We start from the raw sequence: 144,179 nt of genomic DNA on the forward strand, positions 1-144,179 counted from the left end.
TCCTTAATGAAGGCTGGCTTCTAGTGTAGTATGACTTAAAAGAAGCATCAAGAGCAAATGATGTTGTCATTGGGCTCCATGGTGTAATGCAGTCATGCTTTGGTTGGAGGCAGCTTAATAATCACACATAACTTCAGAACTCAGAACAGTTCATAAAGGCAACTGAATTTCAGAGGTGATGACAAAGCATTCTGTGTTCTTACGATCCTGTGAGATTACTTCTTTAGGATACAGTAAGATGGGGAATACTGCATGATTAGTAGAACCACAAGTGGACTAGAAATTAAAGTTGAAGTGTGGGAACTTGTGGGGCATTAATACTGGCTTAGTGAGTCTAGGAGGGGTGACTTTAAGTGACCAAACAGCTCATGTTTGAGTCTGAATTTTTTTTAAGCTGCAGGTGATACCTGCTTTTGCTGCTTTGTGCAAACTTAATCCCAAACAAAATAAAGCAAAGGCAATAAAGAGATATTACAGTATATGCGAATAGTTATTACACACTTGGCCAGTATGTGATTGTGAGCAGGAAAGTCTGACTTCATCTTGGACTTCTAAAATAGCCCCTGAGTAACTGTTGAAGTACTGATATTGGCAACTGATTCTTCCCTAGATCACAAGTGTAATCAACCCGGCACTGGATAAATACTTTCCTTCAGATACTGGAATCAGTATTATTGCAGAGCCTGGAAGATACTATGTTGCATCAGCATTCACGCTGGCAGTTAACATCATTGCAAAAAAAATTGTATTAAAGGAGCTGACAGGTTCTGATGGTAAGTAAATCTAGACCCAATTTTACTTTCAGCCAATTGTGCGTTTCTTTCCAAGCATTCTCTTACCGGTATCTCAACTTCTTCCAGATGAAGATGATGCAAACGACAAAACTCTTATGTACTATGTGAATGATGGAGTCTATGGATCGTTCAACTGCATCTTGTATGATCACGCACATGTTAAACCAGTTCTGCAAAAGGTATATGCATTCAGAGGTACCATGTACTAGCTGTGTATCATGGATGTAGGAGACTCCTCATCACAGCAGTCGCTTCTCAGTTAACTGCTCCTTTCATGTCGCCAGAGTTTGGCATTTGACTTGGGAGTCATGCAGTGGAATGAATTTAAAGCCAAGGGTGGGGAAGGACCTGTAAGCAGCTCTTCCTCCTCTTCTCTGCGAGGTGGAATGTTAAACTAATTATGGTATTACTTCTGGAAGCTCTGTTATGATGGTCAAACTAACTACACTCGACTCTTCTTTTAGCGACCTAAACCAGATGACAGCTGCTATTCCTGCAGCATATGGGGACCAACGTGTGATGGCCTAGATCGTATTGTTGAGCGTTTTCATATGCCGGAGTTGCAAGTTGGTGACTGGATCCTGTTTGAAAACATGGGTGCCTATACTGTTGCAGCAGCTTCTACTTTCAATGGATTCCAGAGGCCCACAATACACTATGTGATGTCAAGACCAGCATGGTTAGTAGTGAAGTATCTCGATCCATTAGTGCTGTTGATACAGATGACTAGCGAATAGCTCGTGTCAGTTGGCTGCCCCTTAACAAATAGGACCGTAGTTTTGGTGCTGTAGCTCTTGCATAGCCTTCTTCCACACAACAAGGTTTTACATCTGAAGGTTTTTGCTGTGTGCTTAGAACAGTGCTAGCACTGCTGGTTACTCTTTTGTGTTATGTATTTACTTCCAGGAGAGGTGCTTTTAAATGGGTAATGTTAGGAGTCTTCATTAACCTAGGCTTCTAGCCAGTGTTTCTTACTCTTGCACGACATACAGAATCATTATGGATTTTTTTACAGTTAGCTTGTGACCAGTAACTAAGAGACCAGTCAGTTGCAGTTCTAATAGTCAGCTGTCTTCTAAACTGATAGCTTGCTAAATCCTGACCACAAGAGACAAGAATACTCAACAGTGCTGCTTCACAATATGATTTTTCTGTTTATTTGAGAGCTCTTCCTTGGTTTAGGTTGAGCTCTGGCTCATTGCTCAGTGCAGAGTGCTAGATCTCCATGGGAAGTTACTAAACAGGTAAGCAAAGAAAGCAGGACTACCTTTTGAGTGCAAGGATACTGTGAAACTTCACCTTAAACAGTATTTTAAAGTAATATAGATGCTCTTCTGTACAAGACAGGTTAATGGATTGCATCTTCTATAAAAGTGGGCTTTGCTGTAAGAGGAAGCCCTTTCCTCTGAACTGGTCTGCCTCCTAAACTGGCAGAGAGCATCTAGGCAGCAATATTACCCTAAAGCATGATTAACTTTGCTATTGGATTGCTTTCAAATTTAATGAAAATACTGAAGTTCATGGAAATTAATTTTATTGCCATAAAATTAAGAGGAAGCTTCCTCTATTTTACTAGCCTTGCCTCTAAAAGCAAGGCTTGTATTTTTTCTTTCCTCTAGTGAAACCTTCTGTAAATTGAAGCATTCCTCAAACCAAACAAACTTCCCGTAAGACTCCAGACTTGTGTCTAACTGAACTAAAAATGACTCTGCAAGAGAACAGTTAGGTTTTTCACTATATCACTGGGTTTTTGTTAAAATGCAGCACTTAGTCTGAGGCATGCTGAGCTTAATAATGCAGACATAACCATCATCCAAGGCTACAGTCCTCTTTCAGCCCCATGTGATTGCCTGTTTTCTGTTTTGGCAAGGAAATTCTGAGAGACAAGCTGGCTGTTAACTGAAGACATGTATCAATGAAGTTATGGTACAGATATTCTAGCACAGGCAAAAGCTTTTTGGAATGCAACTTACATGCATAAAGGTGTACAACTAAATTAGTGGCTGTATAACAGTGAAAGATAAGGGAAAAGGATGCTGCGTGTCTTAAGTAAAATCTAGCAGTATGTGGGGAGCCATGTAGTAGCACAACTTCTTGCCTTGCAAAAACTCAAGTCAACTGAAGTTCTTCTGAGCTTGTCTTTCAGTACAACTCCTGTCTGAGTATGGAAGGAGTTACATGGTTCTCACTGGTTCTCTCTTACATTCCTAGTCTGTCATTTGTACCTTTAACTTGATTAAAGTTCCCCAGGAATGTGATGGTGTGGGATAAGGAATAGTCAGTGCCATAGGTCTAAAATTCTGAACTATTAAGCACAAAGTCATTAAATCTCTATAGTGTGTGGTATACAGATATACAGGTGTATCTTTGCAGATCGAGATCCTACGCAGGAATGGTGAAACCACCTTGGTATTGGTGCTTGCCCTAAAGCCTAGCCAGCCATGAGTGACCTGCTACCCCTGCCCCCATCCCAGTAATACTGTCTGGATTGTAGATGAGTAAAGAGTTCATTTCATGCTCCCTGGCAGTAAAAAAAATACTTTGCTTACCTTCCTTTTGGCACATTGTAATGAAATGCTTTTTGACTGTTGTTTTTTTTTTTTCACTAGGCAAGTAATGCAGCAGATCAAGGAGCAAGGGTTCCTAGATGAAGTGGAGGAGCAGGATGTTTCTAGTCTGCCACTGTCTTGTGCCTGGGAAAGCGGAATTGAATATCCAGCAACTTGTGCTTCGGCTAGTATTAATGTATAGGTAATATTTAGTAATTAACTGCAAGGTTAGTCATTGAATATAGGGCATTTGGGGGACTATTAACTTAATTCTTGCTAGAATTTTTAAGTGGTTTTTTTAAAGTTTAGGTTTGGCATAAATACAACAAAAATTACTAGGAGATGGGTCACAATTATCTGTGTTCCTATGGAAACTATTTGAATATTGTTTTATATGGATTTTTATTCACTTTTCATGTATGCTACTAAACACTGACCCTCAACTGTCAAACAAGTATTTGTAGCTTGTGTATGGCAGAATGGGCTAAGCTTAGTGTTTTGTGACCTACCTGTTTTAAAATAAAGTATATTGAAATAACTGGTCCTGTGTTTGGTTAATCTGGGGAAAACTAATCTGTCATGGATGGCTTTTACAGCATAATAGGAAGACAGACCAGATGCTGCAAGCCCAAAGCTTATTAATAAATGAGTAACACAATTGCTGTCTCTTCCCTTACCCTTTACCTCCCACCTTACTGAAGCAAAGGAACCCCTTAATGGATGGGGGAACTAAATTGTGTCTTTTTAATACTTGACTAGAAATAGCTTGAGTGTCAACAAGTTGAATACCGCATGAATTCTTGTGGAATCACGTCTGTCTTCTGATGGGCTTAACACAACTGCATATTGCAAAGTAAAAAGGGCACTGTTTCGTTTATGTTAGTCTGTAACTGCTGTGGCTAGGACTGATGGCTATTTAAACACATCTAGTCATCAGTGAGAATACAGCACAGGCTTCATGGCTGCCACTGACAAGCTGCTTGTTATAGGTGTGAGGATTAAAATATGTCATGGGAAAACTTAAGCTGAAACTGTGGCTGACTAGTAGGTAATGACTGCTCTGACCCTTGTTGCCTAGGGCTTTAGTATAAAATGGATATGAGATGGGACTTTAATGTCATGAAAATGTGCTACCCTGTTAAACTTCTGACTTTGGATTAAATGTGATAGATGACACTAGTAAATACTAGGAGCTAATACAAGGTCTGTTGATGTTAAAATTAGTGAGTCTGCTTACTGGAGTAGAGCTTTCTGACTTCTATTTAACCTGATGCTAGTTCGCTGCCACTTGCACTAAAATTGTAAAATGTTTCTGACAAACTAATCAGTCCCAGATCTGGATCTCTTTTTGTCTGCCAGAAGGTCCTGGACTGCAGGCATTCCTTAGCAATGCCTGATGTGTAAAGAGGAAAACCTTAATGTATTGAGTGAGTATGTAAAGCTCAACACTTAAGGTAACTTAAGAGTAAAACTGAAAGGGTTATCCAAAGGGTAGCATTGCTCATAGAAACAGTGACTCTAGCAAGATGAGAAAGCAAGCTCTTTTCCAAGCAGCTGTGAAAGATTGGTGCTCAACCTCCATTCTGTGTTTTCAGCTGAGACAGCAGACACTCTTTGCTAGCTGAACTAGTTGGGTAAGCAAAAGTGATGGTATCTCATTTCCGATTCTCTTGAAGCATCCCAAATGATTTTCCGTGTTTGCTTTACTCCTAGCTTCAAGTTTGCAATTGAAATGGCACTTGACTTTACTCTTGTGCATACAGTAACCAGCTGTTCAGCTACTAAACTACACTGGTGCAAACATCAATGCACACTCATAATGGAGCAATATCCTTAATTTCAAAGAAACTTGGAGGTTTTTTTATCTTCTCTAAATTCATGGAAACTTGATGATTCTTGGCATAAAAGCAAAGGTAATGAATGGTAACAAATCTCAATACTGTAACAACTTCATATCTCAATCTTGCCCTGGAAGAGCTTAAGTGCATTTTTACTCTGGGAGAAACATAACAGGCATCCAGAAAAAGTACCCCTGGACAGCCTGCAGCTGTCTGAAGGAGATGTAGTGACTTTTTAAACCTGCTTTTTGGAAGGCTGAGGATGGTGGAGCCAGAAGGGAGCATGGCTGTAGTGAGACCTTGTGTGATACCTGCATTAGTGACTAGTGCCCTGCTGGGCCAGCGACAGTCTGGCGGACTCTGCTTGCAGCTAGGAGACGCCAGCTCCAGCTGGTAGCTTGAAGGCAATCACTTAAAAGCTGCCCTCAGAGGACTTCAAGCTGCCAATTTTTTATCTGCATTTAACTCAATGGGTTATTTCAGCTATTTCATTGGGTTTTGTCTCAAAAAATTACATCTCTTTCTCTCCTGGAGGTCAGGACAGTGGCAACATGCTCATAAGCATTCTTATTGATTTATAATGCTCCCCAAAAGAGATACAGCTGACCTCAGTTATTTACCTTCCTCTTCCTGGCAGGTATATCAAACCCAAAACAAAAATAACCTGAGCAGATGTTCTGGACTTTGAGATAAGGAGTATATATCCTTCCTATCACAGCTCTCCTGGCTTCCATAGAATTGTAGTGGTCCATTTCCACTTTCTAAAATTGATTTTTAAATACCCCAAGTGACAGAAAGTGCTGACTATGGGGATTTCCTACCATCCAAAGTAGGGACAGCAGAGATGTAACAAAGCAAGCAGTGAACTCCTGTGGTTTAGTTTGACCTTCCTTTCAGAAGTCTTGGGCCATTAAAGACTTTCCTCAGTTCTGCTGTGTTCATTGATCAAATCCAGTTATTCTAACTACACATATGAATTATTCCTCCCTGGAGCAAGCTTGTCTGATACTGGAGAGAGGGAGGAGCTGCATGCCAGAAAAATTGAGATCGGCTGCATCTGTCTTATGTAATTAGCTCAAAAAATACTAAAGTTGGAGTTAAGAATAGCCTGTACCTTTCAGCTCACTTCTTGCTAACCACTCTCTACTGTGCTGTGTCTGTCGTCTCACTGTGGTCACCTGGACCTTCGTGGACCGTTTGCAGAGACAGTGCCATTCCTTCTCCTACTGTCCTTGGCGGTCACTCCTCTCACTGGCACCGATGAAGGTGCTGTGGGTTTTCTTGGGATCACTCTTGGAAAAAGAAAGCAGTGTCTGAGGCAGATACCAAGACATTTTCCCCAAGCAGAGGGCATGGCTTCTCATCACCCCATTCCTCTTTCTTGAGTGGTGAGGCCATGTGAGGTCTGAAACAAGTCTAGCTGAAACCTTCCATAAGTCCACGTGTGGCTGTACATGGCCTGTACTGGAGTTCAGCTGCCATCCTTTGGTAAAAACGTAGTTTCATATACCAAAGAAAAGTTGAGAAGCACTGAAATTATATCATGGAGAATCAAAGGTAGGAACATGCTAAGGAAAGAGTGGAGAATACTGAAGTTAAGGAGCAGACTGAGGAAGTAAGGGACAAGGTGGAGAGTTACTGCTGGCAGAGTGTACCATGGGGCAGGCTGCCCCTGTGTTGCTGCATGAGCATTTACCTTGCAATTTAATTTTTAAGCTGCTTGTTTGTAGGCTATAGCACAGGCCTTGCAGACAGTGTCAGTGCATGAATTCCCTTGGAAGAGGCAAGCCTGCCACCTCATTTACACCAGCAGACTAACCCAGAGCTGGGAGCAGCACTAAGCAATGACCCCACAGCTCCCTGGAGGAGCCAGGCTTTGTCCAGAAACAAATCCAGAGTTGGAGGGAGAGCTCTCCTCCACTTGCAGACCTCACCCCCAGCAAGTACTATCATTTAAACAGATCTTTCATAGCTTAACACAGCACCAGTTTGCAATAAGACTGGAGTGGAAAGGTAGTAATGGAAAGCTAGATCAAAACCAACCCTCTTCCACAAAAAAAAAAAAAAAAAAATCCACAACTATTGTAAGAAGAGCTTAGATTAGTAAGTTATTTGTTAGAAGGTGAAAGGTCATCAATCATTGCAGTAATAATTACTATTTTTAATTTTATCTTTAAATAAGCACTGATCAGTACCAGAAGTGGTGAGAGTAATTGCGCTAGAGAAGTGTGGTTTTGGCATGCATCACCTGGTTTTCTTTACAGTTTGAAGGCAGTATCTCAGTGACTATGGTCTGGTTTCAGTAGCTGTGTCACAAATACCTCCAATTCAAATTAATCTTCTTTAGCTAGTTAAAACACTGTCTATCCTGAAAGTACATGGAGAACAGGGAGCATATTTGTGCCTGGGACATATTTTGGCAAGCTTTGCTATTGCTCTTCAGCTGGTTTTGTAGTTCTCTGCATACAGAAGGTGTTTAGAGCAGCTAAACCACAGTGGTGCCATTTTTGGAAAGCTGATGATGAGCACTCAGAGGGGTGCAGGCACCAAGACGTTGCCTATTGATGGTTAATGCAAAGGTGAACACTTTGATCCAGGACAGCCGTGGCCCCTTGAATCCCTGCCATTTCGGCAAGGAGAGGCCACCCAAGCGCTGGCAAATGAAGAGAGCTCCCTCAGGGGAGTGCACTGCAGTCTTGTGTATGTCCATGTTATCTTGCAAATATCGCTACAGTTCAACTAATATCAGACCCTTATTTGCATGTGGTTTTTGATTCTTATACTACAGCAACAATTTTCTTCAGTCTGTTTTGTCTTTGCCTAAAGACAAAAGCATTAGCACACTGAAACCAACCCTCCCTCTTCCTCTCCTTCATTTTAGGGAGCTGATCCCAGTCTTGCCCACAGTATTCCCACAAAAAAGAAGTGCCTTCCAGTTGTACTCTCGTCAATTCATGCTCTCAGAGTGCTTTGCAAAGGACTAATTGTCTCACCCTGCCTTTGTGGTACAAAGCCAACTGCCCTGTTCCAGTCCAGAAAGTGCTCAAGAGACAGAAAGGCTGTGCAGCAATTCAGGGAAGGAAGCAAAGGCAGAGACACTTTCAGACAAGCGATGTAAAGTGCTCCCAGCTGGGTTGCCTTACCACTGCTGAGGAGGTGCAGGGTCAGTCTACATACCTTGGGAACACAGTAACCACCCCACACCAGCTGAGATAGGGCAACTGTAGCAGCTCAGTATCAGAGAGTCCCAAAGTACTTTGTAATCACAAGTATTATTTCATCCATTCTTAAAAATGCAGTTCCCTACCTTGGGAGAACAGGATTTGGGCATTCAGTGGGCTTAAGCATCACCCTTTTATATTTGGCTACTGAGCTAGCTGGTAAGAACAAGGTATTAGCTCTAGGTTGGCACTAATGCAAGGAATAGGATTGCAATGCTTGAACAGGATAACGTGGATGCAGTTTTCAGTAAGATAATGGAGGTGCTGCTGCCCTTACTGTGAGAACAAGAAGAAAACCATCTATTGTGTTGCTAGATTAAAAAAAACAACAAAACCTCCTGCTTAAAAACTTGTTACTTGCTGTTAACTATAGTTCATCGGTAGCAACAGCATTTTATTGTAGCAGTTCAATATTTCTCACTGACGATTGTCCTGCTTTCCTGCAGTCAAAACTCTTACTAAACCATTAAAGCGTCTGACCAAAGTGCAAAGCAGAAGAAAATCCAACTCGCCACGGAGGCTGCAGATTAGGGGGAGGGAAATTCCTCCTGCACCCTGCCAGGATGGCTCGCCAGACTCCCCCGGAGGTATGTGCTATAGGACTCGTCTGCTTGTGCCATGTGGGTTTCATCCCCCAGTGGGTGATTATACCTGACTAGTAGCAAAGCAGGGGTGTTCCTCTGACCAGGGCCAAGGGAGATCCTCTCAGAGATAAGGATGTGATGACTAATTAGCCAAGCAAAAGCCCGCAAGATGGAGCTCAGCTCAAAAAAAGCATCAAAAACCCCTGCCTGTCAGAGCCAGGGAAGACAGGAGAAAGGAGAGAAATGGAAAGCTTTCAAATGAATCCCACACTCCTGATGTTAGACCGCAGCATGAGCAAGATGTTATTAGCAAGAACAAACACAAATAAGTACAAGGAAAAAGTATGTCCAAAGTAATAATTAAACTATTGCACAGCTCAAAAAAAACCCCCAGCCAAACAAAGGTCCCTTCCCATCCATTCACAGAAATGGGAAACTTGGATTTGAGGTTTTTTAATACACAGAAAACTTCAAAATGACTGGCTTTATTATTATTTACTAAAGCTGTTACCTGAAATGTCCTGTAGCTTTCAGCTTCCTGCTTGGGGAGCCCAGTCCAAGGCTTGGCTCTTCCAGTAGATATTTCTGTGACATATTTTATTCTCCTCTATTACTTCTGAGGTTAATTTAGGTTCGCTGGTGTCAGGGGGTTGGGGGGGGGTGGGGGCAGTAAGTCCTTGGAACTGATTGATGTCATCATCTGTAGAGCAGCTTTGCAAGATTGCTCCTGTTAAGTGACAGTGGACACAAGCTGGAACCAGGAGGGTCAGGCTGGGTGCAAGGAGGAACTTGCCCCATGAGGACAGCCAGTAAGGTACCAGGCTGCTGGTGGGGCTGGCCAGGCTCAACCTGTGGAGGCTTTTGAGACCTGAGGGGTCAAAGTCCTGAGCAACCATGGGCTGATTTTGCAGATGATCCTGCTTGGAGCAGGAGCTTGGGCTCGAGACCTCCTGAAGCCCCTTGCAATCCTAGTGCGCTTGTCCTCACCCCACTCCCCAGCAAGTCTGGCAGTGCCATGGGACTGAGCCCCACCATGCAGTCCCCTTGATTCAGCAGCAAGTTTTGCCAACACCACCAGTTCCTCGGCTGCCTTCTCACTGGTGGGGCTCTGGTCAGTGCGGTGCCTGTGCTCCAGTGCCAAAATATATCTAAACTGGGCAGCTGTCTCCGAGGAGAGAGGACCCATTTCTGCCCCAAAAGGAAGGCATGAGAAGTGGTAATGGATGCTGAACCAAAGCCACAGCATGGCTGTTGGAGCAAAGGAAAGAGCTGCATCCTGCCCCATGGGGTGAAGAAGGTTCCTCCCCCAGGAGCCTTGACCCTCATAAGGTGGCATCTCACCTTCCTGAAGCAGTTTCCCTGCGTCCCCAGCTGATTGTGCTGCCCATCAGAGCGGGGACTGCCATTCACTCCTCCTGGGTCAGCCAACAGGTGTTGCAGGGAGGCAATGGCTTCCAAAGCAGAGACCCATTCCCAGCCTCAGGTTTAGGACACCGGGCAGGGTGGTGGGAGATCTGCAGGGTCTGATGACCATGCCAGCATCAGGGAAGGGAGGGTGTCTTCCCCCAGGGGAGGTGAACCTCAGTGAGTGGAAGGACACAACCCAGCAAATATGGCCCCACAACACTCCCTGGACGTGAGCCCACGGCCAGGGGAGCAGGGATAGCAGCCGGCACGGCCCACCCTGGTTTGACCACTGAGCTGCTGTGTGTCCTGGCTCTAAGCAGCCGTGGCAGCAGTCTCAGAAAGGGTGGGCTAAATGAAGAGACCTTAAAAGATATCTTCCCCTTGGTGGCTCAGAAGAGGAAAGATGCAGAAAAACTTGCACAGAAAACAGACTGAAAAGGGTGTGTGGGCGAGGGCTGTGCTGTGCCTGAGCAGCGGGCATGGCTAGATGGCAGCAACAGCTCGTGTTAGGGCCTCACTTCACCGCTCCCTCCTTAATCCCAAAACTGAGGGTCAGTGTTTGCTGCCACCTGCTTCTCAGCAATCCAGACCTTCAGCTCTGGGACCTTCCCAAGGCTATGGTTACTGCCTGCACACTTCCATTTTTTGGCAGAGAGAGAAAATGTCTTTATTACTAGCAAATAAATTGACCCGCACCGAGGTGAGCCAAGAGGAAATGGTGCTTTCAGGAAAAAGTAACTCCTTCAGTCTTTGGCCTCTGAGTTGGGGGATGGTAAGAAGATGGTAGGAAGGGAGGAGGCCAGAGCAGACAACACAGTGTACCCTGACCAGAACACATCCCTCCAGATGGGTTGCCAGCAGCCTCAGGCATCCTTCTGCTTGATGCCACCAAGTCCGAGTTTGCAGGACACAGCAGTGACTCCCTGAGAGTCCCTGAGCAGCTGCTCAGAGCTGAGGGCAGGCTGGTGAAGAGATGGCTCCCTAAAAATCTCTGCATGAGAAAAGCCCCGCTGTGCCCAACTCCTGGACTCCTGCCCATGTCTCCTTCCCAGGGACAGACCAGCGCCTCATGGCCCAAAGAGGGCTGGAGCCAGATGCCTTACAGTGCTTACTGCACGTGAAAAGTGGAGATCACCCCACACCCAGGGCTGGGCAGCTTAGTCTGGGTGTAAGATGAGGCTTGGATGTACCCCAAGACATGCCCTGGGAGAGGCCCCGAGTTTCTCTTGCTGTTGTCCCCTCCTGGAGAAGAAAACCACCCTGCTTGGGCAGATGATGCCAGTGGAGCTGCAGCGTGGCAGAGTACATCTCCACTGTCCTGATTTCCCTGTGCTGTCCCCAGTAATTCCCAGGTCCAACCATGCAACCGTGCAACCATCCTCTGCCATCCCATCAGCCCCTCCGGCTCTCAGGAGACACAGAATGCGTGTGTGCAGGCAGAAAGAGGAAAAAGAAAGACAAAGTGGAAAGGGACAAAAAAACTACACTCGTCAAGCAATTTATTACTCTAAGTGCTGAATTGCTGGTGCCTAATGAGATTTTTTTCCTATCTTGAGCAATACCATGCAATAAAGTGTAATTTATCTTTGGGAGAGATGGATGCAGCTGAGTTGGTACCAGTCTTAAGACAAAAGAGTATTGACGTCACACTCAGGAGTCCAGCAGTAGATGTTTAGCATCACCTCCAGCCTCAGGCCAAAGGTACAAGCCTGGGACACAAATTACCAAGGCAGATTCACGGACCTGTGTTAGACATAGGGTCAGGATGGCTGATCAAAATGTTCCCTGCCAGCATTAAGCAGCTGTAGAGCTATTTGCCATTGGTCTGTGCGAGTACCTCTGATACCGTACATGATTTAGCCAGGTACCAGCTGCCACATAAATAGCCTGAAAGTTTAAATTGTCAAGCAAGGAGCTAAGGGCACAGAAACACTGGCGTACGGGCTTCACAGGGAGGACTGGCCATGCCTGAGCTGAAGATGGAGGTTTTGGAGGCCACCGTAATCCCACATGATGTGTGTGGTGCCTGGGGAACCCTTTTACCCAGCTCAATAACATCCTGAACCTGAAGGCTCTCCAAAAGTTTTTTCATGGTATAAGTTGAGCATTCAGCTGATATTTTCAAACCTCTGCTCAAAGTGATCTGAATATCATGTTAGTTTGGACCTGGAAGTGTTTTGACCCAGCTCTCTGCACCCTCCTTTCAGGGAGCTGTAGAGGGCGATGAGGTCTCCCCTCAGCCTCCTCTTCTCCAGACTAAACACCCCCAGTTCCCTCAGCCGCTCCTCGTGCGACCTGTGCTCCAGACCCTGCACCAGCTCCGTTGCCCTTCTCTGGACACGCTCGAGTCATTCAATGTCCTTTTTGTAGTGAGGGGCCCAAAACTGAACACAGGAATCGAGGTGCGGCCTCACCAGTGCCGAGTACAGGGGTGAGATCCCTTCCCTGTCCCTGCTGGCCACGCTAGTGCTGACACAAGCCAGGATGCCATTGGCCTTCTTGGCCCCCTGGGCACACTGCTGGCTCCTGTTCAGCCGGCTGTCAATCAACGCCCCCAGGTCCCTCTCTGACTGGCAGCTCTCCAGCCACTCCTCCCCAAGCCTGTAGCGCTGCTGGGGGTTGTTGTGGCCCAAGGGCAGCCCCCGGCATTTGGCCTCATGGAAACTCCTCCAGTTGGCCTCAGCCCATGGCTCCAGCCTGTCCAGGTCTCTCTGCAGAGCCTCCCTGCCCTCGAGCAGATCAACACTCCCACCCAACTGGGTGTCATCTGCAAACTGACTGAGGGTGCACTCGATCCTCTCGTCTAGATCATCAATAAAGATGTTAAACAGGAGTTGCCCCAACACCGAGCCCTGCGGGACACCACTCGTGACCAGCCGCCAACCAGATTTAACTCCACTCACCACAACTCTCTGGGCCCAGCCATCCAGACAGCTTTTTACCCAGCGAAGCGTGTGCCCATCCAAGCCCCGAGCAGCCAGTTTTGCCAGGAGAATGCTGTGGGAAACGGTGTCAAAGGCCTTACTAAAGTCAAGGTAAACAACATCCACAGCCTTTCCCTCATCCAATAAGCAGGTCACCCTGTTGTAGAAGGAGATCAGGTTTGTCAAGCAGTTCCTCAGATTGTGCCTTGGAGTCATTAAATAAAATTCTAATAATAATCTGGTATCATGTTTGCCAGAGGCTGATATAAATGAGCAGTTATGCTCTCATCCTTCTGCTCTTTGGGTGCACTCAGGTGGGTACCACCTGATCTGAGCAATTTGTTGCTGTTCATTTCAGCAGGCTGTCATAAAACCTTTCCTGTGGCATTTCAGATGACAACAGTTCCTCAGTCTGGGTTGCTGTGACCCTTGGCTGTGTGGGGCTGCAGTTGCAGCTTTTGATTAAGGAAATGAACTGTTGAAGCTTCTCTTCTCACTGCCCTGCTGCTGGCATAAATAGGAAAATATTACTTTTCTGAGAAGAAAAAAATGCTCTCTACTCGGAGAATCAGAAATAAAGCTAAAAACTTGCCTGAGTCAAACACATTCACTTCAGTTGTTCTTATCTCTATGAATCCTAAAGTCGCAGCAAGTGTCTTTGGGCACTGGTTTCATGCAGCCCTAGCTTACCCAGGTCCTTGCTGTGTGACTCCATCCTCTCTTCCAGGACATGACAGGGGATGCCTTGGGCTCCAATTCATTGTCAATCACTAATTAGCCATCCAAGACATCTGTCCAGCCTGGTAAAGCTGTGCTTGGTTCTCTGAAGTACTAAAATCATCTCAATCCCCTTGGGTAGAGCTAGTGATGTGCCTTTGAGCTTTGCTTCCAGAGACAATTCCACCATGCCACCCCCTGCAGCTGGGTGTTAACACCTCCCAACATCACTATTTTTTACATTAAAAATTAATTTCCCTTATTTTTAAGGAAAAGGCATGACCTGGAAGCAAGCTGGAAGGTAAATCTCACCACTGTTGAGTGACACAGGTGGCTACATGCCAGCAGTGGGACACAGGCTCCTATACCCTCCTGGGCTCATTCCCAACTACCTTTTGATTTAGCACTGAAACCTTTGAGTTTTAGAGGGCGCTGGGCAATCCAGAAAAATGTACCCTCTGTGGCCGTCAACTTCTAGTGCAGATGAAGGCAGGGACCACCACAATCCCCTGGTAGCCCCCCAGATGCCCCTATGGCACTCAGAAAGCATTTTTCTGTGTGGGTGCTGTGCACAACACAGGGATGTGCCGTTTTTTCCTATTTGTGCCTTTTTCCTTCATATACCTACAGCAGAGGAACGAACTGATGCAAGGTTAACAGTCCCTTCTCAAAAACGCTTTAGAAATTAAACCCATTTCCTAGAAGCACCTTCCTCTCATTTAAGGTGCTAATTTGTCCTTATTGCAATAAGGTGTGGAAATGACTGGTGATTGAAAGGTGATTTAAATCACATTACTGAGGAGGGAATCAATTAGCAGTCTTGCCTTGGAAAAAGCCCCTAAGAGAGGCCTGTGCAGTTGATGGAGGTGAAGACTTTGAAGTGACTGGTGCTCCAGGACAGAGGTGGGAATTGCTCATCCCAGGGGAGAGCAAGGCAAACCCACAGGCAGGACATTTATCTTCATCCTTAGGAAAATGTTTGTAAGTAGTATAAAGTAATGCAGCAAGGAACCATGCTGCCCCTGCCATCAGCTCCATGTTGGTGGCATTAGCCACCAGGCGGACAGTTCAAGAAAGTCCCCTTGTTTGGTGGGTCTAAATCCTACGTGCCTGATCTACCATCGCATCCACAGGTTACGTTTCAGGCTCAGCCTCCCATTGCCAGTCCCCTCCTCTTCCTCCTGCCCACTCGCCCTTCCCTAGTTTCTAAATGCTGTTGCTGCTTATGGGAAGACCCTGAGCAAAGAGACACCATTTGGCATTACTAGTCACTGCACTGCACCCTGTATTTACATGCCTTGGCAGCTTTGTCCAGGATGGGATATTTTCCTGCCCCGTCCCCACACACCTCCCCAGCACAGATGCCCATGCTGCAAGCATGTTCCTGCTGCTTCCTCCCTGCCAGCGCCTGCCTGCCTGCGTGCACCATGCTGGGCGTGCGTGGTGGCATTTCGAAAATAAATGCCCTGTATAGCTGTGCACACACACACAGAGACTAGGTGTGTATACTCAGCAGCACATTGAGATACACGGAGCTGCTGCCCCCAGCTTCCCATTGACAAGCACCTGGCCACAACTGATAAGGTGTGGCGTGAACCCAAACTGTACTGTGAACCAGCAGCCCCCAGAAGGCTGGCTTGTCTTCTCCTTCTGCCAAAGGCCCTTCTCCTCTCCCTGGATAGCATGAGAAATGCTCCCCTCCCACATTAAACCTGCCCAAGCCTCTGACATGGAGAAGCCTGATCTGATGTTGACCTTGGTTGGCCTCTAAGAAGGGATGCCGATTCCCAAACTGTGCCAAGGAAATATGTGGAAGACTGCTAGCTGGTATGTGCCAAAATCACATCAGCTAAGGACCTAACAAGTTAGATCTTAGGAGCTGATGAGCCTGCCAGTGCAGCTTCCAGTGCCTGAGGGCACTTGGGACAGGGGTTCTTTCATGTGGCTGGATGCAGACAGTAGCTCTGGGAAAATATATTTTATAACATCATGGCCAAGCTGTCTTGGCTGTTGTCAGAACATGTTGGGGTTTTTTTGCTGCTGAATCCTAAAGTTGTTTGGGAAAGGCCAACTGGGGCTGCTAAGCCTCCTCTTCCTCCAGACTTGGGACAGATCTCTCTGCTCCATTTCCCTGGCTACCCAGTCCAGGTGAGATCTGATGACCATGTATTCAAGGAGCATCTGTGTCTGGCATGCCAGGTCCAGCAAGGAATCTGCATTGAGCTCATTACCTGTGGAGGTCTATGGCCATTTCTTGTTTCCCTGGGCCACTGGCACACCTAATTGCAGGGGGCTTCATGGCCAGGCAATGAGGAAACAGCCCCTCATATGACCTGCACGGTGGCTGAGGGGCAGGGAAGAACCACATTTCATCCCATGCAGAACAACTGCTTTCCTTGTCTTGCTTGAGACAGCAGCCAGTGCACCATCTCCCTCTAAGGCTCATCCTTGCCTGAAGCCAGCAGGAAGCAGAGGAAAGGCATCCATCCCAAAGGTGAGCTCTGGCCCAGCAGCATGGCTTACCCCTCCCACTCCACTCAGTCACTCTCTGTAGTATCCCAGGTCCTTCTCAATTCCTTTATCCCCCAGCCTGTATTGATACTGGGGGTTGCCCTGACACACGTGCAGGACCCTGCACATTGTGGTGCAGAACCTCATGAGGTTCACATGGGCCCACTTCTCAAGCTTGTCCAGGTCCCTCTGGATGGCATCCTGTCCCTCAGGTGTGCCAACTGCACCACTCAGCTTGGTGTCAACTGCGAACTTGCTGAGGTTGCACTTGATCCCACTGTCTGTGTCAGTCCCTGTGCCCATGCTCACATACTCACCCCTGGTGACAGCAGCTCTCCAGCCATGCTGCGGCAAAGCACAGAAGCAAGTGCACATAGATTAGAAGAGGTGATCCTGTTCAGAAAAGGTTTCCAGGAGATGTGGCAGTTCAAGCCGCTCAAAATGATGATTGCTGATGACTGGATAATTCTGAAATTGCCACATGGTCTACAGGCAAGACATGTGGCTGTCACTGGTGCCTCCTGCTTGCAGGCAGGTCCAGCTACAAGGAGGCTTGCTGAGATTTGTGGCACACCCAAACCAAGCAAGCATGGGCTGGTGGGGGAATAACCATCAATTGGTGCTGGCTCAAGCGTGAAAAGGAAGTTTAAGAACACAAGCCAAACAAGAGCACTGAAACTTGTAGCTGGGTGGAAGCAGCATACAAAGGCAGCTGGCACAGCAGAAACTGAAACCAGAAAAATGATGTTGGAAATGCAAGAAACAGCACAAGCCTTGCTGGCTAGTGGAGGAATGGTCTAACATCAGCTTTGAGAATCAGCTACCAGAATATGGAAATTCATTATAATTGTCCTTCACAGTTCCCTTCATCCCTTTCCCTGTATTCTGGGTGGTGTCAAATCCTCCCAAAAATGCAGGGGAGTGCAAAGCACAATTGCCCTGAGAGTAACTGCTAGATGACTGCTGTAATGGAACAGATAAATAGAAGGCTTTGGTCCCCTCTGTTACCACCACCCCAGATCATCCTGTGCACAGTCACACACATGTTGCTTGGCAGGGACTTTTGGTCCATTCAAGCATCCTGCCCAGCATGGGTGCTGTGAACTGCACAGAGAAGGTTAATGGGGGCTACGAAGTCATCCAAAATGAAAAGTGAGGTCTTCAAGCAAGTTGCCTTGCTTTGAGAGGAAAAAATATTTAAACTCCTGGCTCCTTTTTGAGTGTTGCCATAGCAACTGAGGTGGCCCCAGCCTCTGCTGCCTGGAGACCATCACTTGGGTACCATGCTGCGGGCACAGAAGAGGCCATATGGAGCTGCAGTCAGGGTGGCCAGCATCCCCTCTTCACAGGCATTATGGGAAAGCATTACACTCAAGGGGGAAGGAAAAAAAAAACACCACCAAACCCATTTTTTCGTTTTTTACCTAGTTTCCAGCACTGCTGGCTAAGCAGACCTGGAGTTGGCGAATTAAATCGATTGAGCAGTCCTGCAGATTTCAGCAACGTGGCCTGTGATGGCTTGGTCCAGAAGACTTCGGGATCCTCATGGGAGAGCTGGGGCCCCACGGGGGCTGGCTCCGGAAGACCTGCTATACCGCGCAGCTGTCACTGGGTCCCACGGGGGACAGCAGGCTGGTGGCGGCGTGCCTGAAGGGCAGCTGGTAGCACCGTTAGCTCCGTGAGAAGCAGCTACGAAATCTCTTGACAAGAATCTCAGAAGGGTTCAACAGCTGTTTTTAAGCTGGTTTAAGCCAGTCCTGTTTAAAAACTAAGTTCTTAAGTACAGTTATCTTTCGCCCATAGGACTCCCCAGGTGGGGCATGGTGGTGGCTACCAAAGCCAGTTTCCCCAAAAACTACTTTTCCCCAGCACGGCCAGGGTGCCCGGCAGCAGCAGCTCGCTGGGGCATCGCCAGGCGCAATGTTGGCGAGATGGGACAACACTGTGGGGCAAACCCTGGCACCTGCAACCCATTTCTGGAGCATCAGCACTGTCCCCAGCATGCGTGCAGCCTTGCTTCTTGGTGTCACCATATGCATGCAGCGCTGCTACCTGTGTCCTTCAGCAGGCATCAAACCTGCTTGTTACAAGCCCCTCAAGTATTAATAATTCAGAAGGAATTATTAAGCACAGGAATAGCCACAGCTGTGCAACACTAACATCTAAATTAGTTGACTTTATTTTCTTTTCTCTGAGGAAAGTGTGTGCAGTGTTTGTGCTTTGTTCCTGGCTATTAATGGCATATTCAGGCACAGTCATTGCACTCACCTTTCCCAAAGGAACCAGCTGCCAGTATTACACCTGCTGCCCACAGCATCCGCTCAGCAGCAGAATCAATGATTGGCTGTGAAAAGGGTCCAGGAAAGTATTGGAAAAAGCATAAAGAGGAAAACCACATGGCTTCAGCCGTGACCTGGCTCTTGGCTGAGAGGTCCAGCCATCACCGCAGCACCAGGAGCAGGACGTTTGCCCCCACCAGCTGGGCCTGGCAGAAGGAGGAAGGGTCTCTTCTCCCACCACCGTCTTGCCATTGCACCTTTGCAGTAACGGTGGCGGGGAAGCGGTGGTCCTGCATGGATCCCTGGGGCAGCTGGAGGCAGGCAGCCTGCTGTTCCTGCCCGCTGCAGCAAGCGGGGACTGCCGGCATACCCGAGGACAGTGCTCCCCAGCTCCGTGCTGTGAGGCTCAGCACATGGCCTTTCCCTTGGCTGCTCCCAAAACATTTTTAAAAACACAAAGACGTTTTGCCCCTGGAGAAACATGCCAAATGGAAGATGAATCCCAGCTTCAGGCACAGGATTATCTATACCAGTTCTGTGTTTCTCTGTAAGAAGGGATGGGCCAATAGCCTAATTATGAGTTAGCTGTCACTCTTCTTCAGAGTCTGGACACCTCAGCATTTCTCCACACAACCCTGTGATTTCTCTTACTGGATTCTTCCCCAGCTTTATTCACACATTTGTTTTAAGACCTTGTTGAGGAGCACCCCAGCCCTTCTCTGCAGACCCCCCCCACGAGCTCCTATGGCCACAGTGCAGTGAGCATGGGCTGTCTGTAGTCACCACCACAGTGAAGATGCAGTAGAAAAGTTCTCAGAAGCAACATAGGGTCCCGCAGCAGTGGAAAGGACCAAACCCTGGGGAGGCTGCCTGACAGATACCTCCTTTGGACTTCTTGACCACTGAGGTGTGCTCAGCAATGGAATGGCTGCAACCCAAACCCCACGTGGTAGGAAGAGGGTGCTGCTTCTTGCATGTACCCGCGCTTGGAAACACCAGCTAGACATGGCAGTTTGCATTTTCCTCCTGTGCAAACAAGTCAAGGAATGCATTAGAGGTACTTTAGTATGCAGAAGAAATACATGGCTGTTCTTGCCAGTGAGGATAGGCTGAACTGTGCATGGCCACACGGCCAGGACTTTAGACTCACAGAATCACACAATCATTGAGGTTGGAAAAGACCTTTAAGATCATCAAGTCCAACTGTTAAACAGTGCAAAGTCTATCACTAAACCACGTCGCTAAGCACCATGTCTACACGTCTTTTAAATACCTCCAGGGATGGTGACCCAACCACTTCCCTGGGCAGCCTGTTCCAATACCTGATAATGCTTTTGGTGTTTTTTCTAATATCCAATCTAAACCTCCTCTGGCTTGGGGCCATTTCCTCTCATCACTTGCTACTTGGGAAAAGGACTAACACCCACCTCCCTACATACTTTCAGGTAGTTGTAGAGAGCAATAAGTTTCTCCTTAGCCTCCTTTTCTCCAGACTTTTCTGGAGAAAGTCTGGATTCAACCCTGGCTGAATCTGTACCCACACTGGGCTTTCGGGATATTACTTTTTTCACTTTAGGTTATTTCACCTTGCTGAAGAGCAAAATGCAAACAGCAACTGGAAAGATGCCTGTGTCCCAACCTGGGAAAGACAATTCAAGTTTTCACTGTGAGTGCCTTTGACAGGATGGGACTCTTAGGCAAGACCTGTCCCCAGTCCTGCTCTCTTCTGCAGTGCAACCCCATCCCCATCGCCAGGGAAGAGCAGGCATCACCAGGGAGAAACAGGCTCCCTTCCTTACACCTCATTACCTGCAGAATGGCCTGGGTGACAGGAGCAGGAATGCAGAGGCAAACTTCATCCAGGATGTAATTTATCATATTTGCTATAATATTTCTGTGACCAGCTCAGACTTGTGTGTCCTGTCTTCTGCACTGAGTTCCATACTGCTGCATGTCAGATGCAGTTAAGGAAAAGGAAGCTACCAAGATCCTAGGCAAAACAGTGCAAGTAAAAAAATGCTGCGGTGGGAACCCAGGAGCACAGCTGTGAGCTGGCAGCACCCAGAGTTTTAGTGATGCAGATCCTGGTGCCAGGTACTGGGTAGAGAAGACACCAAAGATGTACTGAGAGGTGTAAGCCCTACAAGCAGGGAGGGTTTGGGGGAGCTAAGGATGACCCAACATACACCAAACACCAAGGTGTGGGAATGAGTGTAGAGAGGAGCAAGGAGGTAATCTTGCTTCTCAATTTCAGGTGAGAGACGATTCCTTATAGTGACAGCCCAACCAGTAAAGGTTTTGTTCAGGATAAATTGCTCCTCCAGCAGGAAGAGCCAGCCTGCTACAAGCCTGTTAAAATAACCAGCACAACTAGTGGTTATGGGCTTAGCCCTGTGTCTCTGAATACACCAGGCAACGACTGCAACAGCTCCTTGCCTCCTTCTTTTGTATGATTTGGCCATCAGCCTGGAATTAACTCGACCCTCTGGTGATGCACTAGTTGCCCTTTAACCACAGTGACCATGAGGGAGTATTCAGAAGCATGTCTGGGTCCAAACCAGACCACCTGTACCAGTGTCATCAGTTGGTACAGGTAGGCAACAGGTAAGGTCTGCTCGCAGGCACACTGCTCCCAGTGATGCAGGCACATCTCCAAAGCTTCTACAGAGAGATACTCCCCTCTCCTCCCCCCTTTTCCTTCGTTTCAATGAAGCATCTCTCTTCCCAAAAGAGGTAACAGCAATTATCAGGTTCATCAGCAATGTATCTGCTATCACACAGCTCAAGGATCTCAAAATGCCAGTCTGCCCACTGGACCATTAAAGTTGATGGCTGTTCCTAACCTTTAAATATGAATAGATGGTGCCCTGCATAATGGATCAGGGACTATCCATGGAGACCATCTGCCTGGTGGCTGCAGAAATGCTCATGCTGTTCTTCGCGCAAGTTTATTACTGAGAGGCTAATGGTAAAAATACGTTGCAAAGGGCCTTATTTAAAAACAAAGGGCCAATGCAAACCTGGTGACAGAGAAACACAAAATCAAATCCAAACACCTCCATCACCCAGGCTGGAGTTAGGCTGAAACCAGACAGGCGTTAACTTAATTTGAAAGGCAATGACATAATTCTGAATTAGCTTAACAGGACCTGCAATTCATACAGAAAAGCCTGAATTTATGTAGTAATTAGCCAGAGCTTTCAGAGTGCTAAATATCTCCGTGGCAAGAAAATAATTACATAGCTTATTAAAGTGAGGTAAAAAGGGACCCACTGATGGGGATTTTTTGTGCTAAACTCCACTTTCTCTATGTTAGACTCAGTATTTTATTGAACGTATAATTTGCCAAAACACCAGTCACTTAACAAGTTGAAGTTTTCTATTAATCACTTGGACATCATTTCACAAGTGATTAACCTCCCTACACACCAGTCCCTCTCCAAAAGACACCTCCAGAGCCCAGTGAGCAGTAAAGCTCTGTGAGCATCGGTTTTGAACTCCACCTGCATCAACTCTCAAATAACACATCCTGGAGGACAGGCCTGGAAATCGCTCTCCTCCTAATCCTCGTTACCAGCCAGGGAAGCAGACACTTCCTCAGAGGAACTCTTCAAAGCACAGCCAAGATGTTCAAAGTTACCCAGTGACTGCAGATGCACAACTTCAGCCTCTGAAGCAGGTCTCATTTTCTTAAGAGAGCTGTTTGGCAGCAGCAGATAAAGCCCTTTTCAGTACTTAGCTGGCCTGTAATCAAAAGGTTCCCTGTATCAGAAGGCACCTTTGAAAAGCTCAGCCTGGTTGGGCTTCAGAGCATCTCCCCAGTCCCCCCAGGATGCTGTGCATGACCACCTTTCCTGGGCATCTTCCTCATTTGCTTTTCAAAAGGCAAACCGGAGAGTGTCTCGCTTGCATACTATGCCAACCCCGGTCTGAAACGCAGCCAATCCACCCTGCCCTTAAAAGCTGGGAAAGCAATGGGGACAACCTTAAAAAAACAAACAAACAAACAAACAAAAACCAAAAAACCCGAGACTGGAAAGTTTAAAGAGGCAAAGAGAAAGGCAGAAGAAATTGGACCAAATCAAGCAGGACACAATCCCAGTGTCTGCACAGGGCTGTTCAGGGGCTTGTCAGCTCACAGCAGGCAGCAAACTCCATCGTGGATACCGTGGCACATTTCAGAGAAAAAATTATAAAGTCAGAGAAACAGGAATTTTTTGACCACTAAAATTCAGACTTCCATTTTGTTTCTGCAAATACAAGGTCAAAAAGCACTTTTGTAAGGAGTTTTTTTTTTTTTCTTTTTAAATGAGAAGAGTTTAGCCTTTGTTAAACAGCTACTTAAACCTGCTATTCACTACAGACAGAAGTGGAAACCAGAAGAGGAGAAATGTCAGGAAAAGGTGAAAGAGGTGACAAAGTTCCACTTGCAAGAGCAGATGAACAACGACAGAACTGCTGCATTTATGAATGTTACAGCAAAAGAGTTTTTACATCCTTGCTTCCTAAGAAAAGGGTATTTTGCAATGCTTGACAAAAAATATGCCTGACTCATTTTAAGACTGCATGGACAAGACTCAAATGCTGCGGTCCCTCTCAGAGGCACCATCCCGCAGACAAGATGATAAAGCCCACGGTGGCTGATCTGCATCTAAACAACCGCCACCCAGCCTGTGCAAGAAGAGCCATTAGTGTAAGAACATCTGCACTATCTTTAACACCACAGCATCTTCTGGCAGCCAGACAGCCAGCATGAACACAAATAGACTGGAGACAGACTATAAGCATCCATAGAATCACTTTTTTTTTTTCCTCAGTAGTTTGCTTTTTTTGCTGGGCTTGTCCAGGGAAAGCAGTCAGGCTTCTGATTAACCTCCCTTTCAAGGTTGACTCATCAGCAGGGTGTTGCGGTTGAAAGCACTGTTGGTTCAATAGCTCCAATTTGAATTTCTAGGGGAAAAAATGAACACACTTTTCTGCTTGGCAGCATTGACATGAGTCTGTACTGTAGACCAAGTCTGACCTAACAACACATTTCCATTTGGATATTATAACTATCTCTCTTTTTTTTAATATTAAAGTATTAACACCTAACTACTACTAGGACATTCTACACAGCAAAAATCCTTTAATTACATGTTTAACATTAACCTTGGGCCAAATAATTTGTTGATATTTTATTCTAGAGAGAGCACACGCTTAAGCGGCTACCTGTGGACCTGACGAACATGGGAAAAACTGCTTTCCATACTGTCAGTGTCAAACATTATTCCAACAGCATGCACCTGGGACCTGACAGGACCAAGACACTTTTATTTTATGAATCATGGTCACAACAGCCCAGTCAGCAGAGCTGGCAGCTTTCCCTTCACTGACTTGAGCTGCTCCACATCCAGGAAAAACTGAGCTGTCATCTTCCTGAGGTCTTCACCAAGGAACTGCCTTCACCCAGCACCCAGCGGGGACAGAGCAGGAACCCACAAGCACCCACAGGCACTAACACCGCTGCATTCACCCAGCCACCACAGTAGGCTCCCCAAAAAAAGGTACGTACTTACAAGGCAATGAGTCTTGGACAAGATGGGGACACGTCAGGCAGGGAGCCAGCCTCGTCCTTCCCCAAACATGCGATGCTAGGAACTTGTTGCATGGGTTAGACCAAGTCAGGCAGTGACAAGAAAAGTAGGCTTTTATTTCAATTAATATTTCTTGGCATTAGGCAGATATTAAATAACACTGGAATGCACAAGACTATTAACATATTGACAGCAAAAGGGAGGAGGTGTAGCCAAGTTGAGAACAGCAGTGCGAGTCACGTCACCTCGGGGCATTCAAAAGCCATTTAACGCAGCAACCACCAGAAAGTAGGACTCCACTGAGAAATACAAAATGAGGATGAATTCCTTTCAGATCCTTTGTTAATACAGTAATGTTGGAATGACTGACAGTAAAAATGAACAAATACTTGCATTCAGGAATTAAACAGAGTGAAATATCCACAAACTGCTAGTCATGCATTTCTTCTGGAACAGCAATTTGCTAATGCATAAATATCACAAAAAAACAATCTCCAAGATTTGAATAAATCACAGACAACTAGAAGAAACAAAGCTCGAATTCTATTTTATGCCTTAAATAGATGACCTAAATATTTAAAATTTTACTTCACCATATATATATAATTTATATATATATTAAAAGAAAGTAAAGACCATTAGATAAGTGCAAGCAATTTTCCTCAAAAAGAAAATTGGAACCATGCCCAGGAAAGCTGCGTGCCTTTTTTTTTTTTTTTTTTTTTTAAAGTTTCTACTCCATTCAGTTCACTTTTTTTTTTTTTTTTACATAGTAATTTCTGAAGCAAAATAAATTATCTACCATCTGCTATGTCGGGTAGAAGTCCTACCTAGCATCTTCTCAGGAACTATTAGGACATCACCTTTCTTACAGACTAAGTGAAGTGGTATCACACCAGCGATTTGAACTCTTTTGTAGCTGCATGTAAACATACCTTTCGATTAACGTTTAAAATGTGTAGAGTGAATTATAACATTACTGGGAAGCAGAAACGGAGCTGCCAAAGGAGAGCTGCACTGGTGTTAGTGAGGGGAGCGAGGGCTGGTTCGCTCGGACACACACACACGCACAATCTGGCAATGGGATCTTATCCGCAAAGTGTGGAGGGATGGTTGAGAAGGCATCCGTTTGCGAGCAAAGCTTGAAGGACACAAGCTGAGATTCTCTGTGCACAGTCCACTTTAATCAGAATTGACTCGCGCTACTGGGGTCACACTGTAACAACCGCACAATGGAGGGATCGCTCTTGGCACCTTTGATGAACTCTTCCAGCGACAGTTTACCTGAAAGGGAGGAAAACCGAAATGGAAATAGTTTTTGTCAGTTGTTGCCACCACCATAGCTGTAGCTTAAAAAAAACCCTCCTCACAAAAGCAACATATGTATATTTAATCTATCACAAAGGCATCAAAGGGAATTTAGTACAATGCACAGCAGCCAAATCCTACTCAAGCCCTTAAGCCCGGATACATTTTTCTTCTGCAAAACAATCTAGCATAATAATTGTTATTTTTTTCTTTAAAAAGACAGCACCAAATATAAAAACATACCCAGACTATACAAATTACATGACACATGAACACACGGTACAGTACCTAAACATGTGTACACTTTGAAAATGAAGCTTATATTACTACATTTTAAACCTAAATGTCTTAAATCTTGCCACTTTGCCCTCTTGTTTGTTGTGACATGTAGGGCTGAGCAGCGATGACTTCTCCTGTGCCTACAAGGTCCGTTTGGACAGGGCTCTGAGCAATCTGATCTAGTTGAAGATGTCCCCCATGGCAGGGGGCTTGGACTGGATGACCTTTAAAGATCCCTTCCAACCCAAACTATTCTACTATTCTGTAATTCTACAAGCCACTTGCTGTGCTCTGCTGGGTGTACAGGAACAGGACTGGTTTCATGGGGCAGCAAGTCAGCCTTTGGGGAGTGATCTATTGTTACGTGTCACTCCTGAGCATTTCTGGTTTATACATCTTTGGTTTAGGCCAGAGGCACTGACTTGGACAGACCCTGCGGGTCTGAAATGATCTCTGGAGGAGCAACCACGAGGAGCAACTGCCCCAGCATCCCTTGGCTCCAGCAGTCCCATGGCACAGCACGGTTCAGTACAGCAAGGAGAAAAGATCCCATCTGGTCTCCCAGACCTCATCCTGGGGAGACTCAACCTCCTGGCAGGTTTTTCCTGAGCACAGGACCAATCTCCTGCACAAATGCCATTAGGAGCCTGTGAGCAGCCTCTGCCTTGCCTGCTATCACAAGTACTCTCCTGCTCCAGCACTCTGAACCATAGCAGAAATAAGCCATAGCAATATTAATGAAGCAGTTTTCCCTATGAACCAGGGACAACAAAGCATTTGCTGCATCCCTGGCCTCGTGTCGGGTGATCTCCCATCTACCTTGTGCACCCAGCATGACCTAGTCCTATTCTCACACAACACCTCAGAACCATCTTTACCTAACCCAAACTGCTTCACTTGAGACAGGTAGGACCCACACATGAACACCTGGCAGCTGCCTGCTGCGACTTTGGCCACGTGCCCCCAAAGGGAGGGAGGCACAAGCTCATCGAGCTGGTTTTCACCAGTCCCAGGTTGCTCCCAGTCTGCCCTGGGGACAGGGAGAGGACTGAGCTTGATGGTCAGCAAATCAGGTCAAACAGGGAGAAACAAGTAAACTTTCCTCTTGAAGAAACTATAGAAGCTCAAAAACCTGTGGCATCTTTCTGTCATAATTTCTGGCTTTTAAGATAATGTTCCCAAACCAAGTGTTTTCTTACGTGTTTTCTTCAGTCTGAGGATACTCATAACCACCAGAACATTTATTAGTTTTCCCCCTCTCCTTGTAATACTTAAAAGCAAAGCACAAATCAAAATCTATCTGCAATGTCCAAGAGTCAGATGGGGAAGAAACATTTCCAGCCACCAAGTGCACACATGCTTCCCCGTTATGTAGACTTTCTCGCTTGGCACTGCATGGCTTGCAGGGCTGGTATTTTACTGGAAATAAGATGACTTTATTTCATCAATAAAGCACAACAGATGGAGGATGTATACAGCAGGTTCTGTGACCACTACTCTGTTGCACATCTGCATGCACTGCTATTTTCCACAGAACAAAAATACTTTAATCGTGTTATTTTAGGGCCCCCCACATGTGAAGTCAGGAATGAAGTGCTAGTTTTGAATTAGTCAAAGGTAAAATACTCAAGGACTTCATCCAGGCCAGGAATTTGCCCCAGGGGCTTGCAGCAGCAGATGCCAAAACACAGCCATAAAATTCTCTTAAATAAAAACCTTTCTATACATAAGATCGTATTTTTCCAGGTCTTCATATTTTAGCACTAGAAGCAAATCTTTGCTCCTGCTGAGCACATCAGTAGGATACAGCTCCTGACTTTGACGTGGGCAGGTGCCATCTTGGCTGCTGCTGGGGTAATTTCCAAGGAAAGCTCCACCTCAACTGGAATGTGAGGAAACACATCGGCAGGCTGATGGGCAGAGGAAATTGCTTATTTTCACCTGTGTTTTTTGAGCCTAAGGAAATGAGCTCGCTCAGGTGGAGGGGTCATGAGGGGTATGCTGTCAGATAATTTATCAAGTGGCTCCATAACTGGCTTGGGGAGCTGTTACATACCCCTGATGTGCACAATGCAACAGAGCGAACACTGCAGGACCCTGTGTGACCACATGTGTACATACACATGCATAAACATGCACGGAAAATACTATAGACCCAGGGGAATTTTTGCTTTCAGGTATCCAAGCACATCCTCAGCCTGCATTATCGATGATGAGCCCAGAAGCGCAACCTCTATCAAGGGCAACACGAGCAAAACTTTGTGCCTATGTCGTGCTACTCCCAGAGAAAACAGCCCAAAGACACTGGACTCAGGAGAGTTTCAGAAAAGCCTTTTCAGAAGGGATTTACCCACAAAACATCAAGGAAGAACCACTCCCTTCCCACCCCTTCATCTTCTCAGCAGGGAAAGTATCCCCCCCGCTGCCCACTTATTCACCTTATTTGTTATGGCCCAGAGATGCCCACCAAGGCCAGGCAGAGACTAGAGGCACTGGTGGAGACATTCCTGCTCTCTACCCCACCCTACAAATACCATCATCTGCTTCAACCAATGCTGGACTAGAAAACCTGTATTTCTAGAGCCTGTGAAGGGGTGCTGGTGGAGATCCTACCATCGTTGTTTGTGTCCATCTGTCTGAAAATCTTGTCTGTTCGCTTCTCGGGAGTGGATTCATCTTCCGGCATTTTCATTACTGATGAAACCATTTTGTAGATTGCCTGAGTAATAATATAAAAAATAAAAATAGATATAGGAAAAACACAACCCAAACAATAAAGCAACAGGACTGAGGAAAAAAAAATTAAGCCTGTAGCAATAAAAAAAGGCAGCTGACCCTGGCAGGCAGCTGTGGGACTTTATAAACCAAAACAAATAGGAATTTCTGACTGCAGCTTTTTTTATTTTTCTTTCCTGTATTCATTCACACTTCAAAAGGAGCTTCTGCATTGCTGGGTCAGTTTAAGTGAAAGTCAGGATCTACATTAATGTGTGAACAGGACTGAGCTAAGATACAGGAGGCACTGGTGCCTAATTCTCTTTTCTGCAGCTGGGCTAAGGCGTTGCCTCTTCAGCTGGCTCCCAACATACACTCAGTTACATGTATGCGTGTGGGGTGTTGTATGGACTACAGGTGAATATGGATGTATAGGAATAGGTGTTGTTTTTCTTTGTGGATGGGTAAGGAAATGCATTTTCAGACTTACAAGAATGTGAATAAAGATGAGACCTCTTTAGGACATCTGCAGTCCTAAATTATCCCTGCTCATCCACAAGGACCAACTGCTGGGACACTGGCTGGATGCATTATGTGCTTCCCAGTGCACTGGAGACACATCCCAGCTGCAGAGCAGATGGCAAGCAGCCCGCTGCCGAGGCTGAGCCCTGGCCAGCATGTGGGGCAGCGGCACAAGGGGCTCTGGCCCACACAACCCCCCAATGCAGCCCATGGGCGACTCTCCCCAGTCTTCAGGAGACAAAATCATACTACAGCCTTTCATTCGGAGCTCACACTGACTCAGATTTGAAGTTTCAAAGTATTAATTTTGAGATTAATGAGCATAATAAAATTGGCATTTGGGGGTTTTTGATCCCACCAATACCCCACTAAGAAATCCCCAGGGACAGCTGCAAGATTTTGGCTGCAGACCAGTCACACACCGCCCTGTTCATCTCTTCGTCTCTTTCCTCATTTACACCTCACAGGCCCCACCATGGTCCCCAGTGTTGTTTTGGGGACCACAGGCTCAGGACCTTCCCCAGGCAGAAGGGACCCAGCTCAGCACATCCCTCATCTCCAGCTCCAGCTGTCTCAGGGTGAAGAGGTTACAACAACATGAATAAAACAGAGACAACACCTCACCTGCACTATTTCTAGCATTTCCCCACGGCTGATGTACCCATTGCCGTCCAGGTCATACATACTAAACGCCCACTTCAGCTTCTGTTCCAGCTTGCCCCGAGAGGTGACGCTCAGGGCGATGATGAATTCCCTAAAGTCAATCGTCCCATCACCATTGGTGTCAAAGGTGCGGAAGACATGCTCCGCAAACTTCGACGCATCGCCATAGGGGAAAAAATTTGCGTATATTTTTTTGAACTCCTCCACAGTCAAATGGCCCGTTGGGCAATCTTTTAGGAAGCCCTTGTACCACTCCTGCAGCTCATGGTCTGTGAACTCAGTGTTCTCGCGCAGGTCCTGGAGCACCTCAGGGCGCAGCTTGCTGTTCTGCTTCCCCATCCTCTTCTGGATCCGGGTTCAGCAGCTGCAAAGCAAGAGAGCACCTGTCTGAGATCCAGCCCCACTTGGTGGAGAGGGCCAGGTGCAGGCAGAGCCCTGCAGGAAATGTAGACCCTGCCCAGGACAAGGGGAAAAGAGGAGAAAAAGGATGCTATAAATCTCTAGGAAAATATTTCATTTCATCTGGCCTCTTTTCCTCTCCTCTAGGCTTTCTCCGTTACTAGTATGCCATGGAAGGACAAGAGAATGCAGTTTGGGAGGGACTATTTGGGCAATATTAACCCTTATTATCATCAATACTTATTATTTGGGAAATAATAATCCTCATTATTTTACTTCTCTGCTACAATCCCACTCCTCTATCATATGACTTGTAATGCCCAGGTCTGGACCCCAACTCTTGATCCACTCCAACAGGCTGATCTGCGCTGACTGAGTGGGAAGGGAGAGCAGCAGTGATAAAAAATCCATCTGTTCAAAAGTGAAAGTAAGCAGGGATGAAGTGAGGGGCAGGAAGGGCAAATGGCTCTGTGCCAACCACATTCACATTGCCCAGATGGTCTTTGAAATCCTCTGGCTTATGCAGCATCTTCTCCCTTCTCCCATGACAGTAGCACTGGCACAAGGGACTTCATCCTTCCAGCAGATCTCAACCCTCTGCCTCCCTGGACAAGCAGAGAAAAGGGCTTTTTAAAACAAAGTGTTTGGCAACGAAACTCCTTCCTTTTACTGGAGTTTATACTTTTATATAAGCTTATTTGGTAAATTCAGTATTCCCCAATGTGGGCAAAAGGGCATTTCAACATCAGTATTTTGTCAGCAATTCAGGAAGGGGCTGGGTTTGTCCCCTCCCTTGACAGTGCCTGTGATGTGCGGGTGACTGCTAAGGTGAGACTGCCCAGCCACAGGAAAGCTCCTTCAGCAAAATGAAAGATGGTCAATCTGCACTTAGGAAACAAGAGGAAAAAAAGATACCATGATCTATTTTTGGCTTTTATCCCTCTCAGCCTTACATAGCTTCCCAGCAATACCAAACCAAGCTGCCAAGGAAGAGGTTGAATTGCACTTTCTTCCCCAGACTCAAGAAGTTTATTCACAAGCTTTGCACAAAGTCACATCCAAACCCCTGTGACTGGTCCGGCATAAATGACATCTCTCTGCACAGCCTGTTGTGGTTCCGTTAAGCTCACTCACAGCTGAAGCAGAAGACAGGTTAGAAACAGGCCAGCACTGCGTGGCTACTCAGAAACTGCAAGAGCTAGGCAACAAAGCATGCAGAGATGGGGAAAAATATAACGAGGGCTAATTCCCAGAGAGTAAAAATCCCAGGCATGCATAAGAACCTTAAAAAAAAAATGTTAAAGGTCAGCAAAAAATAAGTTGCTCTACAGCAGAGAGATTTGCAACAGCTGAATTTAAGCTCATTTTATTTGTATTCCACTTAGTCTCTGTGTCACCTCAGCAATGTAAAAAATCCACATCCTGCTCTGTGGCTTAATACTCAGACAAAAACCAGCCAGCTGCTCATTAGTTCAATGCACTGGGCTTAACAGAAAACTGTGTTACCATTAGCACTTCTGTTTTCTAGAAAAGCTGCCAATATTTCAGCTCCAAAGCTTTATTTTTGCCCATTATATTGCAGAGTTTTCTCTGGGGCCCTGACATACCTCTGCTTGCTTCCAACACGCAGGGATGCTACAGCTCTTGGTCCTTGCCAGCATCATCCCTACGAGAGCACTGGGCTGCCCTCCAGTTAAACCTCTAACTCCCAGCTGCTCCCGCTGCCTTTCCATCTTTCAATCTTCCCTGCTCCAGATATTCATCCTTGCAGTACTGAGGGCAGAAAACACAATATTCTACTCTGCTGCAGTCAATTTGCAGAAAACAGTGGCTTGGAACAAATAATGGATCAAGTACGGTCCTTTTTATAAGAGCAGAAATTGTAACACTATGTTTCTGTCCTTGGGTGAGGAGGTGCCTTCAGGTTCCACCCTTCAGTGAACCCCTTCACTTCATGACGCCTGGGTGCTTTGTAAGAGCTACTGTCCCAGGCCAAAAGCAGTCCCTGCCTTGCCAGCTGCTGTCCTGGACTTCCCGGGGAGAGGGGCAGGAGGAGCAGCAGAGCCTGCTTAATGTGGGAGCTGAACTTTAAGCAGCTATAGCCTCAGCTTTAATCATGCACAGGGTTAAGGGACTGTAAAACTTTCAACTGGTAGTTAAGAGAGGTTTAAAAAGGTTTAATGCCGTTTCTCTACCTTTACTATTCCTGTTCACTTGACAACAGAGGCCCCTAGACAACAGAGAGGTAAGATGTTACTTTCATTTATTAGATTTCACTACTTCTACTAGTGGCAAGATATACCCTGTTGATGCATGCTCATTTAGTATCACCTTCGAAAGCTTTATACTCAGGCAATCCTTGCATTCAACAAATTACAGGCCACTTCAATCCTTCCACCTCTTTTACATTGTTTCATATCAGAAAAGTAATGTGCAATGCTGTGAACACAACCCTTTTTTGTTTATGAGCTTTCTGAAAGGCTTCATAATGTGTTCAACCCAAACGTAACACTGCAGTTGTTGTAACCAATTTGTTATGAATAATTAAATAACAAATATTAACATTAATTTATTAAAGCCCATCTAAAAAAAACCCAGCTTCAATGTGAATTGTGTTGCAGGTATCTCCTCCAAAATGAAAGGCCTAAATATCTCATTAATCATGACAGCAACCCCTGCTGCTGGCATCCAACCAACATTTCATTCAATTGATATAAAATGCTTTCATCAAATCACTTTCCAGAGGCTCAGCGGCTGATTTAGCCACAAGACCACTTGGAGGATGGCTGCTAATGGAAATCACAGGGAGTGGGTCTGGGATGCTCAGGTCAGTCTTGTGATCAGGGCTGTGGGGTGTTTTTTTAACAAGCCTGTACCAGCCAAATCACTCGCTGCAGTGGGTGTAGAAGGGAAGGAAGGAGAGACATCCTTGCACCCAGTGTTGCCCCGGGCAGCTAGCAGAGAACCTAACTCCAGCACAGCCTGCCTGTCTCACATTTCCCATCACACCAGAGTGAAATCCAGGGAGGCAATGCCACATACATTGCAGAGAGGTCTGTCCCTGCTTGGCTTGACAAGCTAAAAGCCCTCAGAGCATCCAGCACTATCATGGCAGTAACAAAAATAATCACAGGAATGCCCTTGAGGCGATCAAACAAGGAAAAGCTTGGAAGTATAACTGCAGACCAGTAGACTTCACAAGTACAACACTGATCATGGAAGCAACGTTCAGTCATGTAAGGCACAAACCAGGGGAAATGAAGATGCACTTCTGTTCCAGTTTCACAGAAAAATTTTTGTTAAAATTATGCAGTGTTGCTGCCTGCCTGCAATAAGCTACATTCAGCCAGGCTAGAAACTGAGATGCCAGACAATTCCTACCTGAATACATCCTCTGTCCTAGACTCACCAAAAATAAGATGTAATCTCACAGCAAAAGCCTAGCAATGAGAAAAAAGGGCTTTTACTGAGGCCAAGACACACACCAACTATGCAGCACTACGGGGAGTAACTGTAGCTAACTCTGAAACGGCCAGAGGAGCAATGCTGTGTTTTTACCAATAGATGGACTGGTTGTCAACATCCACACACTGAAGTATTTGAAATACTTGTAACAAAGCTCATGTACCCTTTTACATCAACCAGCAGTTAGTGCGGGTAGCAGTGTTCTCTGATCACGTAACCCAGAAAGGCGGAGACCAATCAGGCTTTTTCACTGCAAACCTTCTGAAGGCAGAACCCCTTTGAACTGAACTCCTGATGGGATTCTCTCAGTGCATCAGTTATGGCTGCAAAAAGAAAAATGACTCCTTAGAGATGCACTTCGTTGTGCAAACCCCCTTGGATACTGACCTAGTGTTAATAAAAAGAGGAAGATTGATGAAAATGCCCATCTGTAGAACAGAGAAAGACAGTGCACAGAGAAATAGAATAAATACTCTTTATATTATCTGAGCTATCTGCTTTGCACGGGGAAATCTACACCATTTCTCTTGCAGTGCTCACTTATGAAACAGAACAAGTGTGTCTGAGATCTGTTATGGTCCTCAAGCTGTATGTACCACAGTGCCCCTGTGCAGAAACCCAAAGCAAATGAACAGCATAAGCAGCAAATACTGCTCTAAATTAGTCTGAATTGCAAGAACCATTCCCATATGGGCGGAATATTTTTTTATTAATACACCTAAAGCATCAGATCCATCAGTGATGCCTTCTGCCTTGGTGTGCATGAGACAAAAGGATTTCCATGGAGACCTTGTGAGCTTTGGTTGGAAACACTACTTTACACTGATGGTGGACAAACACTTACTTGCGTAGGCTGCCCAGAGAAACTGTGAAGTCTCCATCCTTGGAGACACTGAAAATCCAACTGGATATGATCATGGGTAATCTGCTCTAGCTGACCCTGCTAAAGAAGGTGGGTGGACTGGACTATTTCAAGAGGTCCCTGCCAACCTCAACCATTCTGTGAAATAGCCTCAATATCCTTTTCCCTATGACCAGGTGACAATGAAAGTCATGAGGAGGTCCAGCTCCCCTGAGATAATTCAGCAATCATGGTGCCTTGTTCTGTGGCTGTATTTTTTTTAAGGTTGATCATTGTATTAAAAATCCAAACACACACATACAAAAACCCACAGGTAGTCCAAATAAAAGCATCAGTCACAGAAGATCTGTGCTGCCACACTTCAGGATCACATCCTTGGGGAAAAGTGTTTTGGGCTCTGGTGAGGACCAGCACACACCAACTTAGTCAATGCACAGATGTACTTAAGAAGCTTCCAGCTCCTGTGGGCCAAGCTGCAAGAGGGAGGTGGGCTCTCAGGCACCTCAGCCAGCAACAAATGCCTAGCAGTAAGGAATTACATCCTCTGGACTATGTTTTGCCCAGGGCCAGTCAATGGGTCTGATCTGAACTGGGAGAGGGAATGTGCAATTACATGGGACTGGGGTAGATAATGAACTCTGGAGTAAAGAGCAGATTTTGTTACATGTTTTAATCCGGTATCCTAAGCAACAAACATTGCAATAGACATGGTACAGGATATACCAGTGGGTTGCTATAGATATCTGGTCCTGTCTGGTAAACTCATGTGAACTTCTTTCCTGCCCTGTGGCAAAAGCAGCGCTGACACAGGCCAGCTACCACAGCACTCGCTTTGTCTTCCTAAGCTGTAAATTTAGGGTCAAAAGTAACACACTTTGATAAAGTTTGAAGTGCAACAAGGAATATCTTCACCTCTTGAAAAGTTACTAATAGAAGCAGCAAGACAAAAGAGAAACCTCAATCAATAATGCCATGAAAAATTCAAAGCCTGCAGAAACGCTGTGGGGTTTGAGATGCGAAAGGCTGGCGTCAAGAGCAGCTGAAGCTCCTTCCTCTGCTGCCTTCGGGGAAACAGAAAGAGAAACGAAACCTGACAAGCGAAGAACAGACCATACTAAATAAACAAATGGGCTTTTAAAATTTTTCACTTTCAATAACTAATCACACTTTTACTTAAGTAAGTAACATTGCTTACATGCAATTTATTTTCATGTTAAATCCTTTTCAGAAGCTTATTTTAAAAAGTAGGTGAAGGGGAAGGACCACCCTCTGTATCACCCATATTTTCAGCTCCAGAAAACTCAGTAACAGTTCAAGTATGTACATTGAACATCCTTCCAAAAGGCACAGTGAATTGGTAACAAACCTTGAGCTACCTTATTTTGTGACTTTATTGATAAACACATACCCAGGAACTGTGTGGTCTTGAAAACCCAATTCCAAGGCTGGGATGAAGACCCGCTACAGAAAACCACCTACCCCCAGCTCACCAAAGAAAGACATAATTACAAAGGCTCCAATCCTACAAATAAAGATGTGAGAGAAGTTATTTCCAGGCTGGCACATTAATTTCATGGAGTCAGCTGCAAGGGCTGAAACCTAAGAAATTTACTTATAGGTCTCTCGATTGTTCCTGTCTATTGAAGTCATTTTACTTGGGATTATAGTCCTGATTTACATGGAAAAATCAATTAGTCTCTGACATCGAGCATCAATGCATTAACCTGAAAACCATTTTACCTTCGAATCACTGGTATGCGGTGCAGAGGCATTTGCAGGTGACAGCAGCAGTATCTTCCCAGCCACTGCAGTCACTGCAATGAGCCAGGGCATGCTGGTACCCGCCACACCTGCCAACACTGACCCCCATCACCAAGAGATGAGAGTTTGCCATCGAAGGCACAGTTACAATTTCATTGCTGAGAAACAAAAGAACCAGAGAACACCCCCAAACATTCATGAAATGCTCCTAATGAGGAAAAAAACAAGACCTGCATTGGGACCAGAAAAATGGAAGTTCCTCGGGAAGCTCTCCATATGATATTCTCCAGCTCAGGGAGGAGAGCTTGTTACTGTAAAGGGCAAATATTCCCAATGCAATAAGAAAAGCACAGAAATATTTCAAGTAAATTATGGAATTGGCTTAATTTGGGTGGGAGCAGATTGGGCAGCAATGCAGCTTGTAACTGCAGACAGGAAACAAAAATCACGAGTGGATTTTCCCTGTCTCCTCCCTCTGCCCTTTTTTTTTCCCTACATGAAACCAAGGGAGAAGCAGCTAGCCCTATTTTGCCTTCAGACACTGTGCAAAGCTGGCAAGGCTTTAAAAAAAAAAATTACAGTTTGTTTACACAATATTACAGAGCAAGGAAAACATGTCAGCACAATGTCTTAGCACACAAGGTCTTTTTCTGGGAAGGCTGTGTTGCATGAGGAAAAACCCACGTCATGTTCACTGATTATACTATTGTGATAGATGATTTTAAATAAAGCTTTGTAAGTGCAGCCCTGCAGGACAGAGGAAGGCGCCTGATGTGAACTGGGAAATCAGAACACTGAAAATTTTAGAACATTTTAGAAAAAGGGAAGAAAAGTGACAAAAATTAGCACAGGGCGTTATATTTTTAATATAATTAAGACCAACGAATTAGCATAGTTGGGCTGTTTTGTCATTGGATTTTAAGTTTCATATGATACATTTAATTGATGAATGAAATCACAGAATAATTCTTACAAGAATAATCACAGCCCTGAGAGAAAGGAAGCTGGATTAAATTTCAGAAGAATCAGCCAAAATATGGCATTGTTAAGAGCCAGCCAATGGCACATGAACAAACCTTGTAGCAGAGCCACGTGGAGAAGCTGGAGAGTTTGGGAATAGTGACACTTGCTAAAGAGACAGTGATAGACGATAATCAGCCCTCAGAAGCTGGTCTTCAAGACCATCCTCACTGATAATGATGCCGACCCAGCTGCAGGTACTGTGCTGAAATATGGGGGTTGGAGGAACCAAGGGGATTTCAGTCAGGGTAGCCAATTTGACACAGGGAACAGAAGAGAGTTAGGTTTGTTTCCAAAGAGTGGAAAGAAACTTTTTTTTTTTTTTAAAAAAGAAAGCATTATTTAGTAAAAGAATTCTCAAAAATGTGGTTTGAGATACACCAACTAGCTACATTTAATAATAATTCAACCAGCATTTATTTAGATGCTTAATTAAAAATACTGAAACACCAGGGGAAAAGAAATCAACCAAAAGAGAAAGATGGTTTGTAACTAACATTTTCATCCACCAAATACACAGCTGTTGCTAACAGTTCATGCTACTACCTAATTTTTTGTTCCAAAAATCTCAAATCTAATATAAAAGCATCCATTTATTTTATTAAAAGCTTTCTAAATGAGCTTTCTTTTAACACACATAATCACTTTAAAATAGCACAAAAACCGCTAGTTAACCGCTAGTTCCTTGTAAAAATAGACTCAGCTAAACCAAAATTCTTCTCAAAACAGTTCTCTTCCCCCTTCAGTGGCCACCATTAATGACAGTAATGTAATTGTTTCACACATTTATTTTCCTGTTTGTTGAATGAAAAAAACACTGAAGTTAAAAATTTAAAAGCAAACCTAGAGTCTGTTTTTTTGCAGAGGTGTAAAAACCCTGTGAAATAAAAACTCTGTAAAAAAGCTATACGAGAACAGCATCCCACCCGTAAGGAAGGAACCTGATTCTGCTGGATGCAGCAAATCAGGCAGCAGATGATCAAATCTTCTGCTGGTAGGAATCAGCACAAGCTCTACGCTAGCTGAGGAAATTTCTCAAGTCTCAATGCAGGTAACTGTACCTGCCTCACAGAGATTTTTTAAGATTCATTTTTAAAATCAAGGAGCCAGAAGTGCAGAGACTACTATCATGTGCAGGAAAGCCATGTCCCCAGCATGCACCTTGGACAAGAGTGTGACATAAGGAATGTGACGTGAGGTTTGTGCTCAGGTTAGTATCAGGGCAACCACAAGCCTCCGTGCCTTGAGAACACCAACGCCGAACACCTTCTACTGAATTATAGCAAAATCTATGCTGGGATGCAGACACCCAGCTGGGGCCAATGTCCTGCTGTCGTCCTGGGATGGCAAGGTTTGCCCATGACAAGGCATGCCCAGGCCAGTGGCTCCCCATGGGCAACAGATGTGAGGGCATGTGCGGGTGTTTGTCCAAGGCAGCGCCTTGGTGATGTGAACTCCAGACCCAGTGGTCACAGGGATGAGCAGGGTGTTGGCATTCCTGTTAGCTGGATCATGAACACAAAGTGTCATTTTCTACACCTATTGCTAAGACGAGAAGGACATCTTTGCTTGATCAGTGGTGATATGACAGACCATCTCTCTAGCCATGCATGATGTTCAGTGATAGGAGTAACACCCCCTCTCACCTCTTTAGTTCCCATCATTAAAAATGGGAGAAGATCTCCAGAAAACATGAGACAACATATTATTTTGTGACTAATTCCTAAAAAATCAGTACAAAACCGGGCAACACCCCTTCACTGAGCTGTCAGGGACCACACTTACTGGTCTCTCCCAGACACTGAGTCCAAGGTAAGCAGAGGCTGGTGCGGCAGCGCAGCAGGACACCTCCAGTCCTAGTCCACGCACTAAGTAGCTGCAACTTTCATTAATCCTGAATGCTCAACAGTATGATATGCTTTTAAACGTGGTCACTATAAATTATGCAGAAGAGCTGTATGACCATCTGTCTCAGAGAAAGGGAGTGCTCTGTATCAGGAGACAGCTGAAGACCCCCTGACCCAGACACACGATGACATTTTTAGGGGCACCAAGAACAGCCCTATGAAAATCCTTTCTCTCCTCTGGCATTTCTGCGTGGCATTCAACACTTGAATGAAAATCATCTCGGAAGCAAACCATGCAATCCACACTGAAGGCATCACTTTTTTCATTAACCTCCACCACAGGGCTCCAGCACCAGTCATATCCACACCAAATGTGCTTTTCTGAGCGCTACGGGTGAGGGCTGCCTGGAGCTGAGTCTGTCAGCAGTCTGGTAAGACAGCAAATGGAAAATCAAATCACACTGAATTTTGTATTTATATCTAAGTGATGCCAGTAGTGGCCAAATGGGTGTATTTTCCTCCCTAACTGGGTACAGTAGCAGGAAGGAGATGTGATGGTTTCGAAGCAGGAAGCACCCCAACAGGCATGGGATAAGAGCTGACCTCCACCTGAGACCACACAGGGGGCACATCCTGTCCCACTGCCTCGGTGCCCCGTCAGTGAAGGTCTCAACTGGAAAAACAGGAAATTAATGTCTTCTCTCGACAGTGATGTTGAAGACAGACATTCATGGGGGAGAAGGAGATGAGGGAGAAAACCTACTCCTGATACCACCACCTTAAGGTCTCTCTTACGGATGTCATTATCTTCATCACTTTGTTTAGCAAAGGCAAAAAAAGAAAAGCACGTAATAAATAAGGTTTTAACATGGGTCACGGACAGTTCAGCTCTTCTGGGTCCAACCATGCCAGAATACTGACCTCAGCCACTTTCTGATCTTTTCATTCATTACTCTGGTCTCTGAAGAGACCCTAAGCTATACCTGGTATCAACTACCAGTCAGCTTCACTTCTAACAGGGCTACAGCAAATCCTACTAAACCCAACACTTTCACTAACTTCTGCACCTTTTACAAACCAAAAGCCATGCTAGCGGCAGGTTTTTCTGATTTTTTTTTTTTCCTTTAATCTCCCTTCCCCAAGGATGACATATCTATTTTCCTGGAAATTTTCAACAACATTTCTGCATGAGGAGAAGGTATCCTGTGTGAGAAACCATGTCAACAAGACCTTTCCGTAAGTGCAACATTTGCGTAATGTCAACAAAATAATTTATTTTTTCCTCCTGAGAGGAACAGGAAAAAAGTGTTTAAAGGACACGGCAGTGGTTAAAAAGAGGGCTACACTGGTTGAGGATGGTGCACTAAGTGGAAGTTTCTGAAGTGATGCCTTCTCCTGGGGTGTGCAGACACCATCTTTCAGCACATAACAGTGAGGCTGCTTCCCTTCACCTTGAGGCCTGCTAACAGCTTTTTGTTGGCAGTACTTATGTTGAAAAGGGAAGGCCAGCAAATGCACCATCTTCAGGGTCAGGGGAGTCACCTTCAAAACTGATGCTGATGTTTGGAGTCACACTGGCATCAAGGAAGACATTCCTGACAGAGGGAGGTGAAGCTTTATCTGCTCAGCTGAAGGCAGTTCAGACCATGGAGGTACCAGGCAGATCCTCCAGCTGGTGCTCTGGAGGCTGAGCCTCCCATTCAGTCTCTTCTCTCTCCCCTCTGCAAACACAGGCACAATCCTACTGCTGGGCTTTCCTGAGATATACCCAGCACAACAGAAATAGTTCCACACTTCCCCCACATGCTCTGAAGAGAGTGGGCAGTATCTTAACAGTATTTCAGGTCCTCAGATTCTTGCGGTTATTTTTTTAGCTTCTTGACCCTCTATTGCAGAGGTCATGACTTGTCAGACTTTGAGACCTCCCTTACATTTCACAACTAAAATGCAGCAGCAAGCATCAATCAGGCTCCCAAAGGAAGGTCGATCCCCTATATTTCCTCTCTGCAACACCAACATTTCCAGTGGCAGGATGGGTGGTGGGACAGGGCAGACAGACAGGCATTTATATATCCCATAGCCCAGCTCAGGACTGTGCTCTTTGGCATCCTGATGCCAAAACCTTCTGTTTTGGAAAAGGAGAGGAACTGCAGCAGAGGATGACCCCATTGAACAACAGCACATCGCCCCAGCATGCTGGGTTTTGGAGTGACTCCAAACAGGGTGGGGCTGTGAGGAAGCAGACAAAAGCTTTGGATAGAGATCTACGGGGAGGAAGCGCTTCCTACTTCCTATATTCCACAGAAATGACGAGAGCTTTAAATAACCCTCCTCCTGAGCCCTCCTGAGACCAAAAAGGTTGTCTCTGGAAGAAAGTCCTATCTTTCTGGGACCCAGCTGAAGGCTGCCAGGGGTCTCCCACGGGATGCGGCCGTCCCGCTGTGGTTCCCACAACGTTGGTGGGAAGAGGAAGGCTGGGCTGCCTGCAGTCCCACTGTGATCAGAACCATCCAGATAAAAAAGTCTGTGGAAAACCCAGAACAGGGCTCTCTGCTCCCCCACCAACAGTGCAGAGCCAGACCTGATCCCCAAGAACATTCTTTGCTGAAAAAGGAAAATCAAGAAGCTACCTTTACACTTTGCAGTGCCATCTCAACATCAGACTTTCTCATATGGCCTGTAGGGCTGCAGCTGACCCCTGATTCTGACAGAGACACTCAACCTGCTCCATCCATCCCTCCCCACCTCTGCCGCCACACTAGACCTTCCCTTCTTCCCTCTCTCCTGCCACTCATGTGTTCCCATGTGTAGACCATGGACACTGGAGTCAGGACAACCTATAGGCTGGGCAGCAGTACTGATAAGCAAATAACTGGCATTGACCAAAAAACCCCACCCACTCCTAATGATTACTGATGGAATATTTACTTTGCTTGGATGCAACAGAATCAGACCCTAAATACAGCAGTACATATTTGCAGGCCTCTCAGATCTTTCCTCTGTACAGTACTTCCTCAGTTATCTGTCCATTTTAATGTGTATGTTCAGTTGTCACACCTCTCACCTGCCCTGTTCTCTGCTCTGAGCATCACCCCATGGGAGGAAGCCTGTTTGTCGCTTTTCAACCCATCCTTAGGGTGCTGGAGAACCCGTTACCTATTAACTCAAAAGAAGATAACTTGTGCTGTGTCGAAGTTGCTTAAATCTACATCTCAGATATTTTCAATGGGCTGGAAGATTTAATAACAGCAAATAAGGGAGAAAAGGAAGGAAACGATGGGTTTGGAAAACGTCAGTCTAGACAAATTAAACAGCAATGCAGAAGAAATATACTCCAAATTATATTCTCAGAACAAAAATTAAGATATAGGCAGGTGAGAAAGATCTGAGTTTTGCACACATTTCTGCTATGCTCTCTGGTAAGAAATGGCATTGCTTTGAAACCGGACTGAATAAACAAGCTTCACCTTCCTGGAGGAAAAAATTAGTTCATGAATGGCTTTGCACAAAGCAACTACCCACTGGTTTGGAACAGTCGTCTGCGGTTCTGACCTGCTGAGACAGGCATCGAAACCATGCTTGGCCCAAAACTGGCAGAGATAAAGTTATCAGCTCCTCCCTGGTCTTAGAAGGGAGTGAAAGTGTCAAAACTATTTCTCATAGCAATTATCTGCCAGGCTCTGGGCTCAGTGGACAACAAAATGTGCTCTGTAAATGTACTGTTGTTACAAAACTCCTGGGTTATCTCTACTAATTCATATTATGGCAATACAGTAAGCACTCAGCTGAGAAGGAGGCTTTGTTGGTCTAAAATTAGACAAAGTGCAGTAAGAAACAGCCCATGGCAACACCGAATTCACAGACAAGGATGAGAAGGGCAAACCTGCCTGAGTGCTAGCCCTGGAGAGGAGACACATCCACCACAGGCATGCACTGAAGCAAAGACACTGAGTGCCACCATTCCTGCAAATACGAATTGGCTATTATAGGTTATTTCTCTTTTTCTTGTTGCTTCTGAGCCATCTCGGTGTCCTATAAGCTTCCGTTACTCATCTCTGTCCTAATGGCTTCTGTACAGAGCTATGTCAGGGTGGATGTATCTCAATATACTTGCACTTTAATGTAGTCAATACTCACTATTTTCAATGTTCCTAAAGATGAGCTGCTCCTCTTGGAAATACCATGTTCAGGCCCTAATACAGCAGATGTAGCATCCCCCATTGACTTTCTTCCTGAGCTCCATCCCAAAAGCCAGCCAGGTTTTGCTCCCACCATCCCAGTCACAGGCCTCATTCCTCTATCAGCTCAAAATCATCTTCTAACTTCCAGCCCGAACACACTCAGTGCTGGTGACCACATTTGCTCTGGTCCCAACAGCGACTTCCCTAGAACTTCTCCTCTGCTACACACATGGATAGAGAGCCACTGCTCCCACACCAGCTTTAACTGACCAGGCTCTTCTTGCACCCTCTCAGACACACATTTTCCTTTCCCTGTGACACAGAAATCCTCCCCTGCACTTAGTGCAGTGACAGCCTTCCAACCCCTGGCCACCGGGACTGTACACACCATCTTGGACAAGGTCTCACCTCAACACTGAGTCTCCTTATCTGCACTGGGAACTCATCCAAGAAGCGGATTTGTCTTTTCACCTTAGTGCCTTGGGTCAATCTGTGTTCAGCTCTGCCCAGGCTCTTCTCCTCACTTCCAGATGAGCAGCTTCTTCCCCATTCAGAGACAGACTCCCCCTGTGCTTCATGCCTTTTCTGTGACTGTCATTCTCAGGGTTACCCAGCTCTCTCAGAACCACGTCCTGATCGTCTTTCACATTAATAACAAATGGCAGTGTCGTGGCATCAGATGCACTCCCAAATGTGGAGCTTCAAAACCCATCTGCTGAGAAGGTCTAATGGAAGAGATGTGAAGCTCAGTGGAAAAAATGATGTTAAGAAATAAGTGATCCAACAGGTTTCTGGAACATCTCCAAATGTAAAATCTAGGGTGCAAGTCACACAAGGATTTTCCAGTTTCTTCTCCAGCTATAAGTGCTGCTCAGGCAACTGAGGAGGACCACTTCCACTGCTCATCCAGGGTAAGAACAGGGAATAACAGCACATTTGTTTTATAAACAAAACAACAGGCTTATACAAAACCAAACAAGCAAATCTAACCACAACTTTAACTAGGGGAGACCACAATCACTCTCTTACATGCTATTCAATAGGATCTGTGTACGAGAAAACATTTTCAGCAAACGCAGCTCTCACACACATATATTTCTATTTTATCCAAAAAAGTTTTTTCTCCTCCTAAAGGGGAAGATTCAGATCTGGCACATTAGAGGAACAGCTATAACAAACAGAAAGGCCATTGGACAGTCTGCTCTGAAAATAAAATTTAAAAATCCCCCTTTACTAGAGCAGTGAAAAGGGTAACTGAAAACACCCCTGACTGCTACGAGCAGGTTGCAGCCCCCTTGGATGAAGAGCCTCAGGATCCACCATAAGGTCAGGGGAAACAGTTCAACAAACATGTGTTCATGCACACTTACAGACACACGGCGCTTCTAGTCCATGAGAAATCTGACACTGAGAAAAGCACGTCGTTTTGGTTTTTGTTTTTTTTTTTTTTACATCAGGAGAAGCATGCCCCTTGCTGCCTTACCCCATGGGTGGGACCATGGTGATCTGGCACAACTCCTCCCCTAGCTCCAAGCAGCACTCGCACCAGAGCAACACGACAGGACCCTCTGCAAACCAGAAAGGTGCCCTGGATTGGGTCATCATGCAAGCAAACGAATGGGGAGAAACCATAAGAAAATACCACAAGTCTGCCAAAACTCTGGGCTATGCTGTAATGGCGTTTGGATGTATGCTGGGGCAGGAAGGTAGCTTTGGCCAGACACAAGCCTGCTCAGCCAGGTACCCTCTCGGTTCATCGCTGCTGACATGGGAGTCGTGAAAAAGCTTCAAAACCCTACACATCTCAGCATGACAGTGAATAAAACTTATGTATGCATAAATACTCTACATTGACTTTTCCTATCAAAAGTAACTGTCTCTTGACTGAAGCTGCTCTTTCTGGCAGCCCGTTTCTCCAGGGTGCACCACGAAGCCATGAGGGCTGCCAGCAGCACCGCAGGCAGAGCCTACATTGCCCCTCAGCAAGAGAGCACCACGCCTTACCCACAAATAATCACACTAAAACACAGCCAGTATCTTGATGCTGCTCTTGCAGCCTGCATTTCCAAGCCTGCAGCTTTCCTGGAGGAAACCACAGCACACATGCTCCAGCCCACACTACGTTTAACACGAGCAGCCTGGTTTCATGCATCCATACAAGCAGTGGGAGCTACTGTTTCCTTACTAAGAGCACATCTTAAGCTGGTACATGTTAAAGTTAACCAGCAGCAGAGCCCGCTGCTCTGGCTCTGTGAGGGGGATCACATCTGCCCCAGTCCAAAAGCAAGTTGCTGGGGGGCTCCCACTGTGATGCAGAGAAGTGGCAGCTGAGATCTGGCCTCTGCCGTGCCAGGCACCATGCACGGGGCTAAAAAAAGCCTGTCGCTGTGCCAAAAAGCAGATAATTTAACTAGAAAGGCAGCTGACAGGACTTCCCTGCTTTGCCAAGCAGACAGCTGGAGAGAGGTATCTTGCAGCAAACACCACCCTACATCGACAAGGCAGAGGGTCCTTTCAAATCAGTCCTGGGCAAGTTCAAGGACAGGGGCTGGGGATTAAGAGGCCTGATAAATGGCAACACTTGGCAAGCCTAAAAAAAAATAAAAAAAAATCCACCATGTACCTGCTTCCTCTCCTTCAAAAGGTTACAGAACTTTTTCCCACTGTTGCCTCCCAGCCCATAAAATATCATTACATTTACCGTGACTGAAAATATTAGATGCCTCATGTCTTAAACTTGAAGAACATTTTTTCCACTCATACACAGGAATTTTGCTTACCTTCATCAAGCAGCAGTGCCAACAGTTGTTCAAGTACAGTATAAATATCAGTCTTTGCCAGTAAACAAATGCAGATGTTGGCACCAGATCTCACAGGAATAATCACAGAAAGGTTTGGGTTGGAAGGGACCTTTAAAGATCATCCAGTTCAACCCCCCTGCCATAGGTAGGGACATCTTCCATGAGATCAGGTTGCCAGTGCCTCACCAAATAAAGAATTTCTTCCTTATCTCCAGTCTAAAACTACTCTCTTTCGATCTAAAACTGTTGCCCCTTGTCCTGTTACTACAAGCCCTGATAAAGTTTTTCTCTATCTTTTTTATAAGCCCTCTTTATATGTTGAAAGGACTCAGTAAGGTCTCCCTGGAGCCTTTTCTTCTCCAGACTGAACAACCCCAACTCTCTCAGCTTTTCCTCCCAGGATGGGTGTGCCAGCCCTCTGATCATTTTCGTGGCCTTCCTCTGGGCTCGCTCGAGCATGTCCACGTCCTTATGTTGGGGGCCCCTGAGCCAGATGCTGTACTGCAGGTGGGGTCTCACCAGAGTAGAGGGGGAGAACCACCTCCCTTGACCTGCTGCTCACACTTCTCTTGATGCAGCCCAGGATACGGTTGGCTTTCTGGGCTGCGAGTGCACACTGCTGGTTCATGTCCAATATTCTGTCCATCTGTAACCCCAAGTCCTTCTCAATTCTTTCATCCCCCATTCTGTACTCATATTGGGGGCTGCCTGACACATGTGCAGGACCCTGAACATGGTGTTGCTGAACTTCATGAAGTTTCCACAGGCCCACTCCCCCAGCCTGTCAAGGTCCCTCTGGATGACATCACTTCCCTCAAATATATCAACTGCACCACTGAACTTGGTGTCATCTGCAAACTGGCTGAGGAAACACTCAATCCCACTGTCCGTGGCATTAGTAAGTTAAAATACACGACAACACCTCGCAAGGAGAAGCCCAGCTGGGGAATACCAGCCTGGACCAAGCAATCCCGCATGTGGGACTGAAGAATGTATGCACAGCTAAACTGGACCACAATTTCTAGAAACTCCATTTCCACGCTTTATTTATTTGTATTTAACAAACTAAAACCTTAAGTGCCAAACTGAAGGCTCACTGACAACTCATACTAAACAAATTAGCTACTCAGATCATTTAAGCACTTGCGAGCTGCTTTACTTCCTTCTGTTTATGCTCTACTAATCTCTACACTTCTCTTAGTCTGATAAAGTAATTAAAAAAAACCCCATCCATTCTACTTTCAGTTTCTGACCAGCGAAAGCATCCCAAGTTCACAAGCTACCAGGATTTTTCCAAATGAGAAATATTATTCTCCGTATACTTCCAGTAAATAATCCCAGTGAGTTTAGGTATGAAACAGATATGCAAAATTAAATAGGCAAAAATGTAAACTTAGTGTCTCTGCTTTGAAACACTCCTAGCCTCACTTAAGGGGCAACTTGGCTGGAAAATTATTTATCAAAATAGAGAGGCCAAGTGATGCATGAGTGCTGAAGACAGGCAAGGAGAGTAGGGAGGGTAATGCCTAAGTCAGTTATGCAAATGGGAAGCACCGGGTGAAAAGACGGGAGGGCTCTGTAGGATGCACAGCATCCAGCCTCGGAAAGCTCATAAAGAGCTTTGGTAGGAACCAGCCACCCCTCTGGTGATGGTGAAGCCAGGCTCTGCCACCACCGGCTGTGGGACCCCATACCCAGCACCCTGAGCAGCAGGGCAAAGCTCTCAGCAGTTTGCTGCCAAGCTTTGTGCTTGCCAGGCACGTGCGTGGAGCCTGTGGGATGCTGGGGAAAACAACAAAAGGGCTTTGATGCTTTCTCTGCTGTCTATTCCAGTTTTGAATGCTGGTTTTGGTGGATTTTTTCCTGGTTTGCTGCTGAAGTGCCCATGGACAATGAGACTATTGAGCATTTACTACAGCATGAGATTAGTTTGGGTTTCAGTTTCTGCTGAGCCAGCTCATTTCCTTTCCACATTCTTACAGGAACAGATGCTAAAATACAAACAGGCAGTCATCATTATAAAAGCAGAAAAAGGAAGATTCTTCATATAACAGCAGTTAAAATTATTCTTTTTCACAGCTTTAGCCAGAAGCACTCAATAGCCTGCTCCTCCATCTAATTACATTACATTAAAGAGGCAAGGAGCTATTATTTTGTCTTTAATAACAACAAAAACCACATACACACATCAAAATATCAAAACCCCAACCAACCAACAGCAAAACTGGCTAAACTGGCCAGATTAAAAGAAGTCTTCAGAGAAGCAAAACAGATAAATTACTTTTGTCCTCTCCCATCACGCATGACTGAAGTGCTGCCTTCAGACACCACATTTGACTGCTGCAGCAACTAGTCATGAAATTCGAGGCGAGTTGAAACCACCGGATACACCAAAGAGCATCCCTGCACTATAACCAGTTCTTCCCCACAGAGGAAAACCAAGTGGATGAATAACCCAGAGTTAAAAAAGCATCTAGCCATCCCTGGGCTGCGAGATCGACACGGATGAGGTGACAGCAGCCCTCGTTAAAACACCCAGCCCTTGTGCCACCCCTCAAGTCAGTTTAGGAGCATCTCTTCCCTGGGTGCTTTGGTACCCAGCAGCCATAGCCCAGAGCATCCCCACGGGGCCACACAGCAGACAGAGCCACCAGGGCTGGGACTTTCTTCAGTTAAAAAAGGGTGGAATGAAAGAAATGCAGACTGTGACTCTCATCAGAGTCCTGCTCCATCACATTTCTCTTTCCACTCACTATTACTCCCTTCACAATTACTTGTGCAAAACTGCCTACAGTTTCATGGAAACTAAACTGTATCCATCAACCTTATCCCCGCTCAGAAAAGCCCCAAGTATGACAAGATGCTGTCCATAGAGTTCTACTATTCAGATGTTTTGCCAGCTAGCTGGGCAATTTGCATTTCCTCCAGGCACTTTTTAAAGCACCTTTTACATACAGATATAATATCTGTTGTCCATTAATGCTTTTAAAATGCCAGATGATTCTCATCGGCCACCCCAGAACAGCAACCCACCAGTCAGCAAGCTTGTACCTCCCCAGTGCCACTTTACCAGTCCACTGATGAACTTGCAAGTGCCATCTCCTCTGGGCTGGGGGAAAAATACATTAACGCATGTCAGAAAACCAAGATTATGAATAATCAAAGCCACTGATTCCCCCATCAGGCTGCTTCACTGCTCAGTGCAAATTTTTCCAGGTGATTGCTAAACCTCTAAGAACTAACAAGGTGTGAAGTATAAATATGCAATGTAAATATACAGACAATATATTATGTCAGTAGAACTAATGACAAAGAAATCACTGATAAAACTCAGGATGACTTTCAAAGTAATCTTTCCAAATCATCAGCTTCTGGATTTGACACAAGTAATGTACGTTTATGGAGGTACATAGAGTAGAACGGATTTAGCTCACATGCAGAAAAAAAGTAAAGGTCCCTGCTGGCAGCACAGGCCAGGACCAGGTTCTGCAATATCTTACTGACCACAAGTTAGGGGAGTTTCAACCCTTTCTGTAAAGAGCAGAGAAAACGACACAACTTCCTATTGCTTTTGTCAGCTTATTCATAAACACTTCAGTATTATGAACTTTTGAATTGCCTGTGCATCCCTTGCACAATATCATTAGGTCTTCTAACAAAAAAAAAAACAAAAAAAAAAAAACGCAACACATTAGGAAATCTCATAAGCATCCTTAATGAAAAAATAAGCTCCCAGGGCAGCTCTCGATGAACACAGCTGCCCTGTGGTTTCGGCCGAGTAGAGCCTTTCTCACTTCCCGTCAGCAGCTCCCCAAGAAGTGGCTCTGCAAACCGCCCCAGTGCCGTGCCGCTCCTCCCTACCTGGGAAGCAAAGCCCCACGCGAGCCGGCACAGCTGCGGCTGCAGTGTCCCACTGGCTCGAGCCAAGTTCTGGTGCCAGTTACACCACGGTAACGCCACACTGCTGCATCAGCATGTGTGAGAGATGGGAAACCAGGTCTGCGAGAAACTAAGAAAAACAACCTGGGAAAGCCAGAGCTTGTCTCCCTCATCTGAGCGGGATGTGACAGCATGAAAGGCTGCCATTAGGTTACACGTTTTCGATGGCCTCACCGTTGCTCTGCGAGCTCACCCATTGCACCCAGAGCAGCAGCCACTGCACCCCTAAACCACTCTGGACCTGTAAACCACTCTTTGAGATCTAGGGTTTAATGCCAACCTTCTTCACTGCCAAAACATATGCTCAGGATTGAGGGAGGAGCTACATGTTTGCAGCACAACATATATTTACAGGCACAGAGGGACTTCATGCAGACAGACACCCTAAGGGAGCTTGCGCACCGACTGACGGCACCACGCTCACCCCGCACCCAGAGAAGGGCCAGCTGCACGCACCAGCCCTGCTCCTCGCTGGCTGCCCGGGGGGGTGCTGCCTGTCTCCCGTCACCCCCTCACCTTGCCCCTCCAGCCACGCTGGGCTCAGGCAGGGGTTTCCCAGGGTCAGGCCGGCTGCCCCATCCCTCTGGCTGCCCTGCTGCCTCCCTGCACAAACCAGGAAGCAGAGGCAAATGGTGAGTTTATTTTTAGATGAGAGTTGGGTTTTTTTCTTAAATACAAAGCGAAAACACAAGCACAAAGCACGCGTACACCCTCACTCCGCCCAGCGATGGGGTTTACATTTTACATCCTTCCAATACTCAGAAATTCCTGGGCAGTGGTGGAGAACAGACATCATCCTATCACCCTACACATTTCCATTATACCCCTCGGCATCCCCATTCCTACATGGACAAAATAAGAATCTCTCAAACACTGAATTAAGTCTCTCCACAAAGCAGACAAAGCCTGAAGGGAGAACTTGGAGAGGGAACATGCCCTTAGCGCTGCTACAGTGTAAAAGCAGGCAGGAGGCTCAGCTCTCAGCTTGTCTCCCCTTTTCCCTCTCCCAAAAACCATCCAGGCTCAGGACATCCAGGAGCACTGGCAGAAGATGCAGCTCATACCTGCAAAGCTTCACTGCAGACACTTCAGAGAAAGAAGTGCTAGTGTGGGATTATTTGTCCCTTCCTACCTGTTCAAACACAGTTCTGAATTACGACCAGCCAGGAGTTGGCTGTTGATTCTATCCTGCAGCTCCTCAGACATCATTACTCATAGTATCTTCAAATGTTTTGGTGAAACAGATACAGGATCTCAAGAGACACCCCAACCTTTAGTTTCAGAGGAACAGGCAGGCAGAAAAGGTTGAAGGGTTTCCAAGTGGTTGATAGTTTTGCAGTTTACAGCTCCCAAGGTTGAATTTTTGGAGCTAGGAGGAGACCACTCCACTGGTCACCCATCCACTCTGGGAATTTCTGGTACAGCACTTAGTTTCCCTCAAAGGTAAAATAGATATAAAAAGCTGAAAGATCCCTTGGTTTTCCAAAATGTGTCTATTGGAAATTCACAAATCTTTCTTTAAAAAAAGGGGGCACTAGGTCATCATGCACATATCTACACCTACAGCAGCAAGACTTTCGCATCAAAGAGAAAAAAAACCTTCAAGGAGAAACTACATTTAGACAAGACCCAATTGGTGCCCACAGCCTGACACGGCTACATATTGAGGGTCCAGTGGTAAAATTACCTGTTTCAACCTCTGTTCAAAGAAAAACCCCATGTCAGTAGAGGGCCACTTAAACGTGAACATTATTAATATAGAAATGACTGTTTCAGACCTCTGAAAACCCTAATTAACCACAGCATTGGCTTTATGAGTGTTTGTCTGCAAATGCCACGCCAGCTCCATGCCACCCTGATGTCACCAGCAACACTTCATCCCATGCAGAAAAATGCCCTCGCTGCCTGCTGGATTCCATACTGCTTAGACAACAAGTGTAAGCCGTCACTTTGATGAAAATAAATTTGAAAGATAAAACGAAGCCACTTGAAATCATAAGAAGGTGTTTGCCTCAGTTTTAGTATCTCACTACTGATTTTTATCTCCAAGACAAGAAAAATTTAGTAGGTATGCCACTGTAGAACAGCTCAGGGATGAACTGGACAGCTTCAAGCACTACAAGACTTGAAGACACAAGATTTGCTCTACAACCTCAACAATAAGATGATGTTCATGAATATAAAAAGGTGTAAGCTAAGACAGCTGGGCCACTCCAACCACTCAGTGGTCCTCTGTGTTAGAATAAAAAGCAGATTCAACACAGCCTTGCAGATAATTAATTCAAAAATCTCTTAGAAAGGCTGGCAAATATTTTTGTGTTTTAAGCAGCAGAGCTGACATGGAACATCTTTTTCCAGTCCAACCCAGCTAACACATGGTAAGACACAGGATGGCTTTAGAACATTAAGATTTTGTTAACTAACAATCACCCTCTGTTTCACTCTTACTCAGCCCTCTTGACCCGTCTCAACTAGCCAGACCGGGCATTCAAAACAGGTCAGTGTATCGAGGAGCCCAGAAGGGACCAGGGCAGGATGCACACTGACGCACCGTTAAGGCACACTTGGGAGCACAGGATCCACCTCGACCAAGCAGCTGAACTCATCCTTTCAAAACAGTGTTAAAAATATGCCTTTATCCTCTCCTGGATGGTGGCTCGGCCTCTTCTGGGGATGTGAGCAGCACTGCTCTGCAGCCCTAAACCATCTCACCCAGTGTGATTCTGAACACATCATCACAAAGGGCAAAGCTTTCCACAGCCTTTGCTTGCCTTACTGTCAAAACCTTTTCCTACATTGTTAACAAAAAATTAAATCTTCTGTTGTAATTAAGAAAGAGGAAGAGGATATTAGTGACAAGAGCCCTAGGCTTTTACTACACTGAAGACATTTCACAAAAAGATCACTGCAAGGCTGCAAATGTCATTAGTCAGCTTGTCCATGCTTTATCCAATCATGTATAGTGCCCACTGAACACCCTCTGGCAACACACTGAAGTGCCTGGTGCCAAGTTTAAGCATCCCCTTGCTTTAAAACTAAAAGTTATTTTATGCAGAGCGAGGGGAGGTGCCATTTGCTGGGTCAAGCAGAAGCCTTATGCTGTGCCCCCATATTCTGAAGGAGACTTGAATTTAAACCTACTTAACTAATGAACGGCACTCTGCAAGGAGCACCACGCTTACTTGCGGAAAGCATTGCAAAAGCACCAGAGTCAGCTACAATTCCCTATTCCTTTCGTCTACAGAAGCAGCATCTTCCCCCTTCACACTGCCTGAGGCTTTGCCACACCGCTCTCTCAATGGGGTGGATTTGTGACTGTAGTGACACCAGTGTCCTGCTCCCCTCCTGCAGGAGACAACCCACAGCAAGGCAGCTCTTTCCCAGCTCACCACCGGGGCAGGCACAGAGACCCACTGACACCCAGACCTCTGATTTCCAGCAGCAGAGAGCAGCACCAGTGGCCTGAAACAGGCTGCCAGACTCCCCAGGGGATGCTGGCATAGAACCCTTCGTGACAAACATGGGCGAGTTCCCAAGGGAAAGGCATTTAAGTGTCAAGACCTCTCCTTTCCAACCTCCAAAGAAGCCCACAGACTTCCCCAGCAGCCTAATGGACTATGTCTACTGCTGCATCCTTCACTTTATAGGTCAATATATACCAGAGAGCTAGCAATTCTCAGCTAATCAGATTTCCATGCAGACTGATAAATGGCTCCCAATAAGAATATAAAAAAAACCCATAAAATAAGCAATCCTTATAATCAACTTGCTCAGTGTAATGCAGCAGGTGTGCAGAAAGCTCATACAATTTATTAACACATTTGACTGCACTTCACTGCAGCATCCCAGGGTCTGGCGGTGGTGGGGGGACCTCAGCCCAAGCCAGCTGCAGGAAGAAACATGTTCTTGCTGGTCTTTGCTGTTTGTGCTCCACTAATGCTGTGTTATTTTAAAACTAAGTTCATGGCAATTCCTTGCATACCATTAGCATGCTCGCCAAATGCCAAAGCCTAAAACCAGACTGAACACATGCTCACAAAGGAGGTCCTCGCTCCACTGCTAGATTACCCCAGGCTAGAAACTTCTTATAGGCAAGTCCATCCTATCTCCCCAGCCAGACCCTAAAACCACGAACTGACGTTGCCAAAAATGTGTGTAAATCATCCTTCCCACGAAGACCAAGCACATCTCCTTGATACCCTGCCCCTGCAGCTCTGCCACATTTGGTCCCTCCAAACTCCAGATCCTACACACTTTACCCTAAAACATTTGAGAAAGCTCATTCATCACTAGAAAAGCTTGAGAAGTTTGATGAAATCACTGACATATATATGGTGCCCCTTCTCCTTCCCACCACAGCACTTGTGGTGATGGCAGGGCACTGCACACCCTAAGAGCCAAACCACTGAACCCAGTGAGCCAGGAGATGAGGAGATGCTGTACAGAGGCAGGCAGAAAATCACGACCTCCTCCTCCACGATGGCCCTCAGATGGCCTTACAAGATGACCAGGATTTCCAGCTAGAAGACTGGTGCTCTCGAAGGTCAGGCCCCTGAGCTGCTGAGCAGTTAAAGGGGACAGTGAATCTGCCAAGGTCCCTGATTAGGTGTGAAAGAAAAGCCCTGTGCACACAATACTCTTACTGCAGCTATAAATAGCCCCCTCTGAACCAAAGTTGTACACATTATATTGACACTCCTGACTTAATAGGATTTGCTAGGTAGCCCGAACCAGCTCTGGCTGCGGCAGGCAGACTCGCTGAACAATTATCACAACACATGCATACCGTATGGTGCTGTGACTGGGGGGACCACAGGGATAATCCCATGGTTTTGGTGTCCTGGTCACACTAAGGCAGGAGACTGGTAAAAACTCCTAAAGGGTTACAGTGAGTTTGCACATACAGCACAACAGGGAGAAAACTTCCAGGATGACCATTTTGATGTAACAAGTTTCTCACAGCTACATTTCAGAAGTTTCTACTACAAATGTTGTTTCTTTCTCCTTTATATTCACCCTTTTTTATAATGGTAGACAAAAAACAATGCTCTAATAAAATGTGTATTACAGTACCATTTATATAATGTCAAATAATGTAAAATACTAGATTGTTTTCCCACTCAAGTTTATCATGTCATCTCACCTCCTGTAAGTAAACTAAACCAGTTTTCCCACTGATGAGTCAGTAGTGTATTCAAACAAATGTGTAAGACAAGAATTTAAACATATATTACTTTATTCCTCCTAAAGAAATCCCACCCTCCTTGGGTTACTGTCTTTGAACCTGAGATGCTGCCCTGAGTACGTTAACCAAATAATCTTTTACTGTACCATTTCCACCACACCACCTTTGTCTGTAGTTTCACAGCCTGCCAGTGGTGCTGCACATCAGGTCCAGATTGTGCCTTGACCCTTCAAGCATATACAAGATGTACCCCCTGCCCTCGGTCCAGAGGCTGGGCTGCGCTGCCAAGCCCTTGCCTGCCTTTCCCGGGCACAACTGCAGTATCGCTTCGCCCAGCCCTGCCCCATGCTTCATCATTTGCCTTCCAGAAGAGAGCCTCCATCCCTTCCAACACCTGAAAAAATAGTCCAAAACCTGTCACTCATCTGCTGTGGGGAAAACCAACACTTACACTTCCATCCCCAAAATGCCAAAGTACCAAGGACTACTCATATCAGAAGTGAAACAGAGTCTCCTGACTGCATAGCCAATTACCCCACTTTGCCCTACCACTGCAAGGGTTGAGCACCACCTGGCTGGAAGCATCACCCCAGCAGCTTGGGGCCTGAGCCACAGACCAGAAGACAGCAAGACTTTATGATGTACATATGCAGAACAAAAAGATGTCTTCTGGTACCTTATGATGTCATCTCTATCATCACTGCCTCACAGGCAACAATCCTGAGCAACGAATGAAGTAGGACAGTTTCATATTGCATATCCCCTACCAACTCCAGCTTCCTTCAATTGTGGCATGACCACACAGGAACCATACAGGACAACTGTAAATGCTCATCCATATGCTAAGTATTGCAGGTCACTAACCCGAATAGCTCAGGACAAGCACATCTGTTGCTCCAAGCACACTGTGGCTCCAGGGCTTCAGGATGCAGTAGCTCTGTGCAGCACTTCTGTGTTTTTCTGGGATGAGGTTTGGCTACTGGGAGCACTGGGAATTCGTAACACAAGAAGAATAAATAATAAAGTTGACCTCAAGCTGGTTCAATACACTCATTCTTAAACTAATGTAGCTAAAACATGATGCATGATTTTTTCCTACCACAGTCTTAACTGTCATGGAAAATGCAGTAACGAAGAAAGGGGCTGGCTTGTGAGCTAACCTTACCTGTTTGCACCCCATCTGCTTCTTCAGTATGTACTGCACGCCACAGCAATGATATACATAGTGTTTGCACGGCTGTCTAAGAACCCTAGGCAGAAGTGATTGTAAAGAGACATGTAGTTTAAAATTTCATTAAAGAAATGGCTATAATACAATCACAAGTCACTCAATGCACTGGAGGCTGAATGTTGCTAAGGAAAATTATGAGCCTCCCCCTGCAAACATCCTTATCTACCTGCAGCAGAGAAAAAGCCAGTAGTTTAACAACATCTTTATTCAGCACATGTACTAGACCAGAATAAGGTGATTATTAAACAGTTTAAAACAAAGAAGATAGCAAGATTTAATAAGCCTCAACAAACCAAGTGGAACAGGGTTAAGAGGCTCTACCAGCTATGCCTTGCACTTAGTCCCCTCTTAGGAAACCTTCTGTAGGAGAGGGGAAGACAATTGCCCTCCAAGAGCTTCCACACAGGATGGATGATGGACAGGTGGCTCCTTCTGCAAAACCCATTTATTTTTCTTTACTCTGCACAAGTGGATAATTCAGTTCAAGGGGAAGGAAAAAAAAAAAGCAGAAGGTAAGGAAAAGCAGGAGATAAGGAAAGTGTTTGAATGTTAGAATAGGCAAACTACTCAGCTAGAAAATCTAGATTAAATTAAGCATTCCTGCAAATCTGTAATAGAGAAATGAATGGCTTCCATCTGGAAGTGCAGCAAATTAACTTGGATCCTGGTTAAGACGACGGCACCAGAGCCTGCTTCCAGAAATGTAAATATCCAGTGTGCATTTGCAATCCAATCACAGGCTAAAAATATAAGACAACTCTGAGTGGAAATCTGATTTTGTGTCTATCCTCTTAATGGGAAATAAAACAATTGCTCTCTGTAGACACAGCAATCTGGACTTACTCTTCCTGCTTGGAGAGATCCCTTAAGATGTCTTTGCACCATGAAAATATTTTAGCTGCTTCTGATTGCAAGACCACAGATTATGTGTTGGGGGCCTGACTTCTCTCCATCATACTCCACTTTTCCATCCCATGCCCCAGGCGCTGCTCCACTGTACCATCCTCAGCTCTCTGTTTACGCACACCACTTTATTTCATCCTTATTATTAAGAGTATTCTAGTTCCTTGTTCCCCAAGAGGTTTATCCTTGACCTTCCAGTAAGAGATGAAGGGCTCTTGGTCTCAGTGTGCAGATGGAGAACTCAACCACAGGCATGAACAAGGCTCAGGACTAAATTTAGCCCTGAAGAGGATAGTCTCTCTGCCAGTGGGAGAAGTAGACTAGGAAGGCAATTTGGAGCAGGAGCCTGTTTTAGATGCTCCCTGGTGGTGCCTACCTCCCTCTAGGCTAGAGCCAAGAGCCTAGGGAGACCAGTCTTAGCCTCTGAGCATCATCCCAAGGGACTTTCTTTTGATGCTACAAAAGGAAGGAAAAGCCATTACAAGTTAATGTCATCCATATGGTTCAAGAACTGACACTACAAGGGAAGTTTTAGGGTGTTCCACCACCAGAAGGCATTTGTGGAAAAAGGATGTTTCTCCATGGATGTGAGATGGCCTTCTGCGATCACAGCAGGCACAGCTGAGAGCTTTAAACTGAAGAAAAAAAAAACTCTAGAGAGGAAAATCAGCTAATTCCCACATCTGGTTTTAATAAACAGACAGGGGGATTGGTAAATGTGGACAAAAAAGCACATAATATCATCCAAATTTAGGAGAACAAAGAACATATTGACATCAACAGCAGCAGATAGGATGGTAGATAATAAGCCAGAAATTCACAGATGATGAGTAAGAAACAAGATCAAGCATTAACATACTGATACTGGGATACAGAGCAATGCAATGGAAAAGTCAGGAAGCAGAACGAGAAGAAATTAGGACAGCAGTCATGGCTGGCCTATGGCTGCTACAGGGTCTGTGCCACTTGGGACAAGGAGGGACAACTGCACAGGTTGTCCTACACAGTTGGTATGGGAGTGCAGTGTAGATAGCAAGGTTCACAGTGAGATAAAAGTGCTAAAAAGGGTTTATCTTACTGTGGGGCTGTAACTTCCCAAAATATTCAACTGAAGAACCTACTATTAATGTTAAGAGCTGACCACAGATATTCCTGGAAGCAGCAGACAGCAGCTGTAAACCTCCAGCTGCTGAACTAGAAAAGAGCCATACTAATTTAGACAGTGCAAGTAGCTGTAAGTGACCACAGAAAGTAACTCTGGAGGCGACTGTCATCATGGAGAGGTGGTTTAGGTAGAAGAATACTCTGAAGTGAAATACAGAGATTCATCTTTTCAATTTCCAATAAGCTTCGAAGAATCAAAGGAACTCAGTATGGAAGTCAACCAGACTGAAGTGCTCAAGGACACATATGTAAGAAGCTTAGAATACCTTTGTGGCAAAGACAAAAAGACACACAGACAAAAAAAAGTCAGTACTTATACCCCAAGTAAAGTAGGGGACATGTCTAGGGAATGATTCCCAATCTAACTGGAGAAACAATCACCAAAAAAGGGATTTTAGAACTAAGCAAAGTGCCTGTGAGGAATGGAAAGGAAAGGCTGCTCAGCAGAGACAGCTGTGTCACAGAGGTCAGGAAGCAAAGGGGTAAAGAGAAATTGCCAAAGTCAAGTTGAATTAGATCATGCAAATAAAAACAAAGAGCAAAGGTCAGAATGTTCTTCAGTGATACAAATTTTAAAAAAAAAAAAAAAGGCTAAGGAAAGTGGCAGACTAGCAGCACTTGGCTGATGCATCTTAAAACAAAAGCTCAAGAAGGAAGAGGAGCTTTTGCTGTAACTGCATCAGGACAATGAACAGCAGATGGGAAAAAAAAAACCAAACAACACAAACAAACTATTAAACAGCCCACGAGTAAGTTAAAACTGAATGTGGGGCAGTTTCTAATCAGGGGACAGCCACTCAGCAAGGCAAGCACCCGAGAGGGGACCCGTTTGTTGGGGTTGGAAGTCTACTTCCTGCTTTCTGCAACAGCGTAATATTGGACTTGGCGATCAACACAGCTTCATGAAACAAGCTATTTTGAAACACACTGACCACCACCAGCTCACAGAGAAACCTAAACAACACGATGATGAAAGAGTCTCACGATGCATTGAGAAAACTATTTTAAAAATAAGATTAAAGGGGATTACTTGCCACCTGTAGCCTCAGCACCCATAGACAAGACCACTCTTGGTGCTCTCCTTCAGCATGTTCATATCCATTTCCTGACCTCAGCACTTGGCTGATGCATCTTAAGACCATCAGCCCTCCTTCAGCAGGAGTTGCAGCACAGGTTCCCAAACGGGAGGTTTGGAGGATAGGACGTTGCTGATTTTTAAACGCTGGTCATCAGATTCATTTTGGAATAGGCATCAAAACTACACCAAACAATCATATTTGTTGCTGGGTGGGAGAAGTCTGTCTCACATTTATTAAAATTTGGTAGTAAATAAGATAAGACTAAAACCAAGCTTTGCTTTGAATAACCTTAATGTAGCACAGATGTCTGCCTGGAATTCACTCCCTAACTTCAGTGTCGTAAGCAAAAGAAAACTGCCTAATTTACAAGCACTATCACAACTGTTTCTTCCATCACATGGAATTAAGAAAGGGTGATTAATTTACCTAAGAAAGATAGGATTAAAAAAGCGTGCAGTATGAGCCTGTTTTTAAGCCTTCTTGTTTCCCAATGAAAGTGTCACTGCCAGAGCACAGGGTGGCCTTTAGGGGATGAGAAAAGATTAAAGTTCAGAGAAAATATTCCCAACAAGGAGATGTACCTCTTTCCTGGACTAACACCAATTTCTTTTTAATGAACCCTACCACTTCAGGGAGCATGGGTACGATCTGGTTTGTAGCTCCATCAAGCCAGTATTCCATACAGGCAGTAAGTGGCTTTGTGCCTGCAGTTAAGAGTTGAACACAAAACCTCTCCAACAACAGAACAATACAAGCCAGGGAAGCAAACCTATTATTGTCCAGAGTTGTTATGTTATTAACCAGAACAACTTAAGGAAAGAATAAGAAGCTACACCCCATGACTTACATCCAGTAAGTAACTTGGATGATAAGAAGTAACTCCATGACTTACATCCAGCTCCACTGCTGCTCACCAGCTCCGACCCGTCTCAACTGGGCGTACAACCAAACATATCATTGCTATTCAAAGTAACGAGAAATAGCTTAACCTCTAAACTGAGAGGATACTCTGAGGACATCTCCTCAAACAGAAAGACAATTAAAACCAGCACTAGCACACAGGCAAATCCACAGCATCAACAGACATCAGAGGATTTTCTGAGTCAGTTGTCTCAATGCAACATGGTACGTAGCTTTATGACTTGTAGCTGTAAAAATGTTAAAAATGTACAAGTTTACAGAATGTATGAGGAACCAAACTGGAGTCTTTTCTGCAGTCTTGCCTTTTCTCTCACAAACCATTGCATTTTAAAGTGTTTAGTCATCTTCCTAAGTTCAGCTGCAAATCAGACTGCTCCTTAACTATGCACTAGCAAGTTCTCCCTCCACAACACATAGTCCAAAAGAGAGACCTTCTGAGAAGAAAAGCAGGACAAGCAGGTATTCCTGGTACAAGGACTACTCCAGATAGTAAAATGATCAATGAATATTTTCACATGCTCTGCACACAATGCCACCAACTCACAGAGGAGCACTTGTGACCCCCCATTAACAAAAGCTCTCAAGCATTGTTATTCACCCAGATTAAGCATGCATCTAAGTGCATGAATAAATCCAGCCAACCCCATGATAATTTAACCATATGCCTCAAAATTAAATAAAAGATTGAATGTTCTTATGGCTCAGGGCAGACTTTAAAACCCCTTCCATTATATGCTTTTTAGTGCGAGACAGAAGCACAGCATTGAAGCAAAGGCACAGACTGAAAGAGAACCAGGCTACAAATCACAATTTATGTCATTGTCAGTGTCTTATCTTTAAACCAGTCTTGCAGGAAAAAAAAAAAGCAGGCAAGAGTCTCAAAAACTGTTTCAAAGACAATACTGCACTTGCTGTCTGTTAGTAGATTAATCATTTAGTGTCCGCTTAGTAATAACTGTAATTGTTTTGGAAGACATTTATATGGCAAAATTCTAAGAGCATACAGTAAGAGTGAGCCAAGCCAAATTCAACCCTTCTTCATCTTACATTTGCTTCAGACATGTTATGTCCACTACTGAAAAAAACAACTTCAAGGAAAACACCCCATCATGTAGATGAAAGTTTATTGATCACCCAGGCAACAATTCCAGCCCAGCAATTTGAGAACCCTCCAAGGGGAAAGAAAGAGATGGTATTTACAGAAACTGTTTCTAATGAGAAAACCCGCAGTCAAGGAAGGCAAACTTGGGAGCAGCGAGTATCAATTTTTATAGATTATAAACAACTCTTTGCTCTTTTGCTTTTATAATTGCATTTCCCTTTGTAACTACAATCCTTATGCTCTGCCTTCCTCCAGAAATACCCGTTGCTAGGCTAGGGTGACCAAAGCTGGGTTGTGCAGTAACTGTGGGCAAAAGCACAGCAAGCCTTGCTTAAGCTCACTTTGATAGGGACAGCCTTAAATTTATAAATCTAAGAAAATTCCTGCAACAACTCATGTCACCGAGGGACTATCCCTTTTCCTCTGGTGATTTGAACAGCACAGTTTTGCACTGAGCTCCATGATGGAGTATTTTATTTCTAAAACAAATTGCAGTGTCCCAAGTAGGTAAATCCAGTTCAGAGAAGGCACTGAGCCCAAAGAAATCACTTCTCTTAAAAAAAGAAGAAAAAAACAAAAGCTACTGCTCCCAAATCCTCCTGACAAGCTAATCTTGCTGAAGGTAATCATGGAGAAGTCTCCCTCGCTGGCTGAGGACCTGAGCAAGCAGGACTTGGGGAACCAGCATGGGTGGCTACTCCTCTGTGGAGCTTCACATGGTTTTCTGCAGACAGAAGAAATTAACCCCTGCAAATCTAATCCTTGTTCCTCTCTTTGTGTTACAGCTGATGGATGCCAAGAGTTCTGAAAAGCTCCAACACCTGGGTTAAGCAAGGAAACTTAACCACATGGCTGCTGCAGCCTTCTAACAGCCCTCAGCTCCACATGTACCTTCGTCATTCACCTTTGTCAGATATGGAGTACCTGCAGTTCCTCCATCATGTGAGAAAGGAGCTAAAAAAGGCAAATGAGAGCAGAAAAAAACTATGGTTTAAAGAATCCTCTGAACTGAGCTACAGCTGAGCTTGCACACAAACAGATTCGGGTTTCACAGACAAGCAGCAATGACAGAAGAAGAATTAAGTAAACAGCCATTTGCCAAACATAACTTTCTAAAACAAGTTTGTCAGAAAATGGCAACTTCAGTAGAGTGAATTAATAGGATGGAATGGACATTCTCAGAGCATCACATTTTTATTTACAGAAGACAAATAAGAAAAAACCAAATACATCTTGCAGATGGCCTGTCTCTGAGTGGCCCTGGTAAAAGCCTCTGCACCCTGACTCCAGGCCAGCCACATTCCAGCTCCAACTGCATACTGCAGAAGCATTAGCAGTAATTAAGAAAAGTCAACCATAGTGATAAGCCAGACCTCTAAAAGAAATACACACTGCACTGATACTTTTTTTTTTTTCTTTCACTTTTGGTGGACTAACATGGCATGCTCCTTATAAAGACAATTTCCAAGCACTTCACAGTTGTTCCTCCACCCTTGACTCACTAAATCCCAGATGGGACCCTTGGCATCACTCATCCCTGCAGGTCTCCAGGACAGAGTCAAGGATTTCATGTATGGCCACCATGCAGATACTGCTCTTCCACATCCTCACACAAGTGTATGAAGTGCAATCCCCAGGAATTTGCTGCATTCTAAGAAAAAGCCTTGACAACCACTGATCTAGTCTGATACCTCTTGATTCCAAGAATTTCTCTAAGAATTTCTGCATCCAGACACCACCCATTTGGCCTACACTACATTTTCAAAAGATATGCAACCCTGACCTAAAAGCCTCCAGAAGATGGAGAATGCACCATAGCCTGAAATAATTTGCTCTAAACAGCAATATTCTTCCACTGTTACACAAGCACACAGTGCACAGCTTTTAGGGGAGAGGTAGGATAGGGGAATTTGATTATTCTGTGTCATCTCCCTCTTCACACCATAGCTCAGCGCTCACTTGTGCAGCTCACTGAAAGATTAGTTGGCTGGCTGGTTCGGGCAGGCAAGGGTGGACCCTTAAGACGGTTAAGTGATTTGGGGCAGGATGATCACCTGTCCCTGCCCTGCCCACAATTAACTGTTCCATGGCCCTCATCTGTGCTAGGGCTGAGCACCATTGGGGGAGCAAGTAAAGTGGGGGAGCTGAACTCCTCCCAGCATGACCAGGAGCATCCCTCCTCTCAGCTTCCAGGGGTTTAAAGGAAGTTGGCACAAAGGAAGCCAACCCCATCAATGCTCCAGGATCCTGCTCATTCCACTAAAGCTCAGTGTTTCAAACAAGCAGTAAAATTAGGCAACAAAGCTCTGCAGTAAGCTGATAAATCATATCATGTATCTACACACTCAGATGGTTGTAAAGAGCATGACAAACTTAGAACAGCCTGCAAATTCCTAAAATTAAATGGTTCTTGGTGTTACAGAGGTCAGCCATCTGTTCAAACGTTCATGTTATAGTTAATTTAACCCTTCTTCTTCCACTCTTCTGACTCAAGCATACTCCCCAGGAAGAAGAAAACATGGCTGAAATCACCACAGATAGACAGCTCTCCTCTTCCACAAAGAACTGTCCACAGAAAATACATTTATGGTTACAACAGACTATGGAAGCAAAGTAGAAAAGTGGTGGAAATATGTTATCCAGGTCTCATAGGACAACCAAAATCTGCAGAGAGCTGGGACTGCAAATGACGTTCAGAAGTGAACTCCTCAGGTTGTAAAAGCTGTAAAAGCTCCATGTCCCTGGCACAGCAGGAGTCCTCCAGACCTCCAGCCCATCCTTCCCAAACTCTGCTTGGTCTTGCAGGGTTCCTAGAAAAGCTGGACCCCATTACAACATCCAACTTTAATCTGTCATCTCATGATATGGAGGGCTTCAAAGTGAAATATGACTGCTCTCAATGGATTTCACATACATTTGTAATGGAACTTTTTGCTTTAAAAAAAAAAAAAAAAAAAAAATTAAAATTGGTCTAGAGTTACTCAGCAAGCAAGGCCAGCCGCAGGCTGAAACTGAGCTTATAGTGAGATAAATGGGCTGAGCTGTATATGGTATGAAGAGAGATTACACAAAATAACCAAATTCTGCTGTTTGGCAACAGTCTGGGATATTCTGTCCTCTCCTCTATTCCTTGTAATGAAAGGGGGAAAAAAGAAAAGTGAAGAAGAAAGATGATGAGTTCTGATCTAGCTGAAGAATGAGGGGGACATGAGGACAGAACCAAAGTAAGCTATTTTCAGGAAGAAACCAAGCCTGGGCAGGGGAAAAATGAAAGTTACAAAGATGTGAAAGTAGGCGACTGAGAATGGGTTGGTCTTCTGCAACCACCAAACCCTCCTGAAACGCCTCTTCAAAGGAAACTGGCCAATACATTTCAGATCATGGCTAGCCCTTGTCCATCAGAACCTCTCTGGCACAAAGGAAAAGGCAATACATGCATCTTTACATCTCCAGCCTTAGGCTGGGAATGATGGCTTCAAAGGAGACAAGGCAACATGCAGCTTTATAGTGGATCATTTTAAACAAGAAGAAGTTGGAACAGGTTTTGATGGAGATATTTGGATAAAATTCTGTAAAACAGACATTGTACAAAACTACCTACTGGGTTAAACACAGCCAAGTTTAGATTGAGAAAAGTGACTGCCTACTTGCTTGGAAAAACATCTAGGAACAGATGTGAATCCTTGGTATTGCAGGTGGTTTAATTCAGGGGAATAATAGTGAATGAATTATGTGGAAACATTGCCATTCATTATTTTCTAACACCTCCAGCTTAAAAACTAGCAAACACTTAGCAGCTTGACCTTTGGGATGAATGTAAAAGCAGCTACAGCATCAAAACAAAACATTTTCCTGTTTTTTTAAGTCAGTATGACCTGTATTATTTGAAGAATGGTGGCCTAAGGGAATCTGTTTCACTGCAAAACTGTTTAGGCAGCTGCCATCAGTTTAAAAGCCCACTGTTGTTTAACGACTGCAGTTTCACATACTCTCAATGCCATGTATCATAACCGTCATCCCTAAACCTTAGATTTATGGAAACATCCAGCAGCATCACTGCACTCAGGAGTCTGCTGACAATCCCGTTATTAAACCACTTCTTGCAGGTTTTGGCTTGCATTTAGACATAACAAGCCCTGGATTCTGCATGGATGCTGCTCTGGGGACTCCAAGGCAGAACCATCGTCACCTGTGACCAGGGCATCTCACAGAGCATGGAAGGCTGAAGGGAGAAGGATGCTTGAGATGCAATGAGAAATAAAATCAAACTTTTACATTTGTTTAGCTAGAAATAGAACAAATTCCTTCCCATCATGGGAAGGGTTCGGGAGGGAGGGATTGAGAGTATGCTAAGGCCCATTCTCCTACTAAGTCATACTTTATCCAGGGCACAGAGAAAGCATGTGGCTGGAGGGGAACACAACCACAGAGCTGGCAGACACCTGGAAACAACCGAAGAACCAAACAGCCTGCAAAACCAAACCCCTTTCATTACAGACACCACCTACGATCTTTAAAAGGACACTGATTCAAGAGGACAACCTGAAGTAATTTCCCAGGTACTATACAAAATTCAACATTTAGTACCTTCTTGCTTTGAAATGTCTTTCGCACCTGCTATCTTCTATAATATCAATCCTCCATTCAGTTGCTATTTTGCAGGTAAATTCATCTCCTACTATCTTTACAGTGGTGTAGAGGGACCATTCAATCCTCTCACCTAGCTCTAAGTGAGCCAGAGTCTGTCACATACATTTGGTCAAACAGAAAACAAAAAGCCCAACCAAAACTGAAGCAAAACAAAAGGAAAAAGCTCTTTTCCTCAGATTCAAAACACTTAGAAAGCATATGCAAACTGAGGGAAAGTACTTTTAGTATGTTCTGAAACGAATCTGCTCAGAGTTTTGAATCCTGAAGTTTCTACTTTCATACACTTATATTAACATATCTACAGTGCTCCTTGTTAGAGCATTAAAATATTTCATCATCATTCAGAGAGTAGGTATTTTAACCTAGAAAAAGATTTAAAAACAAACTGCCTTAGTGATTCAGTACAAATTATCAAGACTAGATAATTAACTACGACATACAGGTAGTATGAAACATGATATGCACCCTTAAGGATACATGCCTTAATACTGACATGACATGAAATTTTTTTATGGTAAATCCCTAAAATGAAACTTCCTCCCTAAATTTCAAAAATTAATATTTTTCCTAAATGATTTTTGTCCTAGCATTTCACTGAAATTCAGTGAAGACCAAATACTAATTTTTTTTGTGGAATGAAGCGCTATGTAGTTGAATCCACATTTACTGTAGCAAATTCACTACATTTTGTGACCACACTCCATTTGCTGATGAAATCAAAATTGAGACAATTAATTCTTAGGCTTCAGGGTGTTAAGACACCTGGCAAAGAAAACCTCTCCCACCCCTCCTGCACGACAGCAGGAACAGAGATACTAGCTGAGATCTACAGCCCAGTCCTCTCCACTTTAACAGAAGAAAGTAGTTCAGCTAGAAGGGACCTACAATGATCATCCAGTCTGGGATGAAGCATCATGATCCACAGTCGGACAACAACAGTATCCAGACAAGGGTGTGATGGCCACATCTGCTTCCCCTGGCGATGCAGGGCAGCTCTCTGGAAGGGAGCAAGTGAGGTTTCAATTGCAAAGAGACAAGATCTTCTCATAATCTCAGAGCAGTATTTATAAATACCAAATGCCTAGGGAGAAGAAAATAAAATTGTCTAACTTAGCTCTGACCCTCTTTGCTCACAGAAAAACTAGCTTGCACCCCCAACCCCACTGATGCTCTGCTGGAACTTCACCAGAACCCCATGCAAGAGGGTGATGTCTGGACATGACAAGCAGATGTAGATGCAACACTTGGTGGTCTTGGGTGAACACACCTCTCCCCACCCCCACCCCCCAAAAGCACCAAATCAAGCTCCTTAAACAAAACCATTAACAAGCAATGGAGCCCAAGTTCCTGGCTGCAGCAAAATCCTCAGACCTGTAAATCTGTGAGTGGTTAACTTGTTAAATAGTTAACTTTGCTACCAAAACACTTAAATACAGCTAAAGTACATGCTAAGCATAAAAAGGGGTACAATAAATGAGAGGTGGTGTTCTTTTTAAAAAAAACAAACACATGAGATAGGTCAAAATAGGATGGGGTTTTCAGCCTTCACTTCAAAAAACCTTTTAATTAACATTCAGAAATTTTACTCAGACTTCAAGCCTGGCTATTCTCAAACCCAGCATGCATCCCACATCTAAATTATTCACATACTTTATTATGGAAAAATTTACAGTTTATGTTCCTCTACCCTAAATGGTGTAATGGAGATCAGGCTTCACCAGCCGATTTCCATACATAACAGCTTGTGGTCAGCAGGGAACAGGACTGGAAGTCTTTGGAAGACACCAGCTGCAGTGCTGCACTCGCAAACGTACAGCACCTTCTCATCCCTTCAATGGACATGCTGTGCTGCCCACGACAAACTGTGGAGCATCCAGCCACTACCACTGGATTTTTTTCTGTGTAAGGTACAAGTCAAGTAGTTACTGGAAGTTATTCTGCATTCCTGATAATTAAGGAGAAAGCTGTAGAAATTCCCATCATCACATACCTACGTTTCAAATGAAGGCTCGAAGGGGACGGAAATGTTCATTCACACTTTTTAGTGGGCTGAGGCCCCATGTGTTTCCATGTGTGTTCATACACGCACGGCTGGGGACCACACTTGAGACAGCCATGGCTGCTCATGGTAGCAGTCCCACCAGAATCCTGATGCCTTTGGGTGCCACGAGCTTATTAGACCAACTAAGCTGCTCACCAGCCAGGCCACCCCGGAGGAGCCCAGGAGGATGCTCACACTGAGCTGCTCCATCACCACTCCTCCTGTTGACCATTGCCTCCCCTTCCAAATGCCGATGAAGGCCAGAAAGATGACCAGAAACTCCGCCAAAGAGACAGTGTTGCACCCCTGCTCTGGAGCAGCCCCCCATCCCAACAAATCCTGAAGGTGGGAAGTTTAGGAGTGGGCAATGTTCTTCCTACTGTGTTCCCCAGAAAGGGGGCTGCATCCAAACCGCTTATGGGAAACGATCTCTGGCCCACTGTAACTCTTCTAGACAATTCCTAAAGCACCAAAGCAACGTTATGAAGCCATTTTTGCACCCACAGCTAAAACCAAACCACGCTGACTTTTAGTGGTAACTCCTCTGAGGAAACCTATTTTGATCAACTTCGTATCTGTCCCAATTGAGGAAAATCACACCTCACTTCTCATTGCATCCCCTGCCCAAGAAAGGCCATGCTTTTTTATCTTTCCCCTCTGGAAATGCAATGGTTGACAGTCCGTCTGACCCACAGGGATCCAGATGGACAGACATGCTGTCCGTAGATACCTGACTGCACCCCTCAGCCAACCTCAACCCTAGGGTGTATGTTTATTTTTGATTTATCAGTGCACCAAGCTGCTGCAGGGTGATAAGGAGGAGAGGAGGGAGAAAAATATCCACACCAAATTACCACAGTTTTTTTAATTAAGAGGGGCAGGACCCAATATAAAAGTGAGGTGGAGGGAGATGAGTGCTGGTGTGAAGTCCACTGGAGGTCTCATTTGCTTAAATTAGACAACTCCACAAGGGCTCACATGGATGAAACCCACTGTGCTCCCTCGGTGGCTGCCCAAGCAACTCCACTGAGCATTCCCAAACCTGCTACCCCCTTATATCAAAGCCCTCCACTTACACCAAAACTTCTCCCAGCAAGTACCAAGTGCCTGACCATAAACCAAGGCACCCTTATTTTATTCCAAGCCTGGCCAACATGATGGAGGTCGCATGAAAATAATTTAACAACTCACTGTAGAGGGAAGTGGGGTGGGGGAGAAACCCAACTCATGAATAATCTTTGCAGCTCTTGCTATGGACAGGATTTGTACAGCCATGCTGATTTTTTTATAAAAATAGTAAATCGTATTACCCCCATGCTGCAAGACCAAAGATTCACAATGATACCTTAATACAGCTTAAATAAAAATAGCACTACCTGAGTCAATCTGAGCATGATAATGCTTTGTAATCCCACACTATCAGAGGATGAACAGTTGTATAGCAGTGAATCAACACACAAGATATTTGCATTATACATTCATGCTATATAGCAACATCTATACAAAATGGAGAAGGCAGGTGGTGTTTGTAGGACACACAGTACATGATGGGGAAAACCAGCGCTATTATAGAATAAACCAAATCTGGTACCCCACTATCTTCCAGCTTGACAACCTTTAAATTTTTAAAAGATAAGCCTGCTTTTAAATTTTTTCCATCACAGTAAAGAATTAATGAAAAAGTTTGAATTTTTTAAATTTTTGAAAAGTGGGTGATCCCCAAGCCTTTGTGTACCCAGACAGAATATTCATTCATAAAAAAAAAAACATGGATGAGCAGCAGTGTGGTACGTTCATTTGGGTTTTTTCCATAATATCCTTGAACAAGCAAACAGTGTATATGGAAAGCAAATGTGCCATACAACACAGAAAAGCCTCAACAGTGAAGATACTAATAAAACCTATTTATAATAAAAACGTAGAAGACAAAGACTAAAATAGCAGTTTTTAAACATGGTAAGGAGGAAAACTGCAAGCTTTGATTAGTGACACATGAAACCATAATGAATTCTTCTTAATTACTTTGTTACATAAGCCACTCACACAAGGTATTTCATTTGCTATTGTGCTCCCCATTTATTCTATTTTAAGACACATTTTCCAATTAATTGCACTTTTTTTCCTCCACTGCGGTATGTATGGCAGACATCTGGCCCTCGCAGCTTCCTCCGGAGGGTTTCAACAGACTGTGGGGAAAGGTAACAGGAAAATGTAACAACACTGAAAGGTCTCCCTTTCCCCAACAGGATGTGAATCCTCAAGCCAGGGGGTTTCCTAAGGCTGTAGCACAGAGGATGCTCAGGGAAAGGGGAAAACAGCTTCAAATTCCCCCTTGTCTTGTCGGCTCCCTCCTCTTCTGCCCCAGTGCTCAGCCTGGTTCTGCTGCTGGTTTTTCCTCCCCACAGAGCCCAGATGCTCACAGGGAGGGTGACACCACAGGACCCTGGATATGGGGACACAGGTGTATTGTGTGGAAGCCAGGGAGATGCTGGCAGGAAAAGTAGAAGAGAAGCTCTGCCAGGAGGTGCTGGGACTCAGGGACGAGGACATCCCGGTGAGGGGGAACGTCCTAGTGATGGAGAAGGTCCAAGAGCCAGGCCATGGGGAAGGTGCCCATGGTCCCGCTCCACGCACAGGAGTATTTCCAAAAATGCCCCAGCACCAACAACAAGTTGGTGATTTCCACACCAAGCCGCAGAAGCCCAACCTTCCAGTACTCCATGTGACCTCCCATTCAAGTGGACCCACCTTCCATTGAAAACAGGTTGCGTTTCAGCTCTGCTTTCAGTTTAAAAATAAATGTATCACAAAACCAGTTTGGTAGGACAGATCTGTCAGCCTTTGGCTGCAAAAAGTTTCACTGCAAAATTCAAGTTCTGGATGTTGCATCAACGCATACCAGCTCTGGACCAGAGAAGTGAGGGGCCCTGTTTCAGCTACAGAGCCCCATATCTATGCAAGCAACGGGCAGTTTCTGCGGTTGTTCATGTCATTTTATGACCCATCCTCTGCCTTCCCTGGCCATAGGCTGCAGCACTCACATGTTTCTCCAAAACAGCACAGAGGCTACAGCAATGCCACCACTGTGGCCCCACTGTGTCACACCTGGAACCGGGATCGCCCCTCATGCTCACATCACATTTCCAACCTCCCACAGCACAACCACCCCAGCAGCACCCCAAAACACACCAAGGCATGAGAGACCCCAGCACTGTCACTGATTTGGCCACCCTGCCCAGGGCAGCCCCAACACAGGCGAGTCTCCCACCATGTGTCTGGCTCCCCGGTCTCCGCTGCTCAGAGCTGCTTATGTGCTTACAGGCAGGAACACAGCTAAGCAGCTTGCTGTGTCAGGGCCTCCGGTACCCCATCAGGAGAGCACCCAAGTGCCTGTTGCCCCCTTCCCCAGCTAACACCCTCGCCTCCAGATGTGCTCAGCTAGGGTAAAATTCAAGGTATTTTCAGGCACTTTCGTATATATTTTGTTTTCATGATGCTATACTTTGCTCTGAAGCCACCCATGTGCCACTTAGCCATGCTACATTTTGGAAAATGCCCAGCTAGCTCAACACTGGTCTGCCTCCAAGTCTGCCTCTCACTGTATGTTAAATACAAACTGACACAGCCAGACTACCATTAGGCTCCGTACAGAAACTGTTACACTCTGGAGACACTTCTTCATACTGGTAGGATCATCTATTGGAATAAAGGACACAACTGAATTTGAAAAGGTGAGGAGGAGTATAAACACCCAACAGCTCTAAACTCTGCAGAAGTGAACAAAAGACCATAGGGCCTTCATGCTTTTGAAAGCACTACCCAAAGGGACTACTCAGGAGAAAGAAACATTAACAGCCTGGAATATTAACAAGTTGGGGTTTTTGCTTATAACCCATTCAGGTGTTACCTGGATCAAAAAAAGAAAATCCAATTTTAAGTACAATTTAAACATATAGTTTAAAATTGCCAGGCCTTTACATATGTGCTATTACAGTCACCAAGCCCATACTCCCCTCTGCCCTCAAGAAAAAGGTGCTTGATTCATCTTTCAACATCTCGAAAAGATCAACTGATGATTCAGGTCCCAATATAGCAATTATCAGTACAAACAGCATGCAGGTTTATAGTACGGATCCAGTCGTAGCTGTGGGGCTGGGGGAGAGGAAGGGTTTATAAGCTATTACTCACAAGAGCATTTTGGCAGAAGGCACACTGGATTCATAATGCGGCCTTATAGGGCTCAGGGTTTACGGACATAAGCCTTAGTCAGAAGAACCATCTGGGGTTAAATTAGCTCCCCTTATACAGAAAACATGGATAACAAAGTTTATTAGGTAGGAGATGTTTTCAGTGATGAAAGAAGTAATTGGTGACAAATACATTTAACGGGTATTCAATGAGACCCTTATATAAATGTTAAATAAGCATTTTCTGGCCAAAATTAACACATTTAAGGTGGACACAAGCACAGTACAACACACCAAACCCCAGCATCTTCCCCTGCCCCAACAAGAAACAAGTGCAGGTGGCTGTATTTTACCTATACAGACACTTCAAATCAACCTGGGGTCACCTGTAACAAAAGGCACCTCATCTATGGAAAATGTATTGATTTGGAAGATGGAGAAGTCCATTAGAGGTTTGGGACATTCAACTGTAGTTCATTAGTCAGTCTGAACACACAAGAGCTCTAATAGCTTGTATCCTGTGCACTAGGGAAATGCAACTAAGGAATAAACTTCCTGAGCAATTAATGGGTAATGATATAATTTGGTTAATCTCATTCGAAAGTAATCTAGAACTGAAAGAGGAAACAGGGTACGCATTTCTCCAGAAACAGCAAAACAAACAGCAAAGGGTGCTACCAAGCAGAGTCCCGGCTGGCATTTGCCGGAAGAGATCAGCTCCACCAGATGAAAAGAAATTGGACTGATTTACATCATTGTAAGAGGTGGCTCTCCAGCTGCAATGCCACAGCATTGGCATTTCTTAACAATCTCGCTCTCCTGCTGCTCTTTACCAATTTAATATTCTGCTTACTTAGAAATAAGGACCCAGTGAAGTGCATACAGACTGAATATTTGGGAGTCTTGAGTGCAGACAGGACAAAATCAGGACACATGGCAGAGATTAGCACAAATTATGCAGCTTGTTTAACCGTCTGGAAGTTGCATTCCTTTAGATTAACACAGTTGGACGGAACAGAAGGAAAAAAAAAAAACTCAAGGTTGCTCTCTAACACTGAAAACACTTGGTCCCACTGGACAATGTAGGTTTTTGGTAAAAAATACTGTGTGTTTTGTACAGATTTTCCCTGAAGCCAAATATTTTTAAAAACAAAACTTTCATTTCATGAATCAAGTCTCAGGAAATTCATTTTGGTGCAAAGGTAAAGCTTAACATTTTGATGCCAAACCCCTACTGAAAAATTAGGCCTGTCAGCTTTAAAATTTAAGCATACCACAAGCTCAAGCAAATGCAAACTTCTGCATCAAATGCAGAACAAAACCCAACACCTGTACTTTCTATTACTAATTTAATTTTTCTATTACTGACTCAAGAGTGCCTTGAAAGGAACAGGCTCTGGAAAGTACTCACCACCTATCTTGGAACTTCTTCAGAGAAAGTCCACGGGGCTCAATCGCCTGGAGGAGAAGACACAAACCAAACATGCTTTACATTACAGCTTTCTTCTAAGTGACAACCTTCCCACTTTTTGGCCTCCCCTGTAAAACCAATTTTCCCAGTTGAAAAAGAAATTAGAAGTAGTCTAATCATGCAAAAACTCTGCTCCAGTTCTTACCATACACTGAGAAACAACTTTGTTACCTGCATTTGCATTTTGTTATCTCTCCTGAAATAGAAAAGGGCTCCCATGTTGAAAAATGCTTCTCTCAAATTCAGACAGCACATTCTTCTGGCATTCAGAAATCTGCTGAAATCACCTTCTACTTTAAATCTTTTTTGCAAAACTCATCTTTCAAAATAAGCAAGTATCAAGTTCAGATTCAGAAGGTTTGCCTGGCTTATACCTCAAAATATTACTACGCCATGATCTAAAAACAGGTGAAAAAGAAATAAAATATGAGAGACAGTTTCAAGTTTTCTGGAGCCATTAAGCATTGCTCTGAAAGGTTAGAAATCACTTCTCTTTCTGTTGAGAATGCTTCTCAAGAAAGCAGAGTATAATAATTTGCATCCCTTCAGCATCTGCCAGCTGTGAATCCTGAAGGTTCATCAGTGCTTAAGGAGTCACAGATGAGAGCACCAGGAGCCAGCTCACCTGCTCCTGTGATTCCTAATCTCTCAAAATCTGTGGATTAGAAAATTGAATACAAGTGACACTACAATCTCCACTCTCCCACAGAGCTGATCATGATTTCCCCCACCAGCAAGGCCAGGCACAGCTAGGAAGCATTCATCTCCTACAGACGCACCACACCGAATTCTTTCCTGCCAGACCCTTGTCTGACCCAGTAACCCCATAACTTCTACAACAGGATTTGGGACCTATTCCCAGGTGTCTCCAGCCCACTCACAACACACATTTGGTCTGCCCAACACAAAACCCCAGCCACTGAGATCCCAGACATTATCAAAGCCACCCAACAGTCTCCTTCAACACTTCACCATCCCTACAAGTAGGAGTTTCTTCCTTCCATGATACCATTCAAACTCATTACTGCTTCCCCTAACCCCCACAGACATGGGACAGAGTTTTCATATTTCTCCCTTCACAGCAGTCTTCCAGCAAACCCACTGTGTCAATCCTTCGCCTTCTCTCCAGACCAAACATCCCACTCCTTCCCATCTTTCCGTTCGGGTCCTGTTCTTCACATCCCCACTAGCCTCTCTCATTTTCTCCATCTTCCCCCCAGCTGCAGTGCTCTACACTGGCTCCAGTACTCCAGAGATGCAACACAGGACACAGCAAGTCCATCCTCTTGTTTACAGAAGACACTTTCCTGCTGCTGGGGCAGGATGATGCTGGAAAAGCGGGGTGTGATCCCCCACATTTTCCAGCAGAGCCTCTCCAACCACCCATGAGTAGTCTGTACACCCAACTCATTCACCAACAGTAACTGCAAGCCCATCTTAATGCCTTCATGTGTGAATGATGGAGTCTCCAAGATAATTTTCTGTTTTTGTCCAAAACTATTTGAAAATCTAATCCCAGGTGACCTCCCCTAGTTTGGTGTTACCTGTTGAGCCTGAACCAGTATCTTATCAAATGCATCAACTACAAAAACCCAAGCCACCAGGTCCACCTCTAGAAATCCCCACCCATTACTACTACTGAGCTTGATGACATACATACTGGGGCTAAGCCTGGAGCACAGTGAGCACACCTACATTGCATCATCTATAAGGCAAAAGGTTCACCCAAATTCCTTTTCCCTAGCTTCCTTCTGAGAATATCAAAACAGTGTCAAAAAACTAACTAGGATTGAACTACATCATCTCATCTGCTCTCCTTCTACCCACAAGACCTGTTACCCCATTGGGGTAACACTGGGATCTGACATGATTTGTTCCAGACTAATCCATCCTGACTGTTGTTCACAGAACACCAAAAGATGCCTAGGTGGGAAATAATTTATTAACTTCCAGAAAAATACTTTAAGTCAGACTGACTGTACTGCAATTCCATCTCCTCCTTTAAAAAAAAATTAGCACTGTATTTTTTGCTTTTTCATTGTTATTGAAACCTCACAAATTCTTCACAGGTTTTCAGAAATAATCACCCAGAAGAAACTGTAAAGAACCAAAGTCAAGCAGCCAGATGAAATCCAGCTCCTTCTACAAATCATGAAAGTGAGACAAGTGTCACAGAGCTGAGGTTAGGGCATCCCACCCTGCTGTGGGGGTCACCAGCCACCCCCTGCAGGTGCCCTCTCCCCTGATCATTGGTGGTGCTGGTTCACTGGCTTTTACTGAAGACTAACCCTGCCACATGCATCCTCCCAATGTCTGGGGGGGTGTTTTAAACAAACCCTTTCCTAAGGCTGAGAGAAACGGGAAGTAAAGGGCTTTTCTCTCTGTTTTATGGGAGTGATCCCTAAATGGTTCTTTTCCTGTTTTATCCTGGTATCTTCCCTTGTCAGTGCAGATGTTAACTACACCAGTCTTCTACTCACAGGAAGGAAGATCCAAGACTCCATGAAATTTTCTATTACTCTTGGGATCCTTGGGTAGGTGCTCACAAATGGTGCAACCTGGCAGCAACACAAGCATTTAAACTACTCATTTTCGTGCTTTTTAGGAAGAGAACCTAGTATCCTCATTTCATACAGGGACGGATGTTATCTCTCCAAGCTGCCAACCCAAAGAAGCCCAATGGAAAGGCAAGGTAAGGACTGAAACCAGTCAATGGCAAAATAGGAGATACAACCCAGAAATTCTTCTGATTTCTGTGTTGCTGATACAAAATTGTTGTGCCTTCTCCATTCAACAAACCTTACAGAATAGTGCAAGATTATTTGGCCATATTTATATGTTCAAAATAAATGGCATTTCCTAGTCCTTGGCTAGATTCTGGCATCCCAAAAGACTTTTGGAAAAAAAATGGCTAAATTCTTATACAAAATCTTTGCTCCAAACCGATGGAGTAGAGGGTAACCAGACAGCACATGTTAATCTCTATGTTAACAGCACATGAAGCATTTAAATCCACTGCCAATTAAAAGCAAGGTATAATTGAATTAGCAGAAGCAACTTATGACAAATTCAATTACAAAGCAGAATTAAAGGAAGAGATGTCAGTAACTTTTGAGGCTGGGCAGGAAGAGGTGAGAGTGCATCAATCTACTATTTTCAGAGCTGCTAGCAAAAAGCTTAAGGAGGAGACCGCTCTCAAGACTCATTTGTAAAGATCCTCCTTATAAACAGAATTTCATCGACAGACCAGAGAAACCAAGGTGACAAATGACTTTTTTCAGACCATGCTTTGACCTATGTGGCAGGAGTAAAACTCCCTCCCAATGGTCATGCATCACCCACCCCTGACTCTCCCACAGGCACTGCAGCTCTGCCACATTCTGCAGTGTCTTTGGACCTGCCTCAGCTTGGACCAAAACCATTGTAGACACCTTTATTTTTCTTTTGTCCTGTTTTCCAAAGTGATTTTAACCCCATTCCTTCGAGTCACAGAAATTAACACATTAAGCAAATTTTTTTCTACGTGATGGAGAAGGCTCAAGTGTTGTGGGCACTTTTCTTCCTTTAATGGCCACTATGTTACCCTGCCTGTTCTAGCCTCCATTTGTTCCCCTTTGGCTGACACTATCCTTCATCAGTCTCGATGCTGATTACCAATACAGCCCTCCCACACCTCCAAGGTTCAGCTTTCACAACCGCATTAAGACAAATCAATACTGTTATTAATGTTGCTATGTTTGTGTATGGTGTGACTTGCCTGCAAACACCACATGCAGCAGTGGAGATAAAACCCAGCACTACACAGAAGTCTGCTCTCCCTTATTTGCAATTTTTTTTACAACTAAACTCTGATAGTTTATAAAAATTTGGGGTTTTTTCATTTTTTCTTGCAAATGCAAACTGGTGAGGGCTTGTAGGACATACAATTTTGCAGTCCCCTTTACATGTGGGTAGAAATAGTCCATGGACTATAGCCAAGAAACTAACAGTCCTGCCACTTGCTATGCAGTTGGGTTAGATATTGTTGTAGGTTCCTTCCAAATGAACTATTCTATTCTAATTTTCCTCCAGTCCGCTCCAGCCAGCCAGTTCATCGCCCACAAGTGCACCTCACCTTTGGATGTTGCACTTCTACACATGCTTGTGGACACATTCAAACTGGATGTGTGCCAGCTGACAAACTGCTCTGGAGTGAGCCCACCCACCCCTTCCTCCATAGCACAGTCTCTTCTCACTCACATCTTGCCCCCTTTCTCCTCCTCGCTTTTCACACCAGGTCTGTGAGCCACCACGCTCAGAGCCACCCAGCAGCTCTGAGAGGTCCCACCTCAACATATAATTCAACCCACAGTGCAAACTCCCAGAGCACTCTAACCTCCAGGTTTGTTTTCTTTAAGGCCCCTACATCCCAAAAGAAGGGTCAGTCAGTTCACCCGGTCCCTCAAACGACTCTCACTACTCAAGCTCACTTGCAACCTGCCTAAGTCCCAGGGATCACTTACACCTCACGGTGTGGTTCAGAGCCCAGACGGCACCGCAGCTCAGTGCGGGCTCACTTCCCTGGGCCCCCAGGCAGGCCACCTGCCCAAAGCAGGACACTAGCCCATACAGAGCTCCAGAGTGTTACAACTAGAGATTTAGACACTGGCTAATGTAAAAGCTAATTCAAGTGTTCTCTGCAATACCCTGCTATAGCTGCCTGCAGATACACCTCAGGCTGTGTGTCCCCTGAGGGGCTGGTACTGCTGAGAGATTTCTGTTGTGCCAACACAATAAACCGTCGCCCCTCCTTTCTCTGCCTTCAATACTGCTAGCAGCACCTCTCCCATAACCATTTCACCTAAGAAACATGCTTGCAGCACCCCCAGAAATGTATTATAATCCAACCACTGCAATGGGAAACCCATGTACAGGGACCCTACAGCCTCCCCAGGAATATCTCAGGAAGCATATGGTTAAGTTGGAGATTGAACGTAGCTCCCTCCAGCCGCAGGCCATTAGCCAGCCACAAGTGCCTCAGCTCTGTCAGCAGACAGGAGATGGACCCTATACCTGCTTCCAGCTCTCACCACGACCGTGGCAACACTGAATCTCAACTTGAACGCATCAAACTGGACATATGGAGCGAGACGGTCACACAGCCCAAAAACTCTCTATGAAAGCTCCCATCAGTCGCCATAGTGAATCACCACTTCTCACAGGGAAGATTGTCACCAGGCAGCTTCCAGAGCATGAAGGAAATACCAAGCACCAACAGTATCAGGAAACAGCAACAAGGAGTTCAAACCATTCCTCGGAGGCCATGCTTGCTTATGGAGCACCTCCTGCACCCACTGACTGAACAGACTGAAAAGGCCCCCAGTCTACTTTGACCTCTCATGCTGTAAAGCAGTTTGCATTTTCAGGTGTTCAACTCCTGACAGCTCTCTGCCTTCAGGCTTTCTCTCTCTGCAGTTTATTTGGACAACTTCTCAACACAAATTTTTTCAATCTGAAGCCTGTTGCAGCATCACTGGTACTTACACCTGCTCATGAAGCCACCCTGACACTGCTGGATGAATTTAACCTGTAACAGTGAGGTGAAATGCAAAGCCAGGTCCACCTCTCAGTAGAGAAGACAGAACAAAGAACAGTGGATACTGTACCATTAAAACAAAACAAAACAAAACAAAACAAAACAAAAAACATGGAGACTGGGGCTGATGGGTGTTGTGGGGAAGGTGGTGCAATCTCTGCCCTGGCAGAAGGTTGTTTTCCTTCGGCAGTCAGGTCTCTAAGGTAAGTCAGCAAGTCCCAAGAGTATGACCAGATGTTTACCTGGGTGCTCAAATGTAATTCCCCGACTAAGAGACCTATGTCTCTGTCTAAAAGACTGTGACTTGTGCTCCTACCCAAGCAGGAACATCACACCTTAATTGTAAGACATCAGAGCTGGGCCCACAGGAGTCACAGAAATCCTACCAAATGAATGCATCTATGCCCTCAATTTTTACTGTGGCATTTTAGGAAACACACCATCCTGTCCTGCACATCTCCAGTGCATGTCTGCTGTGCTGGAGCTCTCTTTACAGCACAGAAACACTTGGAGTATAATCCAGAAAGCCTGGACCTAAATAAGTAGAAGATTACGTCTACAGTAACTGTTGTTTCCACATCTCCAAAACTCCACTCTGAGCATCCTTGAAGATTTATTTACTGAACGCAGCTGCAACGTAGTGGTGAAACCACTGACTGAAGAACAGTCTGAAGTGTGCGGTACAAGAATCTTATCTCTGGCTGATGCTATCTTAACACAAACAGTTATCCCTGCCAGATTCAGGGGAACAACAGGGAAAACAACAGAAACCAAAAGAAGTCCGTGCAAAGGAGAAACCTACATGCCAACAAGCCCTATCATGAAATACATCATGGGCTAGACTACCACAGATTCATCTTGGTGGAGGCAGATGCAATTCGCCTGGCTTCAGAGAAGCTTTGCTCACTTCAGCGCAAAGCTGCAGACTACATCTCTGCATTACGCATCAGTTTTGGCTCCAGTCCCTCCTGCTAACAGACCCTCTCACAAGTTAGGCAGTAACCTTTGGCCACTGAGGATGACCATGCAGTGATGCCCCACTTCAGAAGGGTGAAGAAGCTGTACAAACATCTCCTCTGCCCAATTCAATGGTTAATTAACATCTGCAGCCCTCAGCACAGTTTTACACAAGGAAAGCTATCTGGCATATTAAACACACCCCAAACTTGGGTTCCACAAAAGCAACTAAAAGTAAACCACAACAGGGTAATGAAGCTTTAAAAATTGAAGGGTAAGTAATGGCTTTTTCAGAACATCACTAGGGCTAAGACTAGAAGCCAAGCTGATAAACCAAGCTGGTAAATTGAGGTTATAACAGAACTGGTTGCCAAAGTAAGCTGTATAAGCTCACTTACTGCACTAAATTCCCCTAGAAGTTGCGTGCACATGAAAGAAGGAAAGGAAGGCATGGAAATTCGAAGACTCTGCCAACTAAATGCATTACATTTTATTTAATCTAATTTAAAGTGTCAGAACAATATGAATTATTTTCACTTAAATATTTTTCCCTTACTGAATTGAAGGGTTGTTTTGGTAGAGGTTTTTTTTCCAAAAAGACTACTGACAAATGCCACATACAGCCTGGGCTGACACACAAGCAGTCCATCTACAGTTAAAAGGGATACAGGCAGTTGGGGACAGAACAGTGCCAGTTATTTACTCTATTTCCTCTTTTAAACTTTTTCCCAATACAATTAACTAAATTATGTCATTACACATTCATTGTTCAGGAAGTTTCTCTCTTCCCTTTTTTAGCCTCCTTTTCAATTACAGTTCCCTGCTTCACAGGATGCTCTAAACTAAACATTACATTCGAGTTATACAATAAAGATCTGGAAGGGATGGAGTGAGTAAGGAAGGTCATGGGAAGGGAGGTATCTGCTAAAATAAGATTTGCTAAGCAGCTACGCAGGACATAAGTGTCAACTGTCTTTTATTAAAGGAGACTGCAAATTTCAATCAGCTAAGATAGAAATCTGCATCACAGATAGACATCAGGTGGAGGGACAAAGCAGAGCAGTAGTTCAAAGAGTTCAAAAACTTTTCAGGGACTGAATAAAGCCTGAATTTGTTCAAAAACCAAATTACAGTGATAAATGCTGTTATGGCATAGCCAAGGTGCCTCGTATAATCATAACTCTCTCTACATATTGAGGCTCTTTTACACTACATAAAACCACACTCCAGCTACAGAATATGCAGTTGCGTTTAAATTGAGTTTATCACAAACTAGTGTTCCTGGGCAGATCACTTACTTGTCTAAAAAAATTTACACATTCTCATCTTTATAATTATAAGGGGAAAACTACCTTGAAAGCAAAGCAAAAACTAGACACACCATTGTCTTAACCTCCAGAGAGCTGGAAAAGCAACATTAAGAGAAAAAATTCCTGCACACATCAATCATGGCTTTAGAGGCTATAAAATATCAACCTCAGACGACAAAGATTTTTCCAGGCTGATGGGTCTTCCCTGCTCTGCCAGGACAGGCTGTTGCTTCCCCACGGGCAGCCCTCCCACAGTCTGCAGCTTACCTTGGCACAGGCTGTCCTGGCACAACTGGGGGATGCGGAGATGTGGTTCAGCCAGCAGCAGGGCTGTCTGAAACACAGCCAGATGAACCCCTTCTCCGTTCCGTAGGGACACTTGGGTGACAGCGCTGGAAGTCTCCTCCTCTTTGTACTTGGTGAGAACCACAACCTGCATGAAACCAGGCACCTGGACTGACAGGTGACCACCTTCAAGTCTACTCTTCGGGATGTCGTTGTTGCTACTCCGGTTAGGAATTGATTTTTCTCTCTCCTTCCACTGCTGACTGACATTAGGAAATGGGTTTAAACGCGGGCTAGTAACAGGAAGCAGGAGCCTAGCATCTCACAAATGCTGTCACAGACAGAGGTGGCAGCAGTGGCCAGCCCCAAGGAGCTCAACCAGCAGCACCACTCTGCCCCAGCACCCGCTCATCCTCCTTGGGTCAGATTCCACCCAAACACCAGGCACAAAACAGCGAGTGTGCTCACAGGGAAAGAAGGAGACACAACGCTATACCCTTCACGATATTTAAAGTCACTGACAGTTCACCTTTCTGTCTAATGACTGTTACACCAGGAGGCACACTCGTTACAAGCCCCTGAGCAGACATTAATATTCAATAGTTGGCCCAGCATTTTGCATGCGTACAGCTCAAGAATATTAAAACTTCCCCCAAAACGTTTTTGCAATGCTTTCATGAAATTGAGCAAGCAATGTAGAATGTTTTTAATAGAAATACACCTCCCCACCAAACGCAAAAAGCCATCAAGCCCATAATATAAGACCCCAGCACCAGCCATGGGCAGCAATCATCTGAAAACAAAGCTTGACACCAAGATGCAGCTAACTCAAAATGTTCCAACACAAACTAGACTAGACAACACCTGGCTGTGAAGCTCCTGGTGCCCAGAAGACAACGACTAAGCCAACTGCTGAGAAAGAAGACCCTTTGAACATGTACTGCAACAAGCCAGAGCTTTGCAAACAGCCAGCAAGGCCACCTTCACCTCCAAACCATGCCTTCTGAATTACACCCATAAAAATGAGAACTCGGTAAATGCAATTGTTTCTGGTGCTATCAGTTCATAAGAGCTTACCTCACTTAAGGGACAGGACTTCTGGAAAGCTGCAGCACACACTTTGCTAACAGAGTGCCAACAGTCTTTGTTGGGCATGACAAAGACAGGGGCAAAAACCGGGAGATCTAAGAGAGTAGAAATCAGAGTCAGTGTGGCTGAGAAGCTCAGATCTGGCAAAACCCACACGCAGTAAGCCATTTTGTCAGAACAGAAATGCCCTCCTCTGACAGGCACAGCAGTTGCTTCGGTTCTCTGCTCTGGAGCATCCTTGGTACCTTGGCAGGCATGGGTGAGGGAATTTTCTCCTGCAAAGACTCCTCTCCTCCTCCTGGCTGTCAGGGAGACATTACTGCTCTTGCAACCACAAGCTGCTTTGGAGGGCTGTTCGTGATCTCAACAGGACAGGACAGACTCTTTGCTCCTTTGCAAAGTGACACCAGGGTCAGGAGGCTTTCCACAGGGACATGCCTGGCTGGGCAAGTCAGTCTGCAGGTTCAGGGCTTCCTTAATAAGACAGGAGAAGAGAGCTAGAGGATGAATTAAAAATGAAGAGTGGTCTTCCCTCACTTTACCTATCTCCTGAGAAAAAACACAGCTCTTAGTAACTGAGCTTTAGGGCCAGATTTAGGAATGAATGCCATTTTAAGAAGCATGACATGGGCAAAACAGAAAGTTGGGGCTGCAGACTACACAGCTCATTCTCATTTGCTTTCAGACCATTACCACAGCTCCAATTACCTCAGCTGGAATGAAATCCAATTTCCATTAAAAAAAAAAATAAATCTTCTGCTTATGTCTTCTGGCACCCCTAGAGAGCCCCTGGCTGGCCCAGACAGAGCTGCTGCTCCTGGGACAAGTCTGACATGGAGGACCGCAGCACCCCCAGGCTCACACGGCTCCCCAGGGGGACAGGCACACATGCAGTGACCAAACTTCTGTCCCAACAACCTGAGAAGGGGCCACAGCCATCACTGAGGGTGCAGCACCCAGCGAACCCCCCCAGCCGATGAGTTACCAACAGCAAGAGAGCCAAATTAAATTAAAAGGTCTCCCACAACTGATTTCCACATCAAACAAGCCAAGGGGAATCGTTTGCTATGGGATTTGGGGGAATCGGCCCCTTAGACCATCCAGGCTTCACTGCACAAAGCCAGGAGAAAGGTTGGACACAGGCACATGCTCATTCCCATTTAAAAGGTTCTGCTTTCAGTGACTAGTCACAAAAAGGTGACTGTCAAATACCTGTTATTTCCAACCTCAGTATTATTTTGTCTAAGTGCCTCCTTTACTAACTCTCATACACAGGAGCACCTGTTTTCTGGAAAGCCCCCCAGAATCCCTCTGAAGGAAAGCTGACATACATGAACTCAAGAGCAATAAAACTCAGTCTAGCAAAAATCAAAGTAGTGTCTAATCAGAGGGCCTTTTATGCTGAGTTCACTTTCTTCTCCCCTCTCCTCCGTACAGCAACTCCAGCTCTGTCAGTACAAGATCTTTAGGAGGACAGACACCAGGGAGATGAGACAGAGAGGTGGCACAAGACACAGGGGTATTGACCACTGAAGACGAAACTCAAATTGGAAACTGGGAGAAACAGCAGAAGCCCTGGCTTGTTCACAGGCAGCGCTTTGACCACTCTGTGAGAAGGATGACAAAAGGCAGCTGCCTGCAATACCAACCAGCCAGGCAGCTCCTGCCAGGCCTGTGCTCCAAGCCCAAGTTTCAAGCTGCTTCAGTTCTGGTGAAGGGGATACAGGGTTTTCAAGCATCTTCTAACATATTTAACATGTAGCTTATAGGCCCTTTCCAAAGCACCACAAAGCATGCTTGTTTTCCTTTGAACACACATTTCATAATTAAAGTTGGTGCTAATGTATCCACATTAAAGTGGTTCTTACGCATCCACATCCTCCCTTGTGACTCCCACTCCCCTCGTGAGCAAACAGCTCTCATCAACCAACCCCAAACTGTCCTCCAAAGGAAAGTCTGCTTCTCCCCACATTAAGTTTTAAGAAAGGCAAAGCAATGTATTTGGTTACCTGCTAAAAACAAAAAGCTTCACTAAAGAGAAAAAGGAAAGGACGCCCCACAAATGCTAACCAGCTTTGACAGCGGCTATCCGCAGCACGACCAAAAGCAGCGAGCTCTCTCCCCTCACACCACGGGCAAGCTGCCAAGGACAGAGCATCCTGCGCACAATGCCCTTTACAGAGAAATAAAGAAACCTGGAAAAAAACCCCTGCTACCTCTGAGCGAGGAAAAGCATCCCTTCTGCACAGACACGCTAGCCTGTGCGGAGCAGAGGTGGATGAGAAGCACACCCACGCCCTGGCTCCCGGCCCCCCCCAGACATTTCTCTTCCTCCCTCCTCCCACTGCCGCCACCCCCACCTATTCTAAAATGACTTTGCATGAGCCACATGCCAACTTTCAAGCATCAGCAAGATCTGTTTCCTTATCCCATGCCCAAGCTGTACCATCCATCAAACGCTTGTATTTTCAAGAAATTACAAGAACTCAGGGTTTGCACACCAGAAGACACACGTGCGTCCTCCCTCTCCCTGGGGCACTTGGCATGAAATGCTTCTTGCACTTCCACTGGTGGGAAGTACATTCCCAATGCTGGCACGCTGCATGGTTGGGGAATCAAAAACAAACCCCTCTGCCACTCTGACTAGTCCACCGGTTAATTCATTACGATAAACCCATTGTCCAAAACAAAAACATAATTTAATTGCTAAACCAGCTGCCCAAGTTTAGCCATTGCTCTTGGCAAGCGTGGCAGGATCTCAGTACGCCTCATTTTCAGCAAGCATCTCTGTAGGTGCAAGACATGCCTTCCACCCCAGAAATCTCCAAATCAAGTGTTTTCCGACCCAAGTCGGTATTTAAAGTGACACCATCAGCTCAGAACACCCCTCTGAATACATTAAGATTACAACAATTGAAATAGGATGCTAGTTTAAGCATACTTTCCCCAATTGTTAAACATGTATTTATCCAGCTGCACCCTTTCCTATTTAGGCAGCCTGATCTTCCTTGAAAAGAGGGCAGAAAAAGAAAATAAGACTAAAACATATTTGTAGAAGTCACCAAAAAAACTGGCAGAAGGTCTCAAAGGCTGGTGCATGAACTGTATGTAACTATAGCTACATACGTTTCACTGCTGGTTCCCCCCCCCCCCCCCCCAGCCAAATTTCAAGTAGATTATGTCACTTGATACAGGCAGTTTGATTATTGGAAAGCATGTGGCGAGCAAGAGTAGAGAAAAGCTGACCAGGCCGTAGCTGGCATCTTTGGCACAGAAAGCTGTCTGCACAGGCTTCCACACTATCTCAACTGACACAGATAACCAGGGAGAATTCCTTAAACTACTTGCTGCTTTCTTTGACTTTAAAAAAATACACACCTACAGGACAAGAAACACTTAAATAGTCAAAGTACCACTGCCATCTCTTCCATCCTGTTACTCACAGGTCTACATACCTACTGTGCAAATCATAAGCAGAATTTCTTAATAATAATAAAGGCATATTTCATGCAGTGCAATCCAGAAGAACTACAATATTTCTTAGATTACGAGATGGATCCAGCCTCACCCCCAGCTCCTGCCTTCTAATTCCAGTGCAATCAGTGCAGGAGAATGCATAATTCATCCCGCAGTGGATCCTATGGGTCTCCCAGTCGTTAAGAAACATAACACTGAATTTCCAGAAAGGTCACATTTCCAGGAGGCTCAGCTGAAGAATGTTCTCTCCTACCCACTGAAAGACTCACGGAGGTAAGGTAAGGAGCTACTTCATGGAGTATGTGCCCCTGTTGTCTAAGGATTCGCTATTCCCTTGATATTAGAACATGACAATAGGCAGAAGATACTCATCTGGCAAAGTCAAGAAATGCAGAAATCAATGGGTTAATTAGCAGGTTAGCAAAACATAAGCTTTTATACAGCAAAGGGCCGAGGAAGTGAAGATAATTGTTTGCATTTGTTATACTTTCAGGATAGTAGAGAATTATTGGAACAATAGAAATTTCAGGCATTGACTTAAAACATTTTCTGCTCATTAAGGCTAAAATCCAACAATTTAGCAAGAGCAAATCCTTCCACAATCCATGGGTAGGATCCCACACAACAAAGTAATACAATCAACATGAGCTAAGATAAATCACCTCTTGCCAAAAGAAATTTAACTTCAGTTTGAGTTAAGCTCCATGAAGATGCTGAAATTGGACCCAAACTATTTTCTAATACAGGCAACAAGCAATTAAACTGATCCCATATACAGATGTTACAGGCAGCATCCTAGGAACATGTGGAAAAACAGATTTAAAGGAAAAAAAAAAAGTCCGTTTTTCTTCTATTCACTGGAAAACATACTGCATTTGTTACTGAGTCTGACCTAAAAGCCATGCTTGAAGGAAAGACCAGCAGTTCTCTGGAAAAGTGTGAGATCCTCCCATCAGTATCACCACATCTTGCATACACCAACAGCACAACCTCATTTCTTACAGTCTCACATCACTAAAAACAAGAAAAAAACCTCCAATAATATAGAATTTTAATTCACATTGCTCCCTTGGTCTACCAGCATTCTTGTCTCACATTAAAGTAATCAACACTCAAAAGAATATTATCTTGCTTGGAAAAAATAAAATCATGTTGCATAAGTATTTTTAATTGCAACCATTTCTAATCATAGATCACATGCTCTATTTTCGCCCTTTTTTGGGTTTGGGGTTTTTTTTTTGGTAGAGTCGTAATCCAAGTTTAATGTTGCTTAGGCTACAAAGTAATCTCCATCATGGGCCCCCAACAACTGGCCCATGTTATTGCCATGCCCATGAGCTGGGGTGGCAGAACCAGGCACCACGGTGCCAGCTGCGACACACAGCGAGCAAAGTGTCGCCTGCACCTACACAGCCACAGCCCCCTTGGAGAGCGCAAAAGCTTCGTCTACACTTACACAAGTTCCTGCCGGTGCAAGCATCCAGCCCCAAGAGCAAAGCCCACTCCTGCAGCTGGCAGAACTCTTCTCACCGTTGCAATTCCCTGAACGGACTAAGCTGTGCCAACAAAAATCACTTTTTTTTGCCAGCAGAGCTGACTCTTCAGCAGAGCTGCTGCCAGCGTTGCGACAGCCACTCCACAGCGGCACACGTTTTTTTTCCTCCCAGTTTCCTATGCTTCCACTTCTACACAGAGAAACCCTAAATTCAAGGCAAGAAACAAAGGAGAAAACAGGTGTCAGGAAGAGGCGACATGTACCCTGCTGCCTGGCCAGCATCTTCCCACCTAAGGGAAGATGTGGGGAGATTATCTGCCTTTTTCCCCTGAGCCTCACCACACCAAATCAAACATACGCAGTTCTAAGATCCTTCTGCCTGAATCGAAGGGCTCCTGATCCAAGCACCTGAGAAGAGTCGAGGCTCCGGGAGCGCGGTGGATATTCTGCCCTGGAGCAGGCAGGGCCCCACACAGGCTTCTCCCTGGTTCTGCTCCCCGACCACCACGGGAAGCACCCGATGATGCTGGTGGGACCCCACGCAGGACTGCGTTATCATGCCAGTGGGCTACCGAAACAGCCCCCTGGTCTTTGCTGCAGTTTCATCTCAGACAAGGAGAGCTTTCAAACCCATAACCACAACAAATGATTCCTGTTGTGAAAACTGCAGAATATTCTGGGGAGGGGAGTAACTGATTCCCACACAGAAAATTTGATCTCTCTACCAGATTTTCACTTGTGAATGTGATTACAGGATAACGCCCAGTTCCAGTGCCTGCCTGTAACTATTCCTGTAAAAAACTCAGGACCGTGTCATGAAGGTATAAATTACCCAGCTGTGAGCAGGAGACACAGACCTACCGAACACCCAGCTGTTTGTTTCAGCAAACCCTTCATTCCAGATGGTGCATTACACGACCTTTTCCCAAACCGAGCAGAAACTTATCTGCATGGAAACTTACTCGTAAACACACTTGCTTTGTTTTATTCCCTATTTCTTCCGATTCTCGGCACTCTGGCAGCTATTGCGCGCCGAGCCCCGTGCTCCGGGCGGCCCCAGCACCCCGACGGCCGGCAGACGCCTTCGCTGCCGAGACCTCCGGGGAGCAGCGGGGTGTCCCCACTTGCCCCGGGTTCAGGGGACCGGGGTGACCTTGGCCGCAGCCATCCGGCCTCCGGCGCGGCCCCTGACATCTCCCAGGGGAGCAGACTGCCAAAAAAGCCTACTCTCCAGAGACAGATGCCAGCATTTTTTAGAGGCCGTTTGGGAAGGTGGCAAATAGGAAGTCCGGATCCGAGGGAGTTGACTCAAAGCGCCCTGCAACATTCACGCGGCGGGAACTTCGCCGGGTAAACCATTAACCACCATCAAGCAGAGCTGCGTAACTCCCTTATCCTCAGCCGAGACTCACACACACCCCGAACACACACGCGGGCTGCATGTGTACACACGCACACGTACATATGAACGTACCCGCAGACATACGCGCACACCCAGACGGAGGGAAGGACACACAAATACGCACGGATGTGTTCTCCGAGGGCCGGGGAAAACGCCGGCACTGCCCAGGGCTCGGGGCTCGGCACCGCTGCCGCCGCAGCCCCGCGCCGGCGGGGCCGGGGGATCCGCTCCGACGGCGAAGGGGGCGCCGGCCCCGCTCCGCGCCCCGCGCGGGTGTAAGCGATGCGCGGAGCGCCCCGCGCCCGCAGCCGAGCCGGGATCTTTCCAACCTTCGCTCCCTAAAGATATCCCCCCCAGAAGCCGAAAAGCCCCCCCCTCCAGCTCCGCTCTCCTACAGACCCCGCGGCTAGAGAGAGCAGCGCGGGCTCTCCCGCAGCCCCGCCGAAGTTTCCGCGCCGCTCCGCGGGCGGCGGGGAACGGCAGCGGGGCAGCCCCGGCAGCCCCAGCAGCCCCTTACCCGGCTGGCGGAGCGGGGTCCCGCGGCGGCCTGGGAGCGGCGGCGGCGGCTGCGCGGGGGCGCGGCGGCTTCCTGGGAGCTACAACTCCGCGGCAGCGCCCGGGCGAGCCGCGCGCCTGCGGAGCGGCGGCGAGCGGGGAGGAAAAGAGGAAATGAGCGGGAGGCGCATTGGAGGGAGGGGGAGGAAGGAGCCGTCGCCGAGGGACCGGGGAGAGCGAGGGACGGAGCACAACTTCCCCGGCGGGGCAGCGGGCGCGCCGGGGGGGGGGGCGGAGCGCACCGCGCCGCTGCTCCGCGGCCGCCCCGCGGCGTGCGCAGCGCCGAGCCCCGCGCAGGGGCGGCCCGCCCGCCGCCGCCGCCGGCGCTCCCGCCCAGCCGGGCCACTTGGTATCGCCCTGCCCGCCTCCCCGGGCCGCCGCCGCCGCCGCCGGGCAGGAAGTGCGAGGCCGGCGGGGCGCCGCGGAGAGGAGGCTCCGCGGGTCTGCGCGCCCGCGGGGGGTGCGCCCGCCCCGCCGGGGCTAGCCGCCGGCCTCACCGGCAATGCGGGCATGGGCATGGGGAGGGAAGCGGGGAAAAGTTTGGATTTCTCCTTGTGGGTTGTTTTTTCTTTTTCCCTTTTTTCTTTTATTCCCCCTCCCCCCCCGCTTTTTTTTTTCTAACCCCAAAGCAGACAAGGACTCCCGTGGCACCGGCTCACGCCAGGCCCTGCGCGCATCTCCAGCGCGGCTGGAGGCGGCAAGTTTTCGGTGCGCGGGGCGAACGGCGGCCGCTGCGGAGCAGCCGCTGGAAGCGAGCGCAGCAGCCTCGCAGCGCACCCCGCGCTTCCCCGCTGAGCGGGACGGTGCGGACAAGACCCCCCCCCGGCCGCCACCCAGAGTGCGCCCCTCCCGCCCCGGCAGTGCCCCCCCCGCGGCTGATGGCGGCACCGGTGAATTCGGTACCAGCAGCTGAGTCGGGGGGGGTGCAGTCCCACCCGGCTGGAGACCGGCGCTCGCCGTTCTGTGCGAGTCATGAACTGGCACAGCCTCCCCGCGTACCCCGCCACAAAATGGAGGGGATTTAGGGATTGATGCTAATCTGCTTCCCGAGGGAGGTAATTGGAAGCGTTGCTCAGAAATACGGCCTGCAGCAGAGACAAAGAAGTGAATCTTCCCTTTAGGATGTATTTTCTTCCCCCCAGCTCCTGCCCAGCACATTTTCAAGTCAAAAATATATGGAGAATTTAATGTAGCTGCCACTGTGCCTTATCGGTAGCTTTTGCTCTGCCTCCCCTTATAGAAGACTAAGTGAGCACATTCAGTGCAGGCGAAAGATAAGAGCTGAATAGAGCTGAAATCAAGGCCACACCAGGAAAAAGATACTTAAAAGATTTTAGCGACAAACCTTGGGAGGCAAGGGCAGGCAGGAACAAACAGAAAAATACCATCACCAAAGCCGCAGTTTTTCAAAGCTTATCTCTGCACTAAATCTAACAGATTTTTATAAGGACAGCAAAAAAACAAAAACCTTTCACATGTACTCCAAAGCTCGAATACATTGAAACGGAATACATTAATGCAAAAAGACATTAAAATGTTACTCAGCAATAGCTATTTTCTCCAAGACTTTCAGAAATAGTTCAACTTTTTTATCAGGTTAAAAAAACAAAAACAAAAACAACGTCAGCCCAAGGCAAAGAACAACCTGGAAACTAGAGAACTAAAGAACCTGAACAGTTAAAACTAGAAGCAACTCGACCAGGAACATATAATGGAAAACTGTATGCAACCACCATCGCTGCCAACTTCACATACTTGAAGCTGGGTTCTCCTTGCAGGAGATGATTACTCGTGAGTAATCTCCTTGATTTCCCTGCAAGCCCTTCCCTGCGTGTGCATTGCCCACGTAAGCGCGGCTGGCCACCGGGATGGGGCTGCGGCTCCCGCCGTGCCTCGCTGACTGCTCTGTCAGGGAGGGCGGTGGCACGGGTGAGGACACCACCCTTCATCCAGGAATAGGTGGCAACAGAGCAAGTACCTACTTGAGGCCTCCTCTGAGATTTACAGCCCTTGGGCTGACGTCTGGAGAGAGGAGGCAGTTTATGACAATCCCGCGGTAATTTTGAACGCGGTTTTCAGCCGGTGGCCCCAACAGCAGCAGGTTTTCTGCTGCATGGCACTGCCCCGCGTCCTGCAGTGGACAGGTGGTGAGATGAGACCTGCAGCCATTGCTGGAGGCTGCAGCGGTTCCTTGCAGGGATGCCCTGGTTTGATGGGACTTGGCAGCTGTGAGCACCCTGCCCTCGGTTTGGGGTGATCCTCAGGGGGTGTCCTCATGCTGCGCCGCACCCTGCTCAGCACAGTGCTCAAATCTTTCTGCCAGGAGCTGCCTCTGCTGAGAGACTTGGGGACAATTTATGATCAGTGGGTACCTACTTGAGAAGTGTTCCTCTCTTCGAGCCCTCTTGTATTCTGTATATTATACCATGATAAATTGCATAAATACTGAAAATAATTCTGGATTCAACAATTATTAGGGAACACACAGCAAGGACCATATGAGGCGTTACTATCATTTATACCCAACTTCTTTCTTCAAGAATGGTACCATTCCGGCTGTGATCAGATATAAGATGGTACAATCCACCTTGCCATGCAAGCCAACCAAAGAAACACTGCCAAGATTTCAGATGATTTCGAGTCCTAATGCTCAATAGCAAGCACTTCCTGAGTTACAGAAATCCTTTGGGAAACAAGGAAGGATGGCTTTAAAAAGTCGTTGACAGCTCAGGAACAGATAAAAAGAAGATACAGATTCATCCCTGCAATGAGTTTGTGATGGCTGCTGCTCCCAGTCTGCAGCCTTCCAGCTCTGTTCTCCTCTTCAGAGAATATGCTGGGTGAAGACAGTCAAGCCTTACATTTGCAAGATCCATATGTGGGCAGTTACTTTCTCACATTATGCACCTAAGTGCATACTTGAGTATGCTACAATGAGAACTTAATGACCTCTGAAATACCATGTTCAGTTTTGTGCCTCTCTCTACAAGAAAGACAGTGAGGTGCTGGAGCATGCACAAAGAAAAGCAACGAAGCTGGTAGAGAGCACGTCTTATGAGGAGCAGCTGAAGGAACTGGGGTTGTCTAGCCTGGAGAAAAGGAGGCTCAGAGGAGACCTTCTCACTCTCTACAACTACCTGAAAGGAGGTTGTAGCAAGGTAGGTGTCGGTCTCTTTTCTCAAGTAGCAAGTGATAGGGATGTGAAGAAACGGCCTCAAGTTGAGCCAAGAGAGGTTTAGATTGGATGTTAGGAAACATTTCTTTGCTGAAGGGGTTATCAAGCATTGGAACAGACTGCCTAGGGAAGTGTTTGAGTCACCATCCATGGACCTATTTAAAAGGCATGTAGATGTGCTGCTTAGGGACATGGTTTAGTGGTGGACTTGGCAATAGTAGGTTTATGGTAGGACTTCATGATTTTAAAGGTCTTTTCCAACCTCAATGATTGTGTGATTCCATGAAACCATTTGCAAAATTGGGCCCTCTGGGTGTATCTGGCTTATCTGAAGTTCTTTTGATGGCGTATGTTCATTAAGCCTATCTGTAATACTCCCATGATGACCTAGCATAGACCTTCGCAAACTTAAATCCATAGCTGTTCTGACATCTCACCTTGTGTTTGATTTTTCTTTCTGCTTTTCATTCAGTTTCCACAGTCAGGAGTGAGAAACAAAGAGGGATTAAATTAGATTCATCTCCACCATTCCAACAATGCTGAATTTGTGTGAAATTCCTTCTGCTGTCTGTGGTTTAATCACCAAGGGATTAGATGAAAACAAGTATTTGAGGTGTGTGGCATGCTGCTATTCTTTAAATATCTGCCATAATAATGTGAGCTTCATAAAGCTATTGCTAATCTTGAATTATTACCTGCCTTCCTGTGGTTTGGCATGATTAACTCAAGGAAGAGATTAAAGTGATATTTACTTTTTTTGAGCAGTTCATCAGCTTGACCTGGACAGCCCAGCACCAGAAAACAAAGGAAGAAACTGCTGGCAAGGATTCAGCCCACTTTCCCAATTGGTCTCCTGATACCTGTCATGGTTGTTGGGATACAAAGCGCTGGTAACATCCTTGAAGGAGGCCAATTGTTCCAGCCGCTTTCAGGCCAGGTGTCGGGTGGAAAGCTTGCATGGATCAGACAGACTGTGATGTGCCTCTCCCAGATGAGACAGGAATTGCCTCCACTGCAGACAGTGACAGCAAAAGCGAATCTCCTGGCTTTGAGCTGGGGACATGGTTATCTTGGTCATGCCCACGCTGTCCTCCTGGAGGTGGATGGCACTTCTCCGTGGGGAGCTGCTGGACAGCAGTTTTGCCTGGGAAGGAGCTCCTGCCCGTCCCTTCTGCCCGGCCGGGGCATTTGCAGGACAACCCCACGGGAGTGGTCGGAGGAGCACCCCCTCCATTACCAAGCTTCCTCACAACTTACATTTGAAGGAAGAAAGCCACATTTCGAAAGACACTGTATTTTTTTCATGCTGTTTTAATCTTGCTTTTGGAAATCCCTCACCAAGAAATCACTTCAGAGAAATTCAAATGAAAACAGTAACAGTGAAGTGCAGCCAGTGCTATTTCACTGTGAGAAAGCCAAACTGGATGGCAGGTGCTTGGGGAAATCTGAGGGAAAATTGTTTATATCAGAACTATTTTCTTTGATAAGTTTTGTCTTACACTAATAAAATCCTGGATGCTCATCTACAAAGCCTCCCATTTTTTGCTATCAGATGCTGGGTGTTGAATCTTTGCCTATGTCAGTTTAACCCCTCTTTGTTCTCCTTTGCATTTCCAAGTGGAACTTAACAGGCAAACAAACATAACTTGGGAAATGCCAGCTACATGGGTTGCTCTCACCCACAGTATGGGCAAGCAGCATCACCTGAACTGGCAGACCCAGTGTTTAATGTACTACCAAAAGAAATATGCCAAAGGCTTTTGCCAGTCGTCTGAATCACAGAAACTGGAGGTGGAGAAGAGCAGGTAGGCTTTTACAGTGCATTTTCCTGCCAAGGCAGGATTGTTCCCTGCAGTATCTTCTAGTGAATTTTCATGGCCTGTTTTAAATGACCTTGGAGGATGGGGAGAGGCGGGAGGCAGGAATCTGCTAGTACCCTCTGGAGTCTTTTTGTCTAGTTTGAATAATATAATGTGGAGCAAGGGCAAATGGGTGTTCAGAGAATTTAGCTACAACACAATATTTAACGTAATTTTTGCATGCTTTTTCATCTCCAGCCTACTTGCTATGCCTGCCGCTGTGCCAGTAACATCAGATAGATGTAAAAAAATAAAAGTAACAAAAATAGTGGCAATACTCCATCTTTTCATGATTGCTCTTCTATTCTCTTAGCAGGAGATTGTCTTGGGTGTTTTCTTCCCCTGTGAGGAAAAATGAATAGTAAGAGCTGTGATGATTGGCACTAAGCCTGAGAACAGCAGATGTGAGTTTGCACAGCTGGACAAAGAAAAAAATGCACTTTGCTACCTACATTTGTATTAAGGTTGCCCCAGGGATACCCCAGTGCCTAGGGGGGACTTAGCATATGAACAGCCAAAGCCATTAGGTACATTTACATATATAAGAACACTTGGTGTCCTTTTCAAAGTCAAAGAGAGCAACGATTAAAGCAACATAAAGGAAATCTGGCTGTGTGGTTTTTCTCTCTGATAATAGAATGACTGAGAGTGGAAATATTAAAAAAAAATTAGGCCTGACAGAGGTGATGAATTTATGAATTAAACGAGCACATTTTCATTTCATTTACTGTTGTCTACCAGTTTATTACACGGGAATCTAAAAGGGACTTGATTTTGCCTCCCAGGCTGCAGTTGCTATGCCAGACACTAAAGTTAGATATTTCAGATAAGATTTTAATATTAAAGCTTCTTACACTAAAAAAGAAAAATCATGCTAAATAGGGAAAATTAAAAACCCTCATTTCTCTCCATGGTGCTTTACTGTAGTTTTGCACCCCAGGGTTTGCCACAATGTTTGCTGGGACTTACCATCAAAAAAAAAAAAAAAGTGGGGCAGGGGGTGTTTTAACTGAAACTAAAAAATTGGAATTTGCTATGCTCCATAGCCTGCACATGCTTATTTAGAGTTGCATCCACCAAGAACCCAGTTCTCCTGTGGGCTCGACATGCAATGATACCCTCTACCAGGGCAGAGCAGCAGGGCTTTGGGTATTCACCGCCATCCCGTGGCACAGCGAGGGCCTCAGCATCTTTGGCATTGGCATTCCCACCCCGGGTTTTAACCCACACCACCAGCAACAGCTATATCAAAACACAAAATGCTGTGTCTAACTTGCCTGAGTGGAAAATAACAGGGAGCCTTTGAAATGGAAGAGGTCCCACAGAGCCATCGGAAGACTGTCATGTCTATGGGATGCAACAAAGTGAACTCTGGGTTTGTGGTCCAAAATGGTAGATTTATGCTGAGAGGTGGGATAGAGAAGAAAACTCAAGTGTTTCTACGCAGCAGAAAATATCAGTGTTGTTACTTGTTTCTATTCTGAACCACAACAGGAAAATGCTAAAGCCTGAAATTGGGAAAAATACTTGTGTGTCTAAATGAAAATCAGTGGTTTAGTCTGGCATTACAAAAGATTTAAAAGGCAAAACAAAACAAAGTATTTTTGTTCAATCAATAATATAGTAAACCTGGTGTTTCCCCACAGCAACTTTCAGTTTTGCTGAGATCACTTTTTTTCATAGGGCTGAACAAAAGAGGAAAAGAAAGAAACCAAGAAACCCGACAGTGCTTTTTTGGGATGTTGGAGCCAACAAGATGCTAATTTAGTGCTCTGCCAGCCTGTGTGCTCTGGGATGCCTTCCAGAGCCCTGCAAGAGCCAGGGGAGCCCACACCAGCCTCAGGATGCTGCCTCAGTGCTCTGGGGTTAAGGGGCTTTGCATCATGTTTGCACTCATCCAGGGCTCAAACCTTCCTGCTGAGATACTCGTGTCCTCATGCTGCTCCTGTCTGTATAAATCTGCCCTGAAATAATATCGGAATTCCTTTCAATACTTAAAGGGGGCTTGTAAGAAAGATGGGGACAGATATTTAACAGGGCCTGTTGCAATAGGGCAAGGGGTAATGTTTTTAAACTAAAAGAGGGTGGATGTAGACTAGATATAAGGAAGAAATCTTTTACAGTGAGGGTGGTAAAACACTGGCACCGGTTGCCCAGAGAGGTGGCAGATGCCCCATCCCTGGAAGTGTTCAAGGCCAGGTTGGATGGCACTCTAAGTAGCCTGATATGGTTGAAGATGTCCCTACTTAATGCAGGGGGGTTGGACTACATGACCTTTTAAGGTCCCTTCACACCCAAACCATTCTGTGATTCTGTGAAATCAGAGGGCCTCGTAAAGCACCATTTCCCATGGGATCAGGCTCTCCAGCTCAGTAGCCGAAGGCAAAGCCATGTGGATTGTTCAATACAATTTGGAAGAAGTCAGATTAATTTTGGCACGGGTGATGGAGCACTCTTGTATTGCTCCTGTTGGTAATTAAGAGAAAGCAAATCACAGGGGAGGACAATAAAAGTATTAATTAACAACACTTTCAATAAGAAAAATGTTAGTAATTTTAAAAAGGTTGGGTTATGCCTGGAGAAAATCCTTAAATAGGGTAATCACATTGTTGGGCATTTGACAAATGCACGCTAATAATTAAATGGTGGTATTGATTACACATTTAGATAATCACCAGATCCTCCATACTATTGCAGGAATGTCCCAATTCTGTTGTCTTGAGCCTTGACTTCAAGGAGTGAAGAATATGCTTAATTTCAAGCATGCAGACAACTGCGTTTCACTCACTGGTCTTCACCTGAAAAATCTGTGTGTGTTTCCCGTCGGCTGGAGAGCCAACATATGACCCCACAAAGCCACCACAGCTGAGCAAAAGGCTCTGCTGAGGCCCCTGACCTGCTGAGCACCAGGGTTAGCTGGGATGGGCTTAGCTGGGATGGGCTCAGCTGGGACAGGCAGCGATGCAGGCTCAGTGCCCAACCTGGTGGGTACAGGAGAGGAGGGAGGCTGAAGGACCCATCGGGGTGGTGGGCCTGGGACAGGCACACGGGGGAGCAGCATCCTCCCAGCTAGTGCTACTCACCCGCTGGGAATATCACAGCAAAATGTAGAGGACTCTTGCTGAAATGGGAGGACATTTCTCAAGGGCAGGCTACTTTCTAGCCTTGCCAAGCATCCTGCCCTACCTTTGCCACAGTGCTACCAAAACATGCACTTTTTTACAGAACCAATAGGGAGAGGGCAGAAACTTTGCGAGTAAAAGCAATCACAGTATTTAGGGATGTATAATCGCCTTTGATCACAACACAAACCATGAGGCAATTTGCTTCAAGCAGAGGTTATTTTTACCCCCTCCAAAGAGACAATAATCCAATATAAAAGCCCGCCAGCAGGATCCTGGACAACCCGTGACACCATGTTCTCATCAGCATCCCACTGGTGTTCTGGCAAGGTACCTGGTGCTCGCGGCACCTGCCGGTGTGGCCGCTCTCAGCTGATCTGCCCAACAGCATTCAAAGCCAAACAGTGGCAGTTTATTGAAGCCAGCAGCATCTCTGCGCTCAGACTGCCGTGCAAATACCATCGGATTTTTCATATTATTGTGATACCAGGTGTCCTGTTTTATATAGAAGGCTATCCAGGCAAGTAAGAGAAATTCAGTTACTTACTCCATGCTGGGGGTATCTGAACAACATTAATTCTGACTGATAGAGATTTTAGAGACATTCCTTCCGGCTGACAGAGATTAAAAAGTAATAAAGGGCACCTGATGGGTTCCCAAACCAAATGAATTCCTAAAAAATGATGGACTGGGTCACCTTTTACATAAGCGTTTCAGCAATGTTTAATTAATGTACAGTTCGGCTTCAACCATGCAAAGAGCACGTTTCTGCCCTTGCACGCATGAACTCCCAAGAGTGACACAACTGTCACTTTGCTTTGGGTTTCTGTTGGGAACAGCCAGCCTTTTATGGCATATAAAATTTAATTTTTGGTAACAAAAAGGTAGGTAGACAAGGCACACTAGCAAGAGCAGAAAGCAAAAAGTAGGAAGGAGCCTTTGGGGTGTTCCAGTGTCTTCCTCTCCTGGCTGTCCCTCTTTTAAGTTTTTCTTTCACATTGTCAATGCATTTTTCCATTGGAAAAAAAAAAAAAGATGTTTCTTCTGAGTCATCTCTGCAGGAAATCTCCTGTTCTAGCAGGATTCTCTCTGCCAGGCAGCGGTGGGCACTGGTGGCTGCCTCCTTCCCCAAGGCAGGTCCCATCTCTCAGTGGTGGTATTGAAATAAAAATACAGACATCCTATTAATAGCCAAACTGTAGACAATTCCAGATGTGGAATTTGGCTTCTGAAATTACAAACCCAACCAAGCCATGCCTGAACCAGTAAAATTTGTCTGTGTTTCCTCTGACTCATAACTGTTTTTTCAGAGAGGTTTTCAGCGAAATTTCTTCAGCAATTCCTGTGTTGTTGCCTGACTCATACTGAAACACCAAAATCATTTTCAAAGTGAAATCGTAGCAAAGGGGGTGTGAATACTTGATATTTACCAGTTTAAAAAGCATTAGAAACCGTATTTGCTCTGGAGCATGCTTTATATTACAGCATACTGTATTATTTGCAAAAGAAAACAAAAAGTCTATCAGAGACAAGGTCAAGCACTTAAGAAACAACAATTTTGAAGTGTAAGATTAATTTATTCTTCAATAAACTTTCATTCATCCTCCTGACACATGTAATATTTGTGCACTGTGCCCCACCTGCTTTCAGTCTGAAGCCCCTGTCCATTCTCTGTCGGGGAAGAGGATGCTCAGCATGAAGGATGAGGTGTTCAGATGTCCTGAGGATGGGCAGCAGTACAAGGTACACAGCTGTGAATGGTGCTTCCCGATTGTGGGAGCAGAAATGCATGCAGGGGTGGGAGCAGAAGTGCACCCACAGTCCCCCCACACACACAGTGCAAAGTGATGGGAGAGAGGAGTCAGGCTGGTTGGCACGTCACTGAAGCCTCCATCCCTGAGGAAAGACCCCACATCTATTGTGATTTGCTTCTGTTAAAGGGTGATTTGCTGCAGGAGGGTCGGTGGTGTCATGCAAGCGTCAGTCCATTGCCTTCCCAGTGGGTTTGCAGCACGGGAGCAGTAGCCTTTTGCCTGATGCCAAATTGCCCGTGGGGATACCTATCCCCCAGCTGCAGTAGGAGCCCAGCTAACCCTCCCTGGGGTTTTTCAGTGCCATAAAGCCCAGGGGCATGTGAAAGTGGACCTCAAAGGTGGTGGGTTTGGGGGAAAAAAAATGCTGCAACAATGGTTTCTTTGCTTTTAAAATTAAAACTCAAACTGTTGCTACAGAAGAAGGAACTAAAAACAATCCCCCAAGTCTGGGAGCTCATATTTACCTTCTCACCAGCTCTGCAGATACTTAATTTGAATTCTGCTTCATCTCCTGTCTCCCTCATGTATCATTGCTAATTAAAGTACACACTCTGCACTTACCCAGACGAGGATGTGGGAGGCAGAAGAGGCTCAATCTCATTTTCTACTGCTGTATTGCCTCTGCAGAGCCAACCACGGGGGAACCAGGGTCCTGCTCAGAGCCCAGCATCTGCAGTGTGGACCCTTTTCATCACCACTGCTCCATGTGATGGAAACCCCCAGTGTGTGAGTGGCAACCTCTAAGGGAAAGCACTGAGTGAAAGAAGTGCCTGTGACTCCCCAGGCAGATGGGGTGAGTCTGGTGAGGGAGGGAGCAACACCCCAACGCAGGCACTGCTCCCCACACACCTGTGCTGGAGACCGCGCTGTCCCCAGCCGAGGAAGCCAGAGGAGCTGTGCTGGCAGCCACCTTGTAGGTCCGTGTTTTGGTGCTCCCATGCCCTACAAACACGCCTCCAAACTTCCAACTCAAGTGAAATTCAACCAAAGCCTTATGGCTGTAAGGACACATCTCCTCCAGCCTTCACCCCAGGGAGACACCCCTCTGACATGTCCCCTAGAGCCCGGCCATCCCTGACCACACGTCCCCTCACTCCCAGACAGCAAAATGAGATTTCTGACTTCTCCCCAGCTTCTGGTTCCAGGCTAGAAGTCTGTCTCCTTCAGCCTTCCCACTGCACCCCTGCTCCACTTCACTCTCATCCTAGCCAAAATATGAGGGTGTTTTTGGCAGTGCCCAGTTCTGCAGCCACACTGATTCCCATGATCATCACAGCCCCTCCTGCCTCACAACGCTACAAGTGGTATCAACCTGTAACAGGTAAAGGGAGACTTTAAAGCCTATGAACACCAGGGAGGGAATACAGATGTTATTAGGCTCAGAGACTGTCTATACCCCAAAAGATTCAAGGATATGGTATCAGAGGAAGAAACACTGAACACAGTGTGTTTAGCAGTTGGCCAAAGTCATTCCCTTGTCCCCATCTGAAGTGCCACTGTGCGCTCTGCTCTACATGAGCCAAATGTATCCGTGTCCATTAAAGGTGGGGAAAAGCACTGCTGAGAACAGCTCTGAATAATTAATTCCCAGAACTATAAAAAGCTACAAGGGAATGAAATTTAGAAAAATCTAGTTTTAGGATAATTATAGTACAAATCAGGAGAGCACTTGGACCCAAAACAGATACATTAGTAGGACAGCTGAGCACAGTGGGTCAAATTCATACTTGACAGAACTGCATAGTCTTCTACAGAGCTCCTCCCGGGATGGATTCAGCCCGGGGACAGAAAGCAGACCCGGCAGTTAGATTGATGAAGTGAGTAGAAATCTAAAATAGCACTTCTTAATATAGAAAGCATAAAAGAAAGGAGAGAAAATGTTTCAGATTAGCATTCATGCCCCAGGTGTAAACAGGGAGTGATATTTTCTGAAATATTTTGTTATAATGCTAGTTTAACTAACCTGCTTCCCCCCACCCTGGCTCCACTATCACTTCTACTGTGTTACAACTGGTTCTATAAAATCCCAGTTTGTTTGCAGACCTTATCACATTTGGGCTTTTTTCAAAGCTCCAGATGCTGGAATTCACGTGTTGTTTGCTAAAGCAGACCTTCAGTTTTCTAACCAGTTATATTTCTAGTCTGTATTTTTCATGGCAAGTTTGAAAACATTAACCCTGAGCCCTGAGTCACCAGCAAGCAAACAGATGTTTTCTTCCAGTTTTCCAGTTTTTAAGCCAGTCATTACAGTGTCCAGTTTAAGATGTTGAATCCTTGGGACTGCTCATTTAACTCACCACTCTCAGGTAGGGGGATGTGGGATTTTTATAGTTTACATACTAACACATGTAATCAGGCTGTATACCCATCACGTTTTAATTGAATACTGGAGGAGCCAACACTGGGTGATTGGTTTATGGCTGGTATCATGCAACCCCAGTGCCCTCAGCATCTCAGTGGACTCCCCAAGGCTCTGCACAGGGCTCCCCAGGACAGACTCTGACCTTTATGTGTTGCTTTCTGGTAAAAGAGCACACACACAGAGAAGCAGAAGTTTATTGCCTTTTTTTAATAACAGCAACAGATCACCTGAGAATTCAGTTTTATGCAAGCCAGAAGTGACAGGCTGTTCACAGACTAACAAACAGGGAGATTATCACTACTTCAGAAGGGCTGTTCTAATGTCCAAAGCCCTGTTTCAGCATGACTCTTGGTGGCACAGGACCAGGCAGTTCCAATAGTACCTCCTGGCCAAAGACACCTGCAGAATGGCAGAGGTATCTGTCCTGTGTCAGCTCATGTTTCCACAAGCTCCCTGTTCTGGCATTATTCATTCCCAGTATGAAGTTACTGGGTACAGTCATAGCATGCCATCAAACAAGTGCTCTTTTCATAGTGGTGAGCTATGATTTTCTATAGAGTTAATTTATTAAGAGCATCCTTCAAAGCAAAAGGCTCTCCTATAAACCCATGCCATTCCTTGAACTTAAAATGCACTTAAGAGGAGGCTTGTATTATAAGAAGATATCCTCTCCTTCATTTGTAAGTGCGGGAGCTGTTTGACACAACACAAAGCAACTGGAGAAAAGGAACAAGGATTACTGTATCAGTCAGAAATGCATCCAGCTCTGCTGTGGGGTTCTTGCTGGAAGGGAAACAAAAGGCCACCTCTGTGAGACTCAGCTCTTTAGAGCTCTTAAGCTTTTAAGTGGGTGGCAGGTAAAGCATCACATATTTCCCCTGTGTGCAAAAACATTAGGGTCAATTGAAGAGGACCTGGTACGAGTACAGATGATGAAGAAATGGAGAGTATGCTTATTAGCTTATAGACAAGACAAAGTGAGTGGGAGCTGTACGCACAGATGAGGACAGGATGACAATTCAAACCAATGTTTACAAGTTGGGGAAAAGGCCTGGAAAAAAGGATGCGGTTCAGTAGAGACACGTGTGAGGTAGGCAGGAACAATCAGCTGTGCAAACACAGCCTGGGTTTAGCTGCAGCAGCTCTGCCAGAAAAAGGTCTGAGAGGGTGGTTGTGGATTGCAGAGTGAACATGAATCAACAATGTCACGTTGTTGTGGAGAAGACAGATGTTCTAGGGTGGATAAAGGAGAAGCACAGCCCATACAATGGGAAATTACCCTTCCACACCAGCTAGAGAGACGCACTGTGGCTTGACGAGTGGCACCTACAGAGACCCCAGCTGCCAAGCAGGGAGGTGGAAAACACCCCAAGAGCAGAGGCTGACTGAATTGGAGTTTAGCCTAAATACATGAAGCCTGGAGGGAAACATAATCCTATGTAAAATGTTGTTTTAAATAGAGGGGGATATCTGCAGTGAACAGGAGCAATGACCTTAAATTAAAACAAGTGGAAGTCAGAGCATACACGGGAAAAAAATTTCTTCAGGTAAGGGCAAACCACTGGACAGGATTGTCGGGCGGGACTGAAATTTCCATCATGCTACAAACAGGTCAGACAAGTGGTGGTTAGAGATGATAAAATGGTACAACCTGCCTTGAGGCTGGAGAAAAGATTAAATGAGCCCTTGTGAATCTTTCTAGCCCTGTTTTTCTGTGATTTATCAGAGGATTCACAGCTGCAGTTTTCTACATTTTCAAGGTTTAAAAATGTAGCTCTACTGGCCAACACCACGGTGGAGATGTTGGGAGAATGTGGAAGCCTTCTTCCACTGTCTAAGCCCAGTGACACCTCACCACTTTTGGAGAAAAGCCACCGTGAAGTCACCAGCAACCTGTGCTCTGCTCTCCTCAGAAGCCAAAAACATAACAGTCAAAGCTTTTCTCTCCAGTTTTTGTGGAGCTAAAATATCAATAACAAATTTCAGATGGTTCAAAACAAGAGCAGTATTTCAGTTTGGCTTCCAGGTTGTTTAACCCTTTTGTCTCCCATCATTCCTTGTCAACATCTAGGTCTCTTCAGAGTCAGGGTGAAAGAAAAATCTCTCAAATTCCTGTCCTGGAAGTGCCAATGCCAAGCTGCAGACTTTTCTGAATTCCTTTTGCTTTTGTAGCAGAAATGATTCAGAAATTGAGATTCACATGGCCTTTCAGTCCCCCAGAAGCTATTATGAATATATTGGCTCAGTTCTAGTTCCTTCATTTGCTATTTCTAGGGGAAGCAGCAATACCTCCCGCTGCCTAATAGCATGTTGGTGACAGAGGACAAAGCCAGACTCTCTGCAGATAGGCACCACGAGAGTATGAGGCACAGCAGTCACAGATACAGCAAGGGGAATTCTGGTTAGAAGCGAGGAAGAAATTATCATCATGAGGGTGGGTGGGCAAGCACAGGAAGAAGTTGCTCAGGGAAGCGGTAGTGTCTCCATCCTGGAGTGTCAGAACTCAGTGGGACGAGGCCCTGGACAACCTCACTAATTTTGAAGTTGGCCATACTGTGATCAGAGGTGGGACTAAGATCTCAGAGGACTCTTCTATGATGCCAGAAGAAGTAAAAGAAATTTCCTAAGTGACAGCAGAATTTTCCATACTTCTTCATACCTAGAACACATTTTTTCTCTGGATTTAAGTTGGCAACAATTAGCGTGTGTCCCTGGGCTGCCCCAGTCCTGCCCAGTACCACCAAGCATCTGACCCAGGCTGCTAGGTCTGTTCCACATGACATCCCACCCCTCCGCTCTCCTTGGCTCACCCCTCCTGCTGGGCTCTGGAGGCTGGTTGATAAGGACAGACATCTCATTTGCGTGCTTTGTTTCATTAGAACAGAATGCAAACGAGGAACATATACCAATACGGTCTTAAAAAAAAAAAAAAAAAAAGAATGCCCTTTCTTTCATTGCTGTGCCACTGCAATGTGGGAGAGGACAATTTATGCCAACTTTTCTCCTTTTCTCATACTGTTTGTTGGTTTTTTAGAGCCTTAGTAAATCCACCAAATGTCAGCCAGAGAAGACACACCGTAGCAGTAATGGCTGTAATCAGTACAATCTCAAAAAGCACTTTACAAAGACTGCAGAGCATTCTCCCTATCTGAAAAAAAAAAGTGAAAAATATCAAGACTAGCGTGTTACTGAGATCACAGTGAGCACCTTAAAGCCCTGAAGGCAACCAATCCTCCCAAGTCTCACACACGTTTTTACATAGGGTTTTCTCATCAAACAATATTTACCTGCAGAATGTCTAGCCTCAGTGATTATAGGTCACTCGAAAGGGCAGAAGCATTTTAACTTTCACAGTCAGGGTGATTTGGCAGAACAGGCTATTAGGAGATGACTGACTTGTAACCCAGCCAGATTAGTGCAGCTCTGGAAGCTCTATGCTGATGCAACCATGACAGTACACGTAAGGAAATGATCCTGTTTTCTTGCAACCCTTTTCTGCCTATTAGCTAGACAATAAATTTTTAGGAGTGTCCTATTTCTTTGCCTAAAGGTCGGATATCTAAAGCCAAGACTGTTTAAAAACAGCACAGAAACTTCCTGGTTAAAACATTAAAAATCTGAACATACCTTTACATCCACCATTATAAAGGGATACACAGGGTTGACAGGGCTTTCACTGCCTCCATGATGTGGGTCTCCTGGTAAGCGGGGTACTTAGTCATAGATGGTGCTATAAGCCTTTCCGGGTGCTTGCATAGGGAAAGGATAGACGAGACAATCGATCTGCTTGAATTTAAAAAGACAGATTTATGAAGAATAATTGCCTTCTAATTTGGCAGAGAACGTGTACTGCCTTTAAGGGATTCACAGCTGTGTCCTGTTCTGGTGGAGTTAACTGAGCTTAGAAAAAAACATTTGATCTATTCTTCCTTAATTCAACATAGCTGAGAATCTCCCAGGATATTTCTATTCGAATTGCAGCAGGCTTTCCATTTCAATGTGTTGGCAGTGAATATCTGTCATACTGGCGGCATTTTCTACATGGGAAGTATCACCAACACTTACAGTAGACAGCAGCATATACATCACCCAAATGGCTGAGTCTCTGTGTTGTAGGAAAAGCAAGATGGGCTACCTTTTTCTCTGACTATGAATGCAGGTTGCCTTGAGCAACGTGAGTCCTGCAGCCAGATTCCCAGATTTTGTACCATTTCTGTGCTAGATTGACAGCTCTGGCATTTAGCTTCATTTAAAGCTAAGCCATAATTAAGTACGAAACAAATAGACCAGGCAGCACAACCACTCATGTTCGTAACAAGCTTCCAAACTTCATCCATCATTTCCTGCAACTCTGTGCAAAGATGTCTGACTCTCACCTTTTAAAAAGATGGATTTTTTTAAAAGTTCGTAATTTCACAGTACTTCAACACAGCTGGAAACTCCATGTACAACCTTCTTCCCAGGGAAGAGGAGGAAGCATAATCCCCTGCAGGAGCTCCTGAAAAGTGACCCCGGAATTAAATGAGTAATACAAAACCCATCAACCTAAAAGAAGAGGGAAAGTAAAATTCAGCTCCAAAATGATGCTTTTTTCTTTTTTTCTTCTCTATACACAATGCTGCTGCAATATGCCTATGTTGATGGTATCAGCACTGAAACCGTTACAGAAATATGATGCAGCCACCACCAGAACCAGTTTGCAAACCCTCTCAGACATTACCTACCTGCCCTGACTTGGTCTCTGAAGCTCATAATTTATCTTCTTTTACTTATATGAAGAACCTGAGTAGAGTTATGGAATCATGTTTCCAAGGCAGAGCATTAATACTGACATAAAAGGCTGCCCCATGAAAACTGTTTCCATGAAGGTGTGATTTATGCATGAACCCTAAATTCTATGTGTATGTTAAGCACATTATTTCTCCATTGAAAGTGTGTCCCAAGGCTAGTTTATTTTATGCATGCTTTTGCAAGGCAAGAAAAAGCCTGTTGTGATACATACAATATCTGTGAGGCTCTGGTGGATGTAGAGGGACCCAGACAGTGCCCAAGTCCATGTTAGGACCTGCATACATGCCAACTTCTCCCTTCACTGTGCAGGAAGGAAATGCTGAACTTGGTCCCAGCATGGGGACAAGGCCAAAGATACGTGCCTCATTTTAGACTCAGTCTAAGTGCAAATGAAGCAACGCTTAAAATGAAATTGATGTTAATATATTGTTAACATTAAATTATTAAATTATATATTTCTTCTAAATCCAATATTTCAGAGTTTTGAATCTTACCTGGCTTTAAAAGTAAGACTGACACACTTTTTCATATTGATATGGTGATCAAAAAGGGCAATTTAGGCCATCTCTGCCTGAAAAGCACTGCCCTAGAGGGGAGCTTTTCAGTCCTGTTTTAAATATCCCCACACTTCCCTTAGAGGCCATCCAAAGGTCCGTTTCATGACCTGCATCTAGAATTTCTCCTGGCAGTTACAGCATATGCATATGCTAAAGGCATGCAGAAGTCAAACGAGGCTTCAGGAAACATTTCCAAATTAGTAAATTCAATTATCTGAGTTTATTCTTGCAATTTCATTATTCTTTTTTAGCAGTTCTACAAACAAGCATTCAGCGACCATGGGGATCATTCATATTGCATTCTATCAAAGTGGTCAAACTCAGGATGTAAGTGGGAGGACAGGGGAAGGTCTCTTCCTTGTACTAATGTCATGACTGCACTCAGCCCGTCCGGCTCAGGGAGCCCACCCAGACTGCTGGGGGGTCTCCTGGCCCTCATGCCCCAACAAGGGTGCGCCCCTGAGCTCCCTGCAAGACAAATCATCTTTCACAAAAGCCTCCTTGGTTGGATCTAGTCTCGTATTGGAAATGTATTGCTTTTGCAAATGTTGCCTCCAACAAATATTTTGCAGACACTCAAGGCTGCTTCTTCAAAACAAGCCTGCCTAAGTCATTCACAACTGAAATACTGCTGCTGACATCTCCCTGGCTTTGAATGGAAGCACAAAGCATCCCACACACACCCCCACCCTCCTGCCTTCATGACTCAACTGCCTCCCTCACTTCTTCCCCAGCCTTTCACTTCTGCTCCCAGCCAAGGTATCACACTCAGCCTGTGCTCAAGCTGCAGGACTGTCACTTTCCTATGATCTATGCCCCTTGGCTACTCGCTAAGTTTAATACCTGCCTGGTCCATTCATTGCATCTCCACATCAACCCTGCTCAAATGCTGTCTACGCTTTACAGTCCTTTCATTGACACGCAGGCTGCCTCTCCTGTCTGAGATAAGCAGACCCTTAGCCCAGATGGCAACTAAGTGCTAGGGTTCGCCATACGAAAGTGAATGGATTGCTGCAGATTTGGCATAGAAACACATAGAGCTCCTTATTTTCTGCAGCCAGTGTTAATACAAAAGATATTAAGTTCAATATCTCTTCACTCCTGTACTTGTCTCCCTTGAAGTATCATGCATCCTGCGGTATGATGTGCTCTGCCAATCTGTCCCAGTTGTCTTGATGAAGCTTGGCAAAGCAATTCAGCCCTTGGAGGGTTTTATATAAGATATTAGAGTGTTCTGAAATATGTCTGCCAGCATTTTGATAGTATTATTCAAACGCTAACACTAGAGACTAGTCTGCTTAATGTTGTGGCAATGTTCCTCAGAGGTGACCTTGTCCCACAGCAGTGACTGAAGAGGCTTTCCACTGAAATGTCTCAACACATTTCTGTTTCCCTCTGATGCACTGGCCTGTTGTCTCTTGTGTGTATGGGGCACCTCAAGTGTCTCTATGCTCCACCCCAAAGCAGTCCTTACTCAAACTGGGCCACTTCGATCTGTGAATCCCTTCAAATTAAGGTAGTGGAGCAGAGATAGCAAACTCTTGCCTTCTGTGTAGGAAGACACTCACATTTTACATGACATTATTTCTAGTCCATTAGTTGGGGAAGATGCTAAAGAAACACACCCATCCAGAATTTGATCTTAGGTCATATGTCCCATTGGTTACAGACTCACCTGCCTCCCCACAATCTTCTCTTGCTTAATATCCTGTCTCCTTACCATGCTTTTTACCCTGCTCCTATTCCTACCATCCAGATTACCCTGTCTATCTTTACATCTTTACACTCACTAGTCTGCCTCATCTTCATCTGCTTTTCACAGCTTTGCCTTCTGCATCCATATGCTTCAACTGCAAGCGTAGCATTTCTTTGCTCTTGGCTCCAATACCCAATTACGAAGGAAGATCTCCAGAGACTATGCTGGAGCCTTGGGTTTGGAGATTAAATTATCATCCAAGAATTTACCCACACCACCATATATTGAAAATGTATGTGAAATAGTAATTTTTTTTTCCAGAGTTTTGCATCTTGCCAGATTTGGGTGAGAGAGTAAACTGAAAACTGATCCAGTTGCAAATGAAACCCTCCTACTGAGCTTCAATTCCTGCTCAAAAATGAGGCACTGCAGTTACGGCTAAATAACTCCAAGAATTCTGACTTAAGGAAATTAAGATGGTCTGTGTCAGACTTCTCCCAAATTTCCTGAATCACATTTACTGAAGCTTGCAAAGCCACCAAGCTCTAGGATAGGCAGTATACATAATCCACTTGGATTCAATCTTATTTGACAAGGCATAAGCAACAGAAAACAGGACTTGAGAATGGAAATTGTTTAGTAACTCTAAGTCTACACAGCTGTGCAACTTTAAATGTTCTTCTCCAAGAGTCTGGAGACAGAGAGAAAAGGTAAGCCTTGATGAAATACAAGTTACCTGTAATACTCTTCATATTTAGTAATACAAGAAGTTAAAGACCAAACAAGCTTTATTTCATTAAGTCCCAGAAAAATATCAGGTTTTGTTGCCAGCAGTCATCTTGAGCACTCCCTAAATAGCCAGTTCAGGCTTCTGAAAGAGAAAAAAATGCAATATTGAGTTACAAGCTGATGGTAGACCCTTCATGGTCATGTATTATATCTCAGAAATCCCTTGCTCAATTGCCCAGAAAAGCAGGTTTCTCTGTCATCCTGCACCACGCTGCAGAACATGACATTTCCAAGTAATTTGGGCCTGTCATGAGCTTTAGTTTACCCTTAATTAGAAAGGGGTTCTCACCTCAAAGCAAAGCTGACATTTGCTCTCGTTTGCTGATGGCAATTATGTGTTTACCTAGCACCCAACATAGCAGACTTTGAGTGTTACAACAATATGAATCAACAGTATTACATCTCTATTACCAGCACAGCTTTCCCCTGGGACTTTTCCCATCTCCAGACTTCACAGAACCATTTGCCATTGCTCCCACTTCGGTAACAGCAATAGCTGCAGTCTCTGGCTCCTGTTCCATCCCAACCCTAACACTGCAGGCTGCCCTTCCCAGATATTTATCTCTGAACAAGAGTGGGAGCTCTTCCTCCACTTAGTGAACATCTGCAGCTCCTTTTCGGAGGAGCCTGGGACACAAGTTTTTCTGGATTTGGGGATCTATTCTACCCACCCATCTATGGTAAAGGGGAAAAAAACAATGCCTCTGGTTTAGGGATCTGCTAGACATTGTCTCAGCTCTTCATGTAAACCTTCCTCCTTGCAGATCACAAGCTGCTGGACCACCCCCAAACACAGGCACCTGATTGAGCTCTGAACCTATCTACACAACACCGCTCCTGGGCAAGGTGGCTTCATCCCACCACCCTCATCCTCAGCCACGTACGTTTTCTCCAGTTGCTGTCACAACCTTAGCAGAGGACTCCAGCAATGCAGAGGTCTCTTTCCCACTCCACCTTCACAATTTCATCTTTACTGATCTCACTGTCATTAAGTCTGGGTGTTACTGGCCCTGAGGGTAAACCCCCGCAAATAGCCACCTTCAAATAACCAAGCGGCATCAGATACAGATTGCCTCCTGCAGACCCTCACAGAATTATAAAACTCACACAGCGTGACTGTAATAACTATACGGCAGATTAGTTGGATCTTCCACTGCACAAAATTTTAACACAGAGAGCCGAATAGCATCTTTAGTCAATTACCACAAAAAATGATACAAACTTCAAAAAGAAAATAGACCTGCTCTTCTTGATAACTCAGAAGAAGATATGCTCTTTCAAGACTCCATAAATATATCTTCTCCCATTATGTAAAATTAATTTCCGTATCAGACTAAGCCAGAGAATTATTAGGATGAAAGGTCGTTTAAAATCGTCTGTTACTGATTTTATCAGCTACTACTTACAGCTTTAAAAAAGTCAATGCCATCTAATAGCGTCCATATTTCATCCGTTGAGAAATCTAATACTCTCAGAAAAGAAGCAATATCAGACTGTATGGTCAGTCTTGGAAGAGAAAATACAATTCTGAGAAATTTAATCTTGAGCAATAAGAGAAAGAAAATGGTGAAACCCGGCTGATAAGTTGCATATGTACATGGAAGGAGAGAAGAAACAAAATTATTGTGATGAATAGGGAGAACACCTTACAAATAATGCAGATTCCAGCATAAAATATTCTTTGTTTCTGGAGTTGGTAATGAAAGATAAGAAGATGTCTGCAATGTAACACCAATACTATGAGTGCATTGTGTTTAACATATAAATTAAAATTCTGTCAATAATCCCAGGTACAGAGTGGTGTGTGTACACAGAAATTCAGGAGTGCAACAGTGAATGTCTCATAATCATATTAACATCTCTTTTTCCCATGGTTTATGTAACACACTACCACCCATATGCTGCTGTTTACCCTACAGCAACATCTGGATGCCCTGACTTTGTGTCCCATTTTGTGAGAAGCTGCAGTTTCAGCTGACAAAGGCTGTGGCTACTCCCACTGGATATCGACACGTGGGTGAAGGGCAGGGAAAGACAAGCAGTACCTAGGCAGTAAGCAAGTCCTGAAAAAAAAAGAACATCTTTTCTTCATTTAAACATACTCATAAATGCCTAGCACAAGTAAGCCTAACTAGATTAATCTAGTAGCAATGAAGATCTCTCTCCAAGGGACAATCTTACCTCTCATTATGCAGCAATTGTCGGAGCTTGCTTACTCCCTCACCTAGTCCAAGGCAAGCCCATGCACACTTCCATCAACATTTTGAGTTGCATTAAAAAGCACAGTTAAAGAGGCCTTACTACCTTCTTTCAAAATGAACTCAACTATAACACTAAGGACTTCACATGCAGAAAGGTGAAGCATGTTTTTGCACTAAGACAAGCGAGCTCACTACTAGGTACAACGTTGTGTTAGTTACTGGCTCTCAGCTGCTGCTGCAGATTGTCTTCTTTGGTGTGGATGGGGACATCTGAGGCCTTTATCCACCCTTGCAAAGCACTTCACCTTGTCAACACCAAGGGGCAAGGCACGTGTCATGTGGCCGGCCCTGGCGCTGTGCTGGCAGCCATCTCCTCCCCACCACCAGCTGCGCGGGGCAGGGAGAGCTGTGTGTGGGGAGGTGTTTCCAGCAGTCCTGCCGCAGCTGGCAGCAAGGATCCCATCCACTCCCCACGTGCATTTGCACACCCTGGTGCATCTGAAACGATCTTCTTCCAGTGCCCTTCCAACGAGGGCAGCTCCCAGTGGAAGGGCGTGGTGCTTTCCAAAGTGCTCCAAGCCACCCAAGCAGGCAGAGCCTGGGCAGGAGTCTGGTCCTTTCCTCTTATTTTATCCCATGCCACTGCTGGCTCCTGCTGTATTTTAAGAGAGGGGTGTTTTTCTCCTCCTCATTTAATATTTTAAAGAATCAGCTTTGTTACTGTTCTGGCGGCCTGAGCTATCCCAGGAGCACCGCGATAGCTCAGAAGGCAGCACTACCAACATAAGCCTTGTTTTGAAGCTGATAACCCTGTTACAGGTATTTTGCTTAGACAAGTTTAGTACATGAGATTTCAGCATCTAATGTCCTCCCTTTACAATATAGTTCTATTCGTATTTTCTTTGCTAAACATTTGTGGGTTTTTCCTTTTTACATTTTTAATCTGCTTTTTAAGAATATCTCCATCTCCTTGATCTGGTCCATCCACAAAAATACCACAGTCAAAAGACATCTGCCTGATTGTACTAGATCAGTGATTTGGAGTGAGAGCAGCTACTCCCAAATTCTGCCTCAAATCAGCAACTAAGATACTATCTCCCTAATCAGGCAGTCTGTTATAGTTCTCTTTAAAAAGTTACATGTGATAAAAGCAAGTCAGCTGACTCCCTGAAACTTTTAAATGTCATTATCTATATATGCTTCTTATGATTGAATCTAATGTGTGTCTTATCCAAATGCTTACTGCAGTGCTTTTTTATCCTAACTTAAATCTAGTTAGGAACATTATTCACAACTGTTATTTTAATAGGAGCCCACTCCTGAATTACCCTTGTGATCAGGGCTCCTGTTCTGTGGGTGAATTTCATGGTCTTGCAGAATTAGGCCTTATATTATCACAATTATGTGTAGAAATTACATGACCTTGTTTTGTATTTCCCTGACATAAAATCGTGTGTTTCCTATTAGTTCCCGATTTTTTTGTCTGATAATTTCTTCCTGAACACCAAGTATAATGTACTTGGCAATTACAGCCTCCGAAAAGAAGCAATTATTTTGCTTACAATGCTTTATGAATTAAGATCGCAAAGGTCTAGACAGAGGTGTCAGCTATTCTGATACAATCTGATATTTGCATGTTAATTGAATCCTCCTCTGAGAAGGCCACCCTGTTTAGCTCATCAGAGGAGAAGCAAGAAAGATAATTCGTGCCTTAGAGGGGGTAGATGAAGAAGGGAGGCCATTACCAACATGAACAATTACCACATTTCTTTTATATTAGAGGTAAAGCACACACGTATGCATAAACAGGGCTCAGGCCATGGTTGCTGTTATTTGGCCTCCTTTGCAGTCAATGGGGTTACATGGATTTGCGCTGGCCGAGACTCAGGTTGGTGCCAAAAGTGTCCAGGAGGAGTCTGTGGAAATTCGGGAAGTTCTCAGTGCCAGATGTCACCCAGAGGAAGCTGCAGCATTTGATGGCCAATGAAAACTCACACAAGCTCAGGTGTCAGAGGCATTATCAAGAAGGGAATCCCCAGTTTGGTCCCAGTCAGATTATCTCTGTTATCGATGCTAAAGTTTACCTGGAATAGCTGTTAAATTGCACTAAGACTTTAGTCAGAATGTGTTACTCGAGTCACACAGCCATTCCCCTTGAATTTAACCTATTCCCATAGACCGATATCATGCATGAGTCTGTCTGTGATATCTTGCTTACGGACTTGGAAGTAAGATTACGAGATTATTTTGATTTCATCAGCCAGGGAGAACTGTGCACTGAGCTGCTGGCTGACCGGAGGATGCTGAAGTAAGCATACAGAGACAGCTCTATCCTAAAGAGCTGACTCTGACCACTTGCAATTTTTACCAGTTTCAAAAAGTTCTGCCAACTGCAGATAGAAATAAATTTATTTTAATCATATTTTGGCTATTTTACTTGAAAAAAAATAAATCATTCTTACTGCCTGGCATCCACCAGGATATGTAATTTTACAATTTAACAAAATATGGAGGTACACGTGGTACTTTCTGAGGACTGGGGAATAAACTGTGTTTGTACTTCCAGACTGTAATTTTTTATTGTAGCTCATAATTTAGTATTTTTAAATGTAAGTTAAAGATTTGCTTGTGACTATTTTCCTAGGTAATTGGGGTCAAGATGTATTTGCTAGAAAATACAGATACAAAGCACAATAACAACTTAAAAAAACTCAATTATTTTGGTTGTATAGTCTTTAAATCCTTAATAAAATGTGATTTATATTGAAAAAGTTTCTCATTTATTAACATATTCATTCTCTATGGCAGGTGACTTGAACTGGCCATTACTAACCTAAAGGTCCTTTAAGACATTAAAATCATTAGAGCTGGTCTCCTCACATCCCACTTTTACTTCTGAGTTAGTGCAGAAAAATCACACTTTGCTTTTACTATTTCAAAACAGTTTTTCAGCTTTCAATTAACTTGTTTTCATGCTGAACTAGATGAACATGCTGAAACAAAAACCCCACTGAATTCCTGCTGAGATGAAATAGCTGTAAAACTGTCTTATTATTTTGACAAAAAACTTGTTTTAGATGCTTGTCTGGTGACTTTTATGATCTTTATGTTCTTTCTTTTTCAAACTTTGGAAATAAGCAATGTTATTCTTAAATACATTAATTCATTTACATCAACTTAAATTGTCAGATATTATAATAAATTCTGGCCTTAACACACTTGTCATATTTTCATGTCTTAAAACAGATCATCTGTTTCATTACTGTAGTTTAATTTTAACTTTGCTTCTTACCAAAAACTTTTCAAATAGATATCTTCTGGGTTTTAAAGCCACATAATTTTCTATAATGGCAAAGTAAATTCACTGTGGATAAATAAACACAGGAAGAACAGTTCTTGCTTTACTTCCATGTTAGTGGTTCTGAACAAACCATTAGCACTCAGGAAAAAGATCCTGAAGTTATAACAGATGTAATGAGCTGTAAAGAGCTTGGATAATGACATGAAAAATGTTGCTGATGATACAGAGTTATTTAGAACAAAGAGAACCTGAAGGTGACAGAGGAATTTCAGAAGGACCTCACTGGGCAGCAATCCGGCAGCAAGCTAGTAGGCAATTTATAGATAAATACAAAGTGACACATACAGAAAAAATTCTAATCCTGCACAACAATGAATATTAAATTCTATTTTCCCATGTGCTTAATGGATGGATAGTTTTTTAAAAAACTCAACACAGTAGCTGTTAAAAGTAAGGAACATAAAAGTAAGGAGAGAAGCAAAGAACAGAAAAGAAATTGTCCTAGTGGGACTGGGACCATGCAGGGAACATACCCATCTAGCACATGGTGTGTGGGTCAGGTGCCCTCCACCTCCCAGCACTGACTGGAGCTGGGAGAGACACAGGGAAGGGCAACAAAGGCTCAACAAACTGGTCATCTTCAGGTCAGTAGAGACAATGGATCGGAGGCACCACAGAGAGCCACAAAGTCCAGGTGTGACAGGGAGGGCTAACAGGATGATTATTTCTGAACCTGGCTCCTATCAGGTTTTTTAACACTCTACAACTGGACAAAATGGTGAACGTGCAGAAAATACCTGCTTATGAAACATCTCTTGAGTTCCTTGCTTCAGGTTACAAAAAGCTTGTGGGTGCAAAAAATGGAGTTACAATCATCTGTAGGAGGATGGGAGCCCACTGAGGAGTATCAACCTGGAGAAATACCACCTGTAGCTCTGAACAGGTGGGAGATGCAGATGGAAAGAAGGTGTGAACATGTTGCCGCATGCTCAATCTGTTCCTTCACTTTTCTATAACTCTGAAAATCACTGTGTTTCTGGGCAGGGCTGGATCATCGTCTAGAGAGGATTATGCACTTGAGCAATTCCTTGTGCCTAAAACCATAACCTATAATGTACTAATAGTTGTCATATTTTACCAGGTAAAACCATTCCCTAAGCATGATACTGGTATCATGTAGATACTGGTAACATCTCAGAAATCAAATAGGAAATACTTCTCATGGAAAGCAAGCAAGGCTTACTTTAATTTTTATTTAATCTGTTTAATCTGTTTAATTCTGGTATTGCAGATATCAAAAACTTTGAAGGTGCTTAAGCATTTGGAATTTCTGATATCAGAAAGTAATCAGAAAACTCAGTCTATTAGCCTGATCGCTACAATAGCAATAAAAGATTCATTTATCAAGTAAGTCATAAAAGATTCAAGTATCCTTGACCACTGCCTGCCTCCATCTCACAAAACACATTTCAGCATCTCTAAAGATCAGAATATAACCCTGACAGTCAACATCCAAATGGGACCTCTACAACTTGACTGGAACACTACCCCCTTATGTTTAAATTTCCAATTTGACGGCGACTGAGAAGGAATGTAAAACAACAGAAACCCAACACTGCCTTTCACCTACCTGGGTATTCATAGTAACTGAATGGACAACAGTGTGTAAGAAGAGAATTCAACCATAGGAATATAACCCAGCAAGGTTATCACTGGTTTGCATCTTTAAATAATGAAGCTATTTCTACACCTTACCACAGCAAGCGCTGGGACAGTTCACTGCATAAGGATTCAGAGAGGAGTAAGGGCAGCTGGACACACAACAAGATCTTTGCAAATTTTAAAGAATGTTACCATCTAGTCCTGGACTGAGGAAAGTGACTTCATCCACCCTGTCAGGATAGTGTGGCCAGCAGCAGAGCTTGCCATCTCCAGCTGTGATGGCTGGACCGTGGAGGAGGGCTGGGAAACCTGCCAAAGCCTGTGGCTGGTTGCTGGGTGTGAAAAGAGGGCACAATGAGCAGAGAGGCAAGCTAAAGATGGCAAGTAGAGAGGCTAAGGGACAAAAAGGAATGACTCAGTCTCTCCATTTTCTCTGGCTTAACATTTCATTTATAACATTAACAACAATGCCAAGCTCATATTTAGCCCTTCATTTCACCAGTTCTCAAGCACTCTGTGAAAGAGGCAGAACCATCTCTCCTCCAGCCCGTTTTGTGCCAGCACATCACCCTGCACTGCCCATGCATTCAGTCACGGCCCAACTTCACGTGTTACCTTCTGTAAGAGTCGTGCTAAGAACATCTGCCAGGAGCAAAACCAGTGTTTATCCACCAGGTTTAAAGAGCCAAAAGGTTCCTGATTTAAATCTCCACCGTGTTCCCCTCCCCACAAAATTAGTGTTTTGCTGTCATGGAGACAGACGACTGAACACTGGTCTCTGCACTTTGGTCTGAAAAACAAGAAGCACTTGCTTGAAACTAGTTCAGATGAACTAGAGTGTCCACCATCGGAAACAACTCAGCTGTTAACAATTTAGCAGTTGACAGAAGGGAGACATAAGCAAAGAAAACATTTCCTCCCCCTGCTTTGCCATGACCTTGCTTTCCTGGTGGTTTGAGAGTTTCTTGATAATGTAAAACTAGATTCTTTCTTCCTGCAAATTTAAGCTTCTGATTTTTTATCCTACCCACCAAAGGCACAAAGAACTGATTTCTCCTTTCTTGTCTGCCTCTCCCAGCAGCCACACAGTTGGGGTCACTGGGAGCCTGCTGCTTGTCATCCCTTCCCCACAGGGCAGCTGCCACCCACCTTCATGTTCCCTATCTTCCTCCACACATGTCAGCGCCTTGCATTTGCCATCGCTGACTCACCTCCTACAGTTTAGTCCATTTTCTTACGGTTATTTTGAATTCTCATCCTGCCCACCGATGCACTTGCAGATACTCCTGGTTGCATGTTGTCTGAAGATTAACAAGCTCAGACTGCCTTGGTCCACCATCCAGGTAATCATCAAAGAACACAGAGCAAAACCACAGCCAGGACAGATGCAGCAATGCTCAACAGCAACCTCATTTCATTTTGAAGTGAACTGTTACTACACTTCATACACTGTTATCAACTAACCTCACATGTATGTCCAGCCAGACCATGTTTCCCTGCCTGGTCAGACAGGGCATTCACATGTAATATCCAAAGCCTGAGGACAGTTATTTCTAATACCTGTTTCTCCCTTGAGCACATTGGCTTTTATCTAACTATAAAGTGAAAATATCTGGGACTTTAAGAGACTGGGTTGTTTTTGTTGCTACCTGTCTTACCTGGTCCTTCCAGGTGCTTTCCAATAGTCTTATTATTCCATGTGCTTTTGGGGACGAAGGTGGTACTTTCGGCTTACTCATCTGTGAGTCTTTTCTCTCATTTCCTCTTCAGTACATTACATGCTCCTGGACTTCCAAATAAATCATCCATCCATCATGGTCCTCACATCACTTTGTCTTCAAAGGTGAAAGCAAGAATGAACTCTTAACTTGAGGAACTACCCTCTAACTTGTTCTTTTCCTATTCTGGGCTGAAGCTTTCAGCTATTGATAGAAACTCTGCTTGTGATGAAGCACAGGCAGAAAGGCAGAGATCCCTGGGACATCAGGGGTATAAGAATGAGCTGGAGCCCATGGTCCCCCAAGGAGGGCAGGAAAGGGATGCTTATGGCATGCCTGGTCCCAGAGCAGAAGCCAAGTAGCTGAAGGGCACCTCTGAAAGCTGCAGAGCAGCCAAAATGAGGAGTGATTTCCCAGACAGCCCAGGACAGAGTGGTTCAGAGCAGCCTTTGATCTAAACAGCAGAACTGTGACAGCTACAGCAGCTTTGCCCAGACATCCCTAGAGATTCTCCACCTGTGGAACAGTGCCTGGAGAGATGACCCAAACATGCAGGCAGATAACCACTGCCCTGGGAAACTGCTTCCTGGCTCCAAAGCAAACCAATACCTCCCTCTAATTTCTCAGTTAAGTGAAAGCTAAGTTGGATGGAAGAAAGCATCAAACCAAACACTTAACCAGACAAGCGTTACTTGTCTCCCAAGAATGCTGTTCATGTACTACTAGTGAAAACAGATGCCGTTTACATCATTATTAAAAACTGCCAACAAGCCTCAGGAGAAAAAAAAAAAAAAAAAACAAGCAACAAAAATTTTACAGGTAGAGGCAATGCTTTTCTGAGGATCTTTTTGATGAAAATGCTGATGCTGTTGCAACAAGACCCTGGTGTGGGAGCCTTCAACATCTCTCCTGTTGCCAGTGAAATATTGCCACCTTCAAGAGAATCTCAAGCAGCCATGATCAACCCCACAACTAAACTTGGCTGAAAATGGATGTTTAGTAACCCACCTTCAAACCTGGCTGAAAACCAGTGTGGGGTGTGGCGGGGCCAGCATTTTTCACTGTTCTTCATCTTGCAGAATCGGACTCCCACTGGCAACATATTTGATAGATTGCCAACAAAAGTGGAGTCAGTCTGCTGAAGGATGCTCTCTGCATCTCATTTGAATTCCAAAAGGTCTGCTTTTTCCCGGTAATGACAGTCAGCAATAGCAGGGGAGCTCTGAAGTATTGAAAGATTGCAAATAACATTCACAAAATATCTTTCATTCAAAACGACCGTTATAAATAAAATTATCAGGAAGTTACAGTCTAGCCTATAGCACCATATTCTTGGTTTGCTTCCTACTTTAAAATCCCAATAAAGTTGTATAAGCAGATAGTGATTCACAACTCTCATTTACTACTTCTGTGCCCGAATTTCACTTACAATTAATAGTATTACTGTAGCACATCCTATTATACAAATTATTTCATGTGCAGAGTTAGCTCTTTGGGGGACAGACTTACTAGCTTTGGCAAATAAAAGGCCAAAGTATCCACATCTTATAAATAGAGAAGATCTAGATCCAAGTGTTTAAGTCATACTGAAGTTAACCATAAATAAATAACATTCCAAGTGGAGTCTGGCTCCTAAAGTTATCTTTATTGATATGGACCTACCTGACTTGGAAAAAAAGTCTATGGCAAAGGTAGGAACTGATGCCTCTGTTTCGGTCCAAGATCTTAAGGACTTGGCAGCACAAGCCCACAGTGCAAGAGGTACTTGATGCTTATTTGGTCAGAAAAGTTCACCCTTTCCTTCCTGGGGTACAAACTCCAGCGTTAGTCCCTGATGTTCCCATCTGCTGCTAGAGCAGCCAAACCCAGGGGCTTTAACCATGGCATGGAAGCAGGGGGAACATCCAGAAACCAGCTCAAGTAGACTGGCCACTCCAAAGGCAGCACTAGGGATCAAGCCAACACAGCCTGGCTTTCTGAATCAGACAAGGAAGCTGTTACTTATTCAGAGAAAAAAAGTTTTGAATTGCTTCCACTGAGATATGTGCATCCCAAGCCAACATGAAGATAAGCCCTGGCACCTTGCAGGGATGGAGAATAGGTAGCAACACAGAGCAGGGAAAGAGTGCAAGCATGAACAAGCTGAGGTAGGAAGTAGAGTCACCTCCAGGGAGGCACAAAAGCTGGGGAGCTTTGGGAAGGTCATTGAGGGTTTAAGTCTGGAGCATGACAGGACCACCACCGGAGGACTCCTGCAGGACATGGGAAAAGCCACTGAAGCTGCTGCCATGACCGGCAGTGCTTAAGTGGGAGCACTGCACATATGAATAGCACTGTATGAATGAATAGATGTGCCCAGCATTTAATTATGTTGGGAAGAACTAGGGTAGAATCTGGATACTTTTCATTACTTTAAGGATCTTCTATCTGTCATTAAACAAACGTGCATGGTATTAAACCATTCACTGTGAATAAAACTGTTTCATCTAAATTAAAAAAAAAAAATTCTAAAAACTTTCCACAGTTTGCTATATGGGAACTTGCCTATTTCATGATCCAGGCTTTATTTTGGCAAGTGCTGAATTCAACAGTTATGCTGACGTAGAACCATAACCAGCTTAATCTTCCTGTCAGTCTGGGGATCTTTGATACAGCATGTCTACATTAAAAAGACTGTTATTATATTTTGCCTCTCGACTTAATTAAAGTCTCTTTTATGAGATGCTGTATTTGTAACTACTTTCCCCTTCCTAAAATGAGCCATCTTGTCTGGTACAGTAATTATAACAACATCATTGAATCTGTATTCACAGCCTGTTTTTAAAATAGTTCCCATTTCTGAGTAAAGACTAAAGATGTTTGTGTAGAAATGCTAATAAGATGGGTCTCTGGCTACATTCAGTCAGAAACGCATAGATCGCACAGCACACCCCTGATCAGGAGAACAATTTTAAGCCACCGAAGGATGACACCCCCAAACTTTGCATTAGAAGGACATTGCCCTCAGCCCTGCCAAGGTACCACCATCCCAAGAAGCACAACAGGATACAACCACCACTTTTTTCCATCTGGAAGTTATAGTTAAAATCAGTCAATTCAAGCTAAGAACAGGACTGAGCTGCCTTGGTGGGACCCTCCAGAGCCAAGTGCTGGTCCCAGCTTTGCAGCTGACTGAGAGCACAACCACAAGTGACTCACTTCATCTCCTTGTGCAAGAGTTTTCTCTCCAATATTTGCCTCACATTTCATTACATGAGGAAACTGAAGCCAGCACATCATCTTTTGAGCAGTGACTACAAAGTGCTTGACACAAGCTACAGCTGAACTCCATCAGCAGTTTTTTCCTGGTCATACTGGATGACAAAGAATGAAAATATCCTAAAATGGCAACAACTACACAACTATTATACCCAGACTAGCTGTCCTCATTTTGATAGAATGATCAAAAATTTGCAACTCCTGTTTCTTCATAGGACCTTTACATTCAGTCTACTCTTCCATTGCTGTTCCTTTACAAAGAGGAGGAGGACAAGGACATGACTTCCTATCTTTTGTAACTCACTAGCAGTAGCACAAGGCAGAAGGGATTGATGGGCAATCACAGGTAGCTGTGCTGTGCCCTTAATACTTATTCTTGACTTGTCAGTGGGATTTCTATTCCCTCCTGTCCCATTACTCCCTGTCAGCTGCTCATACCACAGGCCAAGAAAGCTTTATCTGTGATTAAAAAAGAGAACTACAGGTACAAAAGTTGAAAAGCCATAGAAAACATAGTGAAAACAGTGGGAAAAAAAGGAGAAAAGCTCAATGACTGTGCCTCACATCTCAGTGTAACAGCAAATTCATTAGGAAAAAGTGCAGGGAGATGATACTTTTTCATAGCAGCTTTCTTCTTGTTTTTAGCAACTGGAAATCCTTGTTGATCCTTGAAATCTGAATCTTGCTCCCTAGAGCTCACATATTTCTGTTCAGTCTCCTCTCTTGCATCCATCTTAACATCACTGATGGCTGATCATTACCATCATGGCTAAGTCTAAACCTTTTCTGTACTCCAAGACACAGCATTTGCTTGATAAATAACAGTGTATATACATACATAGATACATACATATATATATAAAACTTTAATTCACTCCTGTGCTTCTTGTTACCATTTCCCTTGGCGTCTTCTCTTCTGTTGGCTACTTTAATGACCAAAGATTTGTTTCACATGAGAAACAGAAGACAGATGAAGACGCAATGGCACCACTGTATTAACAAGAGATTAATTATCTGGGATTCCGATACCTGTTTCTAACAGATGACTGAGGCTAAGAGCTCCAGAGAAAGGATGGAAAAGCTCAAGTCCTTGGTGATCCGGGATGCTGGGGGATTTAGTGCTTAGAGAATGTTTGGTCATAATTTTTTACCATGCATATATGAAATGAAATTCATAACACAGTAATCTCCCATTCCATGGACAGACCTAACCCACCACATGCCATTTCACCAGACAGTAGATTCAGTCTTTACCCTCTCTTTTTCCTCCCCTCTTTGCACCCCAATTCTTTTCAAACCCTAAAAATTATGTTTTGCAAAGTCTTTTTTAATCCAAGTTACCTACAGAAGAAAAACAGACACCCCAAGTGCAAAGTCCTGTGGGACTATGCCTGAAGGAAAACAAGAAAGGTGCTGGAGTTTGGTTGTGTTTTTTTTTTTTTTATTTGACATAGCTCTGTTGCCACCATGTCTCCCTATTCCTGAGCATCCCAGTCAGTTGCTATCAGTGCTTTATTAATCACTCTGCAGTAACTAGCTACTGGGGGAGCTGAGTGTTTCCGCCTGTGCTGAGAGCTGCCACTATCGCATCCTTCATTCTGCATATCGCGTCTGACTCTCTTCATCACTGACATATTTTGGGAAGAATTTCCATTAAAAACAAAACAAAGAAAAAAAACCCAGCAACCCTTGACTTTGTAATAGAGATGAACTAAAATTAGAACTTTAAATTCGAGCTTTGTTAGTTCTCACTAGTGAGGAGGCATCCAAATTAAAATCTTGAATTATACAGGAAAAGATGAGGCTGTTTTCTGGCACTATTTGAAGTAACAGTAATGCAAGAGCTACTGATTGGTTAAGTTTTCTTCATTGTCAAAAACTCAGCCTAAACCCCAAACATCTCAGTTTTTACAGAGTCTGTAACAATAGCACTTGAATTCCTGCCAGACATTCTGGGGACATTTTATGGATTGGAAATTGAAGGACAGAAACCAATTAATTTGCCCAAGCTTAAAAAAAGCCTGTGACAGAGCCAAGAACTGATTTGAGATTGGAGTCTCAACATGCTGCCTAATTGCAGGCCTATCTTCCCCCCTCAGGCCCCAGCTTTCTATACCTTTCTGCTATTTCCTCACTAACCCATCTCTAAGATGCTTTTCTTCCCTCATTCCCATCAGATAATTTATGATGCTTTCAAATTTTTACTGCTAGAAGTCAGGGAACACCATCCCTGGACCTCACAAATTTAGTGCCTGCATTTGTTTCAGGAATAATAGTAACACAATGTTGTATGCATTTGCAGAACTAAGATATTTCTGCCATCAATTTCTTTGAAGTTTTTATTGCTCTTTCCCTCAGAGTTTATTCACTGTGGCTGCAATGGAAGAAAATGCTTTCCTTCTTATTCCACTTCATATAAGAAAGTGAGAAACCCAACAATTACAATGAGGTAAGTAGGCTCTGAGTTACACTGGTCAGATACTTACAATCTAACAATACAGGGACTAATTAAATCAGCCTTGGTTTTCTAAGCCTGTTCTGTGCCCCTAGAAATGCTTCCTTTGTTATGAAGGGAGAAAAGAAAAAGAACAGGAAAACTCACCCCTACAGCAAGCTGAAATTTCTTCTAGCAAAAAATAATATGGCTTTTACATCCTGTTCTCATTTTCCCAGAAGTGAAATTTTGGGGTAAAGAGAGTTTAAAACTTCTGCGATGGTACCTTAAAATTGTCCAGCCATAAAAATGTTAGAGAACAGTGGTTTTCCTTTAGAAATGAAGCAGCAGTTAGTGAAGAGTGGGGATTTATTTCTCCTGAGTTCTTTAAAGATACAAAAGGATTCAAAGCTTCTTTCCAATGACCTTGCTATTTTAAGTACTTTTTTTTTTTTTTTCTTTTTTTTCCTCTAGAATTTGTATCAGCAGCATTTTCGAGTTTCCAGTGCCTGTTTCTTATAGCCCAAAATTTCACTTGCTGACCTTTGGCCTAGTTCTCCAAAGAGTATACTGTGGAAGCCCTGTGGTTTCTCCAAAAAGTTTGTATTATGGAGCAGAGAATGTTTTGTTCCTGTCCTGTTTTAGTGTGGATGACAGTCTGCCAGCATAATGTGGTCTTCATGAATGTGGGAATAGATGTTCATCCAGGTTTGCACTTGACTGAATAATTGTTCAGAGGCAGTTCCAATGAGTACATGTTAATGATGTGCAGGGGGTTTACACAGTCCAAATCTTTAATTTCTTGCTATTGAGTATCATTGTTGTGCAGGAGTCCAAAACAGAGGAGGGTTACGTGAAGTGATTTGCTATTAAAGCTACAGATGTGCTGATATATTTAGGGGAAATTTGAGGTCCAAACTCTACAACGTAAAATTCAGCCTCTAAAAGAATTGCAGAACAGCAGCCAGATCTCTTGGGTTTCTGCATCAAAGGTGACCTTATGCCTGGTTTTGCCTTCAAGCCCTTCCCCTTCAGCGGTTGCACTGGGACTTGTTTCTGGAGTATGGTCAGCAGCAATGCCCTCGCTCTGGGCACCCACAGCACCCCACTTCTTTCTGCTGGGTGGAAACAAAAAACAACCAGATCAAGTGACAGACAAACCTCAGGCTGCTTCCTGAAAGTCTGTGCTTCAGGGAGCACAGGAGCACATATACCAGGAGGCAAGAGCCACGGTACTCATGTAAGTTGGAAAATGTTAATGAGGGAAGAGAAGCTTTGGTGTCATGGGCTGGTTGGGAATGCAATCAAGAGACTGACACTATTTAGAAAAGTCAGTGAAAACAAAGTTTTCCTATACAGATTTTAAAAACCCAAACACATCTTTAGAAGGGATGTTCAGTTTAGAAGCAACTTGTTCAGGTAGCTAAGAGCACACATTAGGTGAAGAGCTTTACGGTGAATCCAGAATACTGATACGAGGAAAAAACAGACAAACAAGAGATGTGTGAACTCTGTGAAATGGCTACATGTCTATATATGTAATTTCAGAAATATGGGAGAGAAGGTATATTTGACAAATGAGAAATAAAAGAACCCTGTACAGAAAGGTAGTTGGGTATAGTCTGTGACAGCTGTCACATCAGCCTACATTGTCAGAGAAGATGTAATTTGCTGAATTCAACATATGTAATATTAAAGACGTTTTCTGATGGAAGAGAATGAGCTAGTTTTCCAAAAACTGTGAGCTACACCCACAAACAACTGTTGACGTTAAAAAAAGCACTGTGCATATAAAATGACATTCTGAAAGCCTGAAGATTTCCATTCCAGTGTTTTAGATGCTTTAACAAAGGCAAAATTAGTTTAAAAAAGCAGCAGTACAGTTTAGACAAAAACTCTTGACCCAGTTATTCTCTAAGCATATTTAAACTGGTTGTCTTCATCAGTTCCTCAAGTTTAGGCTAGTTACAACAAAACTCAGGATTTCAAAGAGACCAAAAGAAAACAAGTTACAAGAACTCCAGTGTAAAAAAGAAAGAGCCTGTCTTACACACATAAATATGCAGTTATCAGATTCAAGTGACATGGAGGGAGGAAAAGATCAGTACTTAAAAAAGTTGCCTTAAAAATAAAACAAAATTCTCCAACAACTCCAAACAATTGAGGAAGAAAATGTATTCATTTTCTCAAAAAACTGTTTTCAGCCTGCAGTTACTGAATCAGAATGTATATATCCTGAATTATCTTTAATTGGCTTGGCATTATCAGGCCTTTACCAGAACGCTCACCCCTCAACCACCTCTCCACATATATATACAGAAGACTCTTCATCTTCTTTGATGCAGTATTGCAATTAAGGAGGGTAGAAATGGCTGGCATTTCAAACCTGCAAGCTTGGATCATCACCAGACTGCAACATCATCCCAGTGGGGAAAAAAGGGAACATTTCTAACAGAATCACACTGTCAAGATCGGAACAGGAGTCACCTTAAGCCATGAACTGGGTTGATATAATTTCCTATTACCATTTTAATTATTCTTCTACATCTCTTTTCCATATTGCAAGGCTTCAGTTTCTCTGTTCTTTAAGAACAATAATTGATTTCAAAAGGAGCCCATATGACCACAGTAAGCACTCATATACAGGAATGTCAGCTTAGATTTATGTTGGAATGCCAACTTATATTAAATATTTAAGGGTTGAAATCCTGCTGAAGGTGTCAAAAAGAGGAGCTCTACTGAGCAGGATGTGGTCCCAGAATGTTTTAGTAACTACTTGGGAAGAGATATTCAGCAAAAGCAATGGAGTAAGCCCAAAATATGCTGTTCCTTACAGGGATTTTGTCTGGGTTTTGTTCCCTTTTCTTCCCCACCCCCTTGACACATGCTTACTATTAAATGGCTCAGGGAAGACCCTGCACAGATGTTTCAGAAGCTACCTTTCACGCAGACCCAGTAGAGTCTTATCTACTGAACTGACAACCTGCATCTTCAACAGATCATCATCATCATGTTATCATTCTGCTTGGTGACCCAGCACATGCAGATGGTCAGAAGTTCAAAGGACACCCTTAGGGTGCAGAACAAGTCAAGATGCTTTGGGATGTACTGTGCTTGGCATGGAGAAATAGTGTGGGAGGATCTTGAAAGCAAAAGTTGCCCCATAATGCTGCAGCATGCTGCCTGGTATGACATGGTAACTTGGACGAGAATATAATTTTCCACAAAGATGTATTAAAGTATGCAATTTTGGCCCAAATTTCCAGAAACCCTCTTCATTCCGGCCAACATCTACCTAGTTTCCTTCAATAAACTGAGAAAAGTCCCCAGATTCCCAGTGATAGGACATAAAGGCCACAGGACACCTGTGCAGAATGTGTGTGCTAGGAATAGAGTCCTTGTCACTGAGGCACAGTGAAATCATTCCATCTGTCAGCTCAAAGCAGTCGTGCTCTGCTGCTATGCACCTTTTTGCTATGGCAAAGCTGCATGCTGTAGTGAAACCCCACGATGGCAAACCACTGTGCCTGTGATAGCTCTTTCACAACAAACCAGTGCAAACTAAGAGAGGGTTCTAACATCAACACTCAAAACCACCAAGAGAGTCTCAGCTCTCTAAGGCTATGTTTTACTTGCAAAATAAGCCTTTTATGTAGAGAAACTCAACTATGCCAAGTAAGATGTAAGCAGGACTTCCTTGCCATCCATGGCCTTGCAGGGCAGATCCCAGCCTCTGGGCTAACCTTTGGTCAGCTCAACAAGGCTCCTAGTTTGCAGTGAGCCCTGTGCAGTCCCTCTGAGCTCTAAGGAAAAATCCCTTTCCCTCTACTCTGAATCCAGCTGGGACCATGCTTTTCTCAGGACATTTCCAGTCTCTTTGCCTGCTGTCTGGCTCTCTGGGAGGCTGTGTTGAAAGCATGCCTGCCCTGGCTGCAGGCATGCAGTCTTTTTTCCAAAATAAGGTCCGCACCTCACCCAGGATCAACAGCCACCGGAGGGGAGTCTTCCTCCTTGGTGCCTGTCTGTGCCCTGCTGAGAGCCCGTGAAGATGCAAAGCAGACAGCTACCACATGTCCCCCTGCCCACGGCCAAGCTCTTGGGAACAGAAGCCATCCCCTGCAGCTCTCCCTTCCTGCCACTCGACAATGAATACACTTTTTAGACATGTTTCTATGGGAACGAGGCTTAACGAAGTCACACTGTCTTCTTGTCTCCTCCTAATAACTTCTGAATCCTTTGGCTCTTCCCGCCCAGAAGTTGACAGAAGAAGGGCAAAACTCAGAGATAATCTTCAAGCTTCATGTGCACAGGGCCTGAGTGAGTAGCAGGGAGAGAATGCATACTCTAAGTGCCTTGACAAATGGAAAAACTGTAGCCCAAGCTCCACATTAACGTCAGCTACGTGAGCCGTTTTATGAGGTCCCTCTGTTCCCTGGGAAGAAGACATCCACTGGGCCAGTGTTCAACTGGCAGACAAATCCACTGGAAACCAGGCTTCATCAGTACCTGTGCATGCAAAATTGCTTATTCTTTCTTCTCTTCCAATAGGTAAAAATATAAATAGCACTTGATTCTGGAAATTATGAGGGATGAAATATCAGGCTAATTGTCTTCATTTGCTTCTGCTGGACAGTTTCTTCTCTGTTTTTAACCCCTTCTTTTCCTCAAGATTTTTATTTGAATTTTGGTTTTCAATTTTTTGTATCAATGTAAACATTTACAAGCAAATTTCCATGCCTACACCCTTTCTTTTGCTCTAGTGATATTATCAGTTTAAACTGGGAACATCTGGATGAAAATCTGTATGTTGTTCATGTTCCCATGTTGTAATCCTGGCTCCAGCTGAGCTGGGAGTTTTACCATAGACTGTAATGGGTTCAGAATTGCAGTTCTGCCACATAAGGTTCACCAGCATTCACAGTTACAGCTTTGGAAATTGCAGAATTTAATCCCAAATGAAATAAGTGTAGTTACATACTGCTATAGAAATGTTTCGTTTCACACAAAGGTTTCTAATTTTACCAACAGATAAGATCTTATTTTCAGGTGAGTGACCTATGTCATAAAGAAGATAGAAGGTAATACTGAGGGTTTTTTAAACTGCCTTGTTCACCTGGGGATGCTGTGAAGGTATAAGGATAGGGCATAAGTAGTTTTTTCCCCTATGGCAAGTTCTCAGTTGAAGGAACAACTGGAGCGTAACTGAACGAAAGCATAAAAGCTGCTCTAGGACCACTGGATATTCTAACTGCCAGTAATTTAGTGTGTTTAAAATGGAGGATCTTTTCTACATTAGGAAATAAGGTTACCAGCTTGCCAAGTAAAAGATTTGAGGCTTGGCTCTGTTGTGTACTCCTCTTGGGATGGCCAAATGAGAGCATCCAGAGCTCCAGACCCCCAGAAGTGCTCAGAGCCATGGAAACTGCAGCAGGGGATGCCCGCAACCCCCTCCATAAGCAGCCTCAAGCATAAAGACTTGTCTTTGGCTAACAAGAGCCAAAACTGATGGCTTACATTTTGCAGTCGTTCACTTTCTGATTTTTGACTGCTGTTTGCACTTCTATATTGAGACATTGCTGCTGAAGCTGCAAGTATAGTGCTCAGAGCAGCCTTAGAAAGAGCCTTTCCCAGCCCACATGCCACTGTTCATGTTCCTCATCTCACTTGTGCCATGATTCACTCCTTTACCCTTCCAAGAAATCATGTTCACTCCTGTATCTTGCCAAATCATGGCATCTCAGTCAAGGCAGGCTCTTACTCTTGCTTGTTGATAACCACAATAAGAGTTTAGCAGGGATACACACCATGCACAACAAAAGCAAAGATCCCAAAATATTCCCTACATCTAATCATGGAAAAAAGCCCCCAGTCTTCCCTCATAAATTTTGCCATAGCATTATTATACTGGATCACAAATATTAGTCTGCTCCTGGCATCCTTTCTTCATGCAGTTTAGATATAGATGATTCACTGAGGTCTTTAGAAATCATCCCAACATGAAGCAGTAAATATGAAATGTGATTTTTTTTCTCCTTGGATTTACTCATTTCTACAATATTAACAGACAGGAACGTCTTGTGGTAGTCCCAGATCTGTTTTTCCTTACTAGCCCATTTAAATTGTCTCTTGGGTGCCCTAACCTACTTTCTGAGACTATACAACTGCCTTTCCTTGTAGCACGCTTGCTTTGCAAATTTTCCCTTTATAATAAGGTTGAGTAGTTTGCTTTCAGCTATTTCGGCTTTTGTTATCTCCTTAAATACTACTACGCTCATTGAAATACACAATCTGTATCCTGCCTTACGTTACAACCTAAGTGAGAGGAGCAGTAGGCTGATACAGAAATACAGGCATATTAGAGTGAAAAACTGTCATTAGAGGGAGAACAACCCAGTTCTCCTGCAGCAACATAGCAATGTCTTTACTTCATAACCTTCCACAATGTCCCTGTTGAAGGAAAAATAAAGCAGTACATTTTGACTTGAGAGTATGAAAGAGTTTTTACATTATTCTTACTTGGAAGATGGATGAAAGCATTTAAATAGCTGTAATACAGAAACAACCATCCCATATCAATACAGTGTTTTGCTGGGCTAGTCATCTTCCCCAGACTTCCATGTCTTGCTGCCCAAGTACTTGTTCAGTCTACCCTCTAAGAATGCCTTTTCATTAGGCTTCAGTTTATTACACTCTCATCTTTCCCCTCAACTGTCTTTTACCCAGATCTTTTGCCCTTGGCAGCTGTATACTTTGCTTCCTCTGGAAGACAAAATCAGGTGTTACACAGCTATTAACAAGGATCAGGTAGAAAATGTTTCCCCTCCTGAAAGTCTTATCCCTCATGGGCCAGATTATGAGCAAATTATTAATTCTGTGGCACATGAAGTAAATAGAAAACCTCTTTAGTTGAATTTTAGTTGTTAGCTGCTTTACTTGACAAAGTCACCCCACTGCAGGAATGAGAGTGTTGAGTAGCCAGTGATGCACAAAACAACATAGCCTTTTTAGCAACCATACTTCAGCAACTTGTACCTTAACGATAACACCAACAGTAGACTTCGTAGCTGGTTTTGCACTCTACACACAGTGCAGGTATTCTTAAACAGTTAACAAACTAAGGCCAAGAATTGCCATGCCCAAATTAAGCCAGCTAACTAAAACAAGGTTATTGACAGGCAGCTAAAATTTACTGTTGAGAGTCCACCCATTGTTTGAAAGGTTTTGTCAAGATTGGGAACCTCAGGCAAGTATAGCATCTCAGTGAGTTGGCACAAATGTGGATCTGAGCCATCCATGCAGCTGCAGGCAGAGGGAAAAATAAGATCTGGTGTGAGGATCAAGCAGAAAAGGGCAGGGAGGAGAGAGGGGACATCTCACCCAGGACCCTACTGAGAGGTGAACAGTGTCATGGGCTGGGAGGCAATTACCACTCAGACAGCAGGCATGAGCCCTCTCATCTCACGGGGGCACTTGTGTATTTGGATCCTGTGGTGCAGCAGAAATATTAAGCATTTCAGGAACTGTAGGGCTCTAGGGTAGCCCATTATTTCACAGGTTCCCCTAGCTGGTCATAATGGTACAGCACCTAGCTCTGTGGCATCATCTCCTACAGTCAGGGCTTACTGGCATCTGCACAAAATAAATACCACCAGTCTGGAGGTGTAATATTTCTCAGTCATGAAGGATTTCAGGATTTACAAAACAAAAATGTCAGTTAACTCAGTGAGAGCGTTTTCTTGTCCAGAGTTTAGCATAAGTGAACCAGGAACCCCAGGACTTGGGATATCAGTTTTTAAGTGGTCATGGACACAGGCAGCCATAGAGATGTCTCCCGAGCCCTGACTCTCACTGCAGGAAGGATCTGAGAACACGGCTGTAATGGAGGAAATTTGATTTTTAAACTGTGCCAGCTGTGCCAGCTCCTCCAGCTCTTGTGTGAAGCCACTCCCTGGGACCAGATATGTCTCTCAGCTCCCTGTTTCACAGTGAAGCTGTGTATTTTGGCATAGATATGCCCTGTCTGCACCTGCTGGCAATTCCCTACTGCAATGCACCCTCACAGAGCTCTTCCAAGGCCTTGTCTGAGGAGGCTTCAGCATCAGAACTGGAGTAATGTCCAACCTCCATTTCTGCTGCTCCATGGTCCAAACGCCACAGCACCAACTGCCGGGAGATGGCAATGAACCCACCTTCACTGGTCGGTTGGAACTAGACCTTCTGCAAGAAATCCCACCTGCCCTCTGGCTATTTTATCTCCAGGTAAATGGCAGTATGATTTCTTTGCTCTGGGACTGCCCAGCTCATAGTTTTCAGCAGCTCCAAGGAGCCCGTTCTCTCACTGTAGCCTCTCAAATCCCTTGAAATTTCATCTGACCTTTGCATTTAGCAGCTACCTAAACAATAGGCTTATTTTTCCTTTACTGTCATCTATAAGGAGATCTCACTTCAAATCTGCCAGCCAGAGGATCCAGGAAGCAGGACATACCTTAGAAACAAGGATCAGATTGAGGAAGGCCAGTGCTGTCTTTGAGAGCAGTTGAAAAGGATGGACAAGTGTTCATGCACTAAAGGAAAGGCAACCCAAGGAGGAGGCAGCAGGATCCCAAAATCTCCAGAGATTACTGCAAGAAAGAGGACTGACTGGTCAGCAGGGCAATGCCAACCATGCTTTGGCAGGACATGCGTATAGCCTGGTCCAGGCGGTGAGTTCAAAATTCTCTCTCAAACACCCTTACAGCTCTGATGATTCATGGTTCATTCTCCAGACTCATGACAAGCACAGTTGGGTGTGAGAACTGACATCTAACACATGAAGTCAACACCAGGTACCCACAGGGTCTGCAGCCCCAGCCTTTGGTTCATCTCCATTGGCAACTTGACGTAGTACATTGCTTTGCTTTTGTTTTTTTTCAGACTGCCTCAGCCAGCAGGCAGAGCTGGACACTCCTCTTGCAGCAGAAGGGTCTCTCCTTGTTGATGGCCAACTAAATTCTTTCCTTCTAACTCTGCGTAAAGTACTGATTTAATCTCTAACACTCTAACTGGAAATCTACTCTGACACTTAAACAAATTTAGAAATCACATCAAGCTCTTAAAAAAAAATCTAGGCCTTCATTATCATGAAGTGGGGAGTTAATCAAAGGATGTTTTACATTTTCCAGGGAAGGAACTGAAGCATTTCCACTTAGCTTGGTGGAATTTAAGGAGCAAGCTAATTAATTTGTGGCCTGTGGAAGAATTCAAGGGTTTACTGTAAATTCTTAAAGACCTTTTAAAATTATTTAAATGTTGCAAAAAGTACTGAGACACCATCCCTGGAGACTGAAGGTGCCTTCTTGTCTACAGAGGAGGTCAAGCTGCCATGTGTTTCTCAGCATCACTAAACGAGTTAACCTGGGGTGGGAAGTCAGGTGTTCATCCTACACTGTTTTGTGATTAAACACACATTAAATTCACCCTTTCTCACAAACATATATTTGTCTCAATGCTCGGCAAACTTCAGTAGAAGACAAACTTCAGACTTAACTGCTATGCTTGAATTAGGTCCTTGTACTTGGCTTCTCTGTGAAGAAGAGTAAATGTCAGCAGTTACAGCTGTGATTCTCTGCCTTCTGAATTGGAATGAGACGAATTAAACCAGAATGTCATCCACAAGAGATGGTAGAAAGGTAATAAAAACTTTGGCTCTCATCTTTGGAAGAGGTGTAGCTGCTCAACTACCACTGAGCAGTAGTTAAAGTCACTGTAAAGGCTGTAAGTCTGAGATTTAGGAATTCATGATAGCATGATTGCTTTGCTGTGTTTGAGCCCATTGCACCATATCTCATTTTCCTTCTCATCTGAGCTGTGGTCTCCCTCCCCAGTCATTGAGCTCCAGACAGTTCAGGCCCCTGATCATGGAGGGCTTCATCACAGTGCTCCTGAAAATGGCTGGTTCTTCTGATCAAATCAAAGGATGTCTCTTCACTCTTTAGCAAGAATAAGCAAAATAATTATTCTTATTACAGTAAAAATGAAGCAACTTTCTACTGGATCTGTGCTTTGACTTTGAAATCCTACTCCATCCCTCACGCCCCGTGGGATTTCAAACCCCATTTCCTTGGAATCTATATGGGAGAACCTTAGTTTCTCCCCTACCACACACTCTAATTAGGGTTTGGTAAATTGCTTGTCCTTGCCAGCCACCTGTGCACTATTCCTGACCTTGTCTTCCCTGGACACCTGGCTATACTAGGAAACCCATTTCACTCCCTTGCATTTCCTTCAAGCCTTGACTCCAGGAAGGTGATGTCCGCTCACTGTAGGTGTCCCCATATCTACTGGAGTAGCAGACCTACTTTTTCCTGCTCTGAAAGTCTACTGCTTGAAAAAGAAGCTAAGAGAGCTTTAGCAAGAATGAACATATCTTTTCAAGGGTCCTTCCCTCTCTCTGGAGAGGACACATGGGAATTGAATATGCAGTTCCCACAGACCATCTCCAAGAGGCAGGAACCTAAATGCTCCTTAAAGTGCTCAACAAGCACTTTAGTGCACATGGTACTCTACTTCCAACCTTGCATGCAGTATTTTGTTGCCAGCCAGTGCACATTATATGCACCATTGAATACAAGGAGGAAGAGCAAGGTGCTTTTATGAAAGAAAGGCTGGCAGCAGAACTTCTGACTGCTGTTACACTTCAGAGCCTTGGATCAAGAGCTCTAAGATCTACTCACTTGCATGAGCAAATCCAAACTGTACTGAATAATTTATTTTATCTCTTTCACTTGACTCCAGTACTGACTCAGAGAGGCATCTTACATGCCATGAACTTCATATTGTTTCAACATATCATATGTGAAGGAGTCAGAAGAGTATTATTTGTCCTGATAATATGGTTTGCATAAGAAAATTATAGTGGGGCTTCAAAGGAAAAGGAACTACTCTGAGATATCACTTCATTAAATCTTTGTGTTTACTTGAGGAACACTGATAAAGTAAATATAGAAAGAAAACCAGGCATTGGGTGGAGATGAGGGCTAGAAATGGGAGAATCTATTTTAATAAAAAAGAAATGAAAGCCAGAAAATGTTAAACATAAAAAGGTGTACTTTTGTGAGGATTTCTATATAATCTAAATCCATCCCCTCCATGTTGATGAGACATTCTGTACTAGCCCGTTGGTTCAGGGCAGAGAATCACTGCTTTGTGCCAGACCAGCCAGTGTGCTAATATCCCAGCAGCTCTGCACGAGGCAGAAAATCCAGTGGTTAAACTCCAGTGGTAGAAACATATCACAGCCCTTCTACTCCTGACTCACCAACAGAGCTGGCAAGCAAAGTCAAGGGAACATTTGACATTTGTTCCTGCTTATAGAAGACCCACTCAAGAACTTTAAAGACTACAGAGATCTCAGCATCAAACAGGAACCATTATACAAGCACACGTCATGATCACAAAAGAGGAACAGAGGAGCAATCCCAGTAAGTGGACATAGCTCCACTGGCTAGAATAAATGTCCATCACAGAGCATTCATGCTTACCCTTTCCCTGTGTTTTATTACAGAGCTATCACGAAGATAATTCAGACTCCTATCCTTTGGCTACTCCTAGGTTCCCCTCCTGCACGATCACTCACTAAGAAGCATCAGGTCACTTGCACAGAGCACAAGAGGGATTTAGGGTCCATTGAAGGTCCCTGCCAAGCACAGCTAGGGTAGTGCCAGCCAGAGCCAGAACCTGCTGAGACCTGTGAGCTGACCCCGGCACTACACCATCTGTGCCAACTGGGAAAGTGTCAATCCCTGGGCAGTTATAGCCAATTATGCCTGCTAACACAGATGAGTGCCAACACGTGAAAGCAGTGCCCTTACAGTGTAGCACACATGCCCTCACACTGGAAAGCAAAGCCTGACCTCCTCTCCAAAGGTGCCAGCTATGGTCTCCAGCTGAGCTCTGCTGTAAGGTGCAGCCCAGCATCTCTGCTGCACTGCAGGCTGGAGCAGCCAGCTCCAGTGGCTCACATCCAGGGACGATTGTATATACTCCAGCCCAGATACTCAAGACATTTTTATGCAGCTGTTCAGTAAAATGTACATTTTTGCATCAGTAAAATTGTGGCAGATATGGAAGTGTTTCTTACTGTTTTATAGAAAGGATTCTGTCCTTCAAAGGAGTCCAGCTGAGCAGCCCTCTGCAGCAGTGGGGATCTTCATGAAAAAAGGGGCCAGGACAGAAGTGGAGAGAGCTACACCCCTTTAGCTGAGAGCTGAATGGGGGCTTGGGCTTCCTAACACTCTCCTGCCCAAAATGTTAATTGGATTATTCACTAGTAGCATCTTTATGTTTCTAGGGTGGAAATGAGGAACACCTCTTGAAATTAAAAGCTGAACCACTGCCCTTAACAGAGTGTGCATTTTTCTGCCATGCGTGTTTTTTTATCGTAATAAAATATGCAGTTATATTCATATATACAATTATCCAAAGCATCAATTTATTATTTAAAATTACATTTATTATATTTAATCATTGCCTAAGCTCTTTAAAGGGATAATTCAAATTAATTTGACATCAGCACTTACAGAATCAATATTTAGCAGGCTTATATTATCTACCAAAGTGTGTTAACACACACACATAAAAGGTCTCTCCACTGTTGAATTTCAAGCAGAAGTGAAAGCAGCAACTTCCATTAGTTCCAAGAAGTGGAGACAGCCAGTATCTGAAGATAAAAATACCAAATGACTTCTAACCCAAAGATTCCTGAACCATATGAACGCTGTTGAAATGAAAATGTTAAGTCAGTGTTTGAGAGCTAATATATGCTTCATTAAATGATTTTTTTTTCAGTATATTTTCATTCAACTTAATTTTCATGACAAATTCCAGCACATACAATCAGGTTTTTTTATAAATTTAACATGATAACAGGAATGCACTCAGGATATTGTGAAAAAGCTAATAGTTCTCAGTAATAAAGTATCTGTCCATCATCCCTATTGTTTTGTACGTGCTTAGAGAAGGAAGAAAATCTTTGAAGAACTCAATATTGCAGTGAGTAAGCTTCACCTAAAACCATGTCTGATAGAAAGCATTTAACAGCCTTTCAGCTGGACATGCCTTAATGTTACCACATGTTCAAGTACTGACAAAATGAATTCCCTTCTGTAATTCTAAAGTTTTTGTCCTGCTGAGATGTGTGTCTCAAGCTGCGGTGAATATAGGAGGACCAATTTTAAATTTATTGTCACAATCAAGTGACCTATATAAAAAACGATGGAAGGATCTGTGGCATCATTTCACTGCCTTCTGCAAGTCATTAGTTTTTGTACATTTACATTTCTTTGCAAAAGGATTTAAGCGTTTAGTTCTTAGATGATAATAGAATTATCTTCTGTCCCTTTTGTATACTCACAGTTGACAGTCCATAATTAGTATGTAAAATTTGCACAAACTATATTATTCCTGTTTTACAAGTCTGTACACAATTTCTCAACTCACTGAAAAGCGTAAATCTCCTCTCCTTTCAGGAGATGTATCTTCAAATGCTGAGAAAACCACCAGTGTCATGGTCATCATTTAGGTGGAGCTGTAATTTCAACAACTAGGAATACATAAATAACACCGAGATTCAAGCCTAGATCATGATTTCTCTCTCTGTTCTGCGCCTTGTTCATTCCAGACCAGGAGATCCTGGAAACTGTCCCCTGTACAGCCAACATCTAGGATGTGATACAAGGTTATGAATCAATAACACCTTCAGATAATAAATGGTCATGTTGACATGGTCACCCTGCTACGGCCTTACAGGCAGATGACTCACCCTGTAGAAACATTTAGGGTGTATCTTTTTGCCTTTTGGTGGCTTTTAAATAATTTCTGCATAAAGCTGATTTTAAATGCACTGCATAAACGCAAACTGTTGTTTGAGGAAACGGAGCAGCCATGGGCAACAATATTACAGACTGAGTCATTCAGAAATGAGTATTTCCTCTCCCAGGGGCATATCAGTCATTCCCTGATCTTTACCTGAGTCTGATCACGTTCCTCATCCTTCTAGCAGCAGCCTTGGTGAAGTTTTGCCAGAATCTCTTCCCTTGAGAAGAGTGTGTCTTGGTTTTTATTAAATGCCTGAGACTTTCATCTCACTTCTCCTCTGGTCTTTGCCCCAGGCTCACAGGGATTTCAATCTCAAAGCTGTGACACCATCCTGCTGCAATCCCCTTGGCTGTGATGGAGGCACTCGTGGCTCAGCCATCTCTGTCCATGGGCTGCTCAGCCAAGGATGAAAGTTTATGCAGCTCCATTAATGTCTTTGCCAAAAGGCCTATCCCTGCCAGGACAATCCAGTTTCCTACCTTTACTCAAGGTCCTGTCCAACACACAGCACCAGCTAAATATCTGCAGTGAAAAAACAAGCATCTACTGGTAGCAAGTCCTTGCTGTTTGCACAGCCATTAATGGATCTTTTTAGTAGTGTCCTTCCTTTTAATCTAGGTAAACAAATCACATACACATGACAGGAAAGAGTTTCCCCATCACAGTTGTGTTTTCCACCTGAAACCATACCCTGAATTCTTTGTGGATGTGCAATGCAGGACAATCTGAGATAAGGTCAAAACCAGAATACCTTTTCTTATACCCTCTTTTTTTTTAAGTTCTCCCATCCTTTGTGAAATGTCTAGGTTTGCTCAGGATGACTTCAGAGTGCAAATAAAATTTCATCAATCTACATAGCTTAGTCATGCTTCCCATGAAGGTACTTTGGTTGATCCCGAACTCCTGAGAATGACTTAAAACAAGGACCAAATAACACCTTACTGGGAAATATTAGCAAGCAAGAATACCCTCCCACAAAGGAACAATTATTTTAAAGACAGGAAAAGTGAATAGTTACAACCAAAGAACTAAGTAACGTGATTGTGAAAGTAATGCCGAAACGGATGAATGGACAACCCTGACAAAAGCAGTGTTTTTCATACCAGAGTCTTTCATCTCTTTGAGGATAAGCAGTCGCTTCCTGGCCACCGCAGGTACCATGCAGACATTTGCCGTGATGCTGGTGTTGCAGAGGTCTCGCTCCAGCCCAGGGGCTGTCTGTGGAAATGGGCTTTTCTGTCTGCTCAGGGCTCCACAGGAACCTGTGGAGTCCAGCCAGAGGCAGATTGCATGGCAAGGACATAGCGTTAATTTCCTCGGAGCAAAAGAGCTACAAATAGAAGCATGAGAAAAACTATTGTACAACAGCACACACAACTTAGTAGTTGCCACTGAGACTCCCCATTAAAGTTCCCAGTTACCTTAAATGCTCTGCTGCTGGAGTTATACCCCCAATAGCTCAAGGCTCTGTTACTCTCCATGAATACTTCCATAGCTCACACATGCATGATCTTGACATTTGTATGTTTCTGTTTCATCCATTTGCCTTATTCATTCTGAAGGTCTATTCTTCAACGGTCTTCCGCTCTTATTTATTGGGGATACCAAAACCCAGTTCATTAACCCACTCCTTTTTGTGCCAAGGTTGTTATTGAGAACATTCCTGTGAGATTTCCTACAGAGACAGACCTCGGGAAACTCGTCTAGCAAATGGCTGCTGCCAAAGCTTTCATTCTTACTGCATCTCCCTCCATCTGAGCTGGTTCCTCAAGAGCATGCAGTCCCTGAAGCAGCAGCAGTCTTCTCTACTTCCCTAACATTTCTCCCTGCAACACCTTTTCATATAAGCACAGTACAGCGGTGCTTCACCTCGTTTTCTAAGGATAGGTTAGATTAATCTAGCATGATCCACCTGTACTCTTGGCCTTATGCTATCCATTTAGTTCTTCTTCAAAAGTTGTGTTCGAGTCTTTTATGTTATAAAGTTAAAAAATAAGACCTGTTCTGCTTGCACTCATGAACCTCAGCAAATTGTCCAGTGACAATTAGGAAGCCATCAGACATTTCCAGCAAGGATGAGGAAGCTATATTAACAGAAAATTAGACTTAATCTACAACTATGTGCTTTGTTCTGCCCACTGCACACAAGACAGAGAGTTTAAAAGCAGGGCAGTTGTAGAGGGAGGTTAACTGGGATGGGCAGGAGACTACAACTTGTCTCAAAGGGTGAAAAAGGATGGCTTGTTTTGCTAGCCATGGGCTGAGAAGAAATATGATTGCACTTTCTAAATACATCGCAGGACAAGGCCTAAACAGAAGGAAAGTATATCATAGTCTAAGGATGGCACAAAAGTACGTGATTACCAGCCCTGAAGATGCAGTAACGGAGATAAGGAATATCCATCTCCATTTAAAGAAATCAATGTATTTAGTAATAAGACATGATTGTCTGCTATAGGAAGGAACCAAACTTGGTGTTACTGAAATTGCAAACAAGCTTTCAGAAAGCATAAACCCAAACTTGTAAAATGGTTGAGAGGAGAAACGCTGCTTGCCCACTTCCAAGGAGCACTCCGACCACCTGCCTCTGAACTCTCCAAGTCTCTCCTTTGGGGCACAGGACACTGGGGAGTAAGGAAATGATGGCCTTGCAGGCTGTGTCCACTGCTGCCCACCCATACCCAGCTATGCTGTAAGCACCAGCAGCCCTGCGTTTTCACTTGTTCAATAGAGCAATTTCAGCCCCCAAACCAGAGCAGTGGGCACACACAAACAGGAATCATCCCATTCCTGGGCTGCTGTGGGCTGGACGTTGTCACCTCCTGTGGTCACCCTTCCTAACCAGTACCTCCTATCTTCCCTCCCTGTGATATCCCTGCCCCTTTCCCTTACTTTTCTTCTTCCCACAGCCTCTGCAGTTTTCCTCTGTCTACACCCCTGTGATGTGTGAATTTGGGGGACAGGGCACCTCCTCTTCCCTGAGGCACCTCAGGTGTGTTCTCCATCACTACACCAGGCATTCTTGCAGCTCCAGTCTACCATCAAAGGCAGAGAAGTTCCCCTGCAAAGGAAGTCTCTGTCGCAAATACATCCTCCCAGGCAAGAAAGCAGGACTGCACAAGCTTGCTGTTAAAGCCCACACTGTAGTGGTTTGCCTGTGGAAGTTATTCGAACATCATGAACAAAAAAGAGACCTCCTGGATACAGTGCTGTATTCATAGCCACCTTTTCAGTCCAGCTGCATGCTGAGCCTATTATTCCTTGCTCTGTCCTCACTCATTAGCAGTGGTACTCCATCCCTGACCTCTTTACTGTTTCCTGTTGTGTACCTGTAGCCACCACATCTCTGCTCAGGCACTCTTATTTAAGCTCAGTCTGTTCTGATCAATTCTGGCTTTCTTCGCTCTTCCACCCAGGGTTAAGCTGCAGACAATTTTGTGGGCTTGCTGCATGCTGAATTCCCTCCAACTTTGCCTACTTGAGACAACAGTGTTCTTTATTGAGGTGGACAGGAATATTGCGCTTTCATGCATGCTAAACTCCAGCCTCTCCTTAAAACAGTTTGGCAGCACGGGTGGCATAGATTTACTTTGGAGACCTCCTCCTCTCCCAGTCTCTCTGTCTCTGATGTCTCCTTCACTTCTCTGTGTTTTTCCTTATCAGTAGTCCTCGTGCATCAGATTTTTTCAAAAAAATTATTCACTCAAGTTGTCTGATGATGTTATTTGAAGGCTTGTTTTGAAGGCCTGTCATATGTATCAAGATTCAGATGACCAAAAGTGAGGGCTGCATGTGTGAAAATGCAGAAATTACCATTACAGTGGCATGTAAGGGATTAGTACTACTGCTAGTTCAGCAATAAGGTGTAATGGGCCCAAACCAGGCAGGGAGGTAGGTATAGCCCCTTGCACTGCACTCCAGGGAGGTTTACTTCTAGGGCTAAAGTAACCACACCAGAAAGAGTGGCTTAGCTGGGGCAGAGAAAGATGAATGCTAAAGCTAAAGAAGGAAGAGTTCCCTAAGCATTTCCAAATCACCCTCTGCATCACAGGGGCTGCTTGCCACATCCCCATGGCCCTGGTGTTGTACAAGCAGCATCTGGTCTAGGAACAGTCCTTTGAGGCTGCCAAACACAGCAGTGCCCCACAGCAGAGCTGCAGGCATGAACCCACAAAGGATACACCAATAAGTGTTTTTCTGTAGCCTTCATTTTTCTTTCAGACTGATTAAACTTTATTTTGTCCCATCACATGTAGAACCATTATAAAGCCTATAACAAAGGTATAGCAAGGGCATTTCGGAAACAGAAGTCTCCACATACATGCAGCAACCTATCTTCCCTAAAGATAGAGCAACTGCCAAGAGAACACTTAAATGAACTGAGATCTTTCATACAAGATTTTAAAGTATGCATTTGCTCTAAATACCAACAGTTGGATCACAAAGAGCTTTCAAAGGAATGTAATCCTGATGTAATAAATTAGCTGCCTCTGTAAACCTAAAGCTATCGAGCTGTCACACAAGGGATTTCAATCCATGACTCTAATATAACCTCTGCAGGCTCTCTGAACAGCTTTAGTCTTCACAGATGAAGGGTTTGACCTGGTAATTCATAACAGGAAGAGGCTTCACTCTACTTTCATTGATCACTGCAGGAGACTATAGCTCACAATAAAGCTTGCAGCCCAGCAAGGCTTTCCCTTTCCCTACCTGTTTTTATGTTTGTGCATTCAGACATGAACCCTGCGAGTGTTAAGGTCTATATATTGCATATCCCAAAGGAAAAACATTTCCATGGACATGTAAAAGGAGACTCCTATGTAGATGGGAAATATCCTTCTGATACAACAATAACATAGCTTTAGGGATGCCGAAATGTACCACCCCTTTCAATGCATTGAGGCATCCGCAAAATATATGCAGCTCTTGGAGTCCTACGTGAAATTGCAGACTCACAAAATGGATGAGTCTGGAAGGCTCCTCAGCCCCTTGCAACGGGGTGTCCTCTGGAGACCATCTCATCCAACCTCACCTTTTCAGAACAGGTTGCCTAGGACCACATCCAGTCGGGTTTTGAGCATCTCCACTGATGGAGACTCCACAGCCTTTCTGGGCAATCTGTGACAGTGTTTGACCCCTCTCACAAGAAAAAAGTGTTCTCTTGTGTTCAGATGGAATTCTGTGGGGTTTAGTTGTGCCCAGTGCCTCTGGCACTGTCAGTGGGCATTCCAGAGGAATGTCTAGCTCCCTCTTCCTTACTCCTCTGCTGTCTTCCTCACCAGAAGGTATTTATACACTCGGAAATCCGATGGATACACTAGCAATTTTACCCCCCAAATAAAGGA

The 144,179-nt window shown here is 44.6% G+C and overlaps 2 protein-coding genes across 4 annotated transcripts in view; one reads left to right on the forward strand and one right to left on the reverse strand.

The window, feature by feature from the left end:
• ODC1 (ornithine decarboxylase 1) overlaps nucleotides 1-3,881 on the forward strand; it is a 9,584-nt gene extending 5,703 nt beyond the window's left edge. Inside the window, exons 9-12 of the mRNA XM_074895646.1 lie at nucleotides 611-773; nucleotides 861-973; nucleotides 1,259-1,473; nucleotides 3,404-3,881. Of these exons, the coding sequence (XP_074751747.1) occupies nucleotides 611-773; nucleotides 861-973; nucleotides 1,259-1,473; nucleotides 3,404-3,545 (633 nt within the window). The 3' untranslated portion in view covers nucleotides 3,546-3,881. The remainder of the gene's footprint in view (nucleotides 1-610; nucleotides 774-860; nucleotides 974-1,258; nucleotides 1,474-3,403) is intronic.
• Nucleotides 3,882-24,492: 20,611 nt separating this feature from the next.
• Nucleotides 24,493-90,492, reverse strand: HPCAL1 (hippocalcin like 1). Of its 3 annotated transcripts, none has more exons than XM_074895647.1 (5): nucleotides 90,204-90,491; nucleotides 74,037-74,083; nucleotides 29,849-30,251; nucleotides 28,601-28,706; nucleotides 24,493-25,684 (listed from the first exon to the last, which is right to left on the reverse strand). In XM_074895647.1, the coding sequence occupies exons 3-5, from the start codon at nucleotides 30,224-30,226 to the stop codon at nucleotides 25,587-25,589; spliced, it is 582 nt and encodes a 193-aa protein (XP_074751748.1). In that variant the 5' UTR covers nucleotides 30,227-30,251; nucleotides 74,037-74,083; nucleotides 90,204-90,491; the 3' UTR covers nucleotides 24,493-25,586. The 3 variants fall into 3 exon arrangements, with proteins under 3 accessions (XP_074751748.1, XP_074751749.1, XP_074751750.1); XM_074895648.1 differs by lacking the exon at nucleotides 90,204-90,491 and adding an exon at nucleotides 83,301-83,385; XM_074895649.1 differs by lacking the exon at nucleotides 74,037-74,083 and having other exon boundaries at nucleotides 90,204-90,492.
• Between the last annotated feature and the right edge of the window lie 53,687 nt (nucleotides 90,493-144,179).

The sequence above is a fragment of the Athene noctua genome, chromosome 1 (genome assembly GCF_965140245.1).
Source record: "Athene noctua chromosome 1, bAthNoc1.hap1.1, whole genome shotgun sequence".
Lineage (NCBI taxonomy): Eukaryota > Metazoa > Chordata > Aves > Strigiformes > Strigidae > Athene > Athene noctua.

Coding starts and splice junctions, on each gene's coding strand:
- HPCAL1 (XM_074895649.1), bottom strand. CDS start 30,226: ATGGGGAAGCAGAACAGCAAGCTGCGCCCTGAGGTGCTCCAGGACCTG. Junction 28,707..29,848: donor AAATGCTAGAAATAGTGCAG/GTGAGGTGTTGT, acceptor ATTATTACTCAG/GCAATCTACAAAATGGTTTC. Junction 25,685..28,600: donor GATGGACACAAACAACGATG/GTAGGATCTCCA, acceptor CCTCCCTTTCAG/GTAAACTGTCGCTGGAAGAG.